The sequence below is a fragment of the Emydura macquarii genome, unplaced genomic scaffold (genome assembly GCF_026122565.2).
Source record: "Emydura macquarii macquarii isolate MOO-44397 ecotype Brisbane River unplaced genomic scaffold, CSIRO-AGI_Emac_v2 contig_1477, whole genome shotgun sequence".
Classification (NCBI taxonomy): Eukaryota; Metazoa; Chordata; order Testudines; family Chelidae; genus Emydura; species Emydura macquarii.
The window spans coordinates 21,608,072-21,752,250 of record NW_027131614.1 but is presented as its reverse complement, the minus strand read 5'-3'; the positions used below and the strand labels follow the sequence as shown (position 1 = coordinate 21,752,250).

The window sequence follows — 144,179 nt, the reverse complement described above, 5'->3', positions numbered from 1 at the left end:
GTCACCTCATCATAGAAAGCAATCAGGTTGGTCAGGCATGACTTTCCCTTAGTGAATCCGTGTTGACTGTTCCTGATCACCTTCCTCTCCTCCAAGTGCCTTAAAATGGATTCCTTAAGGACCTGCTCCATGATTTTTCCAGGGATTGAGGTGAGGCTGACCGGTCTGTAGTTCCCTGGATCCTCTTTCCTCCCTTTTTTGAAGATGGGGACTATATTTGCTTTTTTCCAGTCGTCAGGGACCTCCCCCTGTTGCCACGAGCTTTCAAAGATAACAGCCAACGGCTCTGAAATCACCTCAGCCAACTCCCTCAGCACCCTCGGGTGCATTGCATCCGGCCCCATGGACTTGTGAATGTCCAATCCTTCTAAATAGTCTTGGACCCGTTCCTTCAGCACTGTGGGATGTTCGCCTCCTTCCCATTCTGTGCCACCCAGTGCAGCAGTCTGAGAGCTGATCTTGTCTGTGAAGACAGAGGCAAAAAAGACATTGAGTACCTCAGCTTTCTCCACATCCTCCGTCACTAGGTCGCCTCCCTCATTCTCTAAGGGGCCCACACTTTCTCTAATCTTCCTCTTGTTGGCAACATGCCTGTAGAAACCCTTCTTGTTCCCCTTCACGTCCCTTGCTAGCTGCAACTCCAATTGTGCTTTGGCCTTCCTGATTTCATTCCTGCACGTTCGAGCAGTGTTTATATAATCCTCCCTGGTCATCTGACCAAGCTTCCACTTCTTGTAAGCTTCTTTTTTGCGTTTAAGTTCGCCAAGGACATCTTTGTTAAGCCAAGCTGGACGCCTACCATATTTGCTATTCTTTCTGCACATCGGGATGGTTTGCTCTTGTGCCCTCAATAAGGTCTCTTTAAAATACAGCCAGCTCTCTTGGGTTCCTTTCCCCCTCATATTAGCCTCCCAGGGAATCCTGCCCATCAGTTCCCTGAGGGAGTCAAAGTCCGCTTTTCTGAAGTCCATGGTCCGTATCCTGCTGCTCTCCTTTCTTCCTTTTGTCAGGATCCTGAACTCGACCATCTCATGGCCACGGCTGCCTAGGTTGCCACCCACTTGTACTTCCCCTACCAAATCTTCCCTGTTTGTGAGCAGCAGGTCAAGAAAAGCACGGCCCCTAGTTGGTTGCTCCAGCATTTGCACCAGGAAATTGTCTGCAACACTCTCCAAAAACTTCCTGGATTGTTTGTGCTCTGCTGTATTGCTCTTCCAGCAGATGTCAGGGTGATTGAAGTCTCCCATGAGAATCAGGCCCTGTGAACTGGAAACTTTCCCTAGTTGAGTAAAGAAAGCCTCATCCACCTCGTCCTCCTGGTCTGGTGGTCTGTAACAGACACCCACCAGGACATCACTCTTATTGTTCTTGCTTCTAAGCTTAACCCAGAGACACTCAACTGACTTATCTCCAGCTTCATACTGGAGCTCAGAGCAGTCATAGTGCTCTCTTACATACAGTGCAACTCCTCCCCCTTTCGCCCCTGCCTGTCCTTCCTGAACAGTTTATACCCATCCATGACCGCGCTCCAATCATGAGAGTTATTCCACCAAGTCTCAGTTATTCCAATCATGTCATAGTTTCTTGACTGTTATCATGGTTGCTTCCCCTACAGAGAAGAGCAGCCTTCCACCCATGAGAAGCCTTTTGTCACTGCTACCACTACCCTCACTGCAGTTTATCGATCATCTCTTCTCCCTCTCTCCTCTCCAAAAGAGGGAAGGAGGTTAAAGTTCACAAGCAGTCCTTTATTGGACTCAGATGTCCCTAGCTGACCTAATCAGGAAAAGGGCCTTTAACATTCTAGGGCTGACTATTCTCTTATATCATGCCAGGGTGGATCCTTCTGTACTTTATGGTCATTTATTTGCACTTTAGGGCAGTGGCGTACCTTTGGTCTCCAGCGCCCGGGGGCCAATGCTTGCATTAGCACCTCTCCTCGGGGCAGTGGCAGTGCCCCACGGGAGAGAAGGGTCTGCAGGCCCATTTCCTGCTCTCCCTCTCTTCCCCCCTACTGTAGTGCATGTAGCTGGGAGCAGGAGTGACAGGGGCAGATGCCCCTGGGCTGCCCGGCAGCAGGGTGTGGGTGTGTGTGACGGGTTCTGCCCCAGAGTCCTGCCATTGGGTTGGCTGCCTGGCCTCTTCATGGCTGGGGTCCCCGTGGCTCCCTGATGTCCTTAAACTTCCAAAGCTGGGATGTCTGTGAGGATAATCATCCCCTGGGGCAGCAGCCCCCTCCCCGACCTGAGCAGCCCTGTCTCTATTGGTGTCACAAGGAGCTTGCTCCTGCCTTTTTAACATGTCAGTGTGAAGGTGGGTGCAGACAATGGTGAAATCTGCAGCATCTTCAGACTAAGCACAGAGCCTGCCGCTGAAAGATTCCTCCCAGCTGAGCTTGTTTGCTTCAAGATTGAAAAAGTGCTTTGAGGTTCCCAGCTGTGCCATTGGCTCTACCACACTCTGCATTCCTATTGGCTAAGCCAGTGAGTAAGCTCTCAGTCTTGCTGGTGAGGGCAGGGGAGAAGGGACAAGGAGCTGACTCAGCAAGTAAAGTCGCTCCCTTCCCTGCTGTTTATGGCACCCCTGTGACCAGCGCTGGGGGGACCAGGAGGACGCTTGTTCCCTCCCCCCACAGCGGGAGCCCTTGACAGCCAGGCAGAGACAAGCCCAGCCCTTTGCTACCTGCAACTGCGGCTCCTCCATGGAGGGCCAGGGAGGGTCCCCTCTCCCCCTCCCCCCAGGCTGGAGCCTGGGGGCATGGCCCTGCCCCCCATGCCACTGCTTTAGGGTCATTGATATGCATTCTTCATCCTTCGGGGTCATCTGCAGTCTGCATCTGTACTCCCCTTGCTGTTGTCAGAGCAGTTTACATTGGGTCTTTCTATGCCCTGCACACACATTCCTCACTCTCACACACAAAGAGAATTCAGCAAGATATTTTTAGGTTCAAGAGTACAAGTTTCAAGGAAAGAGTTCACTTCAAGAAACTAACAAGATGGAGTTCGCTCATGCCACACTAAACAGTACTATACCATTATCATAATAGTAAAGGAAAAATCTATTGCTATCTCTATTTCACTTACAGAATAAAACAAGGAGTCTACATCTGATTCACTTGCACAGCTCCTGGGAATGGCTCTCACTGCCCCTGCTTCCCTGCCCAGTTTGGCACCCCTGTGTTCCTTTGTGTTAGCGCCCTCCTCCCCCGCTTGCAGCCTAGCAGGGAGGAGGGATTAGCGGTCCCCCCTTGCTTCCCTCTCCCCTTCCCGCTCCTTCCTTTCTCCCCCATACCCATTCCTACCCCCTCCCAAAATGGTGGGTGTGTCTGAGGGTGGAACTCCTTTGAATGCTCCTATTCCCCCATCTCGGCTCACTCCCCGTCCCCACCTGTAGCTACTGGCCCAGATGCTGCTGCTATATCACCTACTATGCCCCCTACTGGGGCTCAGGCAGCTGCAGGCTTGGGTAGGGACTCCAGAGATTCTGCTGCTGCCATGGCTTCCGTCCCTCCCTGGTTTTGGGAGGTGGAGGGTGCTCCCTTGGCCAGTAAGAAGGGCTGGGGGGGGAGAATAGGAAAGGCAAGAAAGGCCCTGCCTGCAAGGTGATGCCTCCCACAGTGGGGCCCCCTCCTCTCTCCTTTACTGTCCACTCCACTAGCTCTGGGGGCAGCCACCCTTCTGCTTGCCATCTTTCCATCGGTCCTGGCTGCCTCCTGTGGTACCATCCCTGGGGGCCAGAACCCTTTTCCCACATTCATCAGGAAGCATGGAGTCTGTTACCTTCTGGTGCCTGTCTTGCCTCACATGGAAACCTACCTGCAGGTATTGGTACGGATGGTGGGGCCCACAACCATGGTAGCAGCCTTGAAGATGTACAGGAAGGCGGTCTGCTTCCTGGCATCTGAGACTGCTGCCCAGGAAACAGTGGAGAAGGTCCTGGTGGTGTGGGTTGTCTACATCCCTCTGGAGCCTCCAGAGGACCTGGGCATACAATTACATTTTAATTATTTCATAGCTCGAACACAAGAGAAGCCAGAACCTGGAATTGACCATAGCCTGCAGCTCGTTATGTCCCTGAAGTTAAGGGCTGTGCCTTCCAAAATGCAGGATATCACCTTTGATCTCAGCACTCTACAAACTAACACAACAAGGGGCTGCTCCACAAACATGGGGAGCTTGAGTGCTCCCATAATATGAATAATTGATAATAAGCCTTCCACTAACTGCTTGGGAATCAGAAGAAACCTTTGTTAAAGCAAGGTTATTCCATAATTGCCTAGAATGGAAATTTTGCATCTTCCTCTGAATCATCTGATACTGGCTATAGTCAGAGAGAATACCAGGCTTAGTGGTCACGTCTAGAATGACATTTTCTGTGTTCCTCTTAGACTATGTCATTGCCACCTTTGAACAATTCCATTATGACCCTCTGGTAATACTGCTGAACCCGAAGTGCTTTCATCTCAATGATGCCTATATGTTCCTTCAAATTCCCCTCCACTTTTCTCATGAATAATGTTAAATCTAATGGTTCTGTTTTAAAAAGAGTTTTTGGAAGTCTTCAGGAAGGAAATATTTTTCAAGTCACATTTCTTCAGAGTGATATGATAAATATAGCAGTGAGGCTAAATAATAAAAATATAATGCTGGCTTACTTCTGAAGACTCTCTTATTTAAAGGAAACCAAACGGTAGTTCAAATTTTCTATACATCTTACATTTGAAAGATCCTCAAGAAGAGACCTTGATTTTTGTAGCAAGTGTCATAGCCCCATTCCCGTCTATTATCTATTCAACACACTACATGCCATATTAGGAAATGGAATAAGCCGGTTTCTGAAGTGAAATAATCAGTAAAAAACAGATGCTTTCTTGTATATCCATTTTCATGGATGTAGGATTAGTACATCCAGCTCTCAGAGGGTATGATTTTCACTGTACTGTGATAGATCTTACAGCTATCAGAATGTTGTTTCTTCAAAGAGATTAAAACATTTCTCTTAAGACAACTATAGAAAACCCTTTAACAAAACATGAAGTGCCGTTGGTGTAAAAGTAATCAGGACTTCCGGGCTCTCATTAGCTCTGTTTTTTGTGTTTTTAAGAAGTAGAGTATAGTAGATATCTTTAACTGTGCTTCCACCTGCATAAAACTTACATAAAACTGCTAGAGTTCTGAACAGTTTCTATAGGAAAACAGACATTGGGTAGCTCTAGGGATTTTTTTTTCTTTTGCAGAAGGTATTCTATAGAAACAATAGTGTGTAGAAAGAGGACATGTATTTATCTATACCAGGGTGGCCAAACTTACTGATTCTCTGAGCCGCATACAACAATCTTGAGAAGTTCAAGAGCCGGGGCATGCCTGCTGGGCCTTAGGGTACCAGGCGTCTGGTAGGTGGTGGTGGGGCTCGAGGCTTCTGCCCCATGGGGCGAGCCTGCTGAAGCCCCAAACCCCAGCAGCAGGCACCTCCCATAGGGAAGAAACCCTGAGACCCCGCACTCTGAGCCTTGGCAGATGCCTCCTGTGGGGCAGAAGCCCTAAGTCCCACCACCCTGCCAGAGTGCTGAAGTCCTGAGCCCTGGCAAGCATGCACCCTGGAGCTGAAGCCCTGAAACCCCCCTCCCTGCTGAGCAGAAGCCCCGAACTTCCCACCATAGTCTTATAGCCAGGGAATGGGGGTGGGGGCAATGTAGGGGGCTCCGCAAGCTGCACTTATCTGTAAAAGACCCACATGTGGCTCCTGAGCGAGTTTGCCTTCCCCTGATCTATACATTTGCCAAATGTTAATGTGGTGTATCTGTGTTAGAAAGCCGAACAAATCAGGTCTGGTCTCAATAACTGCTTCTTTATTAACTTAGTAAGTGGCCTCCAAGGACCATGCAAAACTCCTCACCCCAGAAGACATGTTTAGGGACTATCCTGAACCATATTGACTGACAGGCAAAAACAACTTGACCGATGGACTTAGCATTACAAAGAAATCTATTCAAAGGATGCTATTATCTGTGACACTGCCTTAGCTGCCATTCCCCAGCTTCCCACGATGCAGCAGCTAGAACATATACCAACTCTTGAAGATGTAAAGAAGGCTATCCAAGAGACTGTGCCTGAGAAAGCAGCAGGCAACCACATACTTCCAGAGCTCCTAAAGGCAGGGGAGAAGAAAGCTTGCAAGTGACATCTATGCACTTCTCTGTGCCTGTTGGGAAGAAAGCCATATACCCCAGAATCTGAAAGATGCACAGATAATTACTCTATATAAAATAGAGGGGACAGAGCAAACTGCAATAACTATTAAGGAATATCTTTGCTCAGCGTCATCAGCAAATTGCTTGCAAAGATTCTGTTGAAAAGACTCAAAGTCCTTGCTGAGAGAGTCTACCCTGAGAGCCATTGTGGGTTCAGAGCTGGACAATCCATGACTGACATGTCTTTCACATTGTGCTTGTCACAATAAAAAAAAAATCGGGAACAAAAGGCACCTCTCTATGTCACATCCGTTGACCTACAAAAAGCCTTCAGCACGGTTAGCAAGAATGGCATCTATAACATCCTGCTGAAAATTGACTATCCACAAAAAGTACTCTCCCTATTGAAGGAGTTCCACAAGGGAATGAAGGCAATCATGAAAATGAAACATTATCCTAGTTTATTATTGATACTGGTATGAAGCAAGGCTGCATCTTTGTGCCCCCTGGCTTTGGCATCTTCTTCTATGTTCCTCTTACATACGTCTTTGGAAATGATCAATCTGGTGTACTAATTGAACTGAGTATGCTTCAACCTCCATATGGCAAGTGGACCCGAAGCTGCTCTAAGGTTTGCTGCTCACATATCGGGCTGTTATCTCATACCATTGCTAAGCATCACTGACAAACCAACTTTGTCACATCTCCTTTCATCTGTCAAGATGTTGGATGGCCATGTAAGAGTATGCTATACTTAGAGCTGGAGAGTTACCATCTTGGATGAGTACAAACTTGGGGCACTTGATACGTACTTGGGTTGACTAGTGCCTCCAGCTTTTGGGGCCACCATAGGTACCCTTCTGTTTTTAGCATGCTAGCTCTGATCGAGCTAGCACAGATATGTCTCTGCAAGCTGGAAACTACACCTCTAGGTCAAATGTAAGTACTTTACCAGCAGAACTGTAGCCACCTAGGGATGTTAGGAATCTACAGAGCCAGGTGGCAGCTGAATGGGAGCTTTAAGAATCTAAAGTTTGGGTTTAGATTCCCAAAGTGGCAATTAGGTGTCTAAATCCCTTTGTGCCTCATCTGTGAGTGCATTCATCTAGCATATTTCAAAGCCAGCCATTAGGGGTTGATGGAGGCCTGATGGAGATTTATGACTGTACTTATCTTTATACACTGAGTAGTCCCAGTATGCATGTGTGTCTTTACAGGATCATATCTTAGATTGCCCCGTTTGTAGTGTCTGTATTTCCACGAATCCTTCCTGTAACTGGTATCTTAAGAAATGTGCACATGAATAGAAGCTGTATTCCTCATAAATCATGATATTTCATTCATATTACAATGCCTTCACATTCTATGCTCATAGCACCGTCATAATTATTCCGAGATATTTCGAAGTGCTATTTGGCATTACTGTATACATAGTGAGGCAAAAGGAGTTAAGTTACAGAGGAGACAGATTGTTTATATTTATACAATTTCTTAACCAACACAATGGTTGGTTATGAAACTGTGTATAAAGTGTAACATATAGCCAGGGGATCAACGGGCTTGTTAGACATTTGTAAATCTGATTGAGTGTAAATTCTTAGTTTCAAAGCACTCCTGCTGTGGAAGGGTCATATTTCAAAAATAAAAAGAAAGAAAGAAAAAAGAAACTAGCGTAATCAATGTTCAAGAAGCTGTCTTCTTGTGTTTGGAATAATATACATTAAGATAGATATGTATTGCACTGTACATTTGACATAACAGTATATGTGATTAAATCTTGCCTTGGTCAATTGGCTACTAAAGCAACGAAGACTGAGGATGTATTGAGTCTGTCTATGAATAAACTAACTGTTTCTGTTATCAAAGAATCATGGAAATGTAGAACAGGAGGGGAACTCAAAAATCATCTAGTCTATTCCTGCTCCCCATGCTTTGGAGGCATAAGTAAATATACCTAGATAATCCCGGACAGGATTTTAAGAACAGGTTAGACAAACACCTCTTATGACAGGAATTCCACAACCTCCCTCCGAAGCCTATTCTAGTGCTTACTATCCTTATAATTAGAAAGGTTTTCCAAATAGTCAACCTAAACTTCCCTTGCTGCAAACCAAGTCAATTACATCTCCTCCTAACCTTAGTGAACCTGGAGAACAATTGATCGCTGTCCTCTTCATAACAACCTTTTATATATATGAAGACTTGCAATCCCCTCCTCAGTCATCTTTTCTCCAGACCAGTCATGCCCAATTATTTCATCCTTTCCTAATGGGTCAGGTTTAAGGCTAAGATTCATGAGTATTTTTAGTAAAAGTCATGGACAGGTTGTTACCTGGCAGCTCTGTGTTCTTGGGGAACCAGGGCACAAAACCCCTATTCTCTCTGGCTCACCTGAATCCCCCCCCACACACACACACCAGCCCCTGCTTTAACCAGAAACCAAAGGCATCTCAATATGAAAAGGCAGTGGAAGAAGATTATGACAATGCCCCTAGTCTCATCTATATCAAAGATGTAAAAAGGAGACATCTCAATTAGCACATTGAATGGAGATCAGAAGCCTCATCTACATTGAAGATGGAACACGCACTGAACTCTGGGATTGGTAAAGCAGGGACCGCACTGAACTCTGGGATTGGCAAAGCAGTGATGCACTGCATGATGGAAGATCTCTGCTCTTGATGTAAATGAACTCACACCTGTACACATCCAGCTCTGCAGTTATCAGACCATTCTAGTTATTGATATGCAAAACACTGAATCCTGGTTGCATTGTGAGCTCTCTCAAGGAACATTGTCCATAGCCAGAAATGATCAGCTCCTTTTGTCCAGCATAAAGAAAAATGTCCTTGAGACATTGTTTACCCATAAACAAACCTGGTGCCTACAAAAACCCCTACCCAAGTTCAAACTTTTGTTCTGATGCCTGGATCCAAATTCTGCATCAGTTCCACTGGAACTTCCCCTCTTCCTGACTGATCGTGCTGGGGACTCTGCCTGTCTTAAGCGCTCCAGACCCTAAGCTGAACAGCCTTTCTCCTGGGAACCTTTGAGCTGCATGGAATGGTGAGACCCCCCCATTTCCCCTTCCCCCAACACACACACAGAGTGAGTGAGTGTGTGTGTGTGTGTGTGTCCGTGTCCAGGTATAACTTTATACTTTTGTAATCAAACTTGGGATAGCTTTCTCCAATACCCTAACTGTAGTTGTGCATTTGATTGTTTTTCTCTCCTTGTATGGTATTACTATTAGTAACATAAGTTTTATATACCTAGCAATAAAATAACTGTTATAGTCAAGCTGGTTGCTACTCTCTCTCTCTCTCTCTCTCCAAACTTTATTTTACTCCTTTGTGTTCTTGGCTTTCCTATATTGCTCTGCAGCCACGCTTCTTTTACCTGAACCAAAGATCCCCGGAGTGCCCAAAAATCCTATGGGGTTTGCTCATCAACAGGGTTACTGCTAGAACAATTGTAAAGGGGCATATAAAGGAGACAGCTGAGAAGTGCTGCTTTGCCTAGCCTATGGAGTCCAAGGGAAAATAAGGGGAGCAGCTGAAAGTGCTGTTTGACCCAGCCTGCTCAAGAAGTGTGCTCTATTCTGGTGCGTTGCAAAGGGGCATATAAGGGTGGCCACTGAAAGTGCTGTGTCACCCAGCCTGCTGAGTTCAGGGACATATAAGGGATCAGCTGAGAGTGCTGATAAACCCAGCCCACTCAGGTGCACTCAGTTCATCTGGAATGTGTGAGTGTGTGTATCTGTGTGGGGTTTATTTGAATCTGGGGCTAGAGGAACCCAGCCCTGAAAACCTTAGGTCCTGCAGGATAATTCCATTGGGAGAGGACTTGTAGCCATATGAACACACAAGTAACACAAGCAATACATTAATAGAATCACACCCCCCACCAGGAAGGTAACCCTAATAAATGAGTATACCTCAAGGTAACAGGCAAATTTGGTTACAAGGTCACGGGCAATAAACAAAAATTCATGGGCCATCACCTGTCCATGACTTTTACTAAAAATACCCCTGACAAAATCTTAGCTGTTCCCAGGATGCTGCTGCTCTGGGGTGCCCAGTGGCTGACAGCTGGCCCCTGCTCCGGCGTGAGCCGATTGCTGCCGGCCGCAGTTGCTCCAAGGCCCCTGGGGACTGCAATCTCACGGCCTTTAGAGTCGCTGCTTCGGCTGCCCCTAAGGCTGCTGCTGCCCTTGCAGTCCTCAGGGCCACTCCCGAGACCGCTGCTTAGGTGGTCCCCAGGGCCAGCCGCACCAGCTGCTCCAGCAGTGGCTGGTGCAGCTGGCCCTGGGGTTCCTTGAATGGCTGGCCAAGGGGCCAGTTGCTCACGCAGTCCTGAGGTCAGCTATGGAAGTCACAGAGGTCGCAAAAAGTCACAGAATCCATGATTTCCACAATGTTCGTGACAGACTTGCAGTCTTAGTCATGTCTCTTAACCCTTTTATCCTTTTTGTTACTCTCCTCTGGACTCTCTCCAGTTTGTCCACATCTTTCTTAGTGGGAGGTGCTCAAATCAGAAAACATTACTCCAGCTGAGGCCTCACCAGTGCCAAGGAGAGCAGAACAATTACCTCCTCTGTCTTTGTAATGGGATGGCACCCACTTGTGACAAGCACCCCCTGGCCAGGTGTGTGTATGTGTACGCGCACACCTCTTTCATTCTGTGGTGACCCATTTGGCAGTTTCTCTGGCATTTTCTAGTGACTCAGTCCTCCAATCAAGTCAAGTCTGCATCGATCACAACTCAAACAGACCCCTTCTCAGGTATTAATCTAACTGTCTTTAAGCATTCCTGGCCCTGGAAGGAAGCTGTGCCTCCAGGGCTTCCTCACTGGAGTCTCTTCACTCCCTTTGACCGATTCTGGCCCCAGCTCTCTAGCTGGGCCTCTTAACAGTTCAGATTCCCTTCTAGGGGTTTATCACTCCCCAATTTATCACTCTGGGGTAGGCCACTGACCAAGTGGCTTATGGGGGGTACCCTGGCCCACTCACTACTCTGGGTCCCAGCCCAGGGTCCTTAAGAATAGCAGCCACATGCCACAGTGTCCCTTTAACTAAACTGCTTTCAGTTTCCTGGGCAACTCCTTTACCTCAGGACTCGTCTATGTTCAGGCCCAGAAGCCAGCCAGGAGCTTTTTCTCACTCCCTGCCAGTACTGAGCTATCTGTGGTGCTGCAGTGCTTCAGCCCACTGGGGCACCACCTTCACTCCTCAGGTTCCAAGTAGCAACTGACTGGTCTACACTGCAGCTCCTTTTATATTAGCCTGCAATCCTCTGATTGGCTGCTCCCTGCATCCTTTTCCTGTGCAGGGCACTTGGAGGACTTAGCTCCACTGCTCTTTTCCTGGGATGGTTGTGGAAGGACCCTGAGGCCTCCAGCAGGGAGCCTCTGAGCCTACTCCACCCCATCACGGTCTTACATATGACAGTCCTGTTAATAAATTCCAGAATTACATTTGCCTTTTTCACAAGAGCATCATAATGTTGACTTATGATCAATTTGTGATCCACTGCAGTTCCCAGATGCTTTTCTGCAGTACTACTGCCTAGCCATTTATTCCCCATTTTGTACTAGCACATTTGACTTTTCCTTCCTACATGCTGTACTTTGTAGTTGTCTTTAATGAATGTCATATTGTTGATTTCATACTAATTCTTCCATTTATCAAGATAATTTGAATTCTAATCCTGTCCTCCAAAGTGGTTCAAATCCCTCTCTTCTTGGTATAATCAAAAAAATGTATAAATCTACTCCAAGTCATTAATCATTAATGAAAATATTGAACGATATCAGACCCATGACAGACCCCCCTGGGATCCATCTTGATAGATTCTCCCAGTTTAACTGCAAACCTGATAACTACTTTTTGAGAATGGTCTTTCAAGCATTTATACACTGACCTTGTAATAATGTAATCTAGACCATATTTCCCTAGTGTGCTTATAAGAATGTCATGTAGGACTGTGTAAAAAGCCTTACTAAAATCAAGATATATCATATCTACTACTTTTCTCTCACACACTGTTATGAATTTTTGCTAGAAAGTTGTTGCCCTTCAACAAACAGAACATACCCATTTTGCCATTAGTTGCAAAGCCACTGTATGTTTTTGGCGAAAGCAGCTTTAGAAACTATTTAACCTGACAATAAAGTGTCCTGTATCTAATCTAGTCATTCATTTTCTAATGTGCAGACCCAAGGAGTACATGCATACTCCCCTTAACAGTGAGTGCTTTGAGGACTTAAATCCAAACTAAGTTATTAAAGATTCGAGCCTCCAGGGTGGTTACAGATAATTTAATTTAGTGAAGGACTGTGAATAACACAACACATGATAAAATTAAAGACTTGGTAAATATAAAATTGTTAAGCAAACAGGCAAATTGTTAATCCCACACTGCATTTATAGTAATTCTAAAAATGAAATGATGCATTTAGGCATTGATCAGTCCCTAAAAAAGGAGAATGGGCATAATCCTATCTCTAGTGGTACCTTGTTGCTGAATAGGCATGCCTAATTTAGAGTTATAGTCAACTATAATAATGCCCTTTAATTAACATTAAATATACCTTTTGACCATAATTAAACGTTAATGTTAAATAGCCAAGTAGAAAATATCAACTTCATTACCATCTGCGTAAATACCATACCAATAACTATCATCATAGATAGCATTTCCCAAACAGTTTATCTAAAACACTGTAAAAAACAGGACCAAAACACATTTACAACATGAGCCGGGGCCATATCCTAACTTCTTTCTCTAACTTGCCTCTGAGTGTCTCACTTTAATTCACTATATTTTACCAGGCCTACTTCTCTATTGTCAAAGCTATTTTTAGGTCATAGATTTTGGGGCTATTTGCATTTGAACACATTTTTATGTAACTTAAGCAAGCATCATCTCTATATGCTATACTAGTCAGATGAAAAGAAAGTAGAAGGATGTAAGGGAAATAAGGCAAGGTGCATAGATTTGACTGAATCTAGGGAGTGTGACAGGGAGGATGCACCACTGCAGGAAGAACAGGTGATGTTAGTCAATATGCACAGTTCTGTGGAGTGAAAATAAAAAGCTCCTAATGAAATCGCTGGCTTCTGATTTTAAGCTTAAGTCTGGTGTCTCTTCCAGCTCCTATTGGAACTGTTGCTGCTATTGTTTAGGGTACCTGTGACTGTTTCAAACAGTAGTATGTCAAAAATCACTACAAAACTTTTAGCATACAGTAGCACGACCTACACAGCCAGTTAGTACATGGCAGCCTAGAATGTTATAGATTAACCACGGCTTGTCATGCATTGACTGTTTAGACAAGCCCAAAGAACCACACGTCCCTCTGAGGAAGTCCCATGTGGGAGGATGGTGGTTTGGACTAAGCCAGGAAGTTAGCTGAAGTATATCCTCGTGCATTAGTACATTTCTAATTTCAGTGACCCAGATCAGTGCTTAGAAAGATTCTCACTGAACACAGTAAAGCCTGAGGGATTTGGCTCATTTTGTTATATCTAGGTACTTATATGGTCCTCATCACTGTAGCATCTGAGCATCTTGTTGTTCAAGATTTCCATTGGTTTGAAAACATAAGCCTTTTAGTTGCTTCAGTGAGCCTTCTAAAATTCCAGCAGTGCATTTTGATGTTTCTTCTGATGGTAGCTTAATATTTCAGTTTACATGACACATGGAGCAAAAGGCAAATCAAAGCACTTTTATTACGCAAAGACCAAAAGAAATAGGAGGGCAACCTGCCGGCTGGCTTGACCCAAGTGGTATCTTTTCCCATTAATCCACACGAGTTTCTTTCTCATGCTGAAAGATAGATCAGATAGAATGCTGCCTTTTATGGTGCTAGTGGTACCAAGTGTAGTGCATGACTAAATAAAACTTTAAACATAAAAGCGCAAAGGGCTAGGCTTTAGGGTTGGCCATATCCTAAGCCGCTACCGCATTATTCTCACTCTTCATCCCAGCTATGCCCCTTCCTACAAAAAAACAAAACAAAAACAAAAACACACCACCCCAAAAAATCTCACCACACAACAGAAAACTGACATCCATCCACAAAGATAATGGATAAAGTGAACCAAGTTTCAGATGCAGCTGTAGTTTTCCCTCTACCCCCGGTTTGTCTCATATTCTCTGGGTCCATCCTAATTCTTTCTTTGCTTCCATCTCCCACACATGACTGAGTATTCATGATGCTCCCTATGGTTAGAGCAGCAGCAAGTGATCTCACACTTTCCAATCCCTGTCAACTACTTTCTTTGATGGTTAGCCATTTAAAAAACCCAGTGAACAAACACCAGAAAAGCCAGAAAAAAGGAAGTTATATATAGAACAAAGAAACATTGTGATCTACTTTTCTGGAGAAAGCATTACTCTTCCAAAGTCACTATTTCTTTGGCATTTTTACTGTTTTCTCTTCCTTCTCTCTGTGAGCCCTGGTCTGTTTTCATTATGTTACCTGCCTAATTGAGACAGAATTCTTTGCGGCAAGAATCTTGTTTTATGTCTATTAGTTCCCATTCATACCAACTAAACATACACACAAATGATAGTAATAAAATATTAACATCTGACAAATTATTCCAAGTTAACATCCTAACCTAGACATCAGTTTTCTTGTCATTGTACACTTTTAAAATGCTACATTGTCTGCAGACGCAGAATGGGTAGCAAGTAGTATCCATCGCCCTTGTATAACTTGTGTGGGAGCTGCACTCAAGAATAATCCTTACACCCTGGTTAGCATAGAAACTACTCACTATTGTGATGTGGGATCAAAGCCAATGCCCTTACTCTGCACCTCTTCCCTAGATCCAGTTAAAAAGGCAAAAGTTTACCAATTATGTGGATATCATTAACATCAGCATTTGACAACAACTGCCACTAGTATCTGAAGTACCACAATTTCTCAGCAAGATTTATAATTTGAAGTAACTGGTAACCATGTGGTATTTGTTGGCAAATGATTAATTTAAAAAGGAAAACATTATGCCAAAATGCCAATCAGATGTCCAAAAAGCCACAATCGAGAAAGGTGACTACATGGCTGTTTTGGTTTTTTTAAATAAACTTACTTAGCTGGGGAAGCAAAAGCAGCTAGAATTTCTTTTTTAAAGCAATATATCACAAATTGAAGAAAGGGGAAGTTGATAGTAATGTATAAAAGTTAGAAGCTAGGAATTGTAGAAAATTGATAATGGAAGCAAAAGGATACAAGGTGAACTCTATGGCCAACAAAGTTAAGGATAATAAGTAGTTTAAGTATATTAGGAACTAAAGGAATCCTAATAATATTGGTCCCTAACTAGATGGAAATGGTAGAACAAATAATGCCAATAAAAATTCTGAAGAGGCACAAGTATTAAATAAATATTTCTGTTCTGCATTTAGGAAAAAACATATGTAGGCATATCATACGACAATGGATGATGAAACACACTTTCCATTCCAATAGTAACCTGGGAGAATGTTAAAAAACAGCTACTAAAGTTAGACATTTCTAAATCAGCAGGTCTGGATAACTTGCATTTAAGAGGTTTAAAAGATTAGGCAAAAGAGTTTTCTGGATCCTTAATGTTGATTTTTCAATAACTCGGAGCACTGGGGAAGTTGCACAAGTTTGGGGAAAAGCTAATGTTGTACCAATATTTAAAAAAAAAAAAAAAAGAGGCGGGTAAATGAGATGATCTAGGTGACTATAGACCTCTCAGTCTCACATCAGTTATGGGCAAAATAATGGAATGGATGGTATGGGACTTAATTTAGAAAAAAGGAGGAAAATATCATTAATGCCAATCAACATGGGTTTATAGAAAATAGATCTTGTCAAATTAACTTGGTATCTTTTTTGCTGAGATTATAAATTTGGTTGATAAAGATAATAGTGTTGATGTAGATAGTGTTGATTTTAGATTTCTGCAAGCCACTTGACTGGTACCACACAACATTTTGATTAAAAAACAAAGATGGCCCACAATAAATGGATTAAAAACTGGCTATCTGACAGGCCTCAAAATGTACTTGTAAATGGTCAGTCAGAGGGAGTGTTTCTAATGGGGTCCTGTAAAGGTTGGTTCTTGGCCCTATGCAATTTAACATTTTTATCAGTGACCCAGAAGAAAACAAAATCACTGAAAAAGTTTGCAGACAACACAAAAATTGGCAGAGTGGTAAACAACAAAGAGGAAATGTTGATATGTATAGCAATCTGGATCGCTTAGTAGGGTGGGTGCAAGCAAACAATGTGTGTTTTCATATAGCCAAAAATGAGTTTATATCTAGAAATAAGGAATGTAGGCCATACCTATAAGATGGGGGACTCTATCCTGGGAAAAAGTGACTCTGAAAAAACTTGTGGGTCATGGTGGATAATTAGCTGAATATGAGCTCCAAGTGTTGCACTGTGGTCAAAAGGGGTAACATGATCCTTGAATGTATGAACAGAGAAATCTCAAGTGGAAGTATACAGCTTATATTACCTCTCTTTTTGGCACTGATGATATATCCAGTTCTGGTGTCCACAATTCAAGGAGGATGTTGATAAATGGAAAAGGGTTCAGAGAAGAACCATGAACATTATTAAAAAGATTGGAAATATGCCTTATCGTGATAGACTCCAGGAGCTCAACTTAAAAAGAAGGTTAAGGGGTGCCATGATCACAGTCTATAAATACTTACATGGGAAACAGAAATTTGATCTAGAAGATAACCCAGTAGTTGGAAGTTGAAGCTACACAAATTCAGATGGGAATAAGTGAATTTTTAACAGTGAAGGTAATTAGCCATTGGAACAATATACCAAGGGTTGTGGTGGATTCTCTATGATTGGCAATTGTTAAATCAAGATTGGATATTTTTCCAAAAAGATATTCAAACAGGAATTAAGGGAAGTGGTATGGCCTGTGTCATATAGATGGTCAGACTAGCTGATCCCAGAGGTCCCTTCTGGATCTGTAATCTACATCTCCTGACTTAAACTAAGTAGTTAATAGAGAGCAAGTGTTAAATCTGTGTTTGAGTCAAAAGCACGCATGCTTTTCAGATTAATTAGGTCAAAAACATGACAGAAGATATTTGATGCCATTTCAAGCTCCTGTACCATAAATCTCAGCCAGTAAATTGATTTTTAAAAAGAGCTGTATTAAAAAGATCTGTAAATTAGTATAATTATGCCCTTACAAAATAAAATAAACTATTGTACTTATGTAGAAGATAGTATCTGTGTTTCTTTATTGTCTGTATGAGAAAAAAAGCGGATTTCTTATCCATGGATATTGCTTTTTTGTTGAATCTGCTGAGCAGTCATAGTTAAGGAGAGAGAGGGAAGTGAAGGCTCTGTGACAGTAGGGAATTTGATGGGTCAAGACTGGATCTGTGAGGCAGGATGGCCAGGGAACTCAGAAGTAATATGGCAGGCATGGCCAGACTGACTCTCTGAGCTGCATACAATAATCTTCAGAAGTCTGAAAACCAGGGCCCACCTGCCAGGCCTTAGGGCTTCAGCTTTGTGGTGGGGCTCGGAACTTCTGCCCCATGAGGCGTGCCTGCCAGGGCTCAGGGCTACTGCCCCATGGGGCACATCTGCTGAAGCTCCAAGTCTCAGCAGATGCCTACCACGGGGCAGAAAGCCTGAGCCCCACCACTCCGCCATGGGGCTGAAGCCCCTAACTCCGCACCCTAATCTAGTAAGTGAAGACTAGGAGGGTGTAGAGGGCTCCGCGAGCCGCACTTTAAGTGTAAAAAAGCCACAGTTCGAACACCATATTACAGGGGTGGCCAGAGGCAGCTGAGCTATGAGATCTGGTGCACAAGGATCTAGAACAGCTGCTCCAGAATTGACTGTTCAGTTTCGCACCAAGCCAAGCAGTTGTGGAGAAGCCTGATAGTGGGAACAATGCAGAAGCTGTAGTACAGTACAGAAGCTGTTGAATCTGCACAGAACACTGTAGAATGGCCCACCAAAGAGATGTACTGCACAACTGAACCCTTGCCACGGGAACTGCAAGATTCCTAAATATTTACAGTGAGGAAAGGACTAAAATTGGGCATCTCAAATATTAAGCCTGCAAAGCCCTAACCTTTTGGACTGACTCCTCAAGGCCAAGCTAGACACTTTGTGACAGGGTCACTCATCGCTTGAGAGCCTCCTATTGGCTGGGTGTTTTTTTCCTGGCACCCACACAGGTTGATGACCTCGTTAGGCAGGTTCTCAGTGGCTCAGCCCTCCAGCCCAGTCACACAGTTAAAAATAAAGAATCCCTTTCAGGGTAGCAGAGAGTTCAACAAAACTGTCTGCCCTCACGAGGGTCTTCAGCCCTGTCACTGGGCCCTTCAAATACAGCCCCCTTTCTTGGGCTTTTTAACTAGCCATGCCCCTTTCTGGAGCTCAGTGGGCCCACCCACCACTCCAGGTCCAAACATAGGGACCCTATAAATAGCATTTGGTTGCTGCTACATTGCCTGGGACTCTTTCCACCTGACCTCTTTACCTCTGTCCATTACCTTAGAGCTCTTGGGTTCTCTTGCTCCCAGGTTTAGCTAATGCAGCCCATCAATCTCCCTTTGATCAGAGCAGAGCACCCTTCCTTGGCCCTATGACTCCCAGTCAGGAAGTGAGCAGCTTAGCCCCTGCAGCTCCTTTAATCTGAGCCTGCTGAGCTCTGATTGGCTGCTTCTATGCAGCCTCTCTAGGCAGGCTTAGACGACCCACCTTCAGGGCTCCTTTTCTGGGGTAGGATGTGGTAGGACCACGTAGGGGGCCTCGAAGGGCCAGGTACACTCCATCCCATCTCTATTATTAATATTTGTAATTTTAGGTTCCTAAGCCTAGGGTATTTGCAACCTTTACTCCCAGCCCTCATAAAACAACTTTTAATTTGAGTCGTGTGTTTGAGTACATATGGAAACTACCACATACTAGAATCTAGTGGGCCTAGCATCTGAAACACCTTTAATGCTTGCCTCTGAGACTTGGGATATTTGGCACACTATCAAGTACTGAAAGGGTTGGTGTACCACAGCACTCCAGAGACCCATGAAGAACAGGGACACTTATATTATCTTTAGGAGGGCCCCAAGCAAAAATACCAATGAGACAATCCCCCACTTCTTTCCCATTTCCCTATGTTCCTTTCTTCTGTTTCTACCCAACAGCAGCTCCCCTGCACACATCAGTTGATACACAAACTAGAACTACTCATTTCTGTCCCTGACATGAGAAAAAAATCAGCAGAAGGCAGGCTGCCAGTTGTATCCGCCTTGGACTCCTTCAAGAAGGAGGAAGGCTTCAGCCCTCAAATGATTCTTCTCCATCCCAGTAGAGAATGGGGATTCCTTTTTTCCTTCTCCACCCAGAAAAACAGGTAGGAAGGGGAACCAGATGGGGGAGAATGACCCGGCACCCTGGAGGGGACTGCAGAGTTATTCCTTCTAGGACCAAGTAGAAGAGAGGTCCAATGGTGGTTCTCATCCCTCCCATGAAGGATGAAGAGAGCTATGCACAATCATGATGATTTAATAAATGTGTGCTAGGTGCAATACAAGTAAATATGAATACCAGGTTCCTGCCCAATGAGCTCACAAAGCTAATAAGATATCATTAGCTAACATGTTAATCCGATGATACTCTCTGAAAGTAAATAGAAGTTAACTGATCTGACAGTAAGTATGACAGATTGTTTAACTACTCAAACAATATTTGGTTTGTAGATACTGATCAAACATGTCAAAGTCAGTTATAGGGGGGTTTTCGTGGGATAAAGAGAGATTGTAATATGGTTGATTTTACAGGCACTCTATTATGTATGGCATATTTATTTTTGTTCTTCAAAGTGTTACCTGTTGGCTAGAGATTCCACATGGATTACAAAGTTAAGGAAATGTTTATTGCTGCACCAAAGAACAATTTCTAAGTCATGTAGCTGAATGAACTGAAGCAAACCCTTGGATATAAGGCATTTGCCATGGCTGAAGTTTTATTTTTTTATAAAAACAAACTGATTTGTTAGTTTGAGGTGTTTCCAATTTTTAATTTAACAAAATTATTTGATCTACCCTACCTATTACATTGAATTTTCTAGTGTCACCCCAACATTTTTAAGTATTCTATTACTCATTGTTGCCCTCCCGCACCCATAAAATAATGCTGTATAAAGGTTCACTTAAGCAGGAGAAAAAGTACCTATCTGAGCTATCAATGAAGAGGGGTATTTGCAAGTGACTAAACACTGAAGAGGGCAAATAATCTAATTTTAGGGTATGAATGATATTCATTGGTCTTGAGATTCAAGTGAGTCAGGCATCTGAATCAAAAAGCTATAAACTGCCCTCCCTTAGTCTTTTCCTTAGGCCTGGTCTACAATATAAAGTTAGGTCAAAGTAAGCTGCCTTGCATCAAGCTGGTTGTACAGGTGTCCACAATTAAATTTATTTTCCACTGATATAAGTGTCTCATTACTTTGACATAGTAACGCCACCTCCCCAAGTGGAATTTGGCCATGCTCGATGTACTGAGATTGAAGCAACGCGAGTGTAGACAGCATTACCTTTGACAATTCTAATTGTCCTCCAACAGCTGTCCGACAAGGCCCAAGACTGACTTCTCCGGTCACCATTGTGAACTCCATGGCAAACACAAGGCCCACCTCACCCTTAAAGCCGAGCAAATTTTTGAAATGCCTTTTCCTGATTGTCCAGCTTGACGAGCACAGCTAGCAGAGCCTCTTTGTTATGTACAACAGCCTGGATGACCATGCTGCCTACATATTCCAGACATGCTCCAGCTTGGAGTAAGCAGGAGATGTTGCATCTCCTGGGTCTGTGGGGAGAAGAGACTGTGCAAACACAGCTACAGGCTAGCTGTAGAAATGTCGACATCTACAAGCAGAGAACATGGGGGGATACAGGAGAAGGGGTGTGACAGGGATAAGCAGCAGTGCTGCATGAAAGCAAAGATACTGTGGCAGGCATACCAGAAGGCCAGGGAATCCAATAGTCAATTCAGTGTTGAACCACAGCCCTGCTGCTTTTACAAAAAGCTGCATGCCATACTTGGCAGAGATACCACCACCACCTCACAGACCACCATTGATACTGCTGAGAAGCCCAGGCCACAGGTCTCTGGCTTGAAGAGCGAGGAGGAGGAAGAGGAAAATGGGGGATATGTGACTGGAGGGGAGGTCCAGCTATGTCTGTCTGAGACTCCACTGCAGTTCAGTCAATCAAGCACAGATGAGCCCAATGCAGGGGAAAGATCCTTGGGTAAGTATGTACATTTACTTCCCATTGCAGTAATGGTACCCCTACCTTAACAGGGCACAGCAGTGGATTTTTCATTAATTTACTCATGCTAGAAGAGGTAGTGGTACAACAAGGAGCTAGAGTTGGTATCTGCTTTTCATTGTGTTATAGTTAAGCCAGGGAGGGTGGGAGGGCGTGTGGAGCAGTTTGTTTACATACACAGAGATGACTCTTGAAACCTCCTGAGAGATCTTGATGAAACTTTCATGGAGGTACTTTTGGAGAGGATGGCAGAGGTTTTAGAGATAGCAACCTTATTTCCTCCTATGCAGTATGATACTTTCCCGTTGCAGTACACAAGCTAGCAGCACATAGGCCCAGTAGGCTTCAGGATGCCAGTATAGCTGTGATCTTTCTGCCTTTGTTACCCTCAGGAGTGAGATATCAGCTAAAATTACCACCTCCTATGAAAAATGGTGCCAGTATTCAGTGCCACTGCCCTATACTTATTTTTCATGCAAGCAAGCAATTCTGTCACCCCTGGAGGGCCATGCTCATCATGGCTGGTACCGAGGGTGATGCTGTGCACAAGCAATCCCAAGTAGACGTGAAAATGAGTATATATTGTTAAAAACTTTAGGGGAGCAATGAAAGGGAGTTCTGAATCTTAAGTTTCACTTTCCATTGTGACTCTACTGACTATACTCTACCAAAAAGCACATTCAAATGTCATTCTGCACCTGCTGAGCTGGTAGTTGAATCTCTCCTTAGAGTTGTTGAGGAAGCTGGTGTACAGCTTCATGAGGCAGGGAGAAAGAGGTAGTTTCTCCCCCTATGATCCCTACTGGCATTTCAACATTCCCAGTGGTAATTTGCTTGTCGGGAAAGACAGTCCTGCTTGTAGCTTTCTGAAAAGTCCTGTGTTCTTAAAGATGAGTGTCATGTACCTTCCCAGCTCACACTGTTGTAGGTGAAGCATCCCCGGTGATCCACCAAGGCTTGCATAACCATAGACAAATAGCCCTTTCTGTTGATGTACTCTGTGGCAAGATGGTCCGATGGCAAAATAGGGATATGGGTGTTGTCAATCATTCCGTTGCAGTTCAGGAACCCCACTGCTGCAAATCCACCCACTTTGTCCTGCACATTGCCAAGAGGAACAGTCCTGTATAACAGCAGGCAATTAAAGGCCCCATACACTTGCGTGAGAGTAGCCTCTGTGCTGGATTTTCCAACTCCAAAATGATTTCCCACTGAGTGGTAACAATCTGGCATTGCAAGTTCCACAGTGCAATTGCCACTTGCTCCCAGTCACCCTTGTAAGACTTGTTTGTGTTCCATCATGCATTGCCAAAACTTCAAGAGACAGTGCGCTGGAAGGCCATGGGGTCCACAGTGGGATACCTACACATGGTACACCACACTGCACTAGGACAAGTGTTCCTGGTGAGCACATGCACTGCCGGCACAAGGAGCCAAGTGTGCACACGCACAAGCAATATGCTAACTGCAGCAGCTTTACACTGATGTAATTTGCATCAGCCAAAGTTTGTAGTGTAGACATGACCTTAGATCCCTGGACTTACCTCCATAGAGAAGAGCTGTCTTCCTTAAGTGATTTTCAGGGGATAGCAAAAGGCCATTCTCCCCACCAGCTATTTTCAGGAACCACTGGATCTGTTTATCTAAGATTTTATACCACATTCATGTTACCAAGTCTTTGATGTGTTTTTGGCCTGCAGTGCACCCAAAATCCTGAAACCATTCTTCTTTGCAGGCTGCCCATCCTGCAAGAACAAGAACAAGAGATTCTCCTGTTACTTTCCCGTGTTTTGGAAAATATTTGGCTCTTGAGAACTTCCTAATTATTTGGATAATCTGAGCTCCCTCAAATAGGCTTATATAAGGGCCAGTCAGGAAACATATTTATTTAGAATTCATATCACTACTAGATATTCTCTCATACTCTAGATGCCACAGTATATTCAGGCTAGGAAATTCATCCAGGCTAAAGGTCTGGAATGCCTATGAGGTCATCTCAGTGCCAACATAGGCTTTTTCCCTGAAGTGCATGTCTGAGGGCTTTTTATTTTTTTTTTACAAGTATTTTGCATCTATTAGTCTCTCAATTAAAATCCATACTTATTATAAACCACTAAAATCCACTATTCAAGAAGAAGTGGAAGGTCGTTCTAAAATGTTCTACATGATTTGTCATTAGGGTAACCCTCTTGAACACCACATTAAATACATTTTACTGCGTGTGAAGTTAACTCAAGGTTACATAGCCAAGGAAGTAAAACTTCAATAGCTTCTGAACTTTGGTTTTCATGAATTTGGCTGTTGCTGAGGTTTTCAAATGAACATTTCTGCAAAATAAGTTCTGTGTTTAACTTACATGCTGAATTGTAGAGGCCCCATTTATCCTCTAGTCCCTCTTCACAGCTCCAGCCATGAAACAGGAACCATAAAACTAATGAATCCATTCACCTGGGAATAACCCTGCTGTAGGGTGATTCCTATTGTAATAGTCCTATGCCACCTCCTTTCATAGTCCTCAGCACTTCAAACATGGCAAGGCAGAAGTGGCTATGGTGGGAATTGACTTGGCTTTGCTGCCAGAATGACTCTTTGGGGCAGCTGAGAGTAATTTAGAGCAACCCTGAGAGCAGAGCAGGCTCTCAGCTAGTTAAGTTTCTTGACATTTTTTAATTAAGGGGTGTGTGTGTGTGTGTGTGTGTGTAAAAATAAAAGCAAAGGAAATAAAGGACCTGATTCACAAAACTCAGCAGAAGAAGATGTGGTGCTGCTGCTCCTTTATATTCAATATTCCAGTGGTTAGGGCACTCTGGAGCAGACACTAGAACCCAGCTCTCCCATATTGCAGGTGAGCTCCCTAATTACCAGGCTAATGGCTATTCTGTTGCATGGGGATCCCTCAATTTCTCATAGACTCACAGACTTTAAGGTCAGAAGGGACCAATATCATCATCTAGTCTGACCTGCAAAAGGCAGGCCACAGAACCGCACCCATCCACTCCTGTAATAGACGCCTAAGCTATGACTGAGTAACTGAAGTCCTCAAATCATGGTTTAAAGACTTCAAGGCACAGGGAATCCACTAGCAAGTGACCTGGACCCCATGCTACAGAGGAGGGCGAAAAACCCTCAGGGCCTCTGCCAATCTGCCCTGGGGGGAAGATTTCTCCTTGACCCCAAATATGAGCAACTTCTTTTGAAGCTGTTTCACTTCATGTTAAATATCTAAATATCTAAAAATAGCCATTGGGCCAGAGGAAAAAGCACAGTGAGAATGACTGTATAGCCTGATGGTTAGGGTGTTCTCTTGGAAGGAGGGAAGACCTACCCACAAGTCCTTGCTCCTGTGTCGGGATTTGATCTTAGGTCTCCTCCATCCCAGGTGAGTAACCTGGGTATAGAGGAGGAGGGATACCACCATCACGTCAGTGAACGGCGTTAAGTTTCCTTGTGAATCTAGTCCCCACCACACCCCTTTTTCCCTTTTTTTTTTTTTTTGCCAAAGGTATTCAGCATATTCGCACATAGGTTCACGTGATCAGAAACTGCATTTTTCAGTGAATAAACTATTAGTCTGAACAATTTTGCCCCTTTCTAATGGCCAGATACACAGGTGAAATAAAGCCACCTTTCTCCTCACTCATCAGTTTTTGCACTGAGCAAAGCTCATCCAGAAATGAAAAACCAGGCCTCACTCTCTACTTAAGGCACATGATAGACACAAACATATTTATTCCAGCTATCTAATCCAGAACAGGCTTCCATCTTGTGTTTTTATTGTACACAACTCTGGCCTGCAGAGAGCTGTGGTTAGTGCATGAGGAACAAGCAGTAACCAGCTGAAGTCAAAACATCTTCTCTGGGAAACTGTTTCATATTCTCATTCTAATAGATCTAGAAATAAAGGGTTTGTCTGCTGTCCTGTAGATTTATACCCCCAGCTTGCTGTGCACTGACTCTCGACATACACAAGCACAAAATTTTCCCTGACATTCGGCCAAAAATTTTCCCTTTCTTAATTCTAACTCATTAGCTCTACTTGCAGCCTCAGGTATTATTCCCAGTAATTCCTCTTGATTCTTCATATTTACTAAAAATGATTTAAAAAATTAAATTTTTGAAAAGTTTTGCCCCAGCTGAGGAAGGAGGGAGGATAGATTTGTCATGGAAATATTAATGTAAGTATTTCCCATATTAGACCTGCTATAGTGATGCCATCTTTCAAATACTTACAGATTGTTCTGTTCCTTCAACAGCTGTCACTTAGTCAACAAAATACATTTAATTCTTTTACTGATTTATGGTGGGATTTTTCAAAAGAACTCAGCTGGCCTAACTTTGCTGTGATTTAAGTCAATGGGAGCAAAATTAAACTAAGTATTTCTGAAAATGCAAATTTATTACTTTGAACTTAAGTATTCCAAGTAAAACCTAAAACTACACTTGGGAAAGTGTGGTTGTACTGCCCATGCAACTTTGGATGTATACACTTCCAAGGCATATCAATGTTGGTATATATGTAGAAGTTGTATCACTGTGTATATACAATAATGGTAGACAAACGTCTTACAGGACCCAAATAGCTAGAATCGGCAAGTAATGTGCCAGGAGCTTATTCAATTGGTTGGATAGATTATCACTTTTTGTTACTCCTTACTACCAGCCAGGGAGAACCATGTTTTTTATGTTCCCATTTTTATCAATGGTTGGGTTCTACTCACTTATCTCTTTTGATCACGAATAAAAACTAAGAGATTAATTATATCATTTGTTTTTCTGGATGCTAGATTCATCCAGCTAAGTTATGAAAGGAATGATCTGAAAGCTTGCCAACTGTTTGTTGTGGTTTGCCTTGTGACAAATGGATTCTTTTTAGATCAGACAGTGAACTCCACATGTGACACTCTCCCATGACTACATCCTCTGGTTTTCCAGTGGTTGCTGGATTTTGCTGCTTTGAGTCATCCAAACTGCTCTACTGTTTATTAGATTCCTAAATTTTATCTTTTGGAAAACAAAAAAATATACAAGTTCTGTATTAATGATTTCAGAAGTTCCATAGAAGTAAATGGAGAAACCATATACCTGTGTGGGTGTTATTGCTTTGTTAAGGCCAGATTGTGACCTGTCCTGTACAGCTGTGCGGAAGATTAAGGCTAAGTGCTGGGTATCCATATGATGATGGGTACCACAGCAAGGAGGAAAGTAGTCTCCACAAGGTTACATGGACAGGAGGGAAAAGGAAATGGACAGGGCCTAGTTTCCTTCAGTAACATGCCAGTCCTCACAACTGTATATACGTGTGTAGGGGGGAACATACACTGCACTAGGTATAAGACTGATGAAGGGTACATCCTCACTCCATAGCAGAGGAAAAATGGGAAGCAGATTATGACTGACTCACAATCTGTTTCTGAGCAGTGCAACTACATGCTCACTCATACATAGGGCTTTCAGCAAAGCCACAATCGACCCCTTAAACAAATTCTTCTGACTCTTCCCCTTCCAACCCTGTAGAGGCAGAGTACTCTACCTTTGCCATGGAACCAAACAAGGCAGGGAGCCAAGGACCAGACTATGACTGAGTCATAGTTCATTCCCCGGTCTGCTCTTGGAGTAGTTTAGCTAGGGTACATGCTAGCCTTTTCTTAGGGTATAATATGGCTTTGCTGAAAAATCTAGGCCCTGGAAAAGTAATTGCTTCCACAAATGCAACATAGTCTACTACCAGACCATTGGTCTGGTGTAAGGATAGCTCTACCAGATCCTAGCTCGGACATTGTCTCATTGTGTGACATTAGGCTAAGCATTTAACCTCCTGGTGTCTCAGTTTCCCCGTTGGTAACATGATTAAAATACCACCACATTAACTTTACAAGTATCTTAAGAGGTTGATTCAGTTAGTGTTTGTGAAGCACTTGAAGATCCTCAGGTGGAAGATACCACATAGGACTAAATGTTAATATATTTTACACAACTGTGTATGCAATTGTTGAACTACTATATTTTAGTCAAATGAATGAAATGTTCAATTTTCTCTTTTTGCAAATTGGAAGAGATTGATGACTTGTAACGCAAGAAAAAGAGCTTTCATTCTCACTAACTACTGCATCTATTTTATAAATATAGTGCAGAAACGACCATTGGCAGAAATATATTTGGCACTCAGGTACCATTCATACATAATGGACTTGACATTTTCAAATGGATTCTGAATACACGACTAAGACAGTGTTTTTTAACAAAGGAGAACATAAAAAAAAAATCAGTGTATCATCGTAGTAACATAACTGACAGAAGCGACGTTCAATTATTCTGCCTGGGATAACTATTCAATGGTACTTTAATTCTGAACTTCTAGTTCTAACTTGTTAATGACCTACTTGCTGTAAACATTAGAAAACTATTTGTTTACATTCTGAGGGCATTAATGAAAGCAAAGATCCATGCAAAGAGCCACCTGAGTGGTGCACAAATAGCTGATTAATTCATCCCATTGTATTGCATATTGCTATTAGAAAATTATATACACTTTCATCTACTGGTAAGAAGCTGAATCTAAACTCTGAAGTGATCATCATTACATACCATGTAATTCATCATCAAAAGATGTCATTCAATATCTATTTAAGTTGATAGGGGAACTTGTGGTAATATCAGTCAGATTGTTACAAAGAAGAGTGCAGAAAGATGCACGATCTATTCTACAGAATATCGTGTGGTTAAACACTATGAGTTGGGCATAGAAAAACAAATAGCATTACAGTAGAAAGGCTAATGTGATCTACTGTAGAGATTAATGACCTGATTTTCGAAGGTGATGAGCCTCTACAACTCCCATTAACTTCATGGAGTTTTTGAGCACTTCTGACAAATCAGGTCAATTAGTGTTATACTATTATTGATATAGTAGTTATTGTTGAGGTTATCCCCCTCACTATTCATAGTAAACTTTAAGATGTCACTGGACACATCAGAGTGCTAGTTTCATATTTTGCATGTACTATGAGGCACATAGATGAGCTAGTGAGATCTAGATTTCATATGCAATCTAACCTTCTGTATGCAAATAAATATGGTTCCCTGTCCTGACTGATCAAGGGACATAGGAATTCTGTAGTGACTAAGGTTAAGATTACCTAACCCAGTTGGTCTGCCTTCATCATATGTTGTATTTCATTGCGTGGCAGTTACAAGTCTATATACAAGCCCTGTATTTGTGTGCATCGTTTAAAGAGTTAATACTGAACAGCTTACTGCACCTCGGTTATTTTCAGATGTCTATAACTTCATTTTCAGATGCCTTAAAAAGGGTCCTGGACATTAAACTATCTTTTAATTACCAGAGTGCATTTAAAAAAAAAAAACCCAAAAAACCCCACCTTTTTCCAGACTGATGATAATCATTGTTTCATTCTTCAATGACATAAAAAAGTGACCAAAGAGAATTTTGTAAAATTGTGTGTCTGTATCCCTGGAGGGAAGGGAGAGGAAAAGAGAGACTGTAAATTCTTTGAAGACAACCCTCTTAACTCAAAGCAGTGGCTACATTTATTTTTTTTTTAAAAGTTCTTGTAATAGAAGTGCCTTCTCAGTGATAGCTATTGTGTACTGATGTTATAATAGAGTCAGAATCTGACCTAGCAAAATTGTAGTACATCTTGGTACCCAAGTATTAGTTTTATGCATGTGGGAAAAAACAGAACAGAATTAATGTGGAAGGTAAATTGGATTTTTAAATAAAAAAATGGTATGATTTGTGGGTGGACATTATGAATGTTCAAGTATTAAGCCTGTGACAGAGTACGGCAGTAATGTTGTTCCATAAAGCTGTAATACCCAGGTTAGAAGTTTTTCTTTAAAAAAATAAAAAAGGACTTATTTTAAATAATAGTAATTTGAAAACAAACCTCCCTTAACACAATTCCAGCATACCCAGATTCCTCTAAGTGACTTTTCGTTCTGCAACTCTGACTCCCTCGTAGACACCAGGGAGTTTTATAGAGGGCTTCTGCACCCAGAATACTTTGCAAGGAAGGAAAATCCCTCCTCTGGCTAACTGTGCGATTGATAGCCCATCCAGCCAATCAGTTCTCTTTCCCTCCCTTCTTGTGTACATAACTGTACACAATATAAAAATCAGATACATGCATATTTAGCTTGAAAAAATAATGTAAAATGGTCCAATTCTGATCTTGATTACACCAGTGCAAATCTAAGTCACTTCTCTAAAATAAAAGCTATTTAAGTGAAATCAGCTTCTAGTCCAAAGTTCTTAACACTGACTAGAAAATGTTCTAAGTGTGTTCAAACAATACTATGTAAGGCTGGGCAGTAAGCATATTTCAAAATATATCAGAGAGTAAATAATTACAATATCTGGAAATTAGCTCCAAATAGATCAATATGACATTGATGTGACCAAAAGTGACAACATAATTAGAAATGGCTAGTTAGTTTTTCTAACAACAATTTATTATTTATCAAGTTTTCCAAATGCAAAAACAAAAATTATCAAGAAACTAGGGGTGATATCCTGGCTCCATTGAAATCAATGGGAATTTTGTCATTGACTTCGATGGGGTCAGAATTTCATCTTGGACTTCCAGCAGTGATAATAAACGGTTCCTGTATGCTTGCTTCTCCATACAGCCAAATGAAATGAAGGTATTTGTTTTTCCTGGTCAATGCATGTATACATTTTAAATAGGTAAACTAATTATAAACTGCTGTATAGCTAACTTCAACATTTCCACTGTTGATGTTTTGCTTCTCTCTAGCACTTTCTAAATTTAGATATTAATTCTTACTGTCACTTTTAATAATCCTTAATTATAGATGTACTGCAAGGATTCTGAACACATTATTCTTTAGTGACTTCATCTGCTAACAGACATTCTGTCCAGTTGGTGTCCTTTAATTCACATATGCCCACTCATAGTTATATTCCTGATACTGAAAACTTTTCAAAGCCATCTTATCCTGACTAGTCTATTGTAACATATTTGTCATATCAGCCACTTAAGATCTGAAGGCTAATTTTTCTTCACAAGCCGGGTCAGTTTAATGCAAATCCAATGGGCTCATTTGTGAAACCCTTTATTTTGTTGGCGAGTGGCTACTTACACATATAGTCCAATGGTTTCCACAAGAGGGTCCTAAGAGTTTTATATTGAAATGACTTGGTTAATCAGCAAATTATCCCCAGATTGTAGTTAATATGAGGAACATTCTACCAGAGAGTGGCAATGGTAAAATGTGGAAAAGCTTCCAATTTCAGGAACATAACTGTGTGGGTGTATGTGAAATGCAATAAATTTCTGGATTCTAAAGGACATTGAAGTAAGTAATAAATATGAGTGCTGCAAAGCCGAGATTCCCACTGTACCACATCAGTTCTGGGAATTACTCTTACTGTTCTCAATTTGCTCGTACTGGCATCAGCTTAAAAGAAAAAAGTAAGTACAAGTTTTAAATGAGAACAGGCTAATTTTGTAAGAGTGGGATGCAGTCACACTTTAGTTTAGAAAGCATTTACTTGTTTCTATCTATTTTAGGTTTTTATATAGCACTCACCATGAGAACTGGTTGGAACATCTTCAACAAAATGAAATTTCATCATGGAAAGGATCAGTTTCACTGAAGTTTTCAGCCAGAAAATATTTTGAGAGAAAGAGACTCTCACACTCTATAGTCAGGTGATTAGGGCACTGGTCTCAGATGTGGGAGACTCACATTCAAGTCCCTTACTTTTTCCTGATTAGTGCAGCATTTTCAAATCTCCAATTACTCTGAATCAGACACAGCCTTGAACTGGGTCTCCCACATCCTAGTTCAGGGCCTGAATGGACGCAAGTATACGCACACTCCTTTTGATCCAGAAATGGACATTTCTATACAATTCTGTTGCTGCAAAAATGTTCAGAAGGTTTTATTTTCATTCCATTACAGAATTAAACAAATTTGTAATCTTCCAGTCAGCAATACTCATTCCTACAGCTCTGAAATCAATGGGAATTATGCACCTGGGTGTTTACAAAAATCTCCCTAGCCACCTTATTTAGAGATGTAAATCTAAAAATCTTTACAAATCTGGCCCCAGGTGTCTCTGAAGATACTGACACTAATATAGCTGAGTTCTACCTCTATAATGGCTCTGAAAATCAGGACTAAAAACTTGAACTAGTAACAGAGGCAGGCTCTGAGCCCATTGCGGGACCGGAGCGCAGTGGTAATATACTCACAACAGCCCAGCCCATTATGGAGCCATTCAGCACAAATCTGAGCCTCCACATTGCAGCTGCCTTTGGACATTGGCACAATGAATTATAGCAATCTGGTCTGGAGGAGTTGAATGTGTAAATTGCTGTGGCCAGACATTTGTTAGGGAGGCAGGGGCAAATGTCCTAGTAAGACAGAGGAGGAAGATGGCATTTGTGTCACTGATGGTACTCAGTGTTGGCAGCAGAATCCCTGTCATCTCACTATGAAAAGTGTTTTTCCTGAGAAGAGCAGTTGTGCTTTGCCACTCTCAGGGTCCTGTTGGATCAGAATGACTGATAATGCTATGCAGTCTCCGCCAGCTATGTGATGTAAGAAAACAAAAACAAAAACACCCTGTCACCTGTGGGTGAACCTTTTCACAAAGCCATCACTCTATATCTAATCTATCAATCCTCATCCTCAAAGGAAACCTGCACAACACTTTCAAAAGATGAGCCTGGGAGCTTAAATTCACAACTCTGCCTGATACTAAAAATCGTGAACTGACCAGAGACACTGGATTTATGGCTTATTACAACCCTCTGTAGCCGCCCCCCCCCCCCTTTTTTGTCCTATGGCTGGAGGGGTGTTAATGGGCCACGCTCCTTGAAATCCCTTTGAATATGTACTAAACCAGTGGTTCTGAATCTTTTTGGCTCGAGGGCCAGAGATATTTTTACAACCCTCATGGGCCACCAGTCTCTGCCAGCAGGTCCCCTCCCACTGTAGTCAGATGGAAGGGGTGCAGCGAAAAGGCTGCCTCTTTGCTGATTTCCCGTCTCCCTGGCTGCAGCAGGGAAACTGCACGCGTCCTGTAGCCCAGTGCGCTCCACCTGTGTCCCTAGGCAGTGGCTCCCTTCTGCAGCCAGGGGGATGGAAGATCAATGCTCCCCTCCCTCTGGCTCCAGCAGGGACCCCAGAACCTATGGATCCAGGTGGATCACTTTGCGGTGTTCCCTGCTACAGCCAGGGGGAAAGGGAGTGCTGATCACCCATCCCCTTGGCAGCAGCAAAGAGCCTGACCCGGTCTTGTAGCCCCGCAGAAATGCGCTCCGCCTGGGTCCTTAGGTAGCGGCTCCCTTCTGCAGCCAGCAGGAGGGGAGTGGTGGGCTACTTTGAAAGACCCTGCGGGCTACTTTTGGCCCCTGGGCCACGGGTTGGGAACCATTGTGCTAAACAATCTGTGCCACCTTGCATTTAGCTATGATGCTGGGAGTACCTTTTCCAGACCTAAAGAAGAGCTCTGCGTAGTTCCAAAGCTTGTCTCTCTCTCAACAAGGCCAGAGGAGTTCTGTACCCTCAAAGATTATTGGGGTGGGGGGCAAAGTCCCTGCTTGCCTCCCCTTGTGCATGCCACTGCTTATGATAAACTGGCTAATGCCCTCTGATCTTCATTTAAGTGTACTCTGTACGAGCTTGTCTACATGGCATGTCAATGTGCACTACAGGGGTATGATTTCCAAAGCACTCCAAATATGTTGTGCGCTGCTTGATACATGTAGACTCTCCTGGTGCACACTAAAAGTTTTCTAGTGCTCTTTAACATAGTGACCTTTAAAACGGTATGATGTTAAAGCACACTAGGGAATTTTTAGTGCACACCAGTAGGGTCTGCATGGATCAATTAGCACACAACATATTAGTGTGCTTTAAGAATCACCCTCCCCATCGTATGCTTTGCCACACCAGGCCCTTTGTTAGTGCTTCCTCCATATGGGTGATTCCTTTCTACAAAATAGGATAAGAGCTCTGTGCTGTGGTTGGTGCTTTTTTCTGGATTATGCAGTCTAGGTTGTTTTGCTATCTGTAATGGTGATACCAGTGGAAAGTTCTCTTAGCTTTTGTTGATGTAGTGGCCAAATCTTGTAAAACACCTTCATTAGATGAATTCTGAGTGGGTTTTTACATAAACAAACACTATCATGATAATTGCACAATAGATTTGGGGGATTAAGTTGGATTCAGATTCTTACAGTGACAAAAAAAAAATAGGTACCTAAAATAAGTGTCTTTTAAAAAAAAAAAAGAGAAGAAAACCTAATAAAATCAATGTGTGGTAACAAGGACTGTGTGTGGCCCAGGGCACTGAATCATTTTGAAAAATTCCAACAAGGCTAATTTAACTTTATTGCCAAATTCAAATAGTGAGAGGAAGAAAACATTTAAAAGCTACTGAAAGTTCCAAAATTAAGACTGTAAGTCTGAAAGTACATTGTCTTTCTTCTCTAGAAGAGACACTTCTTTGGAAAGACAATAACTATTCGTTTCCTTTTTAATAAAGATATGACTACACTTCAGCCGGAAGGTGCAATTTCCAGTTTGGGTAGACATACATGCCTTTGCATTGATTGAGGAGCATGGTAAAAATCACAGTGTGGCTGCAACGGTGGCGGCTTGGGCTCGCTGCCTGAATACAATCCCATCTGAGATTCTAGGTATGAATTTGGGTGGCTAGCATGAGTCACAGCCCATGATGCTGCAGCCACACTGCTATTTTTAGTGCATTGACTCAGTCACAGCTAGTTTACCTCAGCTGGGTATTGTACCTGCCAGCTGCAGTGTAGATGTATCCAAAGATAGAAATGTACTGCCCCTGTTGAAGAAGATGCTTTCTCAGTATAAAAACTGAGGGTTATTAGTGGAATTGTAATGTTTGAACTATTCAAGATTGGAGATCACTTGCTGATAGGCTAGTTCTGAGCTGCTTTTAGCCACCTGTAAAGTTTCAGCTCCTTTAATTTTTACCACTTCCCTTCCCTCCTCTCCCCTCCCAGTTCCAAAGAGGTTGCTCTTGTTTTGGTTCAATTATGTGCAATTGGCTCCTTTGGATCACTGATGTGCTCCAGAATGTTTGTCCCAGCTCATGTGACACCTGTTTTGAAGCTCACCTGAAGCAAATGCAAATGATTCTGGATTGCATCAGGAGAACAAAGATGGGCATGGCAGAAACAGTGAGGGGGGGGAGACACCAGTAGGAGATTAACTGGAAAGAAAAGAGCAGTGAGTGATTTTTTTCCCTAGAAGGAGGCACCAAATCTTGTGTTTACCTAAAGTGCAAACAAACATAGAGCCCTTCTAGCTATACATTCATTGCTTTTCTTGATTCTCACTATGGCTTCAAGAAGCATTTTACCAGGGATCCATGTAGTCTTGAGATGAAAAGCAAGCATGAAGTCTCCCAGTAGCTATTAACTTGGAGATTTGGTTGTTTGTAGAATTGGTATCCCTGAACCAAGTGATCCTTGGCTACACTAATGGCCTTGCAGGGCCCTTGAAACTGGTGCCATGAAAAGCAGCTTTAACCCTGCTCTAATTTGTGCTGAGTGGAGCAGGGAGAACACGACAGTGCAGAGCTGCTCCAGGGTCAGGGAAGGGTAAAGTGCCCCTTTGCACCTCTTTGATGACTAATGGGGATCTGGGCCACTGTATTTAAGGGCTTAATTTTGTTAGTGTTGTAGCTTTCTCATTTAATCAAATTAAGTTTAGCAAGGGTTTGTGTGGCTTTGGAGAGTTTATTAAACAAAAATAGAGACCTTGCTTGCCAACTGGGTTTTTCCAGTTTCTCACATACTCAATACTCTGCACCATCTGTCTGCAAATCATAAATATACTAATCATAAAGTTTATCATTATAAACCCTAATCTCATAGGCTCAGTGCTTTCTGTTATCTCTGATTATTTTTCCTGACACTGTTTCCCACCTACTCATCAGCTGTTGTAAGATTCTGAGTGTTAGAGCATCCCACAACAATAGTACTGAGATTTGACTTAGGTCATGGAGTTAAAAGATTTTCTCTGAAACAATCTTTGTTAACAATTCATCGATTCATGTTATATGCACACCCCCCATCCCAGAAAAAAGGCCTTCAAGCCATTGCTAGGAACACAAGTTCAGTGTGGAGACTAGATGCAATATCAGACTCTGAGTCAAGTCTGCAAGATTGAATTTGTATGGAAGATATGGAGGTCAAAATCTGGCCCATAAAAGTTAGAAATAGAAAAGACCCATTGGTCATTAGTCCATCTTCCTTCCATTTTGGATTTTTTCCTGTAATATTTTTTCGAGTGATTTGTTGCAGTCCACTTTTAAATGTTCCACATGATGTGGCTTTTCCCATACTCCTTGGAAGATTTTTCTATGAAGGTCTTATTGAAACAGAGATTCTTCTAATTTCAGTCTTCATTTGTCTTTTCTTTCATTAAATTTTGTGGCATTTCTCCACGTCTAAAACTGTACCAGTCATCTCCATTACAAATTTTAAAATGCTTCTTAGGCAACCATACCACCAAATGTCTTGAATATTACATATATTATAATTCTTTTATTTCTTTTAACCCCCTTTTCACTATAGCCCCCACTCAGCTTTGAAATATTAAAGACATGTAGCTGTAAAACCAAGTAACTGTGGTGTAGGGATGGGTAAGATAAAGCAAGTCTTTTTGGTTTGCATTGACTTGTGCCTCTGATTTGGATTATATCCACTTTGCACAGGTGTAGATGACTACACAAGGTGCAAGACAGTGGAAAATATGTTAACTATTAACTGAAGTGAGCATCTTGAAGATTGGTTAGAAGGAAGAGTTCAGTGGATACCAAGAAACTGGAAAGATTGAGAAAAATGAAAGTGGAAGGCCAGAGAAAGGATAGGCCAAGACGTGGGGCTGGCAGAAGGTAGCAACATATCTGCATTCACCTCTTTGCAGATATAAACTTTTCAAAGAAACAACATGTGCACCATTCTTTGCCCAGTCTACAGTGTAGCAACTATATCCCTTTCAGTTACAGAGGATGTTGATCACTTCCAAATTAGTTTGGAGACAAAACTATGGTATGGTGATTCACAATGGGTTTTTTTTTAAATAAGGAAATTAACACACAAAACAAAAAAACCCTCCAACAATAGTGCTCAGTTCACCTGGGAAGGGTGATTTTATGTCAGATTTCTTTTCCCAATCTTGGAGGCTGCAGGGGAACAAACTGACCTCTGGTGCAAAAGAGAGCAGTCTGAGCTTCTTTAACTTGTGCTGGTAGATAAGTATACACATGGGGAAACTGAGAGCCATGTTAAGTGACTGTCCACTGTTAAGTATCTGTAGCAGAACTGGAATGAGAATGATAGATCATGGCCCTGTTGTGTTGTTATATCATAAATCTGAGTTTATTTGTTTTGGACAATATTTTATCTTCATCTAAATGAACTGAAAGTTTTTAATTAATATATGAAATAAATGACAAATAATGATTTTTAAGCTTAAATAATTGAATTATGTTTTCTTCATTTAAGAAAAATAAGAGCAAATTGGTTTGAAATATGACAAAACTTCCCCCATCTTCCTTGCTGCTAACTTATTTCAAGAGAAAATATTTACTCTAATATCCTTAAGCCCTTAAAATGTTAGGCAATGATGCAGTATTGTATCCTTGCCATGATAACTAGGACAATCTTAGTTCAAAGATTTGTTGTAAATGCCGGAGAGGGAACAGGGAAAAGAAAGCAGGCAACTATGTAACTGGTGGTTTAGCTCCTGGTGTTATATTACTCCCTGTATATTACTGTGTCGTCTATCAAAGTGATCACTGTTTTGTTTTAGGCCTATTTTGGTTCCCATGTGCTATCCCTCTTACCCCCACCCGCAACCCCACCACTTTGTCAAAATTGATTCAAGATCCTTACTTAGCCTTTGTCTCAAATTTCAGCTTAAAACATTATATTTTACGAAATTACATTGTAAGTACCGAGCAATTCGGGCCAAAATCTCCCTGAAACAAGAGAAAATTCCATTCAGCTTCCCTTGAGGATGCCTTCAGTTTTAGAACAATCTAGCAGTTCTTTTAAAGTAAGGACATCATTTGTGCCCTTAATTATCCACACGTTGATTACATGATGTGACTCTGCTAGTGTTCGTGTGCATAAGCATGAGAGCACAACCACTTCCTTTTCTAGATGTGTGACATGCTGCGGTGCTGTATGGTCTCTTCTGGCAGAGAGACGGCAAAATGCCCATGGCAATCCCAGAGCGATTTTCTTGTCTCTGAGAGTGATGTAACCTCTCAGATGGAGCCCTTAAAAAGAGAGGGACACAAAGCTCAAAATACCACAGTATTTCAAGAAGAATCAAAGCGTTTTCAGATTCCCCTTCCCACTCCTCCCCCCATTAGAGTCTCAGCAGGCCAGATCCTCAGCTGGTGCAAATAGTCATGAATCTATTGATCCAGAATTTAGCCCATTAAACACCTATTCTCAAGGTAGTCACAACAGGACTTATTTTCAGTTAGGCTGAAACCTAAGTTTTGGGAAGGAGGAGGTGAGGGATCATGGTCATTTTAAGCGATCTTTGCACTCTCTGTGTTCTGGGTCCTACCTGGCCCCCAGTGCAAGTCTGCTTTAAATTGTGTTGTGCTTCTCATGGGCCCATATGGGCCTAAAGAGCAGAATATAGTCAAAGTCATGGTGAAAGGCACTCTGGTGACATCTCAGATATGCCCCTATACTCAAGGTCTGGGAGCAATTCCAGTGTAAGGCCTTTCTGCATTGACCAGGTAGGCCCTGTCCATAGGGAATAGTCTCAGAGTTGTTACACTCACACTGTCTGAGGCCTTTGTGTAACTGACAATCAGGTCAACAATTTTCAAGCTTTCCAAAGGTGAGGGTCATCGTCAGTGGCTCTACAGATATCTCTTTCAACCCCATGAAATGCCTCTTAAATTGTTTGGCCACATGAGCACACAGTGTTTCCCATTATCTAATGCATTGTGCATTGTTGGCCCACAATGGTATTTTCTTTAGAATTGAAATGGCTTTATAAAAATGGAAATGTGTATCAAATTATAAAATATAGTGCAGACTGAAAGATTAAAGTTGTTTCACATGTTGTGGATCAGACCAAGAAGTCCTTGATATCTGTTAAACACCAAAAACAGGAAAATAAACTCTATTTACAACAAAATAGTTTTGTGGGAGACTTCAGTTACATCAGAATCAAGTCCTGGGACACAAGCAACAGATGAGGAAGGTCAAGGCAAAAAGGATTTTCCTCTTGAAGTAAGTCATACACATTTCCTGGAATGGCTAATGGTATCAGCAATTCACTGTGAAATACGCAAAGTGCAGGGACGTTCTGACTACAGCAGAAGCTGCTGGGCTCCCAAACACTTTACAGACTTAGCAACCTAATCTTACGCACCTACTTTTAAAATCTGGGCTGATAGACACTGATCATTATGGTGAAGTCCTCAAGACCTATCAAAACCACCAAAAACTTTTACTTTCTGTGAGTCTGTATAGTTGTAGAGCATCTGTTGATTTTGTGTGACTCACAGATTGTGCTGAAACAGTCAAACGCTTTTTTATAGTTCCTGGGGATTTTCGTCTGCATTTCAGACTGACAGGAAACAGGATCACCAGCCCAGCACAAGTTTTGCGTGTTCTGATAGTCTGATGTATGTGGGTCAGCAGTGAGTCTGAGGTGTCATCTAACTTAATGGGTCAATACGCTTATAGAGAATTTTGACCTTGAAGGGTAAGAATGTGCAGAGTGGGGGGTGGGAGGGGGAATGAGATTTTCCTTTCTTTAGACCGTAATACAATTTTCAGTGCCTCATGGCCTCCTGATCACCTTTTATGATGCCCTTGGGGATTTTGACCCACCAGTTGAGAAACACTAATCTAACCATGTTCTTGTCTTGTAGGTAAAGGTTTGAGTCTTACCTGCTACAAGGGTATGCATAATGACTGGGTTCTTGGCTGATGATCTAGCACTGAGGATCAGTATAGGAGAGTTGTATATTTGCCATCTGTGATATGACAGATTTAAATAAGCTATTTTTTGTCAATTGCTGTTTCCAGCGTTTGCTCCTGCCTACGAGAGCTGGGATTTTGGAAGGAGTATTGAATGAGGGATGTACCAGATAACATGAGAACTCCAGAGCTGCTGAAGGAACTGGGTTGTGTTGTGGTTAAAAGCAGAGCTTGAAAATAATGATTTCTTCAGCTTCTCATAAAATATCCGTCATTGTGGTGTCTGAATGACATTCACTAGTGCATTAAATGAGTGACTAACATCTGTCATGTGTTTTTCTTTCTTTTTTCCTTTCCCTCTCACCAAAAATAAAATGTGTCTGTATTTAAAAAAAAACAAAACTGCATTATATTATCCATAATTTCTGTGGTTGGGTCAGGGAATGCCAGTGAGGGCACTGTTTTACTTATGGGACCCAATCCCAGAAGTGGGAATTGAACCCAGGTCTCCTAAATTCTGAGTGAGTGCTCTAATCACAGAGCTAAAAGTTATAAGAGAGGCATGATCACCTCCTCCTCTGGTGGCATTGTTTTATAAAGTGTCTGATCTGTTAGGTGGCCTCTGAGAACATATCAGATTGTGCCCACAGATGAGATACACAGGAGAACACCCTGTTTGAGGACCTCACTGAGGCATAGGTGTGAGTGGGTTCCCAGGCACTTAGACTGAGGGAACTGTCCTTATGCTTACTGGCAGAAACTTAGGTGCTCAGGGAACTTTAATGCTAGAAATTTAGGCAGCTAGGGACTTTAGGCACCTATAGCTTTAGGTGGCATCTGAGCAGGGATTGTGAGAATCTTAGTGGTCCTTAAATGTTGGCCTTAGGTGCCTAAATTGGCAGTTATTCCTTTTGTGGATCTAGCCCCTACTGTCTCTGTGCCTCAGACCTGTGAACCTGGGATTATCGTACTTCCCAGGGATGTGGTGAGGATAAATATAGTAAAGATTGTGAGACAGTCGGGTGTTATGGTAAGGGGGCCATAGGAGTACCTAAGATAAACAAAAGGTGGAAGAACTCCAGGTGGGTTAGATAATAACTATAGGAGAAAACAATAGTGATTTAGAGGACATTGAATATATCTATAGATTATGGCTGGTGTAGTAAGGCAGAGAGGCCTTCCATGGGACTGGATAGCAAGGGACCCTTCTCTCTGGTGGATGGAGCCAACTCCGCCTCGCAACCCTCACTGGAAGTTTCGGGGGTGGGATGGGAAGTATAAGAGGAGAGCCCTGGAGCTCAGTAGGTGTTGGACCACTAGAGGGAGCAGATGTTTCTTCCCAGGAGCTGCAATACCTGGAGGATCCCAGACCAACAGCCAAGCTGACCAGTGCCCTACTGAATGAAGAGACAGAGGATGCCAAAGAGTGGCTGAGGTGGCTGGTGTGACAGAGCCTTCACTCGATAGAGCAACACAAAGTAAGCGGGGTAGGAAGTAGCCCAGGGGAACCAGACTTCAGTCTGGTTGTGCTGCCAGGAAGCGAGGCAATGTGTTTTGGTGATTTCCCTGCTGACCCCATGGTGGGACCACCTGCCACTGATAGGGTCTTGGGATGGGACCTGGAGAAGTAAGGTAGGCCTGGATCCCCCTGCCACCAACCCCACCCCTGGAGTGGTGGCCTACTCACTTGAGGCCAGAAGGCCTTGCTGTAGACTATTATATTGCTGTCTGCCCTAGCAAGGAGGCTTAGGCTAAAGACTGCTCACTGCTCTTCCCTTCCGAGAGGGCTAGAGCTCTAGACTGTTCCTTGCTGTCAGCCCAAGTCAGAAGACTCAGGGTTAACAATTACTTAGTGCTCTGTCCCACCTAGAGGGGCATGAGCCCTGCCAGGACGCTGCGAGCCATAGACTGCTGATCACTTAGTCCCAACCAGTGGGACACAATCAGGCAGTGTGGCCTCCCTCCCATCTGGATAGCAAGGGATCAATGCACTTGGTGGAGAATGGAGGCACCGTCCCACCCCCTGGAACAAGGAGACGAGCCTGGGCAGCATTAAATCCAACTCCTCTCTGATGGAAGACAAAGGGGGAGCCTATCAGATCGGGAAGGATGGAGATTGAGAAATTCATCAAATGACTCGCTAAGAGCCAACGGTGGCAGCATGCAGCTCAGCAACTCCAACTCCTGTAATAGCTCCGGAATCAGAACAGCAACTGATTCGAGAGCTGGGGCCCCAACATCAAGAACAGCAGCAGTGCTCGCAGCAGCTGGCCATGCTAATATTGACACCCAGCAGCTCCAATCCCAGGGGAACAGTGATCCCAACAGGCCCCATGGTGCCCTTGTCCCTGACAATGATGGGGACCCGGAGGCGTTTCTTACTACCTTCTAGTAGGTCTCATCCACTGCCAAATGGCCTCCTGAGCAATGGGCCACCCTGCTGACCCCTTACTTAATGGGCCAAGCTCAAAACATATACCGGAGGCTCTTGGCTGAAGAAGTCCAAGATTATGGGCACCTGAAGGTGGTGATCCTCGACACATTCCAGATCACACCAGAGGCTTTCTGATGATGGCTCCGGGGGAAGACATATCCACCCAGGGCTCGGCCAGGGGCTGTAGCCCAGCAGCTAAAGTATTCCTGATGGTGATGGCTATAGCCCAAGTGGTGTACCGGCACTGAAGTTACCAAGTTCATTCTTGTCCTCCCACCCCCGTCTCCCTGATGCAGGATTTCTTGGCCATCAAGTCCTCTGTTGGCCCCAGAGCTCACCCCATGATCCCAATGATAACCAACCCAAGGGAAAAATGATCCGAGAGCCAAAGGAAGGACCCCAGGCTCAAGCCGAGACATCCTGATGGACAACTTCTCTTCCACTCCACCCTCATCGACTCAGGTTGTGGACAGACTATGGTAGGTCAGAACGTCATCAAGCCCCCAGACCCACTGCTAGTGGTCATATGGCTGCAATGCATCCATGGGGATGTGAGGCCCTACCCTTGGCCCCAGTCACCATAGCCATAGGGGGACACAAGGATTATGACCGTGGGCCTGGCACAGAGGCTGAACTACCCCATCATCTTGGGTTGAGACTGGAGTAAATTTACAGAGGTCCTGCATGCCATGGGCCTCAAGTCCCAATGGGCCCACTTGGTCTTCGAGAGAAAGCTTCTCAAAGGGGTGGGTGAGATACCCAGGGGCCTTGACCCAAGCGACCAGGAGAACCTTGAGGCAGACCAGGACTACTTGCCCCAATGTGGGGAGTCCCTCTGGGCACCTCACTCATGATAAGCCTCCTAATTTGGGGGCAGACTTAAGCCAGGACTGATGGGAGGACCCCACACTCGTTCGGGCCTATGAGCAGCTGGCTCACATCAATGGGAAGGTAATGGTATCCCACTGGGTGACACAATATCCCCGATTCGAGTTGACTGGTGACCTCCTCTAGCAGATGGATCTGAGGGTTCTGATCAAGGACATCCGAACCCATCCACTAATTCCCTGATGCCAACAACAGGCAGTCCTGCATCTTGCCCATGCCATTCCAGCAGCGGGACACCTGGGGTATAAGAAGATCTTAGCCTGGGTCTTGACACGGTTCTTCTGGCCGAGAGTTCACCATCAGGTACAGGATTTCTGCAACTGCTGTCTAGAGTGTCAACTAGTCACCCCATGAGGAGTACCAAAGCCCCCCCCTTGTTCCCCTGCCAATAATTGACACCCCCATCAAGAGAGTTTCCATGGATCTTGTGGGCCCCCTCATGAAGAGTATTGCAGGATTCCAATATATCCTGATTGTCCTCTATTATGCCACCTGGTTCCTGGAGGCAAACCCCTTCTGAAGATCACTGCCAAAATCATGACCTCAGAGCTCCTTAAAATCTTTGCCTGGATAGGCCTCCTCCAGGAAATCCTGACTGGCCAAGACACCAATTTTACATTGAAACTGTTCCAGCAAGTCTGTTACCTGTTAGGAATAAAAAAAACTGCAGACATCCATGTATCACTGACTGACTGGTAGAGCAGTTTAATCAGGCCCTTAAAGAGATGCTGCAGAAGTTTCCACCAAAAGATCTTCATAAATAGGACCAGCTTATCCCATCCCTATTACCATCCATTAGAGAGGTTCCCCAGTCATCATCAAAATTCCCTCAGTTTTAGTTATTATATGGCCAGCAACCCCAAGGGCTGCTAGACTTCATGAGGAAGAACTGGGAACAAATGCTATTGCCCTCCCCCAAGGCCTCCTGCAATATGTCATGCTACTCCGAGGTGGTTAGCCAGGGCAAGGGAACTAGCTAAGTAGAACCTCCAGAATGCCCAAGCAACCCAAGAGCAGACCTATATTCAGGGAGCCTGGACAAGAAGCTTCGAGCCCAGTGAAAGGATACTGCTTCTCCTAATCTCAGAGGAGTCAAAATTCCTAGCCCAGTGACAGGGGCCTTATGAGATTGTTCACCAAGTGGGACCAGTCACCTATGAAATATCCCAACCCAATAAGAAGAAGAAATGACAAATTTATCACATTAATCTCTTAAAGTCATGGCGGGAGCACAAGGAGCTGTTGATCACCCATATCCCCTGGAACCAGACTTGGGGCACCAGGTCTCTGACCCAACTGACTCCAAAGACCCACAGCTGGAGGAAACCCTGACCAAAGAGCAACAGAGGCAAGTCAGGAGCTTGGTGAAGGCATTCCCCACAATCTTCACAGCCCAGCCAGGACAAACCATGCCCACCCAGCATGTAATATGGACAAGCCAAGGAAAGGTTGTCCGAGAGACCACTAGTCCATTGCCATGATGAACTCGTGAGGCTATGGTGTAATTGGGCATAGTTGAGAGGTCCCAAAGTGAGTGGTGCAGCCCTATTATTCCGGTCCCAAAGTCCCACGGGACACTTTGGTTCTGCATCGACATTAAGAGTCAACACCATCTCTAAATTCAATGCTTACCCAATGCTGCAGATCAATGAGCTGCTAGACTGACCCAGTGAGGCCCAGTACATCATCACCTTGGATCTCACAAAGGGGTATTAGCAAATCCCCCTGGATCCAAGCAATTTACCCAGATGCCCTTTGGACTCCATGGGGCCTCAGCTACTTTTCTGAGGTTGATGGAATGCATCCTGCAACCCCCTGGCACCTACAGCACCTATCTACACCTATCTGAATGATGTGGTGATACACAGTAGCCACTGGGAGGACCACTTTAATCAGGTTGCCGCTATCCTGAGGGCCCTGCACACTGCCAGGATGACCTCAAATCCCCTGAAAGGAAGATAGGAAACTAACTACCTGATGTACACGCTGGGGCAAGGCCAGGTTGGGAAGGTCCAAGCTTTACAGGCCTACCGGCCACTGTCGACAAAGAGGCAAATGTAGTAGTTCCTGAGGCTGGTCAGTTTGTCCCCAATTTTGCTTCACTCGCAGCACCACTAACAGAGCTCCTTAGAAAGGACAGCCCTCGATGTGTGTGCTGGACAGACAAGTGCAGATAGGCTTTCCAGATCCTCAAGGACCACCTATGCGTAGAGTCGGTGCTGTTCTGCTCTGACTTCACATGAGATTTTCTTTTACAGACCAGTGCCTGGGAGATGGGCCTGGGAGTCATCCTCTCCCAAGAGGTTGCTCTTACCCCACCTGTATATCAGCTGCAAGTTTTTCCTTCGGGAACAGAACTACTTGGATATCAAGAAAGAAGCCTCTGAGGTCAAGTGGGCCATGGACACCTTAAGATACTATCTACTGAGAGCCCCCTTCATGCTTGTGACCGACCTTGCACCCCTGAAGTGGATGAATATGGTCAAGGAAACAAACCCATGATTGAAGCATTGACACCTCATCCTCCAGCCCTAAACTTTCATGGTGTGTCATCGGGCTGGTAAGGACCATAACAATGCCGATTTCTTCTCTCTACTGGGAGAAGGAAACTCTGCTATTTCAAGTTCCCTAGAGGTGGATTTTGGAGGAGGAGTGTAGTGAGGCAGAGTGGCCTCTCTTCGGACTGGACAGTGAGGGACCAATCTCTTCCCACTCATGGATGGAGCCAACTCCACCCCACCGTCTTCACCAGAAGTACTGGAACATGATGGGAAGTATAAGAGGAGACCCCTGTAGCTCAGTTGGTGCTGGACCACCTGAAGGAGCAGATGTCTCTTCTCAAGGGCTGCAACCCGTGAAAGATCCCAGATCAACAGCCAAGCCAACCAGTACCCTACTGAATGAAAAGACAGACGACACTGAGGAATGGCTGAAGTGATCACCACCCAACTGTGAAGCAGTGAGACAGCTCCCACTCCCAAACTAAGTGGGGTAGGAAGTAGCCCAGGGGAACCAGACTTCGATCTCGTTGTGCTGCAGGAAAGCAAGGCAGTGTGTTTCGCTGATTTCCCTGCTGACCTGGTGGTGGAACCAGCTGCCACTGATAAGGCCCTGCGCTGGAACCTGGTGGAGTAGTGTGGGCCCTGATCTCCCTGCCACCAACCCCACCCTTGGGTGGTGACCTACTTACCTGAGGCAAGAAAGCCTTGCTATAATAGCCTGTTATATTGCAGTCTGCCCTAGTCAGCAGGGCTAAAATCTAGACTGTCAGCCCTAGTCAGGAGACTCACGGTTAACGACTACTTATTGCTCTGCCCCTACCAGGGGTCAGAGCCCTAGACTGTTAACTGTTGTCTGCCCTGCCAGAAGGCTGCAAGACAGACTGCTAATTGCTTGGCACTGATCAGCAGGGTATGAGCCCGCAACACTGTTGCCTGACACAGTGAGGTGGAGTGGCATCCCTCCCATCTGGATAGCGAGGGACCTTTGCACATGGCCTGTCAGAAGTGCGGGAATATTGGATTCTGTTCCCAGCTCTGCAGCGACTTATTTGTGATCTTGAACAGGTCACCTCATGTTTCAGTCTTTTCATCTGAAAAACAGAGATTGTGATACATACCGGTCTATGTAAAATGCTTTAATATAAACAAATGACAAATCCCTGTATATTAACTCATTAATTACTACTATACTCCTGCCTTCAATTCCAGCTCATTCCGAAACATTAGAAAACTGAACAAACAAGTTCTTTGCGGAGGAAAATGTTGCATAAACCTACAAAGAATCCATGGGGAGTTGTGGAAAAATGGTTGCAATTATCTAGTTTACTACAAACTTTTGAAGAACAGATCTCAATAATAGCATTTCACAAACAGATGGAAAAAAACATCTTCTGAATGTGACTACTGTAAAAAGAAGGCAACCAGGGAATAAAGTCTTTAGGACTGGGTTTGTTAGCAGCAGTGCTTTCGGTAAGAATAAGGAGGAGAAAGCTATAGTGGTTTGTGTTTATTAGTTCTGGAACAGCTTGTGAAGAACTGAGGGAAAGATGTAGTGACATGTCCCTTTGAAAAAAAAGGAAGGCTTATCCAGTGATTAGGGTGATAGCTTGAGGGGTTGGAACTGTGGTTCAGATCTCTGTTTTGTTACAAACTTCCTGTGATATTTTGGGGAAGGTCACTTACGAAAGTGGTAGTGTAGACAAATCCTAAGTATAATTTATGTCGCTCAGGGGTGTGAAAAAAACCACATCCCTGAGTGATGTAAGTTACACCAGCAGAAGTGCCGGTATGGACAGCACTAGGTTGGTGGGAAAAATTCTCCCACTGCCATAGCTACCATTGCTTATGGAGGTGGTGTTCTTATGCTGACGGGAGCGCTCTCTCCCATTGGCATATAGCAGCTACATGATTGATTTTACAGTGGCGCAGCTGTGCTACTTTAAGTTGTCTAGTGAAAACATGGTGTTGCATGTCTGAGTTAACGACTCAGATTGTCAAAATAATAGGCTCAGCTAGAACTATTTAATCTAAGATTATCGATGAGAGATTAGTAGAGCAGTACACAGAATAGAGAAAAGAAGAGAATACATTACCACCTTTTGTTACCAGACTAAGAGCTGGATACGTCTCTCCTGCTTTTGGAAGGGACACTTAAATTCTCATATCAATATCATTATATAGTGTTTCAGACAAAGGAAACCTTATTGCCAAGAATATTCTCCCAGAAACATATGTTGTGATGTCATTTCTATATATTTTCAGTTTACCTTTTTTATGTCTTAAGGCTATTTACATTTGGGAGGACTAACAAGTCTTCAAGTTAATATTTTTCAAGTGGATCTTTCTTACCCTACAATTATTCTTCCATGTTGAGTTTCCCAAGAGTATGTGTGTGAATATATATATGTATGTGTGTGCATATATATATATATATATAATGCTGACATAAGCATATCTATTAAGGAGATGGTTTTTACAAACATCTGGAGTTGTACAGACATGTAGAAATCCAAGAGTTATTAAATATAGCATAATGAATAAATTCCTGAATACAGTATCTTATGTGGTGTTACTTTTCTGTAGAGGGAAGGGATTTTCTCTTAAACAACTTAAGGTGATTAGCATGATAAATCTTATCCATATTTTTCTTATTTCCGGTAACATGGATTTTATACACAGATGAACTTAATTTATCTACAAGGTAGAGGGACCAAGCCACTTATGACTCAAGCTATGTTCAGGTGCAGCATAGGACAAGAGTAAAACCTGGTCTCCTACTTTCCCATCATTTTCTCTTATCCCCTTAACAAAATACAGTTTTGTCTTTCTCTGAGTTTCCCAATTCATTAGCTACATACAGGTGTACTTGTTTAAGGTGTTTGTGAAGTCCTTGCATAAAAACCATCCGTTTTACTTTCTTTAAACATGTGCATTATCTGTTTCCCATAACAAGTGTTCTGCCATTTTCATTTCTCTCCCTGTCATTCCTTCAAAGGGAGTGTAGTTTGTGGCACTAGCTGGAGTAGCTCTGATTGCCATCAGGACTAATGGAATTAAGCTATCCCAATCTTTTCCATTCATGGACACAAAATGTTTTTAACATCAATTTGATAATCCTATTCATCCTTTCAACCTGTCCTGAGGAACATGTGTGATCAGGAATGTGGAATTTTTGTTTTATTCCTCGTGCCAACAGCCAGGTTTGCATGACAGCTCCTGTAAAATGAGATCCTTGATCTGATTCCAGTTTTGCTGGTAAATCCCATCTGGACAACACCTGTTCTACCAGGATACATGCCATGACTAAGGCTGTGTTGGTTTGAATTGGGAAAGCTTCAGTCCATTTTCAGAATGGCTCTACCACCACCAACAAATATTTGTTTCCCTTTTTAGTCTTGGGTAATGGACCAACAAAATCAATCTGTAAATTAGACCACGGTCCTGAATGTCTCTGTGGTCTAAGGGGAGCATTGTTTTTATTGCTTGTTGGATTATTTTGTGTACAGATTAAGCAATTTTCATAATATTCTCTTATATCCTTTTTCATCTGTGGCCACCAGCCAAGCGATTTTAATCTCTCCATTGTTTGTCTGTTCCCTGTTGTCCTCCTGAAAGTACAAAATGGACTAAGTATATTAAATCTTTAGGATTTGTTCCAGTACCACCCATAGTAGAACAAAGGGAGGGAAAGGAAGAGGGGATGTAAAGGAAGCAATGTAAGAAAGTAGTGAGACATAAACCCCAGGAGATCCATCAGAAGATGGAAAGTTGCGAGCATGCCAAAAAGGAAGAAATTCTGGAAGACCATTGCAGACCCATGCAGAATCAGACAGGAAAAGCAATTGTAAATTAGAGGAAGCAAAATGTTCCAATGCACATGCCTCAGCATACTGGGCTGAGTGGGGTGTACATGTAAAAGAAGAGAAAAAGGAGAATCAGATGGAGAAAGAATGAAGAGCCTGAAACCAATAAAACGTTTCCCATCTTTGCAGAAATTAGACCCATCCATGAAAATACATAGGAATGAAGAAGTGTCAGAGGAAGGAGGTAATGGTTTGAAAAACTGGTGTAGAGAAAAGAGAAGTGTAGACATAGGGCACTTGTGAGGGGTACCATAATACAAAAGTGCAAAAGGGAGAGGTGAAGGTGTAGATACAGGGCAGACAGTTATGTCCTTATCCTGCAACGACAGTGACCAGTGAGCTAATCAATCATTAGAGACCTGTCCGTCCTTTTCCCGAGCAGAAAGAAGAAAGTTAGTGGGTGTGCATGTTGCGTGTATAAATATGGGAGAGAGACCAATCAATCAAAAAAGTAAAATGTTTGATTGCCCAGTAAGTAGCTAATAAGTTATGTTCACACAGAGAATACTTGATTTCCACTGGTGAAAATATTTTAGAGACATACGCAATAGGCCTTCTTTTGTCATGGGTTTCTTGAGAGAGAAGAGCAGAGAGCGCGGTTTCTCTTCTGGCAACTTCCAAATGAAAGGATTTGGTCTGGTCAGGTGTTGCCAGAACTGGAGCAGAGGCTACAGTTACGGCTTTAAAACTAACTGCCTTGTATGTTACTCTGTCCAGCACCATTGCACGCCCTTTCTAAGAAGGTGGTACAAGAGAGCAGTGACTGAGGCAATATCAGGTATGAAATCTCTGTGGTAGCCAATAAGACCTAGAAGACATGTTGAGGTAGACACACATGGTGTTGAGGTAGAGGCAAATGCAAAATTAGGTCTACCTTTTGTTGAGATGGTGTCAGTCCTTCCTAAAACAGAATAATACCTAAAAAGGAAACTGAGTCAGCAGATGAGCTTTGGTTGAATTACACTTTAGACCTGCCTGTTGTAATAGTTTCAGTAGTTCATCTAGCAACTTGAGATGCCCAGCCTGGGTAACTGTAGCAAGGCACAAATCATCAACATACTGAAGAAGACTAGATGATTTAGAGAAAGGTAACATTTCATGTTTCATCTGCCTACGAAAGATAGGAGCATTTTGAGGTCTTTGATGCAAACAATTCCATGTAAATTGTTGCTCTTGAAAGATAAAAACCAGTTTATATTGGCATCTGGGATCCAAAAGGATGGCCCAATATCCATTAGAAATATCTAAAACAGAGAACACCTGCATATTTGGAGAAAACGATTTCAGCAAATCAGGTGTTGTGGCTACAGTAGGGGTAATCTGATTCAGTTTGTGATAAACAATTGTGTCTCCAAGACCCATCAGGTTTAATCACTGGCCAAATAGGAGAGTTATCTGTGGAAGTGCAGGTGCTGTACGAAAGAAGCAATAGTTTCTGATGATGGAAAAAGGCAAATATAGTGCCCATCTTCAAGAAAGGGAAGAAAGAGGATCCAGTGAACTATAGACTGGTCAGCCTCACCTCAATTCCTGGAAAAATCATGGAGCAGGTCCTCAAGGAATCCGTTTTAAGGCACTTGGAAGAGAGGAAGGTGATCAGGAACAGTCAACATGTCTCACCAACCTGATTGCCTTCTATGAAAGGGTGACTGGCTCTGTGGATGTGGGGAAAGTGATGGACGTGATATACCTTGACTTTAGCAAAGCTTTTGATACAGACTCCCACAGTATTCTTATCAGCAAGTTAAAGTAGTATGGGTTGGATGAATGGACTATAACATGGATAGAGAACTGGCTAGATCATCGGGCTCAATGAGTAGTGATCAATAGCTCCATGTCTAGCTGGCAGCCGTTAACAAGAGAGTGCCCCAGGGGTCAGTGCTGGGGCAGTTTTGTTCAACATCTTCATTAATGATCTGGAGGATGGGGCAGATTGCACCCTCAGCAAGTCTGCAGATGACACTAAGCTAGGGGGAGCGGTAGATACCCTGGAAAATAGGGATAGGATACAGAGTGACCTAGACAAATTGGAGGATTGGACCAAAAGAAATCTGATGAGATTCAAACACAGACAAGTGCAGAGTCTTGCACTTAGGACGGAAGAATCCCATGCACAGCTACAGATTGGGGACTGATGGGTTAGGAATCAGTTCTGCAGAAAAGGACTTGGGGGTTACAGTGGATAAGAAGCTAGATGAGTCAGCAGTGTGCCCTGGTTGCCAAGAAGGCTAACAGAATATTGGGCTGCATTAGTAGGAGCATTGCCAGCAGATCGAGGGAAGTGATTATTCCCCTCTATTCGGCATTGGTGAGGCCGCATTTAGAGTATTGTGTCCAGTTTTGGGCTCCCCACTACAAAAAGGATGTGGAGAAGCTGGAGAGAGTCCAACGGAGGGCAATAAAAATGATTAGGGGGCTGGAGCACAAGACTTATGAGGAGAGACTGAGGGAACTAGGCTTGTTTAGTCTGCAAAAGAGAAGAATGAGGGGGGATTTGATAGCAGCCTTTAACTGCCTGAAAGTGGGTTCCAGGGAGGATGGAGCTAGGCTGTTCTCAATGGAGGTAGATGACAGAACAAGGAGCAATGGTCTCAAGTTGCAGTGGGGGAGGTCTAGGTTGGATATTAGGAAAAAGTTTTTCACTAGGAGGGTGGTGAAGCACTGGAATGGGTTACCTAGGGAGGTGGTGGAATCTCCATCTTTAGAGGTTTTTAAGCTGCAGCTTGACAAAGTCCTGGCTGGGATGATTACCTGAAGTTAGTCCTGCTTTGAACAGGGGGTTGGACTACATGACCTCCTGAGGTCCCTTCCAACTCTAATCCTCTATGATTTTAATATATGGTTTTGCTTCATCTGGGTAAGGACATTGGCATTGAGGGGGTGGATCTGGCCCTGGAATCTTTACCGTAACTGCCATCCTGCCACAATCATGTTTGTGTTGAGCAAAAGCTGAAGCATTTGTTTCCACTAAAGGCTGCAGAATATCTCTCAAAGGGCATGTTTCTTGATCACAGCAATTGCATGTGAATCAGGAATAACAAATGGATTAGTTACACAGAACGTTTCAGTAACAACACGCAACAAGCAATTAGGAGAATCAATTATATACCCATGTTGGGCCATAAAATCAGAACCAAGTATATTTAGAGGTTCAGGCAAAGGAGTGCAAACACATGCACTCGTTGCATTGATCCTATAATCACAGGCAGTGGTAAGGAAACAGTGGAAGAGACAGAATTACTAGCAAAGGTTTCCAAAGCTAAAGGCTTACCAGAAGAAAAGGAAGACACAGAAGGGTTAACTTTGTGCAAAAGAGAAATGCTCTGATGTCAATTAGCATACTTCATTGGCTTTAGTTAGAGGTAGGGTGACTAGATGTCCTGATTTTATAGGGACAGTCCCGATATTTGGGGCTTTTTCTTATATAGGTGCCTATTACCACTCCACCCCCGTCCCAAGTTTTCAAACTTGCTATCTGGTCACCCTAGTTAGAGACTGCCAATACACAGAGCAAGCACAGCTATCCAGTCACAAGTGGCACAAAACTTTACAAGAGTCCTGACACCCCCAAAGGAAGAGGTGCCACAGAAGCAGAGAGTGTTGTCTGCACTGCTCCCGGGATGCATTTGTTTGACTGTGATTTGTAGTCACTGCATCAGTTTGATCAGGCAGCCTATTTACTTGCTTTCTAAGATGTTAGCAAGGACCTGGAAGGTATATCTCCTGATCCAGTGCAAGGGATGCATATTGTGATTATTGAGGGGTATTATATTTCTCGCTCTTGCCTACCCCTTGGTGTAGTGGGGGGGTTCATGACCAAAAAGATAACCAGTTAGTCTCTTCCTCTGCCTGTACATGGAACATAATTCAATCCTCTCCTGGGTTTAATCACACACAGATGAATTCCATCCTGGAAAGTTTTTCCGCTTTTCCTTAAAACCTTGAGTTTGGAGTCTCCTCTTGCTCATGTTTAACTTTTCGGTCTTTCCATCTTTACTATGTTTGCAGCAATTTTATTTTTCCCTGCTTCAGCCTTACTGGCCATGATACTTTGATGTGTTTTCACTCTTAAATCCAAAACTTCATTTAGAGGGTGTCTAGTTTTACGGCTAATTCCATTTTATTTTTTATTCCAGTGCTAGCATTATTAACCAGCAAATTTACATACTGCGGGTCCTGATGCCAATTAATGCCAGTGTCATTTATCTTATTCATTTGTGATGCAGAAGACAGCTTCTCATGATAGTTTGTAGGATGTTCCCCTGGTGACTCTAATATTTGCCGTCAGAGTAATCCCAGTTTGCCCAGGATTTAAAATTCCCTGTAACTGTATTAGTGTTTCATCAAAGCCCTTTTGGTCAGTTCTGAAACAGTCCAGAAGCACGTTCCATGCTGCCTTGTCAACTGTCATCTGCAACAGTTTAATCAGGTCTTCCTGAGTTAAATGATGTAGCTCCTGTTGTTTAATTCTATTAGCATGCAGAGAGATGGGATCTCCTTTTTGCATGTGACCCACAAGCTGAGCTGCAAATGTTAGTGTTTTAATATTAGTAACAGTCCCTGACTTTTCAGTTTTAGTGGAAGTTCCTAATTATTTATTTTAGTGTTACAGGAAGACCCTCGTGGTTGCCAAGGCATGCCGCTGGGCTCTCCCTCTTTTTCCTCAGGTTCTGTTTCTTGTGCTTCTTCCTCAGATTTTTCCCCTAAATCAATCAGCTCTGATGACATTTGGCAGCTGTTTGTTTAGACTGTCTGGTTCTCCCTCCAGCTACAGGAATCTTAACGCTTTCACCACATGCTCTCTCTTTCCTCATCTACCCAAGGTTCCACATACTCATAACCATACTCCTGATAATCCCAATAAGCATCCATCTCTGGGGTCTGGATACGGAGGGGCTGTGGGCAGCAGAAGATCTGGTCTTAAAGCTGTTCTCTGCCCCCGGAAGGCTCTGACCTGTTGAACCTGTTCTTCTAAATCCTTCTCTCTCAACTTACACTGACTGTCACCTTTCACACTTCCTGAGTCTTGCTGCTGCAACCTGACTCTGCACTCTATATGCTGTTTTCAAATCATCTGCTTACGATTTCCACTCTAATTTCTCCTTTCTCTCCTGACTAATTTGTTCCTGGAATTTCCCTATCTTATCTTTGGCCTCCTGCAAATTACAACACAAGGAGCTGTTTAAACCAGAGGTTCTCAACTTTTTCAGGCTACTGTATCCCTTTCGGAGTCCAATTTATTTTGTGTACCCCAAGTTTCATCGCACTTAAAAACTATTTGCTTGCAAAATCCGACATAAAAATACAAAAGTGCCACAGCACACTATTTCTGGAAAATTGCTTACTTTCTCATTTTTATCATATAATTATAAAATAAATCAACTGGAATATAAATATTGTACTTACATTTCAGTGTATAACATATAGAGCAGTATAAACAAGTCATTGTCTGTATGAAATGTTAGTTTGAACTGCTTTTGTACTCACTAGTGTGTTTTATATAACCTGTTGTAAAACTAGGCAAATATTTAGGTGAGTTGATGTCCTCCCTAGAAGATCTCTGTTTACCTCCAGGGGAACCCCTACCTCTGGTTGAGAGCCACCGGTTTAAACTACTGACACCTTCCAGTTCTTATTTTACTTCCTTGTTTTGCTCTTTTTCTGATTCCAAATCATATTCCAGTTCTCTTGTTTTCTCCTTCATTTTACTAAGCATATTATTTAAAGCCATGCAAGTTATATACTGACCTTGTATAGCCATGCCTTTTAACTCTTTCTATTCCCCTTTCTACCTTTCCCTTCTGTCTCCTCTTCAAACAATTTACACATACAGTTTTTCCAAGGATCTCTTTCATCAGTTGCTTTTAATGTAAATGAAGTGGTTCCTTGTTCAGGAACATCATTTATTATAAAATTCTCTATTGTTTCCCCCTTGTCAGCCAACATTTGTCTTATTTAACCTATTTCAAGGTTTTCTTTATTATCTTAAATTTACTTTATTCTTTTCCCCAGGTACCTTTTACTGCTGAATGCTGGAATGTGCTAATCATTCAGGCATTAGAACAGTACAGAAAACCAAACTGTTCCTTGTCTTTACCAGAAGATGTAAATTGCTTCTTTAGGTAATTTGGATCCAATTGATACCATTATTGACAATCACATTGGGGTCACCACTTTGTTGGAAGTCTGAATTAATGACTCAAAGATTGTCAAAACAACAGGCTCCATTGGAATTATTTAATCTAAGATTATCAAACAGATTAGTACAGCACTATACAGAATACAGAAAATAAAATAATACATTACCACCTTCTGTTGTTAGACTAAGAGCTGGATAGGTCTCTCCTACATCTGAAAGGGATACAATGTTCATTCCCCACTTAAGTTCTCATATCAGTATCATTATATAGGGTTTCAAACAAAGGAAACCTTGTTGCCAAGAATATTCTCCCAGAAACATATATTATGATGTCATTTCTATACATTCTCAGTTTACCTAATTTATGTATGAAGGCATGATTATTTACATCTGGAAGGACTAACAATTCTTCAAGTTAATATCTCTTAGTGGGTCTTTCTTACTCCACAGTCAGTCATTCTTCCATGTTGAGTTCCCCATCAGAAAACATCTGCTAAAAGAATCATCCCTTCTTAGTTTTCCAGGTCTATATATGTTTATGTTAGCATTATATATGTATATATGTTAAAGGGATGTTTTTTACAAACATATGGAGTTGTATAGACATGTAGGCACCCAAGAGTTAAACACAGCTTAATGAATACATTCCTGAATAGGGTTACTTCTTGATCAAGGACCTGTGTTCTGGGCCTTAGAATTCAGACAAACTTTTTGTTGAAGATAAAGATTCTAAGGAATAGTTAAAATATAAATGAATCAAATATACAGAAAGAAATAATTAAAAGTATTCCTGTTTATTAACAGGTACCAACAATGGCCTTAGTCTCTCTGTGCCTCAGTCCCCATCTGTAAAATGGGGACAATAGCACTTCCATTTTCCCAGGGAAGTTGTGACAATGAATATGTTAAAGATTCTGAAGTGATCAGATACCATGGTAAAGGGCCTGATATACCTAAAAGTTTTAAGGCCACAATTGTAATCTGAAATGCCCAGTGGTGCAGAATTTGGTCTACTATGTGAGCTCTAATAGGGTGGAGCAGACTGTTAATAAAAAGAACATTAACCCTGTGCCTGGGTATGTGCTTGGATTTACATCCACAAGACACTATGCAAAGTGCCACCAGGAACATGAAAACTGTGTGTAGAAATAAAAAATAAAGTTAAAATTAGCTGAGATTTTCCCACAAAGCCTACGACTACTGTATCAAATAATGAAACCTGGATTTCCAGAAATCTTTGAAGATTTTTCTTAAGGAAAAATGGAGATCATTTCTCACATAAGAGATGCAGGTGTTCATTAGTAATTATTATGGAGGCCAAGCACACAAGAAAGTCCGTCAACAAGGCGGTGTGTGACCGGAGCAGTAAGGCTATACAAGAGAAAGGACAGCCAATCCACCTCTCCCGCCCAAAGATATATTACTATGCTATATTGAATTTCAGCATAAGAGTGTTATTTAATGCTCTTGTCATTCATTATTGTATGTTTCATAGCTCACTTCATATCTTTCAGCTAACTCATAGATGGGCTTCCATGACTGTAAAAAGTTCCTGATGCAAAGAAAATAGCAGGCAGCAGAAAGCCTCTGCATGATGTGGAACCATATTCCTGCAGGAACAGCACTGACCCTATCATAAATTAGCAATGTCAGATGGAGACTGAGGATCCCATCACTCAGCTCTGTAATTTTTCTATGCATATTCTTTTTTTTTTTTTTTAGAATATGAGCCTTCCAGAATTTGTACTTTGTGCCTTTAATACGCTGTGCATTGGTATATAATATTGCACTAGAAGTGATTCTGAGGAGAGTTAGAAACTTTGTACTTAAATCTTATTCCTCAGAGGCCATTTTAAAACCATTTTTTTTACATCTGAAAGTAAAATCTGAGCAGTGTTGAAAATATTTGCCATATAAATAACTCAAGCTGCTGTCACACAAATCTAACACAAACTAATTGGTTTTTTTTTTTTGTTTTGTTTTTTTTAAGCTATTTTCATTGAAACCTACTGTATTTTGTAGTGGACAAAAGGAGAATTTAAGGAATTATCTTCCTCAAGCAGCCTCTGAGGTTTGTTTTCATTTTAAAATTTACATAAATATATATTTTAAACAAGTGATGACGGTTGTGCCTAAATAAAACATAAAAATTAAATTTAACAGTGCAGTAAAATGACAAGAATAAAACTAGATTCTACTCCTCTTTAGATCCTTGGCAAAATTTCCACTGACGTGGATATATCTAATGGTTATAAAGGATATTTACCTACTCTGGGAACTTAAGAGGTTCTTTCCTTCTGTTTTCTAATAGAAAATTGTCCCGGTTATGAAAGACTAAAAAGTTTGAGAAGGTGTTATGTTCTACATTTACATTAATAAAGTGCTTTACAACCAACTGAAGTAGGTATTATTGTATCCAGTGCTCTTTTTTCCTACCTTGACGAACATTTTTTGATTGTCTCTGTAGTGAGGCAGCCTGGCTTCCTCCCGAGACTGATGGGAAGGGACTCTCTCACTCCCCTGATGGATGGAGCCGAACCAGCCATGCCCCCCATTGGAAGCAGGGGGTGGGACAGAAAGCTTAAAAGGCAGACCCTACAGCTCAGTTATGCAAGAGCCGGGGAAAGGAGCAGAGGTGACAACTGGCAAGTACCCAGAGGAGTTGCTGGGACTGCTACTGGCCGTGTACTCCAGGGAGACCAAGGAACCCTAGAGATGGAGGTCCACTCAAAGGGGTAGTTAAGAAGTGTCACAGGAACGCCAGACAGTAGTCCAATTGTGTTGTCAGAGTCTAGGTCAGCGTGTTTCGGTGCCATCCCTGCTGACCCAATGGCAGATCCATCCACCACTGTTAGGACCCAGGGCTGGGACCAGGTAGTGTAGGGCAAGCCTGAGTCTTGTTACCCCCTGCAGCCAACGCCACCCCTGGGGCAGCCACCTCCCTACCTAGGCCAAGAGACCAGTTTTGTATGCTGTCTGCTTGAGCCAGAGGGCCAGGAGAAAGACTAGTAACAGTTGCTCTGCCCCACCCAGACTATTGTAAACTGTCTGCCTGAGTCAGAAGTCCAGACAAAAGGTGGCCTCTTGCTCGGTCCCGTCCCGGAGGCCAGAGCCACGAACTGCTGAGCACTTAACAAAGACTGCTAATTCCCCTGTTAAGCACTGTGCTTATAGGCACGACATAGTGTGGCAACGTGTCCTATCTTCGAGACTGACAGGGAGGGAGGCCGCATACTTGCTACAGTCTCCTTATAGGAAGAAAAGTTTTAACTACTTTTCTTATATTAGAATCACTGTTATAAAGGACTGCAAGGATCATCTAATCTACCCCCCGCCAAGATGCAGGATTTGTTGTGTCTAAACCATCCAAGACAGATGACTACCAAGCCTCTTTTTGAAATCCTCCAGTGAAGGAGCTTTTCTATGCATATTAATGTGCATATTAATAATGTTAAACCTGAAATTCCAATGAACAACTGGTAAAATATATTGAAGATCACTGAAGAGGAAATTAACAACCTGTGTAAAGTTTTATAGAGCACTGGAGAAGGTATTTCCCTTTGCCCCTTCAATGCCCTTAGTGATCTTTCCTCTAGTGAGGAGGAAGCTCCCTACTGAGTCTAGAAAAGCAATGTCTTCATTTTGCCAGGGGGTGCCTGTATAGCAGTACAAAACATTCACCTTTAATGGGTTAAAGTGCTATCTCTGGCCTTACCACCCTGAGAGCTATAGCAAAGGTTTCAAAATTAGTGCATGAGGGGGTCCCTAGACCACAGGGCTGATCTCTAAGGGAATATCTTTCAAAGATTACGGTATTTGTATTACAGTTGTGTCTTGAAACCTCCTTTGAGACTGGATTCCCACTGTGCTAGGCACTGTACACATAATAAGAGCTTATCTACACTTAAAATGCTACAGCAGCACCACTGGGCCACTACATCTGCACCACTGTAGCGCATCAGTCTAGGCAATACCTACACCGAAGGGAGGGATTCTCCTGTCAGTGTAGTAAATCCACCTCCCCGAGACGTGGTAGCTAGGTTGATAGAAGAATTCTCCTGTGGACCTAGTTCTGTCTACACAGGGACTTAAGTCATCTTAACTATGCCATCCAGGGGTGTGGATTTTTCACACCGCTAACTGATTAAGTTAAACAGACCTAATTATCTAGTGTAGATCAGGCCTCCTAGTCTGCAGGCTGTCTCCAAAAAGATTGTATTATAAACAGACAGAACTCAGAAAGTGTGGGAGGGAAAACTGAGGCACAGAGAAAGGAAATAACTTGCCCAAGATTGCAGAACAGGGAACAAGGTTTAGATCACCTGACTCCCTACCCACTAGATCATACTGCCTCTCTCATTACTTTGCATTCCAATTACAGAGGCAGATATACTAAGTAGCATGGGCGTGCGCCTGATCTCACCTACAGAAGCATTAAATCAGTCTCATTCCTTTGGCTTCAGTAGAGTAACTTCGGATTTACATTGGTATACACAAAACCAAAATCAAGGGCGGAATTATTGATCTAAGTTCCATTTTAGATATTTCACTGTGCTGCCAGTGATGCCATTTGGAAGAGTTACAGCCTTCCAGTTAGATTAGTCTTCCAAATAAAAGACAACCTACAGGACTTTAAGACAGCCCAACTTGTCTTGTTATTCCCTACAGCAGATTCTAGTCCTAATTACAGCCTGAAATAAGCAGAAAGCACTAGGGATTTTTGCAGTGCCATCAGTTCACTCACATCCTCCAAACATGTCAGTTCATTCATACCCAAGACATTTTTAGAAAGTAAATATTTTTTGACTCAGAGAAGCAAATGTTGGACAGATAGCTTTGCTAAAATGCAGAAATGATCATTTGGAGAAACAAAGGAGTGGCTTTTTTTTTTTTTTTTTTTTTTTTTAAAGGGAGACATCAGAAAGGCAGCCACTGATCTGATGTGAATGCATATTAGTCTCTCACTGTTTTGTCAGTGGACTCCATCAGGTGTCAGCAAAGTTTATGGCTGAATCATCATCATACTCAATTTAGGTGCTACAACAAAATTAACCAGATGGTTTGGGCAGCAGTCAACCCACCTGAATCAGCTGCACTTGGACCACTAAACCAAAACAACATCAGGTCTCATCATTCAACTGTTCTGGGATGTTAGAGGAACCAAAACAATTTTGTCATGGTTCTTATGTCCTTTACCTTCCCATATGCTGGCTTTCAAATGTCTGCTCATAGGCCACCACTTTAACTTAAGTAAATCTGTATTCAAACATTTCCCCAATTTTCATATCCATTTTACCAGTTGTTCTAGTATTTACCGATACTATTACCGGCTATCACAGTACAGCAAAATGTTATCTTATGAAACTACCTCTAGGTGTCAGTAATGAACTTTTCTCTTACTGAAGAGTAAAAAAAAGCAAAGGTCTGGCTAATGCTAGCTATTGATTTTCTGAGTTGTTCACCGACAAGTTGTTCGAGTGCCTTTTCAGCATCACTGGAGGTTTCGTAACCAGTTACAGAATATCCCTACTACCTGAAAATGGAGCCACTCTCTTCACAATAATGAATTAAACCAGGAGAGCTGCACTCTGTTGAAACAGACCTTTAGGAGCAAGCACAAAAAAAAGATCATGGCGTGGAAAAGAGACCATTCATTTACTGTGTAACTACTTTTGTTACACTTGTTAGTATACAAACAAAAGGCCCTTTATGCACTGATTCCATTTGTGTAGCCCTTATTTAAAGCAATCAGGTAGCTGGCTAATCCAGCCTGGTCAAATAAAGACAGGTTTATCCAGTATATTTTAACTGTTAGTAGAAGTAAATATTTCACGTTATTCTGACTATTAGAAATACCATCCTAGCCACTATGGATGTAGAAGCTCTCTACACCAACATTCCACATAAAGGTGGACTACAAGTAATCAAAAACACTTTCCCCGACGATCATGTGTCACACCTCACAGCTGAACTTTGTGACTTTGTCCTGACCCTCAACTACTTCAGACTGGCTCCAAATCTATACCTCCAAGTCAGTGGCACAGCTATGGGCACCTGCATGGCCCCACAGTATGCCAACATTTTTATGGCTGACCTAGAACAACGCTTCCTCAAAGCTCGTCCCCTAACACCTCTACTTTACCTATGCTACATTGATGACATTTTCATCATCTGGACCCATGGGAAAGAGTTCCTCGAAGATTTTCACTGGGATTTTAATCATTTCTATCCCACTATCAACCTCAGCCTGGACCAATCCACACAAGAAATCCACTTCCTGGACATTATAATAAAAATAAAGGATGGTCACATTAATACCACCCTATACCGAAAACCAACTGACCGCAATATCTATCTTCATACCTCCAGCTTCCACCCTGGACACATTACACGATCCATTGTCTACAGCCAAGCCTTAAGATACAACCAGATTTGCTCCGATCCCTCAGAGATCCTGTAGGTGTTTGTCTCTGTCTATGAAACATTCCTAAAACTACAATACCCACCTGGAGAAGTGACGAAACAAATTGACAGAGCCAGACGGGTACCCAGAAGTCACCTATTACAGGACAGACCCAACAAAGAGAACCCCACTGGCCATCACCTACAGTCCCCAGCTAAAATCTCTCCAACACATCATTAAAGATCTACAACCTATCCTAGCAGATGATCTGTCTCTCACTCAGGCAGTGGGCGGCAGACCCATCCTGGCTTACAGACAGCCCCCCAACCTGAAGCAAATACTCACCAGCAACCGTACACCCTACAAAAAATCCAACCCAGGAACCTATCCCTGCAAGAAACCCTGTTGTCAGCTTTGCCCACACATCGACTCTAGTGACATCATCACTGGTCCTAACTACATCAATCACACCATAAGGGGCTCGTTCACCTGTACATCCACTAATGTTATATATGCCATCATTTGCCAGCAATGTCCCTCTGCCATGTACATTGGCCAAAGTGGACTATCACTATGCAAAAGGATAAATGGACACAAATCAGACAAAAAACAACATCCATAAACCAGTGGGAGAACACTAATCTCTTGGGGCACACGGTCACTGACCTGAAAGTTGCTGTACTTCTCCAAAAAAACTCCAAAAAACAGACTTCAAAGAGAAACCACTGAGTTAGAAATGATCTGCAAACTTGACACTTTCAAACAGTGTTTAAACAGAGATTTGGAATGGCTCTCATTACAAGAGGTAAATTGCTTTGCTCATCCATTCTCACCTCCTACTCAATGACTGTCATTAGACCTCAAGTACCCAGCTTTCATCCACCTAACCCATTGTTCTCTTTGCACTCGTATATGTATATGGATGATCCTATGTTTCTCATTTCTACCTCTGCATCTGACAAAGCGAGCTGAACCTCACAAAAGCTTATGCCTGCTAAAATTAAATTTGTTAGTCTTTAAAGTGCTACAGAACTCTCGTTGAGTCTACAATAGATCGCTGACAGCAGTTCTTAACTTGTGCTTTAAGTTTTACATAGGTAAAATACAATTAACACACATACATTTCAAGCATACACCTGCTAACATTAATATATCATAAAAACCTAAAAAGCTTACTCTATCTGGACACCGCTGCATTGCTTGTGGCTGCTGCTGCTGCTTTTTTCGCCACTGTCAGCTAACAGGCTTTGCTCAGCTCCGCTTCTTCATCTTTTTCTTCTTTGGAAGCTTCTGACACTCTTGTTTACCCCACTGTTGATTGAATTACTCTGCTCCAAGCATCTACTTTTATACTGTTCTGTTAGCTATTAGGCCTTACTGTAAATACTTATCACTTAGTTGTTTACCACCAGAGTTGTGTTGCACCTGTTTGGCTTTCTGCCAATATATTTATTTTCTCCAGATGAATTTTAGGTCTACTTTACACTGATTCATAATCTTTTTACACCACATTCATTCATGCTCATTGCCAATTGTTTACATCAAAGTTATGATCTATTGGTAGCTCAGAAATATCATGTGACCTACATCTTCCAATTGTATGTGACCTGCAGCTTCCGATAATTGAGTGACTCATGCTTATTCAAAATGCAGGTCAGGAATTAAAAAAATGGAGTCTGGGGAATTTCTCTTCTTCTTTCATATGGCTGGTTTAGAGCAGCAACTACAATTTCACCTGAAGGTGATCAAGCCAGATAGCTACATTAGCAGTGGCAGAATTCATTCCAGTGATGCCTCCTTCATATTTATGAATTGGGCAGTAGGTGGTGATATGTTTGATGGTCTGTCGTGGGGAGCCTCACTCACACACTAAGGAGTCCTTGATTTTCCATTTGTGCATTAAATGTCCGCATCTACCATCGTTGGTTCGGATTTGGGTCAGAATTGACCAAGATGTTCAGGGAGGTTGAACCTAGGAACCTTCAGTGTGGTATCCGGCACACAGTACTTATTTTTTAAGTCTTGTTTAGTCCAATCTGCTTTTTAAACCTTTTTCTTATCATAGCCAGATTGCATGAGGCTAAACAAATATTCCAAGAAAGGCTTGCAGGACTTAAGGCATTTGGGTAGGTGGAGGAACATTGTTGAGGACTTGGTGGATAGGAAGACATCTGTTTTCCTGGATTCGCTAAGCTTCGCGGAGTGTTGCAGCAGTTCAGTGTATTGGCGGGAAGTGATGTTAGACAGAACAGGTAGTCATGGTATTGAAGTTCACTTAAGGGTTCCAGTGATACACTGCATCACTGTATTTAACTGGATGGCAACAAATCACATGTGACTGCATCTGTGCCATAGCGGTGCATGGTATTCAGCACTGAATATACAAGTGCCATTGCAGATGTTTGCAACACTGATGCCAACGCACCCCAGGTTGTACTTGCTAGTTTCCGAATTATGTTGGCTCTCATTTTTATCTTTGAAGCTACCTTCTTGAGGTGGTCATGTAAGGTAAGGGTGTGGTCAAATTTCAATCCAGGTGGGATGTAATCACGTCACACATGTTTACCACAGAAAGCTACTGTAAGACAGACTCCTGCCTGGTCTAGTCCTGGTGGCCCTTCCTCGGGCCCAGGCTCAGAGGAAGGCCACTGCGCCTTCCTATATCCAAGGGGAATGTTAGCGTTTGCTGGCTTTTGCCCCGGCCCCCCCGGCAGGGCAGGCGAGCAAGGAGTCTTTTGCCCCGGCCCCCCCAGCAGGGCGGGCGAGCAAGGAGCAGTGACCTTTAGTCAAGTGGGCGGTAGACGCTATTCACTCTTCAGGGTTGGCAAGGATCGGGGGGAGAGGAAGGGGACGCAGGCCCACCCAACTCCACTGCGTCTCAGCCCTAGCAGTGGCACGGGCGTTGCCACTCAGTCGGCGGGGCTCCCGCCGCAACACGCCGACTGGGCTTACCCCTATTACAGCCACGCCTCTGGCTGTCCCTGGGCTTCTTCCTCCCTGTATTCCCCGGTACCTGCATCCGCCAGTTCCTCCGGGTCGCCGGGATACACCGCCCGGGGTAGACCAGTCAGTCCCTCTTCGTCCACGGGGGATAGAGTAGGAAGCTCCTCGGAGAGGGGCAGCTCCTCCAGATCGCAGGGCTGGGGGTAGGGTTCAGCCTCCGGCAACTCCTCCAGGTCTGGTCCTGCCTCCAGGGGTTGTGCATCCAGCAGCTCCTCCAAGTCTGGACCAGCTTCCGGGCAGAACTCCCAGCTCTCTGGTTCAGGGGGCTCATCCCAGTCACTACGGCCCCGAGGCTGGGCCCAGCACTTCAGGCCTGTAGGCCTCGGCCAGTCAAGTGGGCCCGGAGGCCCGATCCAGGCCTTAGAGGCGGGCCGCCAGGGTTGCTGCAGCCGGCGAGACAGGACATCTGCCTCTGGCGGCAGCCTTCCCCCTTCTGAGCTACAGGGCCTGCTTTTTATGGCTGCCGTCCTCCCTGAGGCTCCGCCCCCCTGCTGCCGGGTTGGCCACCTGGCAGGACCTATCGGTGGCCAGCTGTCTGGTTGCCGGGCAGACTGTGCTGCTGGCCTGTCTAGGATCTGATTGGGTGCTTGCGGCCCTTCCTCAGGCCCAGCCTCAGAGGAAGGCCACTGCACCTTCCTACACTACTTTGTGTGTGTTTGTGGCACTCTTATTATCAAGGTGAAATGTGCTTTCTATTATTGTTCCAGGGTTTTGTTTGAACCTCCATTTCTGGAAGTATTATTCCAAAATTCAGGAGTCCTCAGTTAATGCTTTCTTCATGTCACAGAAATTTGGTGCTTGGATTGTCATGGCAAGATCATATGCATAGCCAAATATTTGTGATTTAGTTGGAGGCATGTCACTGGGAATTTCTCTGGTATCATTTGAGTATTATATTACAGCAGGAATTCCCAGGCCTTTTCAAATTTCAGACCACATCTCAATAGACCTATTTGCTTGTGGACTATTTCCCTCCATTTAGCAGTCACGTGGACTACCTCATTCACAATCATGTAACAGCCCATTACACATGGCAAATAATATTAGGAAAGTACAGATCTAATTTTAGCTTCTCCCGTCTCATCTGTTGTGCTGCAGTCAACAAGCGGAAAACCCAGCACTATTCGACCAACCAAAAAGCACTAGAGTCAACACCTATTGACACCTACCATATGACAGGGGTATTTGGCTTCAGAGCTCTAATCCGAGATGTGATTAGGACCTAGCTCTGAAGTTTGGTAGGAATACACAGGAAGAAATGTAGGGAAACCACAGCAAGCAGTAGAATTGTACAGGGACTGTGACTTCTTGTCCCTGGGCTCAAATCCAGTGTACAGGGTGGGCCTGAGTTCCCCTACCAGTGGCAGGTCTGGAAAGACTGGGAATTCCCTGAAAGGGGAGGACTTTAGTGAACTGGACGGAGGGCCAAGAGGAAGCTGCAGACCCAGGAGTGACCAGGGCAGCAGAGTGAAACAAGATGGGAGAAGATGACAACATTGGAGGGAGAGTGCAAGCAGAGTTAATCCCCAGGATGGCCAGCAGGAAGTTCGGCTTGTGGTGAATGGAACCTGTGACAATAATACAAAATAAAATTAAAAAATGTTCAGAACAAAAAATTGTTTGGAAAGGAAATACTGAAATTTTTGTTCTGAAAAATGTCAAAAATGTACATTTCTACAGAATCAGAATCTTCTCTCCCCCACAAATTTCAGCAAAATTGACGTAATATTCACAAAGCATTCTGATTCCAGTGGAACTGCATTTTGACAGAAAATGATTCCAGCGAAGTGTTTCCAACCAGCTCTACCAGTAACATTTACCCCAGTATGTTCATAATTATTCTGCACAAATACTCTACTGTTTCATTGAGAGAACAATAGCAAGGCTAAGATTCATATTTATAAAGTCAGAAGTGACCGTTAGATCATATAGTCTGAACTTCTCTATCATAAGCCATTAAACTTCACCCACTAACTTATTTTTGACTAAAGTGTATCTTCCAGAAAGGCACCTAGTCTTGATCTGAAGACATCAAGAGATGGAGAATACATTATTTCCCATTGGTTCCAAAGGTTAGCCACCCTCACTGTTAAACTGTGCTGTATTTCTAATTGGAATTTGTCTGTTTCAGTTTCCAGTCATTGGTTTTCATTATGCCTTTCTCTGCTAGATTAAAGAGCTCTTTAACACTCTGTATTTCCTTTCCTTGAAGATACCTAGACACAAATCAAGTCACCTCTCCATCTTTTTGAAAAATTAAACAGATTGAACTGTAAATCTCTCATTAAGGCATTTTCTCTAGTTCTTTACTGCATCTTCTCCAATTTTACAACATCCTTTTTAAAATGTGGACACCAAAACTGCATGCAGTATTCCAGGGTCAGTCTCACCAGTGCCACATACTGATGTTAAAACCACCTCTCTACCCCTACTCCTCTGTTTATATAGCGAAGAATCACATTAGCACTTTTTGCCACAGCATTGCACTGGGAGCTCATGTAGGAATTGCTTTCCAGTATGACTTCTAAATCCTTTTCAGAGTCACTGCTTTCCAGGGCATAGTTTCCCATTCTGCAGGTATGGCATCAAATACATTTTTATGAATGATTGTTTTATTAGATTCAATCTCAGAGAGGCTAAATTAAAAGAGGAGGATGTATACTACATTTTTTAACAAGCAGAGCTGGCTGAATTCACCTAGTCCACCACTGTAGACCCTACTAGGCCAAAACAAAAAGCATCTGAAATCTTCACTCTGCCACCTTCAGGGGATCGGTGATGTCTGAAAATGGGATTGTTATAGCAACCAGGGCATATACTGATTCATTGCAGCCCCACCGCAGTCAGTGCCAGTGGGAATCCTATAGAAGCCTTAGTGGAACTGGTGACAGAGTGCATCTTTAACCAGATTCCCTGAGGCAGGGTTGTCATGGAGGCACCACTTGCCTTCCTTCCTCTGGGTGCATTTCTTAAGAAGTCAGCTAGCACCAGCAGGGTGAATTTGGCCCATTTACTTTATATGATCAGGTTTTATGCCACAGCATTTTATATAGAATTGTGTCTAAGACTTCATCTCTCTCCTTAAAAATCACACAGTGTGCATGAAAGCTTTCAACAATAACCCATTAAAACAAAAATGTATTGCACACTAGAAAAAACGATACAGGGGAACGTGTGGAGTTAGCTGCACTGCTCTGTGACCGGATCTTTATCTCATCATCCAGTTTGCTACTATTTGTGTATGTGAACTGTTTTGTCTGGACAATTTAGAATGTAAGCTTCTTGAAACCAGAATTGTGTCTGTTTTTTACAGCATTAGCGCTCAATTAAAAATAGTAACTATTTTGTTTTCAGATGGATTTGTCCTGAACTCCTGATTCTGACACCTAATTGCAGAAAGATATAATCCGAGAATAAACCTTAGAGAGAAGGAAACAAATCTTTCAAATTGACTATTCCAGCTTTCCTAAAACAAAGAAAGCAATTGTTTTAATAAGTTTGTGTGTAAAATGTTTTCTTTTTAGGGGTTGTTGACATCTTTTAAACTGCAGATAGATATATACAATACATAAAAGAATTATCTCATCAATTATCTGTAAAACGGATGTCCATGACATTAGTGCAAATATACCAGTTTAGTAACGTATCTATCTCTCACGTACACACTTGCCACTTGTGTTTCTGTTTTATTACGTTTAATGTAGTAGTATTCTTTAAATGCTGAAATGTATTCATCAGTACAGTATGTAAGACTTCGATACCGTAAAAATGCCATAGATTGTCTTACTATTTGCAATTTATACAAATATAGTGTAAAGTAATTTAACAGGTCTGACAAGCCTATTTTCTTGTAAGGAGCATTGAAGTCTTCACTATGTACATCATTGTAACAAACATGGGGTATAATCTGATCTTAATTCACGAACGAGCTCCTAGAGACAGAGACCAGCTTTTTTGTTCTCTTTGGACAGCATGTAGCACAATGGGGCCTTTGTTCATGACTAGGGCTTCTTGCATTACAGTAATACAAATGATTAATAATTGTATCTCAGTAACATTACAGTTAAAAACCATCTTAACGTATGTTGTATATTTTGTCAAAAGTATCATGTTGTAAAATATTGTGTCTTTCCACTGGTCAGAATAAAGGCTTCTGCATCCTTAAGTAGCAAGAATACCATCGAATCTGCATGTACAATGCCTCTGGGTTAAGTGGATATCACCCTGTAGAAGCAGGTATGAAAATGGGATTCCAGGTGTACAGAGCGGAAAGGATGTGGGACAATGAGAGGATGTTGTACCCAGCTGTAGTAAAACTTCCTAATAAACTTTAGAGCCCGCAGCTTCAATAAACTTAAACAAACATTTGTGTATGCCAAGTTTATTGAGGCTGTAGTACATGTTGTGGTAAAGTATTGTAGTGCTTCCCATCCTAGGCAGAGCACCAGCTGGAAGAATTCCTGGCTATATGCCCCCACTAATCCATAAAGGAATAAAGGGCCTACTGAAAAGCATGCTATTCTTCTCTTCCCCCTGAAGTGGTTTTTGTAATTATTTCTTTTTGTTCCCTGTCATTTTGGGCCTGAAGCACATTTTTGGTGCTCAATAAATAAATGATGATAATATTAATGCTCTTTTTATTACTGGGCAAGATTAAGTTTAAAAGTGGGAAAAAAAAAAAAAAAAAAAAGTTTTGAATCACAAAGAAAATGCAGACTTTTTTTTCTTCCTTGGCCAAAGTAGAATTGTCAAAAAACCAAGATACAGCAGTCAATTGCTGGGCCAAGAGGATTTCTCACAGCTTATGTGTTGTTACTAGCCTTCATTTTCTGGGGGGAAAAAAATTATATTCTAGATATTTCACCCCTTATTAACAGTGAAAGATAAACCTCCCCCCTTATAGATCTGCATTTTTCTCAGGCCCTTGCCTGAATCTAATAACCAGGACATCAGGTTCCATCTGGGCCATTGGCCTCTCCCTTATTTTTAAAATAGCTTTGTTAATGTTTTCCAGTCACTTTTGGCACTTCCTCCAGAGTTCTAGGATAGATTCCATTTGAACCTGATGTTTGGTTAGTCTTCAGATGTTCAATTCCCTTGTTCCCCTCTTCTGGCAAGAATGTGATTGTCTTCAGGTTTTCCCCATCCCTCACCTTTTTTTGAAATACATTTCTCTCCTCTAGCATCAGCATTTCATCTGCCTTTATTAATCTAAAAGGCAAAGTAAAGAATTAAATTTAAAGAATTCTAGGAATAATCAATGCTCTGCTTTAAAAACAGAACCTGCCTGGACTTAATCTCTTTTCTTTGGATATATTTTTTAAAAATATGTAAAATATTAAGATAAATTTAGTTTTCCCTGCCTGCAAAACACATCTCTTTCTTTATTCCACAGTATGGTCTGCAGTCTCTCTTGGCCAGCACCAATTCAGTCCTAGTTTAGAGAGGCCAGCAGTTCTGCATATGCTACTAATGTTATGTCTCTTGAAAAAAAGATAGTAAATTAATTGTCTTTTGCTGAATGTTTGTACTGTGATTAACATAATGGGGCCCTGTCCTGACCTTTATGCTATATTTAATTCAAATAAGGAGTTATAATAAAAATAGCAGTATTTCCAAAGATGTCACAACCCTCAAGACTTAACTGTCAAGTTAGCTATAGATTCCAGTCAACCATCCAGCCAATTCAATACTGTATTTAAAAATATATATAGATCAGAGCCAATGTCAAAAAGATGCACATCACTGAGATGAAAGAGACTGGGAGAATCAGATGATGACCTCATGTTTTACTGCATAGTGACCACATGAAACCCTTCAATTCATAGTCTTCCCGACCCTCTCCACCATTGCAGATTTGTTTGGTCTCTCTGCACACCAGTGTAATAAGAGTGCAGAGTAGGGTGACCAAATAGCAGGTGTAAAAAATTAGAACATGGGCGGGGGGTCAATAGTCGCCTATATTAGGCAAAGCCCTGACTATCGGAACTGTCCCTATAAAATTGGGACCTCTGGTCACCCTAGTGCAGACTATCCTCAATTGGCGGCTAGGAACTCAATTCAGGCACTGTTTCACCTGGCTAATCAGTCAGAATCATAAGTTTTTAGGCCAGAAGGGACAGTTATATTATCTAGACTGCTTTCCTGTACAACAGAGGCGATAGGATTGCACCCAGTACTCCTGTATTGAACTCATGAGGCTGTGTTTGGCTAAAGCATATCTGTGACAGATATGGCAGTGGCCTGCAATATCTTTGGGAGATTTTACTGTATTAAGTTTATCTATCATTGTGGGCCAGGAGTTGTTTGTAATTGCATGGATCAGGGTGACCACAGCTCCTTCAGAAACTAAGATCAGTGTGGGGTGCTTGGGCAAATTCACTCAGGTTGTAACACCTTCAGAGAAGTATCACCTCTTGGAGAGGCTCACATATACTAGTGCAACAGACAAGGAAAAGACTTTTAGTTAACTAGCCTGAGTTTAAACTGACTCAGGACCTTCTGTCCAAGGGGGGCCCCAATCTTTCTTGGAAAGAGTAAGAAGGCCTACTGAACCCCCTTAAGATTCATGGGTGACCATGAGTAAGCTTTTATCATACATATAGGAACTTTTAGTGTTTTCTCTGTAATGCTTTCACCTGGAGAATAAATGTGCTTTCTTAGAAAAGCTGTGTGCTAATTTGTGATTTCTGGCAGTTACAGGTGTTCATAGCCTTCAGAGAGATGCTGAACAGAACAGATGCTGGCTGTTTTAAGCAGTCTGGCTTGGTGGGGATATCACAGTATAGGCAGGGAACTGTGCAGACTAAAAAAACTCCTTTCAACAATGAGAGAAATGTAGGTCTCTGCCCAAGAGATGTGTGACTGAGGAGCCAGGAACATTAAGTGAGTGTCCTTGAGAGACCATACATAGGGAATAAAGGTGTAGTTGCCCTGATCTGTGACAATACCTTCCAGAAAGACATGCATTCCATTTTGAAGACATGAAAAGATGGAGAATCTACTACTTCTCTTGGTAGTTTTCTCCAATGTTTAATCATCCTCTCTGTTAAAAATTTGTGCCTTGAAGCCCCATCGCAAACCTTTGCCACCTCAAAGTTTGTGTGAGTGAGTGAGTGCACATGCAAAAACAGCTGCAAAATTCATAAACAAGTGGCAAGAGTTAATCTCACTCACGGCATGAATCTGGCTGAGATGCTAAAAAATTTTAATTGCTTTTTAAAAATAAACAGCTATTGGTAAATGGAAAAATGACAGTTTTTAAAAACGTCATCTTTTGCAAAAACAGAACTAACTCAAAACCATCTAAATTTAGGGATTTGAAGGATTAGAAGAGATTGAAGGAGATTCCCTTTTCTCCCAGCATCACAAACAAATCACTTGTCCAATTTCAGTTACAGCAAAATTTGGAAGGATATGTTCACCTATTCCAAATCCTTGATGTCTTAGGAGACAACTGAATTTTTTGTTTCAAAACCAATATGAATCTTTGCAAACTAAACATTAAGCCAAAATCCAAACTGAGGAATTCCATCAGAAATAAAAAACAGAATAAGGGTTCTGCTGCACTTTTGTGGTGATCCAATCTAGACATCATGCAGTTTGGGGCTAACAATAACAAAATATATGGGCTAAAGTCCTTACAAGCATTGAAGTCCCTTTGACATTCAATGAGATATAAGATCCTAAATCATTTGAGGCAAAATTTTTCATAGTGCATATGTTATTAACAGGTTTCAATTTACCCCTCAGACAATTAGTTTTCCTTTGATCCCTTTATCCACATATGTATGGTTACAAAAAATCTACTTATTTTAGAGGCCAACAGCATTATATGTTGGGCCTGGAAACAATGTGTATGTTTGACAGAGATTGAGAACCTATTCTTTTTAAAGCTTGCATTAGTGTATCTCTGATGACTCCAATGGCACTATTCTTGATTTACATCTGTGAACAACTGGGGTTAAGCTTTGAATGGCTGGAAAGAGAGAAGAATATCTCCTCTTCACCATGGGAAAACTATTACTAATCCTACAAATGAAATGCAAGATTTTCTTGCTGCCATTCTTTAACTATATAAAGAGGAACTTCACAAATGCTAGAAGACCTACAATTCTCAGATGTTATTTTTGTATACATAATTGTATAATGATTACTATTAATATTCACTTGTGTGTGTCAGTCATGTAATCTAACCTACTATAGTGAGTGGGTGTGGCCTTCCTCTGAAATTGACAGGAAGGACCAGACCAATCCTGTTGGGGCGGAGCCAGAGACTACCTGTCCGCCCACTCGGAAGTGGGGGGAGGGGGTGCGGGACAGGAAGTATAAAAAGAAGGCCCAGGAGCTCAGTCTGTGGCAAGCTTGGGGGGGGGGGGGTGAAGGAAGGATGTCTCTTGTTTCTCAGAGCTGCCTGTGGCCTGGTACCCCGGTGAGCAAACTGGGGCCTAGGACCGGGTGCTAGAGAGAGAGAGTGAGAGAGTCTGGGTGGGTGGTGGCAGCGGTGGCAGCCTGGGGCCCAGAGGTAACCCCGGAACCAAGCACCCCGGAGGACCCAGTGATCCAGATGGGCCAGGATCTAGAAGAGTTGCTGGATTTGGACGATGAGGAGGGGGCCCTAACGGGGCCTGACTTGGAGGAGCTGCCCTTGGAGGAGTTGCCAGAGGCCAACAATGGGATGAGGGCCTTGACTGGCCCGGACCTGGAGGAACTGCCTTATGCCAACTTTCCTGATGAGCTGCCTGACCTACCGTCCTCCCCCCGGACAATATCAAGAGGCTCTGCAACCTACCCCTGGGTGACTATCCCAATGAGGCTGACTGGGCTGTGGCCTACCAGGTACCTGAGGGAAAAGGGGCAGGAAGTAGCCCAGAAGAGTGGAAACCCAGTCCAGGGACCGTGGGACTGGAAAATGAGTCAGTGTGTTGTGGTTGAGATCCCGCTGACTCTGTGGCACACCCCTCTGACATGGCTAGAGACCTGGGCTGGGATGCAGTGGAGCTGGGTGGGCCTGTGTTCCCCTCCTCCCTTCCCTGACCATTACGGGAGTGCCTGAATTGTTCGCTGCCCCACTGGGAGTGCCTGAACTGTTTGCTGCCCTGGTGGGGGCTCTGCACTATTGCCTGGTGGCTGCCCTTCTTGGGCCCAAAGACTGTTTCCCTGCCCCGGCGTAGGCCAATACCCACTGGAGCAGGGTAGTAAGTGGATGTGGTGTCCCTCTGCAATTGACAGGTAGGTGTGGAGCAGGGCCATCCCTCCCTATGATTTCAGGAAAGCATACCAGTTTAGGCACCCATTGGAACAATACTAATATATCTAAGCACAGGAACTAAAAATACCTTCAATTTTGATCTTCCTATTAGATGATTGGATTTATTTCCTTTTAAAAACAAACAATTCTTTACAAGGGTGTATACATTTTTATCTCAATGGGTTTTTTTTTAAAATGCACTTTGGTGTTTGCTTTTTTAAAAAGTTGTTGTTGTTAAGTTCTCTTTGTTTGGCCTATAGGTAACCTTCTTTGCATTTGATTGACATCTCAACAGATCTGCAGTACCTGCTGAGCAGTGCTTTAAATGCAAGTGTTTCCAAAAAGTAAATATCAGAGAATATCAAACAGTGGTTAGAATGAACTTACCCAACTACTATCTATTTGCAGTGTTGTTATGGCAGTGTTGGTCCCAGGATATGAGACACACAAGATGGGTAAGGTAATATCTTTTATTGGTCTAACTTCTGTTGTAAGCTCAAAAGTTTGTCTCTTTGACCACGGAGCTCTTCTTCAGGTCTGTGGATCTTGAAAGCTTGTCTCTTTCACCAACAGAAATTGGTCCAATAAATGAAATTACCTCAACCATATTGTCTCTATCTGTCAAGGTATTTGTAGTATCCTCATCACTACAATAGCTATCTACCACCTGAATAATTAAATGAATAAAAAAAAACTTAACGACACTCTTCCCCTTTTCAGCTAGCTCATTAGTTTAAAGGGAACATGATCTGTGTATAAGATAATGAATGGTGTAGAGAAGGTAAATTGGGCACTTCATTTTACCATTTCTCCTGTGGAAAAAATAGTACAGTGATTATGTAATTAGAGGTTAGCATAATACATAAGTGCAAAGACGCTGAATTAAGGTTGAAGAAGTAACCTTCTGATATTTCCTAACTTATGAGTGCTTGACCGCGCATCCTTAATAATTTGTGTGTGTAATATTCTATGTAGGTTCCTATACCATCTTCATCACCCAAGCACCTTCCAGTCATGTGTTAAGCAATGGGACTAACATCTCTCACTTGGGGAGAGAATGAGAGAGAGAATGAACCACAAGGATAAGATATCAAGGAGGCCAAGAACTTAGTAGAATTCAAATTAAGATAGGATATTTGTATGGATGAGAACATCCACAGATATTAGATAGGATAAGAATGTTTGTTTAAAATATGGAATAAGCCCTCAGGCTTCAGGGCATAATGCAGCCATAACTGATAAGGTTTAGGAAGATGCAAACCCTATGAGCAAGTTATACCATGACTATCTACTAAAGTGTTTCTTGCACCTTCCTCTCAAGCATCTGGTACACTCTACTGTTGGATACAAGACAGTGGACAAAGGTGAACCACAAATCTGACAATTCCCATGTTCCTACAAAAGTTGTGGGTATTATTCAGATGTCATTGTTACATGGCAAAAATAAGAAGTGTAGTTATGCCAGACTTGTATGTACCAGCTCAGTACAAATACTTGTGTATTTCAGCAAGTAGGATATAAAAGAACAGGACCACTGACACTGGAAAAAGGGACTGCTCCTTTGAGAAGAATTTGTCCAGAATCTAGGGAGACAGGGTCAAATATGTCCTATAAAATGTAGAAGTTTATGCTCAATTTCCTGACACACACAAATATGGAATATTTAATCTTGTATTTTGAAAATAATTCACAATACTCATCTGATCTTTAGATTGTGAATTTCAAAGTTAAGCACATGCAATTGAACACCTATATCTATGCTCACTTCCCACAAGTGGGATTCACAAAAGGTATTAAGGAATTGATTTGAATGGGAGTTAGATGCCTAATATCTGTGAATCCCACCCAATGTGTACCCCTACATCAAGTATTTGCACTCTTTAAATATAATTTTCCATCTCTCTCCCTCCCCTTCCTCCCCCCCACCCACAGGGAATTGAGGATTCTCAGCACATTGCAGAAGGTACTGAGCACCTTGAATGAAGATTTTAATATGTCCAACTCACGGCCAAATTAAAATGTCTAGATAATAAACAGCTTTTATATAATGTTTCACAGCATCTATGGACACTGTCTAGGAGGGGGTAGGGGGGGAATTTAAGTTTAAGGTGTCAGAGGTGACCTGCTGACAATGTTTCAGCTTACATGAATGTAATATGTCTGACAAAAACACAAGACATATGTTAGAGTTGGCAATCACAGATGTCTAAATAGGAATGACATATCAGAGAAGGTTTTAACTAATTGACAAAAGAAAAACCAAACAATTAAAATCTTTGTGTATAGATAAGGGAGAATAAAAATAAAATGTAGGTTGTTCAGTAAGGCAGGATTTGATTTATTTTTTTTTATGTTAGAGGCTTAAATCAACAGCATGCAGGAGGAGGTACCATCATATCATTTCTTCTAATAAATGAAAATATTTCTGATGGCACACTACCTGCAAGATTGATTCTGACCATACAACTGAGTTGGCTCAGTAGGGACTTTATAGTGTTTCTTTAAAGTGCCCAGAAATCATATTTGTGTGGCAATCTCTTCTGTGCAGTGTTGAAAGTATATTTCATTCCAGTATTTTAAAAGAACTCATTCAGTTGGACCAAACATACAGATGTGATTTTGAGAAAGGAGACAATTGAAATATTAATTCTTCTGTACAACAGAAAATACTGATGCCTTATTTTTAATTGATTCACTATAATATGTGGCCAATTTCTGTGGTATAGTACAACCTAGATGTAAAGTATATTTAGAAATGGATAGAGAATTCTGTATGCTGTGGGAAACCGATAGCATTAGCTATAATGCACAACTCATGTATACATAGTGTGACTTTCTATGAAGTCTTTATTGCTTTAAATTCACGGACTGCATTATTCACAAGAAGCAGAGCCACAAAAGCCAGTCTTTCAATATATGGCAATAAACATGTTATTGCACTTTACTTTATATATTTCCTTTATGCTCCATTGTTTCCATTCTGTTTTTGCTGCTTTACATCTTGAGTTCCTTTTGGATCAAATGGTTATAAGCATTTTTTTTAATGCTGAAATGAAAGGATCTAAGCAAGTACAACCAATTATTTATTATTAGAATTAGCAGTGGAATATGTCTTATCAGTTTTAATGTCTTTTCATGGCACATTTAAGGAGTTCCAAACATTTTATGTTTGGAACTTTAAGCACCAATACATGTTGAAGTTTTAGGTTTGAAATGATCTAAGATGTAGCTTTTGCTAATCTGCTGTAGCAGTGGCTTAGCATTTTAAGCAGGTTTAAGATTTAAAGGGTTTAAGCTACTCTGAGAGTGAGATTCACCCAATCTAGAGTATGCTCTCAAAGTCCTATTCACCTATTAAGATCTGCTTCAAAGTTTTGAGTGGCCCTTAAATAGGTTTTAAGTGGGTCTTAAACTTTATATGGCACATTAGAGTGAATATTAAAAAAAAGCTATTTCTGTTGCAAGATGGACTTTATGAAATGTTTCTTCTATCCAATTACATGGACTCCCAGATTTACAGCACCATTAGTTTTGTTATGCCTATATTCTGCATGTTTGTTCAGGAATCAGGATGAGTGGTTCAAATGCTTACTTATGCAAAGAGTTTAATTGATAGCTTATGTGAAGTGGATCTTACATAAATAATGGGTCACAAAATGAGACCCAGGCATTGTAATAAGATACAAAAATACAGTAGCTATATACTTACAATATGTGCATTTCAACCATGTTATCTCCCTTATCTTCCCAGCATAGGATGCAATGATTAAACACAAGGGGTTGTAATGAGAGCATTGTGGGAGGATTTCTTTCAGAATTCCCTTGCCTTTTAGACATTTCAGCCTTGCCGTTACTTTGGCATATTTGATGCCTTCATGATTCATATACTACAGGCATTCATTAAGGCTAAGCTGGCCCAAGCAGTGAAGTGAATATAGTCTACTTAACAAGTATCAACAAACATTTAGGTTGAAAGTCATCTCAATGGATAGTAACCTGTGATATTTACCAAAATAAGTGAACATATATTCTGTTTGAACTACTGTAAACTCTGGGTTATATTTCCACCCATGCTTAAAGTACAAGCTGATTTTTTTTCTGCTTTCTAAAAGAATGAGAGTTCAAAGGACAAAAAAAACCAAAACCCTCTATTGTTACCATCTGCCACTATACTCATTCATGGACCATAGCTCCCTAGCATAGGATTAGCAGAACTCCTGCTGCTCTTACAGAATGTTGACCTCTGGGAGCAGTGGTAGTGGAGAAAGAGCACAACCCAGACCCACCAATTGATATGGATACTATCCCCTGCAGGGTACAGATGCTGTCCTCTGAACATTCCATCCAGATCCTTCTTGATCATGACTAGGGAAAGAGCTCCCTGTGGCTGTGCATCTGTACTGCATTAACTCTTTTATAGGATCTCCATGTGTTCCTACCTATTATACAGTACCACTGCCCACATTATGTAGCCTTTGCTTCCAGCTGCTCACTTATATTTTTTTTGGTAGTCTTTCAATGCCCTCTTTCTGGTCCTATGCTCTAGTGCAGTGTTTCTCAACCTGGGGGTTTAGAGGGGTCGCAAGTGCAGAGCTGGTATTGGGGGTGGCAAGAAAGGCAATTGCCTGGAGCCACAGGGGCACCATGAAACTAAGTTACATGCCTCAGCTCCATGGGGGTGGGACTCAGGCTTCAGGGGTACAGTAGTTTGGAAAGGTTAAGAACCACTGCCTGGCCCAGCATTACTTTTCTTTGCAGAACATCATATCTCCCTGTCAGTAGTGGCAGCTGCTTTGATCGTCCCTTAATACTTCATCACGAAAGTTGATTTCTTCATCTACATACTATCACTTGAGCACCAGTACTCAAGGGCTTTGTTTCAATAGTTCTCTTGGCAAATAAATCCCTGGTCTCCATTTCAGCCCCTGGTAATTTTTGCTTGCTCACTCTGCCTCATAAGTTACCTGGGCCAACACCATGATAGCTCACAGATCCCCCAGATGTTGGTTCCTCGATACACATGGGGCAATGGATTAAAAATGGGTGGAATCAGACTCCAGACCATAGAGGGAGTCTCCACACAAGAGTGAAGCAAAAAAGGGGGTTAATGGTTGGATGCTCCAGTATTGAAAATCCCCACTCCAAGCAGTTCCACATTGGAGAAGCTGGTTCATGAGCTATGTGAATCCCATGAAAAACTATAGAAATTAAGGGCCACATTTAAAAATGAATGTTGACTAAATGGTATCTACAAAATATATGCATACATTTAGCTGTTTGTATATGCAGGCACAACTGAGATTCCTGTGGCCTTAAAAGTTTGGCCCATCAACAAATTATCGAGAATTTAGAACACATCAAATTGAAAACCACTGCATCTAAATACTTCTGGGATGCCCTTCACATAGTAGAATATAAATTCAGAGTTCTACACTGATCTGTTTAGGTTTGGATCACACAATTAGGTTAAAGGGGTGTGGTAAGAAGGTGGTCCCATGGGGAGGTCACACAGCAGGTGTGTGATTCACAGCCTGGGAGGAGTTGGTTTTAACTCCAGCTAATCACAATAGAAGTGCAAAATAAAGGCTAACCAGAAAAATAAACCTCTCCCCACACAAGATTCTCAGCAAAGCATAGCTTACCTCAGCCAAGGCACCAGAAGAAAACTAAACCCAAGAATCAGCCTTCCAAGCATATGTTTCTTCCCTCATTCAGTTCTCTCACATCCTTTTTCTCTCAGCCCCAGCATTGGAGTGTGAGAAGGAGAAACTACCCTTCTCCACATATGTTTCCACCCTCTCTTGATTATCCCTCCACTGAGGGAAGACAGCTGTGGCCTTTCCTAGGGAAAGAGAATTAACCATTTCCCTGCAAATCAAGGGCCAGGGTTTTTACATCCTACTATGAGGAGACAAAGCTTTTGATTTAGTTGCAGATCTTCAAATGACTATATTATTACAGATTATCCAAGATCAGGCTTTTTCAATCTGAAAATAAGAAAATACCTGGGATTTTCTTTGCAAGGTTTTCCTGCAGTGACTCCCCTTAGCCACTGTTCTGATGCAAGAACTCATGTCTGGGAGACGGTCTTCTCTTCTGTTCTCATTGCTTTCAGACATATGGAGCCACTGAAGAGGAGAAAGAGGCAGGCTATGGGCCTTGCTGGCAGGGAGGTAAATAGAACAATGGACGCACAGAAGCTCTGGGAGAACTATCTGGAGAGGGGAAAGGTGTTCCCCATGAGTCTGTGATCTTTCCCTATTGTCTGACCCCAGGACTCCTGGGATCCCCCAGTTCACCTCCCATCCTGCCTCATTGCTCTTGGGAAAATTAGGAGATCACTGTCCAATTTCAGTTTTGGGCAGTCTTTCCACTATCAGATACAGTATGTGCACAGAAGCAAGCTCATCTGTCTTACTGAAATATCTCAGGACAAAACTCCTAGAATTTCACATAGTCCCATATTTCATTAATATGAATATTGCCTCAATAATACATAAGGACAGGGCCTGAGCTCTTCTTTGCTTTGAGAAAGGCAGGATATGATGGTAAAAAGTTTAAGAAACAACAATAACATTAATTTATAAAGGAAGAGCAAATGATACCTTAATTGCTGGAGTTGCTCAATCATCAAAGAAAGATGTAGTGATTGGAGATTTTTTTTCTACAATATTTGAACTTGTCATATTATTGTTCAAATTCTTACACTATGTCTAAGAGGTTTCAGGGCAGCAGCAAAAGCATGTGTGCAGATATGCAATGTGGCACCCCCTGTGTAATACAAATCTTGCTTTTCCAGGACAGGAACTGGCCTAGTGCACTGTCCTTACTGCTGTTTGCTGCGGTGGATTGCACTTGTTTTGTATGGCTGCTAACTGGGTTTGTAGGGGTTTGTTCCTTCTAAACATGTCTCTTGTAGCATATTCATATTGACCTCTGGCATTACTTTTGTGATCATTTTTCTTCTGTTGTGGGCTGGATCTTTAGTCCTGTACTAGGTGCCTTGTTGACTGTATCCTACAGATCTATGCTGTATTCCCATCCACATCCTTAATCCTCCATGGACTGAACACGTGGGCAACATTTAGCTCTCAGGAAGCAAAATTTGTGGAAGTCCTATGCTCTGTAAAACCAAGGGTTAGATCTCTTAATAGAATGTTATTTCAAGTTCTCCAGCATTACATTAGTGTTCTATTACACCTAAAGTATTATGTTAGCTCTGTAGTAAGTTCCAACTCCATCCATGGTGTCAATAAAAAAAACTTTAAAAGAGGTTATTTTTAAATTCTTTATTCCACCAAAACTGCATTGCAGTCTTCCAGTCTTTATAGTATTTACATTATTTGCAACTCTTTCCATAAGTGCCAGTACAAATGTAACTGATGATTATTCAGAATAGCTATACAAATGTTCCTGAAAACAAGGTGCATTTCTGGGCATTATTTGCTTATGCGCAATAATATATATGTATATATATTAACAAAGCTTCATAATATACAATATGTTCCATTGAAAATAAAACATCCCACTTACAGCTTATTCAGATTTCAGTTACATAGACTTTTGCATTTCAAGTTAGTGCAAATAATGAAAGTAAGAGCCTGAGCAAAATGGTGTAAATACATTGGAACAAGATAATCAACAGCAAAAACTAGCCAACTCTCTGCATATGATTATAACATTTAATTAGTATATTAGTATTCTTTATATACAATATATTTAAATAATTGGCTTATTTGAGCTATAGGCAACAAATTTACAAATTAAAATAAAATAATGTTTCCTTCGCACAAATATGGAATGTCCAAAATATGAAAATAAAATGTATCTAGTAACAAAACAATGCTGTAAATCAAAAAGATACAAGATGTCTTCTCTATTATCTTGGGGGAAGATTTCAAGGCACTTTCTCGGCAAATCAGAGTTCTCTCGTGGTAGAAAAGTCTGCAAGAAGAAAAAAATGTGCTATTATGTATCTAGTTTTGCAACTGTGCAACACTCCAGTGGGCGGCTTAATCCAAATCTGTTTACAAATTACAATTTTAAGTGTATTGAAGAAACCTTTCAATTAACTCCTTGGTGCCAGTGGATCTTGCCCTCCTACTGTGAGCCCTAATGAGTTTCGCATCTGCAAATGTTGACTAATGGTGTTGAAGGTTTAAAAGTTAGTGGTGCATGTTGCACCTTTCAGGAAAGATTCCCATGCATACAATACAAATGCATTTCTGTACACTGGCTGACATTAAAATCTTTATTATTGCCACTTTCTAAGTACCAAACCACAGTAACTTTAATTAGACAAAATTTTAAATACTGTAATGGCAACCACAAGAGGATCCTTCATACAAACTATATCCCTAAATGTCTCTAATTTCACAGGGTTGCCATTTTTGTAACCAAGCTAGCAGTCACCAAATCAGCCTACACATATTGAATCACATCAGTCAACTTCTCCATGGTCCTGAAATGGAAGCAGAGAAAATCTTTGTACATCCCTTCCTGGAACAGCTGATGTAATACACCTTTGGAAGGAAAGGATGAGGTTTGCAAAAGGAAGCTTGAGGCATACTGTACAAATACCACTCTAGTCTTTTCTCCAGGGGCATATAAAGAAGGGGAAGGAACAAGCTTGTGCTCCCCTGTATTACAGTTGCTGGTTTTGGTAAGAAAATGATTATCAAGGTCACTCACATCCTAAAATGGGCCTATTTTTTTATAGTGAAGGAAAAAGATACTTAAAATGTCTGAGGTGAGGTTAGGGCCCTTGGGGTCCTGGTGCCATGAGGAAACCCCAAAGGGCTCTGTGGCAACAAGAAGCAGGTCCTGCAAGGGAGACAAGAACAATAATTGTGGTCCTCCATCAGCTGCTGCAAGAAACACTACTTGTGACCTTATTAAGCCAGCAGGAGGGGAAGAATCAATCACAGCAATTCAATCCTCAACTAATGGGCTACGGGTAAGCACCAGTCCTGCCCACTGCTGCCAAGACAGATGGTGAGGAAGCAAGCAAATATACCCCCATTGCCTGATGGGTAGCAGGTGGGGTTTGGGAAAGGGGGTCAAACCTTGATCCCCAAGAAAAAAGACTCGGCTGGTGTAAGGTAGTGGGGGAAGTTGGATAAGGGAGAGCACAGAGAACTTCTGTGGGAAAGTAGCCACTCAGGCTCTGATCTTCCCTGCAGGAGGATAGAACATGGAACAGGAAAGAGAGGCAGGGAAGACTCAGATAATGGCTTTACTGTCTTCCTGGGATGCAGGGGATTTTTAGTAAGTAAAGGTTAGAGGGAAAAATAGTGAGTCTAGGTGCACATTAAAGAGAACTTGGTGAGTGGGAAATTGCTCATATTGCCTGTCCTTCCAACCTCCAAAACAAATCTTTGGATTTATTTTCTGTCCATTTGGCAAGTAAATTAGAGCAGCTAGGTCCATAAACCATGAGCCACTTCTGATCTCCTTACCCTGCTTTCTAGGTAAACCAGAAACCAGTAAACTTCTGGGGATAGGCCTGCACTGAGGCTCCAACAAAAGTTTTCAGCTGTTCCAGTTGGAAGAGCAGGTGAAGAGAAGAATGGCAACATAAAACTATCTGTGGGAACCCTGCAGTGAGATTAAAAAAATATGTGGTGGAGGGAAGAAGAGAAAGGGGGGAGGAGTGGAGACTAAGAGTTAATAAAGCCTCAGGCTGTATTATGGTTTCTATGCTCCCCTCACCCTTACTTCCATGAATTTGAAATCTCCTTCAGGCCTGTTCCCAAGGTCAGTTTTTGGGGTTACAGAAAGCACTGGATCTGGTGCAGTGCCACAGGACTTTCATGAAGATTGCACTATATCTTTTAGGGATTCAGTCCCAAGGTGAGATCCTCACAAATATCAGGGTGATTGTGGATTTTGGAACCAGACTTCCTGCTTTTTCCATGGAGGTGCAAACCCTGCCACACTGAAGAAAGAATCTGGAGGAAACTTCGTGAAGAAGCTTCACAGATTCACTGCTCCTCCCCCTTTTTTTCCAGGTTCCTTCTCAGATATTTTCATGGAAGTGGGTGATCTCAGCCATCATTATTTAGTGCCAGGAACATACGGAGCAATGAGCTAATGTAAGAATACTACATCAGAGCATGCATAAGGGATGCAGGACAGGTCTGAACATTAATGTGCTACCTCCATGATACACCAGTAGTGGCAAAATTCAAACTCCAGCACAGCAACAAAGCACATCAATATCAAAGCAGCAGGTTATAAACTCTACCATATTTCTGTTTATTTCTAGCTAACAAGTGAAAGGTATCAAGCAAGTGATTAGGTCATAAAGCAAGAATACTTACACAGCAAACTTTCTAGGGTTGTGTACACAAAGGGCTCATTGCCAATCTTGTTAGCAATCTTGCACACCTTTTGTAATCTATACAATAAAAATATGCACAATAATAATAATTCATCTCAATTGCCATGTATTATGGGTAAACAACATCAAATTCACAGTGGAAACTAGCTTTATGCAAACTGTACCATGAAAAATTTTCTCTTGCAAATGCATGAAATGATACCAGTAGCTTATTACAACCTTGCTCTTCACCACACAGAAATGCCTATGATACATAAAGAAGAGGGGAGATTTTGTGTCTTTTACTCCTTTCACAATCTATGTAATATGAAGGAATCAGATGGCCCTTTGGATCCAAATAATTGTATTGAGTAAACACATATAACATTCAAGGCCATATATAAACTCCCTCTCTGGCAGGGTTTTGATGTCTTCTGAGACACAGGAGATAGTGAGGTCACAAACTAATATAAGGGTTATTTCTCAATTCCTGTACTCTACAGGAAAGCGGAAGTAATTATATTACAACTTATTATTTATTCTGTATGGGGATCAGGCCTGGATTTCTATGTTCCTAATTCTACTCAGCGTAAGGCTTGGAGAACTGGGACCTACTATTACTGAATCAAGCTGGGACTTGGCTGCTCTGTCCCATTTGAAGGCCATATTCTGTGAGGTGCTACAGTTCAATGGGAGTCGAGGGCTCTCAGCACCTCACAGGAAGTGCTCTGTGTCTTGCAGAATGGTGTCATAAGTCAGGAAGGGTGAGGTTTCGCATGACTAATAGATTTAAATGTTGTAGACAAATGGTGCTGTTTATTGCCAGTCATTTCTCTTTTCCTTTGAGTTACACTAGAACTACTTCTCTTTTAGAAATTCCATTTTTTCCCCCTTTTAATACATTATCATTAGTGGGGGGTTTTCCTTAAAAAAAAGCTCTCTGACTTGCCTTGAAGTCCTTATTCAGGCAAATAACAGGGTTACTTACCAGTAACTGTTGTTCTTCGAGATGTGTTGCTCATATCCATTCCAATATAGGTGAGTGCACGCCACAGTGCACGGTTCCTGGAACTTTTTTCCCCTTAGCAGGCCCCGTAGGGCCGGCTCTGGTGCCCCCTGGAGTGCCGCGTCCATGCCGCAGCACATGAGGCACTGCTGGCCCTACGCACCCTCAGTCCCTTCTTTCTGCCAACTCCGACAGCGGGGACGGAAGGCGGGTGTGGAATGGACATGAGCAACACATCTCGAAGAACAACAGTTACTGGTAAGTAACCTTGTTTTCTATCTTCGAGTGATTGCTCATATCCATTCCAATATAGGTGATTAAATAGCCATACCTCGGAGGTGGGTAGGAGTTACCGGTGAGCTGCCCTCAGCACGGCTCTGCCGAATCCTACGTCCTCTCTCGCCTGCTGAACAATGGCGTAGTGGGACGTGAAGGTGTGCACCGACAACCAGGTGGCTGCTTTGCAGATGTCCTGCAGGGGCACTCTCTCCAGGAAGGCCGCAGAGGAGGCCTTAGCTCTGGGTGAATGCGCTGTGAAGACACCCGGCAGCGGCACATTCACCTGCTCCTAGCAGCACTTGATGCAGGATGTGATCCACGCGGAGATGTGCTGGGTGGAGACTGGTGATCCTTTCATCCGGTGTCCCCCTCCCCCCCCGTGGCGAGGAGCTGCGCCAATTTCTGGAATGGCCGTGTCTTTGATGTAACAGGCCAGGGTTCGTCTCTCGTCTAGCGAATGCCATCTCCAAACCCAGACTGCGCGGTTTGGGAAACACAGGGAGAGATCAATCGTGGTTATAACGAGGTTCGGAAACCAACCCAGGCTAGGAGGCCGGACATGGCCTCCACTGCAGTTTATCCGTATAGAATAGTGTATAAGGGGGCTCTGAGGTCAAGGCCTTAAGTTGGAGACCCCCCAAGCTGGGGTAATGGCCGCCCGCAAGGCTACCGTCCACGAAGCGCGGCAGAGGGCGTGAAGCCATGGGTTCCAAAGGGGAGGCCCCTATGAGTCTCGAGAGGACCAGGCTGGTATCCCAGGGAGGCACCGGGTTGCAGACCTGGGGATGCTGCCTCTCGACCTCCTTGAGCACCCCGACCAACGTGGGATGGGAGAACGGGGATCTCCCCGCTAGCGGGTAATGGAAGGCCAAAATAGCTGCCAAGTGGACTGTGAACGAGGCCAGCACTAGACCCCGGAGTACTCCAGGGTCGCCTGCAGAGGCAAGAGGCTGGCGGAATGCCCCGGGACTCCGCCCAAGAGGTAAACCATGACCACTTAGTTTGATACACGACCTGTGTGGAAAGGATCCCTGCTGTCCAGCAGGAGTTGTGGGACCTGCACCAAGCAGGCCCCCCTACCTCCGTCAGCCACAGAGGCTCCAGGCCGTGAGCTGCCAGGAATCCGGGACCGGGTGCAACAGGGCACTGTGGTCCTGGGAGTGATGGTCATGCTGCCTCGGGAGCCCCATGGGTGGGGCGAACGAAAGGTCCAGCAGCATGCTGAGCCAGCGCTGGCTCGGTCAGGCCTGAGCAGTGAATATGACATCCACCCTGCCCCTGTTCATGTTCGGTAAGACCTTTGGCAGGAGTGGAGTGGGCGGGAACGCATACCTGAGGGTCCCCGTCCCATTACTGAGGAACGTATCTGAAAGCAACCCAGTCTCAAGACCCCGGTGCAAGCCGAGCCTTGGCACTGCGCATTCCCAACCGACACGAACAGATCCGGTTGGGGGACACCCCACTTCTGGAAGATCGCAGTCACTATCCCTGAGTGCAGCAACCAGTCGTGGTGGGATAGAAACGATCTGTTGAGGTGATCCGCCTCGTCACTCTTCACCCCCAGGAGGTGAGATGCACTCCAGCAGAGTCGTGCCTCATGGCAAAGTCCCACGATGGGTAGTTTCCTTGCAGAGAGGCCGGGAGGGTGCCCCTCCCTGCCTCTTCATGTGAAGTGACTGCAGTGTTGTCCGGCAGCGCCTGCACCACTCTGCCTGTCAGGAATCGGAGGAACAGCCTGCACGCTAGGCGAACAGCTCTCAGGTCCTCCACAGTGACCTGCAATCACTTTTCCTCCACCGACCAGAGCCCCCGAGTGCTCAGGTTGGCACCCATGTGACTCCCATCCCACATACGAGTTGCCGGAACTTAAGGTGACCAACGGGATCAGTTCCGTGTAAGGGAACGCCCTTCCCTACTGCCCTGGGGAATCTCCATCAGTGAAGGGTCCGGTGCCGGGACAGCCCCGCTGCCTCCGGGGGCCCCGGCACCGCCTGGAGGGTCCGGCGCCGGGGGGAGCGGCTCCGGGGGGAACCCCGCTGCTTCCGGGGGGCCCCGGCACCGTCTGTGTCCGGTGCCGGGAGAGCCCCGCTGCCGCCGGTGCCGGGAGAGCACCGCTGCCTCCAGGGTCCCCGGCACCGCCTGGGGGTCCAGTGCCAGGCGAGCCCCACTGCCGCCGGGAGCCGGTGCCGACCCGCTGGGGGAGCGTCCTCGCTCTACCCCTGGCAGCAGATTGGCGGGAGATCATCCTCCCGGTACCGGGGATCTCCACCGCCCTTCGGGGGGACCCACGCGGGCTTGCCCCGGGACCCCAGCCCCTTCTCCCTCGGCGGAGGGGGGGGCGGAGGTGGCATAGGCCGGCCAACAAGGCTCATGCCGCCAGCCTCCGCGTTGGCAGGGGCACTCTCCCACTCCACAGAGTCGGGGGTGGACCCCTGCACAGAGATGCAGACCCGGAGGGGACTCGACGGGTCGTGGCTGGTGCATCTCTGTCCTCGACCCTGCCCGTACCCACGGCGCAGGGGAGTGTCCGCTCTCCATGCGCTGTCCTCGTCCTCGGCACCGGGGATGCTGCTCCGTGCAGAGTGGAATCCGGTGCCGAGGGTGCCCTCCGCACCGAGGGGGAGCCGGACGACCCGGACACAGAGCGGAGCGCTGGGATAGGAGCAAGGCTTTAAACCTGATCTCTCTGCTCTGCTCACTGTTTAAAGCCTTGCATATCTGACTCTGTCTGCTCTCCCCCCAGGCACTTAAGGCACCGAGTGGGGGGGGGGGGGGGGTTAAACCCAGGCGGCTGGGACATAGCCCGGCCACCTTAAGTCCGTCAGGGACTTCTTCCTAAGCTACAACACTTAACAACTACTTAAACTAACTAGGTACTTTGATTAACAAAGAGATAGAAGGGGAATGGCACTTGCAGGGAGCAAGTGCTAGTTCCATCCGACCGTCACGGGCGGAAAGAAGAGACTGAGGGTGCGTAGGGCCGGCAGTGCCTCATGTGCTGCGGCATGGGCACGGCACTCCAGGGGGCACCAGAGCCGGCCCTACGGGGGCTGCCAAGGGGAAAAAAGTTCCGGAACCGTGCACTGTGGCGTGCACTCACCTATAGTGAAATGGACATGAGCAATCACTCGAAGATAGAACTCCCATTGGGAGTTTTAGCTCAGTAAGGACTGCAGGACTGGGCCTGTAATCTGTCAATAGTACAAGCAATGATTCTTTTCTTGCTGGAATTATTTTATTTTGGAAAAACCTATTGAAAATTGGAAGTTCGTTGGCTTGCATTCTTTAAAGTGTGGATGTAATTACAAAAAATTCTTCTAAAAAATTGGCACTTTATTACTACAATGTATCCATTCTCCAGAGACCTGATTCTCTTCTCACTTACACAAGTCTCATTTAGGAGCAACTCCACTGACGTTAATGAAATTACAATAGTGTAAAACTGATGAAGGTGAGAGACAAAACAGACCCTGTGTATCTGACATTGGAATAAAAACCTCTTCTTTGAGCAAAGGTTATGATCAGGCCTAGCATGGCGGACATTTAGGGCTGGTGTACACTGAAAAGTTATATCAGCATAGCTGCATTTTTTAGGGGTTTGAAAAAACCACACCATGACTGGTGTAGCTATGCCAACATAACCCCAAGTGTAGACATAGCTATGTTAGCAGAAGAGGCCTTCCGTCAACATAGCTAACTTTGTTTGGAGAGATGGTGCTTCCACACCAACAGACAAACCTTTCTATTCGTGTCAGCTGCATCTATACTGCAGAGATATGTTGACATAGTTTTCATAGTGTAGACATATCCTTAGGAGGAAAAGCAAGCATGTTTATAAATGGACAAACAGTACTGTTAGAGTTCAACATCATTTCATCTGTTACTTACAAGCTGGTGTTGAACAGTCCCTTGTGTTGTGATAGAGTCGATGGAAATGCTTGCTACACTCAGCTGAGAATGAGACTGGCCCTGTTTGATAACAAACAGCAGTTAATGACAAAAGGAAATATTTCAGTTTTTCCAAGACTGTTTGATAGCTGGTTCACAACATTCTTCTGGATGAAACAAAAGCTACAGATACATATCTCTGTTCGCCTAAGATTACAGGTTGAAAGAAGCAAGTCTGAGACATCCCACAACTGGTAATGTTTTACAGCCTTAATATAATTATGCTTAATCTGTTAATACAATTTAAACAATTACATTGTAATCTGATTATGATACCAAAAGATAACAGAAGAGGATCTACATATAAATTAGAGTGGAGGTGGTAGTAAATTTTAAAGTCCAAAGTCAATATATTTTATCACTACATTTTCCCTAATTTGCTTTTTTTTCCTATTTAACAGGCTATCTTTTTACTCATAGTAATGAAATCATATTCAACTTTCTTTCCCTAATATGATCATGGTCTGTGTGTTGGGAATACAGTCCTTTGAAAACAAAGCAGCTCTTTTCGTCTTGAAGTCCAAAAATAACAGTAAAATTTCTGATAAAGTAAAAAATAAATTTGTGCGGCTATCACAGTGCCCACTTAGCTCAATATACAGTAGTCTAACGCAGATGGAATAAATATTATCTAGTTCAATTGCTTGGATGCTATAATTTTTATCTCTAAAGAAGCAGCATTTTAAACAAATAAAGTTCCCAACTCCAGCAAAGCTAAAGTAATTAGACTACAGCTTCAATTTGCTCTAGATGCTGCATGAAGACTTTCTGATTTTATCTAAAGATTTGTTTTAGCTGTTTTGCTTCTCTGCTATGTTGGATCCATGACATGTTCCACGCTGTGCTTCCTAGTCTGGGCATATAGTCAGTGTCTTCTGTCTGCATGGCACAAATACGCAGAAACCGAGGAGGACTTCAGAACTTGGCTCAAGAGTTACATGAAGGGAGTCAAAATAGCTCAAAAGGAGAGTAGCTAACCCAGGAAGTCAGATGAAGGTGATACGAGTACCTGGAAAAACTATTATTTTTCCCCACATTAAATGAAACAATCAATTTTGAAGTTTTTAACTTTTATTGTATTAAAGGGAACATCTGTGGTTTTAAATTAAACCTTTATTTTGTTTAACAGAGAGAAGCTACAGTGCCTTGTAAATATTTTACTCAGGCCCACAACAGGAGATAGGATATGCATTGGCCTTCTAGGAAAATACTTTCAGAGAAATAAACAGTGAAACCTACAACATCTATTCAACTTTCACTGCATGGAACTCAGATCAGACTAACTGAGATACAGATCTAGAAGGAAAAAATAGACACTATGAAACCCCACATGACCCAGAACAAATTTTTGCTATAATCTAACATTTTTTAAAGATTTTCCAGTTTTGCTAATGCACTAAATAAGAAAAACAAGCCACCAGGCCATAGAATGAAAAATGAATGTAACTTGCTACAAGCAGACAACAGATGCATTGGGAAGCCTGACAGAAAGGGCCAAGAAGAGTCAAGTTCACTTCATTACTAAATGACTTCCAGAAGCTTTGAACACAGACAATAAGGATGATCTGTCCTACAAAAAGAGAGTGTATGAGATACCCTACCAACCGAAGTTCTATTTGTTGTAAGGTACTGTATTAGTTTATGATGGGTATCTGACAGATGGGCTGGTTAGGATACATTAGGGGCAAAGGATGAAAGATGAAATATCTATAAAACCAAAAAAAAAGTCCCTATCTATAAGGAGTACTATATCTTATACACCAATATCAGATCCTCAGCCTGGGTGAAACACTGAAGCTGTTCATACTCAAGCACACAGCTATGAGAGTAAAGTCCCCCGTTATTACAGCTGACAATGGTGACCATCATGACAGAAAGATCACTTACAGGTGCCAAGATGGAGGTGGATGCCATTTTTTATGCAAACAAGTAATTAGGCTCATCCAAGAATATATCATTCCAAATGAGCATATACATCTATAAGAGAGGTGAATGGAATATGATCAAGTTTTGTAATTAAAGAAGTTCTGTTTTCCTGTACATAAGATATATAATTTTTCTCTTTGCCATCCATGAATAGGTTGTTAATTTTATTTCTGATCTACAGCACAAAGTGTGAACTTGGCTTTTCAGGTTGAATAGCTTTCTGACTCACCGTGATTATGTGTTTATTGTCCAAGAATCTTACATACAGTACTTATTCAACATTTAAACTGAGCATAATCTCTTGGCATATTTGATCTGTAGAATAATTTTCTAAACTTGGAATCATATGGACTATGAAAAATGTTTTTTTTTCCCCATTCCTACCGCTTCATAAATTTAGGATGCCCTAAAACTAACAATGAATATATGTCTGTGTAATGGCTCATGTTATTTAGGGTGATACAAAAAGGTGTATAATTTGGAGTAATGGGATGAAGTTAAGATACTGAAAATTTAGACTAAATTTCAAGACAAATTTACTGATGGTGAGATCTGCTAAAGTTGTGGAATGGTCTTTCAAGGGAAGTAGCCCCATCACATGAGACCCTGAAAATGTAAATTGGGAACATCACAAAACACTAAAAGATATACCATGGGGAGTAATCCTGAACTGACAAAAGGATAAACTACATGACTGATCCTGCTTTCCCTATTCATGCAAGGAATTCTTACTGTGGTAAAGTGGGGCTACTGATTTCAGTGGGGCTACACATATGGAAAAAGACTATTCATATGATTAAGGGCTTCAGGATTGGGCCCTGTTTAGGTCTTTTTTCCATCTCTAACTTCTGTATCCCGGTCATATGTTCTGTAGTATTCACAGATATTTTTCACTATCCTTTTTGACTAATGTACTCTGTTTTAGGTACGATTTCTATTCTATCTAAATTCTTGCAGTGTACCCACTGCAGTATCTGAGCAGTTAAAGTTAAAAAAATAAACAATGTGACCAACATCAGTGAAGTGCCTTTTTTCCCCCCTACCCAAAAGAAGAAGTCTTATGAGTCTTTTTAGTTGTTGGTTTAAAATAAATAAAATTGGTGTGTTAGGCTCTGCTATTCAGGAAAGCAAAGTCAAAGACTTTTGGTGGTGGTGGTTTTTAAGTTTTGTTTTTGTTTATGTAATTTGTACTGGACAGTAGTGAGGTTTGCAGTTACTCTTAGTTCCTTCTAGAGTGAATTCTAAAACTGCGGACCAGGCATATATAAAATATCCTTCTCTCCTCACACACAAACTTTACTCAAAGTAGACAATTCTGCCATTCCTGAGAAGAGTCAAAAGTGAAGGAGATTCCATAGGATGAGACAATCATTTATGCAATCTGAACCCCATCATTTAAAAATATGAACCAAGACCTTATATTTGATGCATTGTTCTATAGGGGACTAGTGAAGTGCAGGACTATGTGCTTGTTCCAATTTGTATTTCTGAGATGTGCTACTACATTCCACATCATTTAATTTTATCAGGGCTTGTGTTTTCAAGCCCAGGTAGACTATTGCAATAAACGAGTTAGGAACTAACAAAGGTGTATATGATCAAGGCCATGCTATTATTGGCTTCTAAGGCCTCAGGTTGCAGAACATATTCCATGCAGATGCAGCTTTGCATAAATCCAATCAAGAACTCTAGAATGACCCTTGAACTGTTCTTAGCTTGAAAATTTGTGGACATTTGTCCCTTAATGAAGAAGACAACACTCAGATAGCAATGTGAAGCTTTGCCTTTTCCTTCTAAATACATTTTGAAATATCCAGTAAAAATATGTTCAAAATTAATTTTTATTTTTAAACGTATCTTGCAATGATGTAGACAAAAGTCAGAGGTGAATCTACAGAGGCATGTGAAAAGATAGAAGCATCAGGTGGAAAGGCTAAATGATTTGGGAAGATTCAGCTGAATCTTGCCTGTAGTCCACTGGTAGAAGAACTTCAGAATCTGATGACGTTTTATCAGATGGAAATGGATTTCCATTGGAATAGGGTGGACTTTGGCATAGAGGAACAGAATAAAATAAAACAAAACCTTTTTATTAAACCAGCCAGGTGATTTAGGAGGCTTGAAATGACTGAAAGCTTAGAGAGGTTAAAGACAGAGGGAAAAGGAAAGGGGAAGAGAAGGAACTTCTTGCATCTCAGAATTATTGTTTTATTTATAAATTAAAAAAATCACTTGGTTTTAAGTAACTGTGTTTACAGTATATGCATTCATTCAGGCCTACCTTCCTTTTTTTTATTAGCTCTTTTCTTGGCAAAGAGTGCCCTTGATATACCAAGAGAACTCACTTCTCAACATCAGTAGTATCCAAAACACCTGAACAACCCCAAGGGACATTGGAAGTTGAAGCCACTAGAAGCAGGCCCTATCCAGGAGGGGTAAAATTGTAATCTGATCCCACTGAATATTTCAGCAAAGAGGTAGATATGGGTTATTAGTTTAAGAAAACTAAGGAAGAATTAGTAAAAGGAGATTTGGTTATCAGTTGAATGTACATTTTTCTTTTCAGGCAGAAAAAACCTAGAAGAACAGTTAACAGCTGGATTTCTTTATGCCACACGAGTGGCACTTGGGAACTACAGAACTTTGAATCTCATTGTGTTTCTCTTTGTCTCTCTCTCCTGCTCTTCCCCTTCCTTTCTTCATATTCTCAGTTCAGCTGGCTGCACTTCTACCTCCTTCGACCCCTGCACTGTATCCTTTATACCACCTAGTTGAGTCACCTTCCACTTTGGCTGGAGCCGCATCTCATCCCTCTGCTAACTGGGGTCAAATCTTCTGCTCCACCTTTCCTTCCTGGACTTCCTCATTTCTGTGTCTCCTTTCTGGCCTCCTCTTTGCCTCTCTTCCCTCCTCTAAGTTGCATCTCGTCCTCCTCCCCAAAGGCCTGGGGCTTTTCTCCAACTGCTTCCATTTTTCATTTGGTTGCTATTGCCCCACCAACCTCCTATTTCTCTAGTTCCTAAGTCCCCTCTGCCCCATAATGTTAAGAAGCACACCTCTACAGGTCTGTCACCATCACCACTCATCTGATATTCTCCTACCCCTTCATTCCTGAACATTTCTTGAAGGGGGGAAGGGAAATGGGAATCAGGAATGAAGGGGACAGAAACATTCTGATCCAGCAGTTCTTACTGCTGTTTATATTCAGAAAGTACAGTATCTTCCACCGAGGTTACAGAATGCAGTCTCAAAAGAAACTGCATTCTACCATACAGTGAGATGGCTTCAGCTTAGCTTTCAATTAGAAACAAGTGTTTGATTTTAACCATTTTAAATGTATACATTTGAAACAATGAATTAATTTTATGATTTTTTATTTGATTAATTTAACCTTTTTGGTTTCCTAAATGTCTACTTAATTTTGCTCTTTATAAACTTTTATATTTACTCATGATTCCTGGTCTTGTGTGTGATTGAGCATGATAAGAACAGAGATAGAGGCACTTCACTTTTAGGCTGAGTGACATAGGATTGCCTGTAAATAAGCTTTCAGAATTCCATTTTTATTTTTTATAATTTTGTCAGATAATATTGTTTACTTTTTTTTTTTAAGATTTGTATTTATTTAAATTTTCACAGTTACATAAAATTATGAGGGAGTCATAGTTATTTAATGACAATAGATACTGAAATTCAAAACATTAAAACTTTATAATCTGTTAAAACACAAATTGTCAACATCACGTGTCACAATATACAAAGTAAATACCTATAAATCAACTAATCATACCTTTTTTACTATTCATTTGCTGGTCATTTCATAATAAACCACATTCAAAGGTCTAAATCACTGGATTTTGATTCTAATAAGTTCTCAGGCAGCATTTTCCCTACTTTGCCTTTCTGTAAATTTCAGTTATCAATGGAAATATTTTGTCAGCAGTTTGTGTGTGTACGGTGAAATTGATGTTTTTTAACATTTAATCAATAAAAATTTAATCTTTCTGAGCCTACCTATAAATAATAAACATAACCCCAAAACAGCCATAATATTAATGAAGTTGAAAATAAGAACAATAAGATAGTTCTGACAGAACTTTATGGTCAAAGACAGAATAGGGTAAAATTAAAGATGAACTCAAAGTGACTTTTCAAAATATTATCATCAAGAGAAAGCAGATGTGATTTACATTCATGTACATCCCTCATATCAGATTGCAAATGGTTTAAATGAGACTTTGGCATTTAACCTCCTTTGAAAATCTAGACCAAAAATTACATTTTAAAAAAAAGTTTCAAGCATGCTAACATGCCAGTGCTATTGATGAGCTGAATATATCTATTGCTATGCTTTGAAATCTGAATATATATTTTGCAATATATAGATATATTCAGCTCATCAATAGCACTGGCAAGCTGTTCATTTTATATGGCTATCGTAAACAAGAGAGGCAATTGTATGGTGGGGAAAAAAGCAAGCAATGTTTATAATATGCTTGCAATCATAAATATGTTATATTAGCATACTTGAAACTTTTTTTTTAAATGTAATTTTCGGTCTAGATTTTCAAAGGAGGTTAAATGCCAAAGTCTCATTTAAATCTAACTCCATTAGTCTTTTTTTTGAAAATTCCAGCCTTAATTTAATTTCACAAATGTTAAATTCAGAACAAGATATTTAAGAATTATATTAGCTATGTAACTAGTTTTTCATGCCTGTTTAGAATATACTCATGTATATAAATTAAAGCAAAAAGTTGTCCTTACCTGTAAAGTGTTTTATGAACTTGTCTTTTAAATTGGAATCTCTTGGAAATATTTCTGAAAAAAAAAAATTATACAGATAGTACTTTTATTACAGTAAACTAAGAATATATGCACAGAAATACACTGTACATGCACACAACAACCTCCTATATTAAAAGCACTCCCAGTTTAATAGATATGGTATAGTTTATTAAATGAGCTTCACATTTTTTTTCCAAATAATTCATAGGCAGATAGATTAATGCCAGAAGGGACCATTACAATCTTCTAGTATGATCTCCTGCATAAAATAGGACATAGAATTTCCCTCAGTAATTCCTGCATTAAACCTATGTATTGTGGTTGATATAGGCTATATTTTTTAGAAAGGCAATAATCTAAACCCAGGAATGCTGTGCTAGACTGTAAGTACACAAGTACCACACTGAATGGGGCCATATAAAAACTAGACAGATACAAGCCAAATACAGTATCTTGTTCTTCAGAATACCTACAGCTTGCAGTTTCAAAGGAAGGGGGAAACACTCCATAATGCACCTAGGACATGATTAAATTCTCATTCAAGTAAATGAAGATTTTTCCACTGATGTCAGTGAGAGTTAGATCTTGCTCTTTCTCCATCATGCATTCCTTATACTCCTGCATCAATCAATTTACGCTTTAAATATCATTGTATCAGATAGTAAACATTTGGCTCACAAAATACATGCTAGTAAGGAGACAAATTAATTGTATGTTCAATTTAAAAAAACTTTTAATATTTCTAATCAGGAGCATTATTATCAGTTAACATTATGGACTTGTCACTAAACATGCCTAGGCACTATAAGATGTTTCCTTCTTGTTTATATAATTTTAAAGTCTCTGTATTCTTATGCTGCTCTCTACCCAGTTCCCACAGACAAACAATAGGCAATGGCTCTACCTGAGTTTTGTTTTATTATCAACAATGAATCCAGCTGTGGTCTGAATTAATTCCCATTCAACTAAGGATAGAAAGCAAACTCCTTTTCCTACACTGGAAGATGGTGACAATCTGCCAGAATAAATTGTTGGTGACTCTGAGCAGGGTTTGGTTTTGTTTGCGGGGCGTGGACAGAGAATACGGGGAGGGAGTGTATTTTTAGTGTTTTAGTGTTTTCTTTGACAATTACAAAAGGTTGCAATTTTCAAAGGACATTAGATGCCCAAGTCTCATTAAAATTCAATAGATTAGGAGACCTAACTCCCATAGGCGCCTTGGAAAATCCCAGCCTAATCTGACCTAGATTTCATTTGCTGGTCACGTCATTTCTTGTGAAATCTCCCCCTTTCCTCAGCACACTGAGATTATTTTCATGAAATTTCAGGGGATTTAAAATTACTCACAGTGCAGCATGTGAAAAAGCAAAGTCACTTCTGAGCAAAAATGTGCACCTGTAAGTTTTGAATAGGATGCCACAAGTGGACTAGAATACAGGTCTAACCATTAAACAAATGTGTTTCCCCAACCCTGCTTCCCTTTTATGGACAAATGCTTCCTGCCCTGCCAACCACCCAAAGAGCATTTAGTGCTGGGGGAAGCAGGATCCCCAAATTCCTGTATCCCAGGAAACTTTTAGGGAAAGGCAGAAAGTGAAACTTATACCCAGGAGAGGAGCAAGCCAAAAACTCTTCTCTGAAGGCATCAGAAGATAAAAAGGGGTGTATCTCAAGGTGTGCAGGATTGGTGCCTCTGCTTCTTCATGAGCAAACTAAACTTTCAAACATAGCGGCAGCAGTTTCTCCACTGCTAGCCCCTGTGAATGGATAGTGCAGGGTCATGTTCCCATGAGCCTACATAAGACCCTGCAGAATTCACACAGGCTGAGTAATGTGTATTTGAATATGCCAAACTCAGTGAGTCAAGAGCTGTAATGTGGCTTAATGATATTGAGTGTATGTCTGTCTCCTCCCTGCAATGTCTGGCTTCCCTTTCTCTTACAGTCATAATGTAACTGTGTATCCTCCTTTGACTTCTTCACTAGACTATTCACAGAAAGTGAACACACTTACACACACATACATAACCATACACGCAAGCCACAAACACAGCTGAAACTAATCTGTATATAAAGTCTGAATAGTCTCAGATTTTTAGTGGCATTTTCCCAGCTGCACCTGCTAACATCAGCAGCTCTACCTGAAGTAACTGGTAGCACTAGAGAAGCAACAGTAACTTTTACTCTGCAGCAGTTCTCAGTTTTAAGGATGCTGGGCCAGACTATGAAGCTAACAATGAGAGCTAGCACTATGGTACTTTTGTTAATAGAGTTAATTCCCATCTTTTTAGTAGAGCCTTCTCAGTTTTAAAAACAGGAATGTTTTCAAAATTCCCAACACTAAAGATCAACAAATTCCACCAGGACTTACAGAAGGACTACAAAAAAAAAGAAGGACTTATTCCCAAAGGACTTTAAATGAAATGAAATGAAACTAAAGGAAGCCCTTGTTTGAGAGATTGTATATGATGGATCCAACAACAGAAGCCAGAGCAGAATCTTGACACACAGGAAGCTTCCAAAAGTCTGTAAAATTTGCAAGACAAGGCTCTGTGCTAATTTAGTCTGGCTTTTAACCAGCTCTTTTTAGCAGTGTTAGTAACATTACACATGGTCTCCATCACCTCTTAAAGGTGTAGCAAGGTAAATTCCTTAGATGTATATTCATTTCATGAAGGGAAAACAGCATAGTGGAGTAGAAATGAGCTGCATTTGCAAAGTTTTGCTTAACTTATGCTTACTATGGAGATGCAATGAGCATAAATACAGCAGAATAGTAGCCCATATGTGGAAGATGTGAATGACAGTTTATATGGGTGAGTGATATACAAAACAGTGTATATATTTTACTCTTTGTACAAGAAGAAAATGTGGCATAGGGAGGTCAAATAATATCAAAATGCTATTTAAACACTATAAACATGTGGGTATAGGATAGTAAGCCACATTCTCATGTACAATATATAGGATACAACATCTTGTGCATAGATTTATAAGCCTGCATTTCTCCCTTATATTGCTAGGCAATGTTACAAGTGAATAGTAATGAGATGTATTTGTATTATATAAACAGGAATTCCATCCCTGATATAATCCCAATTAATAATCATAAGAAATCTTCTTTACTCAGGGATTTCTTTCTTGGTTCCAGTGGGAGCTCTCATCTTGGATGTCTAGTCTCCTTTAGATAATTAAGCATGCATGATGGGGCAAATCCTGCCCCACCTTTCCCTCTCCACAGGTGGCGATGGCCATGAAAATTACAAAGGCTGAAGTAATGGTGCTAAAACAGGTCTAGGACTGCTATGATTCCTGGAGTAGGAAGGATGGTTTTGTGGTTAAAGTACAAGATGGGGATTCAGGAGAGTTAGACTTTTCCCCAGCTCTACCCCACAGATTTTGTGCATGACTGAGTGAGTCGCTTTGCCTCTGTCCCCTTCTTACTCTTTGTCTTGTCTAGCTAGACTGTGAGCTCACCTGTGAGTCAGGAACTGTTTTCTACTCTATTTGAACTGTACCTAGCATAATGGCACCCTGGAGTTTGGCTGGGCCTCTAGGTACTACTTTAATATAGATAATAAATAATAGCTGAGGTTGAGGCATTGGACTAATATTCCAGACAGAGTCCAGTTCCCAGCTCTACTACAGACTTCCTGTGTGACTTGGACAAGTTATTTAATCTTTCTGTGCCTCCGTTTCCCATCTGTAAAATGAGGACAGGTACCTTTCTTTTGTGAGAATAAATATTTTAATGTTTTTGAGGTACCCAGATACTTACTACAGCAATGAGCCACATAAGTAACCAAATGAAGGGATTTTCCTCAAATGTTTAAAAAAAAAGCTAATGAAAAAATCCACCTTCTAGTATGCGAGGCAAATTACTGCCCAGTGGCTGAATGCTCAGAAATATATAAGCATATTAAACAGAAACTTAGAATGTAAATGATTTTGCCACTTTTAACTATATTCAGCACCTAGCTGAGAATTCTTTAATTTTGGAATTACATCCCAAGTGTAATAACCTCCAGTATTTCAGACTGTCTACAGTTAAAATATGTGTGTAGGACACAGGATTCTTCAAGCTTTCCAGACAGGTTTTTTCTTTTGTGTTATACTGTATTCCATGATTCTCTTCCTACAACAAAACAATCGACTCCATGTTCACTTTCTGCATTCTGAGGTCTGGGTTATAGAACATTACACTGTGCAATCCAGATGTAACATCATACTGTACAAGCCTCTATGATTGTTAATGTACAGCATTTACTTTTGCAAATATTGTGCAAATGGTTTTCAATAAATTATTATTCAAACAGAAAGCAAGGGGTATTCCACTCTGATCTTATAACCAAACGCTTTCATGTACAACTATCCTGAGTCATCCGATTTCCCCATTTCTCAGGAGCAATGCCTGAGGAAGTGGTTTTAGTGAAGCCAAATGAACTCCATTACTAAGGATACATCTTCACTGACAATTCACTGACAATTCGCTGCCATCAGCTCGATCTCAATCGACCTGGAAGTTGACACATTAAAACCACCCCCCTCAAGTGGTGCAGCGCAGTGGAGACACTGTGTAGAAGAGGAGCTATAAAGTTGACGGGAGTTACGCAAGCTACTTGCGTAACTCCCGTCGACTGCCGCCGAATTTGAAGGTAAGTGTAGACTTGGCCTCAGGAACACTTTGGAAAAGATCCTGCACAAGTGTATTAGTAGTATTTTTTTTATTAGTCTAGTTTAAAGGCACCCAAACTTTCCATGACTGAGAGCGGCAATGACAACTTGTCAGGAGTCAATGGATACACCTACCTTGCCTAAAAAAGAACATACTTTTTTATGGATTTTACCCAAATTTCCAGAATCATCACTTCTATCTTTGAATCCTTCAATTGAAATATTTAGCATTGTCCCTACTTACTCCTCTGTGAATGGTAATCTTACAAAAATACAAATTTAAGCATATCTGCCATAAAAAAGAACCAAATGTTTACAAGTCAGCTCTGGACTTATTTGGATTTTAAATTTTTTTCCAACTATGGTATTTTAAGTTCTATGTAAACTCTTTTTGTGTATTTTCCTGGCACCAGTATTGCAGCTAGAGATGAGATTCTGGCTCTCCCACTATAGATCTTGATGCTCAGTCATCTCAAATCACATTTTGGCATATATGTTCATGATACTGTTTATTATGTTGTATTTGTTATTGCTACTGTTTAGCTAAACGGGGGGGGGGGGGAGAGGGGGGGAGCGATGTACATAAAAGATTTTATAAAGTTCTTATCCTTAAAGGGGACTGAGCTTGTTTGTAGTTTAGGAATAAAACTTTAAAATGGTTAAGAAGATATTCTGATTTGAAAAATACTAGAACATGCCAAATAGGAAAATTCAGTAGCAATCACAGCAGAAATTCCCCATTCATTTGGATGGGCTTTTCCTCACCAAAACTAGCCCATAGTGTCTAAAGAGCTCAGAGACAGCTGATTAAGACAATATTGCAATGCCAAGATGAAACAAAGTTATTTTGAGATTATGTAGATGATGCCATGCCAAGTTTAAACAAATGTATGTAAATAGGAAATGTTACAATGCTAAAAGCAACAACAAAATATTGCCAATGAAAGTTAATTAGCCAGATCATTCATTGTGACAATTTAGAGGAATATTTCCTACGCCATTATTTTGGAAATCCTGCAGACTCTCTGGCAATGACCATAGGGAAATGCATAGTCAGGGACAGATTAGGGGCAGATGACACAGGTAGCCACCTGGGGTGCTGGTCTTGGGGGGCACCAGCCTCTGGGTACTGTTTTTGTTGTTAGTGACAAAAAAGAAAATAGAACGTTTGTACTAAAATGTTTCAAGTATTCTGTATGTGGATTCACTTTTCAGTAACCTCCTAGAATGTTCTGGACCTTTGTAGAATCTTGTGGAACCTTCCAGATTTTCTAAGGCTGTCATTTATTGTAATACTATTTAATACTGCTCCACCCAATGCTGGTGCACAGTTCAATTTCTTGATGTTAGTTAATTTCAGTTATTCTTAAAATTAAAAAGTTTCTATAAGCTTAAAGAAATTTATTTTTTAAATTTGCTTATATGTGATATGAATAAATAAAGATTTACAGACCATAGTATGCAAATTTATCTTCTTATGTGATATGGATAAATCATGCATGCAAATTGTACTCAAAGTTCTGAAATGAGCTACAAATGCAATAAAAAATAAGGTATTCAAAAGTTTAACAAAAGTTTGGGGAGTTGCCAAAGATGCTCCTCACCTGGGACACCATTTGATCTAGCACCAGCCCTGTGCATAGTCCAGTTCTTAATAGACTCTATCTAGCCATATATGCCAAAACCCATTTCTGACATCATATTCTGGCCAGGAAAGTTCTGGCAGGGTATCATCCATTGTGGGAACGGTCATCTTTTCATTTAACTCCATGGCTATGGAGGTATGGAATGCCTTAGTTTGCCTAGCAGATTGATCTACAACTTATTCAGGCAGTATTCGTATCTTGCAACTCTAGGATAGACCTCTGTGCACACTGTTGCATTCCTTGCAGACTGTTGATGGGATTGTATTTTGGGTTTGTTACTGAGAAATTATATTTACACACCAGGTGCATTGTGCCCTCATTGTACAATGTCACAGTTTTAACTTTGTTTAATGATAATGTATGGGTCTAGTTCATTCTGGGGAATCATGTTGCTCAGGGTCCCACTATGTAAATAGGCTGAAATCCTCTTCCTGAAGCAAATGTACATGCAGGTATCGAGCTCCTTGAACCAACCCAAAATAATGGCTGCCAGATGAGGAAATATTCATCTCAGTTGTCTAGTTAAATACTTGTAAATCAATCCATCCATGTTGCCTCTCAAATCTATTTCAGCCTTTGTTCTATTTTTTGAGTTTCTTTCTTTCTCCAGATAATCACAATCTAAAACCTTGTTGCAACTAATAAATGCATAGTTAACTTGGTACATTTCCTGCCCTTCCTTCCTCTCCCCTACACACCTGGTAAATACATCGATTCCATCATCCTGATTGATTCCCCACACTGATGTCGGTGAAACGTTCCTTGTGATCCACAAGGGCCTGTAACACCATTGAGAAGTATCCCTTCTGGTTTATGTACTCTGTGGTAAGGTGGTCCGTTACTAAGATAGAGATATACGTGCTATCTATCGCCCTCCCACCCCACAGTTTGGGAACCCTATTACGGAAAACCCGTCCACTATGTCCTGCACATTTCCCAAAGTCACTACCCTTCGTAGCAGAAGTCTATTATTGGCCCTGCACACTTGCATCACAGCAACTCCCACAGTGGATTTACCGACTCCGAATTGATTCCCAACTGACTGGTAGCAGTCTGGGGTTGCCAGCTTCCACAGAGTGATGGCCACTCACTTCTCTACTGTCAGAGCAGGTCTCAAGCGAGTATTCATGCACTTCGGGGCTGGGGACAGCTCCGTGCAAAGTTCAAGGAAAGTGGCCTTTCGCATATGAAAGTTCTGCAGCCACTGCTCATCATCCCACACCTTCATAACGATGCAATCCCACCAGTCTATGCTTGTTTCTCAGAACCAGAACTGGCACTCCATTGACTGCAGATCGTATGTGACAGCCTGCAGCAAACGGAAATTGTTTTGTTCTATGGCTTGTAGCCTGATGGCCTCAGTAACATCACAATTTTCCACACTGTGTGGCTCCTGTATTGCCCTTGAAAATACTGCAGGATAAATCGAGGGGTATTTATGATGCTCACAATGATAGTGCAGAGCTGAGGGAGCTCCATGCTTCTCCGGCAACAATGTGCTCCTGGCAGAGAAAAACAGCGTGAAAAAGCAATTGCCGTTTGTTTGGAACAAGAAGGGAGGGGGAGGAAGCATGTTGCATCTTGGGAGGACGACAACCTTCCCAAAAGCCTCTGCCTCTAGTTGCACTGTGAGATGGATACCCACAGTGCACTGCTTTAATTGTCAACCGAAGCGTGGCTAGTGGAGATGCAAGATCCCGACACAATGAGCGTGGTGTGATCACACTCCTGCGACTTCTAAAATTTGGCAGGTGAAAGTCGATTTAAAATAAATCAACTTCACTCCGCAGTGTAGACATACCCTAAGTGAAATATCTATTTTTGTCTAAGAGGGGGCACTGTATATATCTTGTTAAGAAACATGCACAAATCTCATTAACTGAAGATACTTATTTTACAGGTTTGGTATGTGTATTATGTTTTATGGGGCATAAATGGGAAATAATTCAATGCTCAGCAGGGATAAAGAAACACCCAGAGAAGCTATCCTTCCCAGGAGTAGTACAAATCTGTTTTAAATTCAAAACTGACAATGCACTGCATTGTGGTGTAATGAAAATTTACAGAAGTTAACTAATGTTTTATCACTTTGTAAGGTGGTCTATTACTTGGGACACCCCAAGTGAAAAGGGATTGGCTAGTTTCATTTTAGTACACAGTTCTAAATAAATCAATAACAAAACAAAACAAAAAACACTACTCATTTTGGCACAGGTGGTGTTGTCTGCTCAATAGAATATCATGAATTTATATCCCACCACCCTCTATTGAATGGAATATGCCAGACATGCTCATGAATATCATTCCTCTCTGCTAAATGAGCTAACTGAACTGTTAATTTAATGCACCAAGTAAAGGCCACACCTCCAGCTCTCCAAATAAAAGTCTGTTTTTGGGGATGAAAGTTATGAATCAAGCACAATGACTAATTCACAATGAAGGATTTGACTAATTTAATTTCCTTTTCTACATATGCAATATCTATGGACAGGGCCCAAGCATAATTTTTTCAGGCCCAGTACAAATTTGTAACATGGGCTCCCTCCCACACACATGCCACAATCCCTCATCCCATACATACAATCTCATGAGCCATGAAAATTTTTTTCTTCATGGTAATGGGCTGGGCCCCCAGGGCCTCTGGGCCCCAGTAAAGTTTAACCTTTCCCCCCCTCTCCATGTGGTGGCCCTGTCTATGGAGAGATCACCAACTTCTTGGATTTATTTGCTGTGCAACAAATCTCTAGTTAGTATTTTTACTCTATGTGTAGAGAATATTCAAACTCTCACAATATTTATGCAGAAGGGGACACTATACCCATCATTCTTAAAAGAGTTACTTGCTTTGTTTAGCCTTTTTCTCAGTTACCTAACTATGGCTGGTTTCTGAATTAACTAGTTCAATTTGTTACTAATGATCTAGGATGCAATACAAAAATATTTGACTAGAACTGCACAATAATCACATGAGCTTAAGCTTGAAATGCCCCAAATGACACTTCCTCTGAGTGTGCCATACCCCGCGTTTATTTCATAAATAGCATCCTGTTAAAGCATGTCTCCTTTATGAAAAAGATCATCCATTATTCAGCTTCTTGTGGATATGTTTTACAACTCTAAGTGTCTGATAACATACCAAGCTGTTGGCCCCAGGCACATAGAATTCTTCCCTCTCTAACATTAAATAAGTTCCTTGAAGAAGACTCTCTTCAGTCTCCCAGAAAGAGAGGAGCACGAGCGCTGCTTTTTGCAGCATGCACATGCACCCATTTTGGGTGAGAAATTACACTTACCATCATGCCCCATAGTAGAGTTCAAAGTCCTAGAATTTTGATTTCTGGAGTTTCCTCTTTGTTTTTCTGTTGGAGGGGGCAAGAAAGTTGGGGTATGCCCTCCTGTCCAAGAGGCTGGGACTTCAGTCCTTTAACTTGCAGGGGAGGAGCTTCCATTAGGAGGCCCTTTACCTCTGCACTGCTATTCTCTAACCAGTTCCCTTTAAGAGCATACTTAAGGTCTGGTCTCTGCCAATGAAGCTGGCTTTCCCTATTTCAGTGCCTTCCCAAGCCCACATTTGCAATGTTTGGCTCCCTTCCCTCATGCAAGCAGAGGACACACGAGGTTTGTTGACGTTTTTAGAGAAATTAGTCCCTCAGCACTAGCTTTCATACTCAGGAAAACTAGAAGAGAATAGCCGAGGAAAATGCAACTGACTTTACCTGCATTTCACTTTTCCATTTTTATTACTGCTACCTGTGAGGAAAATTGCACTAAAATAGCTCCTTCTGTTACAAGCCAGCTTTCTGACTTTGTTGTCCATGCAACGAAGTTGTAATCCTGTCTTTGTGACATTATAACCTCTAGTGCTGTCCAAATTCCAGCACTTAAAACTTCCCTGAGAAATCAACCAACAAAAATAACTTAGGATGTTTGTGCGGAAAACTTTTTTTTAAAACAAAAATGCCATTGGTTATTAGCAATAGTCACATGGCAAATTACAAACAAAAACAGCCAAAATGAAATGAATGTAATATCAAGATATTCCAAGATTCATTCTCCTCACATTAAGGTGTTTTTTAAAAAAAACATAATGTACAAAATAGTACACAAGGGTGGCTCTCTCATATGGCATTTGACTTGCTGTTCAGCTAAAAACAAATCAGGAACTCTAAAGAGGTTAACATTACAAGTGTAGATGAATAATTATAGGACAAAGTGTTATACTGAAAGGGTACATTTACTCACAAAATTATGTGCCAGAATCATCCCTGAAGTAAATCTGCTGAAATCAATGGAGTTACATGAAAAATTAATTTGGCCCAGTATGCCACTCTAGCAGCATAAATGATGAAACCAGCAGATGTGCTCTGCATTAAAGTGAATCTAATCTAAGAAGTTACTTAAGTATGCCTGTGAATACTTTTTTTGACTGCATTTAATTTTGTGTTTCACAGTTACTCATTTCAAATCAGAATGGTATCATCCTACATTGCACCAGTGTAAATAACTACATAAGGTGCAAGGCAAGGTTGAGTAAAGTCCAGAGTATCTCTTCAATAATCTCTGCATGAATTCTTCAGAAGTGGTGAGACAAACAAAATGCCCCTCCCTCTCTCAGCATGAGGAAATTTGATTGGACCAGAGGTGAGATGGGCAGCTCCTGGGAAGGGAAAGGGAAAGCTCAAGCCTGAGCATGCTGGAGCCAAGGTCCTCACTGTGCCTCACATTGCACCTAGGGTACATGCCTGGGGGAGGGGATTCTCTGCCTTTCATTGGCTAGTCACGGGGTGTTGAGGGAAGTTGATTGGCTCTCAGACACCCCCACCCACCATTTAAAGCCCTGCAAGGCGTCTGGTGGCCATTTTGCCTCTGTTACTGCCCCAATCTCCCTCCCTACAGTTGAAGTGGAGGTGTGTTTCCAGGATACTGCAGATCTGACCAATCATTTCTTCTTTGGGATCAAGAAGGAATTTTTACTTGTTGGACCAAACTGGCAAGCCATTTGGAGGGTTTTTTCCCGTTCCTTGCAGCATTGTGGAGGCCCATTTTAAGTTAAAAGGAATAAGGGTACGAATTAAAATGTTAAGAGGTAACAAAGGAACATTTAGTTTGTCACAACTTGTAGCTGGTGTCCAGTGTAAATAAAGGCTAAAAGGACAAGCTCTTTTAGGTAGATGGGCACTGGGATATGACTGGTGGACTTTTTGTTATAAGGAGAAAGGGGAGACCTGAAGTCTTTGCAGATCAAGGTCCCCCTTAGTGTCCATCATTCCCCAGCTTTCAGCCCTGACTGGTCATGGCTCTATGGCCTGGAGAAATTTGAATGCGAACCCCTGCCTGCCTTCCACTATCACTAGCCCTATCTGACTCCACTGCTCCACCAGAAAACTCTCACCTCTCCTTTCTTCAGGTGCATCTCCTTGCTCAAGCTGTCAGCCCAGCTCTGCTCTTCCTTTGAGCTTTTTTTCACCCTCAGGACTCTCTACCTTTCTAGCCTCTGGGTTTCAAGCTCTCCCTCTAAATTCTCTCAGGATTCTAGCCTCCCCTCTCAGCTTTCTGAACTCTCATTTATAATTCTCAGGGGCAGCCCCATCCTTCTCATTACACCAAACTAGGATGTACCTGGACTGGAACAGAAGGACTGAGTCTAATTTCATTTAAGCACCAGCTATCCTATTACATTTACCCACAGTACAAATGAAAGTAAAAGTTGCCTGAAGACTTAAAGATTTCTTCAACTATTTGGGACCTTTCCCCCAATGTTTTCCAAACACCTCTGGAAACTTGCCACTGTATTAAGTCATTTCTGTATAGTCATCTGGTTTACAATATGAACAATTACATACAATATCTATGTTAATTTACCTTCCAGCCAGAATTGGTACCAATACATGTTAATCTATAAATTGACTGTAGATTTTCTCAAATACTTTGCTCCTATCACCTGTCAGCCTATGCTTCATTCTGAGTCAGTAATGCCTTGTGTAGGCTTTTAGCTATGCAGCAGAAATATATTTTCAGTTGCACATGTGAAAGCTTCACCTACCCTCTCTCCCTCCCTAATGCAAGACTATCAAACAAATCTAGGGTAAATTTAATTCTAGTTATGCCTAAGTGATCTTTTCAACTTTCCAGTTACTAATCTCTTTCTCCTGATCGTTTCCTCACTGCAGCAGAACCTCCATGATTAAATACATTTTTATTTAATATAAGATTTTAAAATGCCAAAGGAAACATGTAACATTGATGGCTAATTTTATAAAAAGGAAATTTGCTTTAAATGCTTCAGTTTTCAAGAAAAAAAATAACCATCTCTGATTAATATGTTAAGGGGGAAAAGGGCAAACATTTTCACTGAAATTTAATCAAAGAAAAACAGATCAAAAGAATTACTCAAGTTATCTATAAAACACTTTCATTTAGGACACAAGTGTCATTTTTATTCCCTCAGAGTTTTAATCTAAGAATGTGTTGAAAAAAGGAAAATGTTGCTAATATCACAGTAGACAGCATCTAAAAATTACTGATTATCTATGTTCATAAAACTGGAAATTGAAACTCATGCTCCTATTATGATACTTTGATGCTTTCATGTCACTATTAGAAATCTCATATCATCAAACTATAAAAAGGCTTTGTATAAAACCAAAACCAAACAATGACAGAGGATAATACTGTGTTTTTAGATGCTTAACTTATATCAAGAGTAATAAACTGAAAGGTTCGTTAGCAATTGTCTCAGGTGCCTGATCAGTATATTTCCTTAAGATGTAATATTCACATGGAACACAGCTGTGAGTGCTGAAAAACAGTACTGAAGTAGCGGATTTAGGGATTGGTCCTCCTCCCTTTGAGTTCAGTGGAAGCAAGAACAGGTTCCTAATCTGTGTGTAATTCAAATGATCTACTTAGCAAAACAATTAAGTCAGAGCTCTAACAGCTGATATTTATTTTAAGTTCGTTGAGCCAGATTCTCTTCTTCAGTCCAGCCCTTTTTTCTCTGCTCTGGTGACACAAAAGACATAATGCCAGTAGATTTTCCCAGCTGGAGATTCCCCCAGAATGAGTGAGTTTCCGCCAGGTTGGTATAGCCACCTTCTATGTTATTTTCCTTCCCTCCTGGCCCCTTCTGTCATTGACATGGAAAGGGGCATGACTAGGGCATTACTGTACCCAAGCTATTCTCAGCTTGTGTACTGGTCTCTGGAGGCTTTAGAGTAGTCTTGAAACTGCTTTAAACTAAGATGAGGCCAGAGTATAATCAGGGAACTGCAAATGGCTCCTTCGGTGCCACCCCTCAACTCCGCCCAGCAAGATACAAGGTGCAACTGAGAATCGGAAAATTATGTCTGTATGTTCCCAAACCCAACATCCAATGAGTGTGCAATCAAAGGAGTCTACGCCTCTACTTTTTACCACTCACTCTAAGAAGGAGCTGAATTTTTCAGAGGCTGCTCAAGATACCGACCACTATATTGAAAGACCATGTCATGACACTTGTAACCCCAAACAAACAAACAAAACCCCAAGAGATCACTCATTCAGGTGCATTAAGAGGCGCATGAAGGTAGATTCAATGTCATACTTGCCAATCAACATCCTAACCCCCACATTTGAAGAAAATCTACAAATTCAATAGAATTGCCATATCACAGGACATTCAAACGATCCAAATGATTACTCACTGATCATTCCCTGGAGTAGGTCTTATGGTTAATGATTATTCTCTGTACATCAGTTTGGGAGTCACTTCTGACAGAAAGATCTATAAAGAAGGTGGTTTAAAGGAAACAAAAAAGGCCCTACAATCTGCCCCATTGCTTTTTTTTTAAATTTTAGATTTGATAAAGGACACATGGACTTGAGAGAAATGTTGTGAAATGCTAGTGTGGAGCATAGAATGAAATTTGGAAATCTGCAGAGAAACCCACCTATAAGCACGTGAACTGTGCTATGCACAGTTAGAAAGTAATTGGTCTTTTTTGTTGCTTAATCATTCAATAGCCATTTAATTCAGACACAGCTGAAAGAAACTAGGCCCCAGTCATATATATGAAGGGGGGTGACACCAAGAACACCGTAGACAGACAAACAGAATTGGTGGAGAAAGGAGGGGAAAGTGAGTTTCACCTAACCTTTAATGACCTTCTAAAGGCAAGAGAACCTGGTCCTGGGTCCCTCACTTGGTGACTACCTTTACCTGGCCACTTTGGCCACCTACTCGACCCCATACTTGGGCAGATTCTTGTCCTCATTTATGACCCCCATGTGCATCATTGCACAGGAGGGATCATGGCTCACCTCACACTGATTTAATTTATGTATTTAGTTCCATATTGTTCACTACTGCAATAATTGAACACCTTACCAAACAATTCTATTCTCTGAGAGATGTACTGCTGTACTACATGGGCCATGATTAATACCTCACTGGCCAAGGGATTTTGGTTCCTTTGCCAGCGAATGAGTTAACTTAACAGATAAATAAAAATGATTAAAGAATAATATTCAAAATACAATGGTCTCTTCTAAGCCAATGCTTTCTAATCAGTTGCTTTCTAATCATTCCTTAATACTTGATTTGAGTCTGAAATGTCAGCTTCTCCTTCCGCCTTAGACAACCATAATGAAATTATCAGGATATATTTACAAGGCTAATTGTCTTCAAGCACAGAAAACAACTATTGCAATGCTTATTAGTAATCCTTCTATAGACTCTCAGAAAACATATTTGTATGACTTAATCCTAGCCTGTGGAAACTTTGAGGTTTCACTTAATAAATGACCATTAAGAAGCATGACTTCTCTTTCTTTTCCATTGTATGGGTGCCTTCCCCAGCAAATTGATGAAAAAATTCCAGTGGAAGTAAATCTCGATGTATACAATTTCACTGGTTTTATATTATACAAATGAGAACAAAATATTGTAGCAGCCATAGTTTTTATCAAGTCTGCTTAATAGCAAACAATACATTTAAATTTAAGCATCATTTGGATGCCAGTTGAAAGCTCCCTAGTAAACTATTTCTCTTTCCCCTGTATCAGAGTTGCAAATGCAGATTTGTGTTTGGAAAGCCCTCTTATCAAGTATACACGGTGTTTCAAGTTTAAAAAGGCATTAAGACAATTATATACCCAAAACACAAATTAAGTTGAGGGCATTATATTATATTAATGCATAAATTGCTATGTTAATCTGAATATTACTGAGAGATTTCAGTAAAAAGAAGAGGCTAAGAAACCACTCTAGCAGTTTACAAGAAAAAGTAGCAGGCACACCTGACTGTGGAATAAAGATTATTTATTACATTTTGAACAAACCCTGATTTAATATAAACATTAACTGCTTATAAAGCTCTAAAAGGACAAGTTATTTAAAGTAATGAGACATATTAGGCTCCAGTTTACTTGCCGTGTAGGTGGTAATGTTTTAGTGTTCTTGACATTTTCTATGTTTATTTTAGAAATGTTTCTATTTCTTCTTTGAATTAGAACAGTAATGGTGCATAGAGTAATTAGTAATCCAGACTGAATATCTAAATAAAGAACATACCAGTCTATAAGGAATCCTTATACTTAAAGCTTAGGGCCACCTCTGCACTGGGTGATATGCAAGAAACTCTGCAAAATTTCATTTGCAGAGTATCCCAGCTCTGTTGTGGGTTTTCCAAGATTTGGCCCTGAATACTCAAGATCTTAATATAAAAAGTTTGACAATGCTAAAACACAGTGTGCATTTGGAAATGGTACTTTGAAGCATTACCAAATGAAGGATTTATGCTTTGCTTTTGAGTATTAACGAAGTGGTTTTCAAAAAAATTTTTCCACCAAACATTGAATCATGACTTTTTCTGGTCTCTTAAATTATATTATTCAGTGCAGAAATAACCACAGCTATCTAAAACTAAACACCTTAGGTTCCTTGAGCACAAGGGTATTAAATTTAATAATAATAGTGCATAGAGTTATTGCTACAATGAAATCAATTACAATATGTCCAGGGAATACTGAGGGGCCACTTAAGATGAGGAAGAGATTGTACAATGCCTGATGTAGGTTCTTTGCAACTTACTAGGATCAGTATAGTAAGATATATTGGATTTGTAATGATTTAATTTGCTTGATTGTGGGACAAGCAGCTGGAGGCTCAAGTTGATAATTACATTTCTAAGCCACAAGTAATCCTTACATGGAGGCTGTGGAATAGTCACTAATGACAGGAAACCTGTTGAAAACCAACATAAGCTGATATCCACATCAGTTTTCTATTAAAAAAAAAGTGAATGATTAGCACTAAGGTAGTCAGAGGTTTCACTGCATATAATGCTGTTAGGTTTACATTGTCTTGTCAAAGCAAACTAGGATTATAAATTGCACTGGATGGGGTGGGATGGAAAAAAGGACCATAGGCCATTTTTCTGAAATCTTTCACCAGCATTACACACAAGAAAGAATATTCTGTGGTTTCATGGTTAATACAATCTGGTGATGTAGTTGTAGCAGTATCAAATAATTCTAAGAAGATGTAAATGAATGTAAATAAGCCATGCTATGTACAATACAAGAAAATAAAAAAAACCCTAAGAAATTATTAAAACTTGTTTGACAAACTAGATGTCTGTTGTTGTAAATAATAATACTTTTCAGCAATAGATCTCATAGCACTTTACAAGGGAGATCAGTATCCTAATTTCTGTTTTACAGATGGGGAAACTGAGGCACAAAGTAGTAATGTGACTTGCCCAAGGTCATCCACCAGGTCAGTGGCAGAACCACTAATAGAACCCAGGTCTTCTTGAGTAGCAATCCAGTAGTCTATCCCCTATGCCACACTCCCCCCTACATTAGTTATGATATGTCATTAATAGACAAAGAATGAGTAACTGTTTTATCACAGCTATTCTAACAACATCACAGCTAACTCTGGCTATTTTAATCCCACAGGATTTAATAGGTTTGCCAATCTACTGTACTTATCTAGTGTTGCCGCATTTATCCATTGCTGCTGCCACACGCACCGTTAAGTATGCACTTACTAACACTTTATTTCTTTAAAGGTCTCTTCCATTGAAATACCTAAGCTTGGTCCATAAATAGTGGAAAAGTGAGAAACAGGGTACCAAAGGATTTAATAGGGTTGTAAGCCACATTTCAATAGCCTTTTACTAGTTATTTTTATTTTGAAAGGGCACTGTGCTTTTTAAGGCAAATCTATCATTGTGCTTGTGTCATACTATCCATAATCTTGTAGTAAGTCTTGAAGCTGACAAGAGCTGCAGTAAGTGATGGTGGCACAATTAACACTTTTTTCATCACCGTCCCAGACATTTAGGTTCCTAACGGTGTTATAATGGAATATATGCTAAAAGGAAACCTAACTACTTTAGCTGAACACACACACACAGCGAAAAGAACTAACACTACAATTGTTACTGCTGATTTAAATTTCTGGAACAAAACCTCTCTCTTTGGAAAATGGCTTTTTTCTAAAATGAAAATTTTCACAAAAAATTGTTGACATTGTTTAAATGTTTCATTATTGTGACAAATTGTTTCATTTCCCCCAATATTTTGAAGATAATGAAAAAAATTATTGAACTTAACCACTTTATTAACACTTTCAAAAACAAAATGTTAAGGCAAAAAAATCACCTATTTTAAAAATGAAAAAGGATTGTTTTCTAACACTTCAAAACAAAAAACCTCAGATTTTCATTTTTTTCCTAATAACAGATTTTCATTTTCAATCAGCTCTAATGTTTCCATTAAGCAGACTTTTCTTCTTTATATAAGACAATTCAGCTCTTGTATGAGTAGGCACAGGTTTACTGAAAACAGCAGGGTCAAACCCCATGCACAGCATTGAATGTTATGCAATAGACATAATAAAATATAATAGGGATACAATGATATAAAAAATGTCAGTAGCCAGTCAAATGGCAGGATTCTTCATGTCTCTGATTCAGGTCTTATTAGTTTTGTGCATACTGTACAAATGAACAATCACACGATAGCAAAATCAATATTTTCACTAGAACAACCATGTTTCAATCAACTGGCATTAAACACATCCTAAACATGAATACGTAGCCTAGGAAAAGGTCATTAAAGCAATAAAACCTCTGTCATACACACAACCATGGTTAAGATCCCTCTGGCATCAGATTGCCATTCTGGGTCCTAATCCACTAGACCCATATGCTTTAAGCCTCCCTTTATCTGAGCAGGCTCCAACAGTGTCTGTTGTCGTGGCCTCTCTGTGACATTTCCAAGCATGTGTGTTCTGTCTGTTACCCCTTCACAGAAATGGAACATGGCAGTTCAACTGCCCTTGGCCACCAGGACCAGTACTGACCCCTCAGACTTCTCCATAGCTTAAGTGCATTCTTTCCCAAAACTCCAACAATGTGGGCATTCTGGATTTATAGGTTAGTTCTCCACTGAAGCCACAGATAGACACACAGGTAAATTTGCACAGGATTATAAAAGCAATTACTCTTGTCTTAGATAACACAAGAGATACACAGATCTAGACAAACGACAACACTTATACTCATTTCCCTGCCTCGGTTTCCTCTCCATTCTGGAGCATTCTCTGGGCTTAGTACAGAATCCTCTGGGGTGTCCATGCTGCCCCTCTCCTGTTCATGGCTTCTCTTCAAAATCATGGTGCCTCTCTCGATAGATCAGCTAGCTTCCTTCTTCCTCAGCTGGTCACTCAGTTAAACAGGACCCCCTGCTACAAAAGCATAGAATAGAAAGGTATGGCTGGAAAGGACCTGGAGAGGTCACCTAGACCATTCCCCCATGCTGAGGAAGGACAAAGTATACCATCCCTGACAGGTGTTGTCTCTTCCTGTTTCTTCCTCTTTCCTGACCAAAGCTTCCTGTGTGCCTCTGTGAATCTCCCCTGTCTCATCCAGCCTGTGTGGTTTTTAAACCTTGGTTTCTTTGTTCTGCATCTGGGGATCTTCCATTCTCCAAGCCCCCTCCCTGCAGACAAACTAGGTTGAACTATTTTCCCAAGGCTCCAGCCAACCCACGTCCTAAGGTGATCATTAAGATATTAGGTCTAAACACTGTACCTGATCTGACAACTCCAGTCAACTTATGGTTGACTCACTTTGCACTGAGACATTCCATGAGACAGCAATTTCATAACATCAGCCTGAATTCATAAATTGTACACAGACAAATTTCTGAAATCATCACCAGCCCTAATGTAATAATGATGACTAATAAAAGTACGTATTCTGAAACAAATCAGATTGACAATTTATTAGCTATTTTAATGGTCACTTTAGAAAATAAAACTCACTTCCAGGCAGTTCTGTGTCAAGTATCAGAACGATTTTGTGAATGGGCTAGACACAAAGCCCAATGAGGTCAAAGGAGGTTCATCCATTGTCTTCAGTGGGTTTTAGCTCATCCTCAGCGTGTCCAGCTAGGTATTTCTCCTCTAGTACGTATTAGTCATTTTTAGTGATTTGGTAAAGTATAGTTAGACATTGCTTATTTTCCTCCAGTCTTATTGGAGGAATTACTCTTAAGAGTATGGAATTTACACTATTACTTTACACTATACACTATTTACATTATAAAACTTAGGTTATTACAAAAGCCACAAATAATCATTTGAAAAGATGTTTTAATAGAAAATACTATCCCACTGTGTACATGAGTGTGTGTATGGGTGCCCACAAACACCATACCCATACACCATACCTACTCAAAGCACAAACAACAAAACATATCTCAGGAAATATACTTGAGTACAATCTCAATAAAAGACTTCTTCTACAGATACTGTCTAGGAAAATCAGAAAACATAATTATTTATTATTACTATTTTAGTAAATGTATTTGCGTAAAGTGCTAGATAGGCAGTACTGGAGATTAAGTCCTCTACAATACGGATGCAGCACAGGCAGCAACAGAGAAATATTTACCCTGCCAAACTCCCTCCACTCTCACTTGGAAAGAACATCTCTAAAAATAAAAGCTCAATCTCTGGCATCTGCTGAAACTAGCAACAAGGCTTCCAAAAACTGCTAACTGCTAAACTGACACTCTTCTGCTAGACACTGGACTATGGAAAACTGAATCAGTTTCCTTCCAGTCATTCCTTCACTGTATTTCTAGGTGGCCCCTCATTTTTGCTTACCTACTTCCCATTTTCATCTGGTGTCTCAGTAGCTCCCTCCTCTTCTCCCTTTTTTTGTAGTATACCTGAGTTATCTCACCAATTCTCACTGATTCAGTTATCATCCCTAAGGGGATGATTCCCAAAACCACCTCAGCACGTCTGACCTCTCCCATTCTGTCCAGTCCTGCTTTTTTAACTGTGAAATATCTCGCAAATGTCCAGTCATCAATTTAAACGCAAAGTGAAAAGGAACTCCTTTTCTTTTCTTTCCTCCCTCAAAAAAACCCTCCCTCACTCAACAACTTCACCATCTCTCCTGACACCTAGGTTCACAACCACAGAGTAATCTAACTCCCTCCCTCCTTTTCTCCACCCCATCTATGGCTTGTCTTTATGAACAATTAGTTCATGGGTAACTAGAATGTGAATTTACCCTGGACTAACCTGCCTCATACTAACTGGCCATGTGGACTCTGCTACATTAACAGTTTGTTAATGCACTCTGACTAGTCCCCTTTCAAAGATGACTAGGTCAAAGCACACTAATGAACAGTTCATGCACGTCAACAGGGCCACATGGACAGTTAGCCTGTGGCAGGCTACTGTGGGGTAGATTCACACCCCGGCCTGCTGCAAACAAATTGTTGGTGTAGGCAAGTCCCTAGGCCATTGTTAAATCCAGTTTGTTCTCCACTTCGTGTTTTTTTTAAATTCATCCCTTCCGCTCCATCCCCACTGCCAAAGGCTTGGTCCATATGCTCTGGTTCTCTTGAGTACTAAAACCTCCTCCACACATTTCACATTATTATACCCTTCAAACTTATCTGCATCTTCTGGAACTGCTGCTTTTGACCATGTCAGCCTTGCTGAATCTTTGCACTGGCTCCTCGTTTACTCCAATATCATATTCAAACATCTTATCCTTACCTTTTGCATGCTGCCTATATCTCATTTCTGTTTTGCTCCACTTCCTATGTTCTGCCACTTCCACTTGCCTTAATGCTCCCTTTGGACAAAATACAGTTTTGGCATAAATAAGTGTGATTGCACTCATTTGAGTGAATTTGGCCTTGTGTCCCTTCTCGCACAAGGGTTTCAGTACCTTTATCTGATGTTCACTATTCATAAAAGCTTCTCTGACCATATACACCTCATTATCTATCTATGGTGGATGGGATTTTCAAAAGCACCTATGAGATGAAATGCAAAGTAATGCACACTTGAAAACATAATTCCAACTACACATATAAAATGATGGGGTCTAAATTAGCTGTTACTACTCAAAAAAGATATCTTGGAGTCATTATGGGTAGTTCTCTGAAAACATCCACTTGATGTGCAGTGGCAATCCAAAAATTTAACAGAATGTTGGGAATCATTAGGAAAGGGATAGATAATAAGACAGAAAATATCATATTGCCTCTTTATAAATCCATGGTGCACCCACATCTTGAATACTGTGTGCAGATCTGGTCAACCTATCTCTAAAAGGATATATTGGAATTGGAAGAGGCACACAAAAGGGCAACTAAAATGATTAGGGGAATGGAAAGGCTGCCATATGAGGAGAGATTAATAAGACTGGGACTTTTCAGCTTGGAAAAGAGATGACTAAGGGGGGAATATGATAGAGGGCTATAAAATCATGACCGGTGTGGAGAAAGTAAATAAGGAAGTTATTTACTCCTTCTCATAACACAAAAACTAGAGGATACCCAATGAAATTAATAGGCAGCAAGTTTAAAATGAACAAAAGGAAGTATTTTTTCACATAATGCACAGTCAACCCGTGGAACTCCTTGCCAGAGGATGTTGTGAAGGGCAAGACTATAATGGGGTTCAAAAAAAGAACTAGATAAGTTCATGGAGGATAGGTCTATCAATGGCTATTAGCCAGGATAGGTAGGGATTGCTGTTTGTCAGAGGCTGGGAATGGCTGACAGGGTGGTTCACTTGATGATTACCTGTTCTATTCACTCCCTCTGAAGCACTTGGCATTGGCCACGGTCCGATACGGGCTAGTCTGACCCAGTATGGCCATTCTTATGAGATTTAGGAGCACAAGTTCCACTAATTTTAAATGGCATTTGTACTTATTGAGGCACTTGTGCACTTTTGAGAATCCCACACTGTATTTCTAATGCAACTATTACTGTAGTACTCCAGCAACCCGCTATCAAACAACCTCAAATCCCTCCAGAAAATTTGCTTATTTAAGAAAGCTTTTCCTCATTGCCCTCCACACTGACCCTCATTCCAGAGAGAGTCCCAAACATATAAAAATTAATTTAAAACTAAATTGAAAGACTAATAAGTTAGGTCCACAGATAGATTTTTTAAGCATATAAAGAATGAAAGGAATTCTAACAATGACAATGAGGCCGTTACTAGATGGAATTCTATATTTGGAGAAAAACTGTATTCATATCATATGATGATGATGAAATACTTTCCATTCGAACAGTAATTAAGGATGATGTTAAACAGCAGCTACTAAAGTTAAACATTTTTAAACTACCAACTCCAGATAACTTACATCTAAGAGTTTTATAAGACCTGGCCAGGGATCTCTCTGGACCGATTATCAGTAAATTTTGGTGGAATGGGAAAGTTCCAGAGGACTGGAAAAAAGTTAATATTTTAGAAGGGTTAATAGGAGCACCCAGGTAACTACAGGCCTGTCAGCTTGACATCGATCTCAGGAAAAATAATGGTATAGCTGATAAGGGACTTGATTAAGAAAGAATTAAAGGAGGGTAACATAATTAATGCCAATCAACATGGGTTTATGGATATCTAGGGTAAGCTGATTGCTAGAGAACATGTATTTCAGTATGGCCAAATATAAAGTTATATTTTTTCATACAAAGAATGCTGGCCTAATTACAAGCTGGAGGACTCTAGCCTGGGAAGCAGTGTCTCAATAAAACTTCAAGGTCATGATGGATAATCAGCTGAACATGAACTCCGAGTGAGGGGCTGTGGCCAAAAGAGCTAATGCAATTCTTGGATATATAAATTGGGGAATATCAAATAGGGGTAGAAAGCTTATATTCCTCTGTATTCGGCACTGGTGCAACCACTGCTGGAAAACTGTGTCCATTCTGCGGTCCATAATTCAAGAAGGATGTTGATAAATTAGAGAGGGTTCAGAGAAGAGTCACAAGAATGATTAAAATATTGGAAAAGATGTCTTACAGTGAAAGACTCAAAAAGCTCAATCTACATATCTTATGAAAGAGAAAGTTAATGATTGATATATCACAGTCTATAGGATACAGCACAAGGAACAAATATTTGATCATAGGCTCTTCAGTGTACCAAAGAAAGGTGTAACATAATCCAGTGGCAGGACGTTTAAGCTAGACAAATTCAGACTAGAAATAAAGGTGTAAATTTTTGACAGTGAAGGTAGTTAACCACTGGAACAACCATCCCTGGATTAACCAACGTGCAGTCAGTGCACTTGCACAGGATTTGTGTGGGTGGTGCTATGACTTGGCACGTAGAGACTGAGCACCTGTCAGATTCGGCCTCATTCATGATGAGATGACAGCCCGGTCTAATTTAGATGATGGTGGAAGGCCCGCAATTTCCATAGTGCATAAGGCCCCAAAATCCTTTAATCAAACATTGGGAACAATTTACCAAAGGTTGGGAAATTTTTAAATCAAGATTGGTTGTTTTTCTAAATTATATGTTTTAGTTCAACCATAGCTGTTAGACTTTAAGCAAGAATTCATAGAAGCAAGTCCGGTGGCCTGTGTTATGCAGAAGGTCAGACTAGATGATCACAGTGGTCCCTTTTCACCTTAAAAATCTATGGATCTATAGATGTGTCTACACTTCACACTTTGTTTGGTGGTGTGTTTTGTACATATTCATACACCCACCCACCCACCCACCCCCATATGCAGAAGTAGCAGTATAAACAGAGAAGCATGGCTTAGATGAATAAAGACATGCCTGAAGAGAGTGGATACCTACTCAAGTATATACCTTACATGGTGCTCTACTTCCCAAAGCTGTGCCTCCCCCGCTACAATGCTGTTTTTAGCAGTGTAGTGTCCAGCTGCCTATCCATTGCTGTAACCTTTCCCTTGAAAAGACTTGGGCAGTGGGGAAAGGCTCTGGTAGGGGGGAGGCAGCTCCCCACTGCTGGTGCCCTTCCCTGACACAGTAACAGACTCCAGTGGCCAGCTGCTGGAATCTGTCCCCACCTCAAGGCAAAACTCCAGCAGTTCCCCATTGCTGGAAGCCTTCCTCACCACGGGTAAGGATCCTGGCAACAAGCAAAAGGCTCAGTCTTTTCCCACTGCTGGAGCCCTTCCCCCACCACAGGGAAAGATTCCAGTAGCTGCCCATTGCAGGAGCCTTTCCCCCACTACAGGAAAAGACTTGAACAATGGGGAAAGGCTCTGCAAGGGGGAGGCAATGGCGAAAGGCTCAGCCTTTCCCTGCTACCTCTCCCCCACCAGAGCCTTTTCCAACTCCAGTGAAAGGCTCTAGCAGTGGGGGAGCTGCTGAAGTCTTTTCCCTCTGCCTCACCTCTGCTATAGCCTTTCACTGACACGTGTAGCTATAGACAGCAGTGTGGACACGGTGTGCTTTCCACTATGGCATCTAGCTACATGTACACTACATGCCGCTGAATGTGGTGTGTAGTGTAGACAGCCTATGAATAGGTGCCTATGTAACAAGATACATATCCCATATTCTTACCCGGTTGTAACCCTGGTTCATCCATGCCACCACCCATCAACTTTGGCTCACTGCTATTCCCATACTTGGTTAACAAGTAATTAGATAATAGTACAGAATAAAATAAATAGCTTATTGATTGAGGTCATTCAATAGTTTGGTCACAGACTCACTACCAAGCTAGGCTGCATCACGCTGCTGACATAGAGGTAAAAAAATTCACATCCCATTATTGATTCTCTGAACCATCCGGTCCTAGCCACAGATTATTTTGAAACTAATTTATTTGACCTGTTATTTGTTTCCTTCCATATTGGGTAAAATCTTGGCCTATTAAAGCCCTTGGGAATTTTGCCATTGATTTCAATGGACCCAGAATTTAACCCATTATTTATTGGGGCTTATTTGTCACATTAAATATAGTTATACAATACAAACAGAATTCCAAAAAACATCAGATTTTCCCTTGTTTAGTAATAGAGACATCACTGATTTTTTTTAACCTTTCCTCATACTCAGCATCATATCCTCTCTCATATCCTCAAAAGCCCAGTTCCCCTTCCCCTCTCTCCTCCGGAGAGCTGAGTAGCTGGACCCCACTCCTAGAGGGGAACGGGGAGGGGAGAAGCCGTGGGTGGCTTCCCCCAGCTCCTGGTGGGAAGCGGGGAGTGGGAAGGGCAACTGGAAGCCCGGGAGCCTGTTGTGCAACCGGGCTCTCAGCAGGGAGCTGCCAGCGGAGCTGAGAGACCGGTCTCTCAGATCCCCACACTGCCCCTCTTATGTCAGTGGAAGTGCTGCTAGTGAGGGCACACAACACCAGCCTAAGGAGGGCAATATGGACATTAGCCACTGCAGTAATTAATGAGGTGGCTGTAAGTTGACTTAACATAGATCAACTTATCTTTGTAGTGTAGACAAGGCCTTAGGCACCAGAAGAAGACAGTCTTTCAGCTGCTTAGGTCACATGTGGGTCCTGATCTGGTAGGTATGCCCCAAGGCTGCCTCCGAGATTGGCCCCTGAGATTAGTTCATACAAAATGGGGGAGGAGGACCTTCCTCATAACTTTGAGCCCAGTAGTTATGCTACTCACTTGGGATGTGGGAGACCACTGGTTCAAGTAATCACTGAACCTGACGGGGAGCAGAGATTTGACTGCAGAGATCTGCCACCTCTCAGAAGTGTGCTCCCATGGAAGTGTCTATGGGATATTCTGATGTGGGGTTCCCTCAGACTCCCCAGCTGAAGCTGTTGCACTCTGGATAAATAATTAAAGAGTCATTAGAGCAGAAGGACTGAACCCTAATGCTCCAGTGTCCTGGGTGAATGCTCTAACCACTAGGCTACAGAGTCATTCTCATGCTTGTATGTTGTCTTTCTCACTCCCATATGACTCTTTAATTATTTATCCACAATGGAATAGCTTCCTCAAGAGAGACTGAGAGAGCCCCAGCATCAGAGTACCCCATAACCCAATAGGTAGAGCAGTCACTTGAGAGGTGGCAGAACCCAATTCAAATCTCTTCACCCTCCACAAGTGAAAAGGGGACTCAAATTGGGGGTGTCCTATGTCCCAGATGAGTACCCTAACTATTGGCTTAAAGTCATAAGGGATGTTGTCTTCCTCCTCCTCCTCACAAAAATGGCATAGGTGCCTAGCTCCAAAGAGGATTCCTGGCTGTAAATTGCTAGCAGAGAGAGGGACCTCCCTGCAGCCAGACTGAGAGAGGGATGGAACTTAGCATACATCCCTCTGGTTGGCAACTCCCATTGGCTAATTTAAGCAGCTTCCTGCCTAGCATGCTGGCTTTTGTGCATTGCAGTCAGGCATCTCTCTCTCCCCATTCATTGTACAGGGAGTGTAGGCACCTAACTCAGTCTGGTAAATTGTAATGTGCTCCTGTGATTTTTCTAGGCACTAAAAAATTAGGCACTGTGATGCTCAGTGTCACAATGCCTAACTCCTTTTGTGTATCCAGGCCTTAATGCCTGAAATGCTGAGCTGAGTCGGCGCTAGGCATAAGAAGACCCTGAGCGCTCAAGGGAGTCCCCTATTAATTGTTAGTATATGTTGTGTGTGGAAGGGCTCCCAAAAATATTCCTGCTTAGCGCCCCCGATGGGCTAACACTGGCATTGTTAGTGAGTACCTACAGGATCAGGCCCTGTAATATTAATATAAATAAGACATTTTTTCAAAGTTGCTTGCTTTTCAAAACTTGAACATCTGAAGCATTAAACTGTATATAACTTGCTTTAAACAGCTAGGTGAATAGTCTATATATTTATTATGCTAATTCTAAAGTTACATAAGGTAAAATAATGTAATGGACAATTTTTTAAATATATTTTTACACATTTAAATTATAACCTGATCAGAAGATAACATGGTTGATTCATCTACAGTTAAAAAGTAACATTTTATGGTGGATCCTTAGAGTATGTTGTATGAACCCATGATTCTAGTTCACTGCAAATTTATTACAGATCACGTTTATGATTAAACAAATCTTGCTGGTGAGGTGCTTGTATTTGTCTCCCTTTACTTAGGTCTCATGTTGAATTAGACTGTAGGTTCTTCAGGACATAGATAGTAAAACAGATTCTTGACTGTATCCAAACTCTGCACAGATGCAATGAGTGGGATTGCTGGAACAGTGCCATTTACAACTCTTTGATTCTCACCTACACAGACACCGCTCAAGTTACAGCTGCAAGGGAACAACTCTAATTTACAGCATTGGGGTCCTTTTGCCAGAGGGGAATCAGGCTTAGAAAAGTGCTGTTCCACCAGACTCCCTCTCCATACAGCCACCCCCATCACCCTCTTCTACAGTGGAGTGGGTAGGACAACTGATACAATAGGTGGCTGATCTGCAGCTGCTAGCTTTCCATCAGTGTTGAGTTCCCCTGTACAGAGGGAATTCTCCACTGGCCGTCTTTGGACATTTTAAGTCAATTTATAGACTTAACAGATCAAAGAATCCAGCCCATTGATGTATTATATGGATGTATAGTACCTAGCACAGGCCCTTGATCCTGATTAGGCCCTCTGAATGTTACTGTAATATAAGTAAATAACAAGTTCATGAGAAAGCACAGAAAAGAGGGAATCCCATACTGGCAGCTGTCACCTTACAGTGGACCAAATCCCATGAAATCCCCATACACAGTGGTCCACGAGAATTTGAAATGTCAGTTTTACCATACTAAGAGTAAAATAGGATTTCGAGAAAAGTGGGCCTGAGCTACAAAATCACTATGCCTAGAGGGGAACTACAATGGAGTATTTGTAACACATTATCTATAATCACACCCATAATGCCCTAACAACCATTAGAAGGTACAAGCCAAAAAGCTGTCAGCATTTACCCATAGGAAAGGACTGGGGCAAATCATCAATTAGTGTAACAGAAGAAGAAGTGTAGAACACTATAAAGCCAATAACAAAAGGGAGAGAGACATGAACTCAACAAAAACACTGCCTCATACAAAATATGTGAGCAGCCACCCAGGTTATAGATTGGGAAAGAGTTTTCAAAACCACCTATGGAGGTCTGAAGGCACAATTTTTAATAATTTTAAACCAGTATAGTATGTAGCTCTGAATATCTCAGCCTAAGTGAGGCTTCTAAGTCCTTATCTAGGTTCCTAAGTAAGTGACTTGATTTTCAAAAGTGCTGAGCACCCAGCAGCTTCTATTGAAGAGCTCACAATTTCTGAAAATCACATCACTTAATTAAATCCCTAGATATGGATTTAGGAGCTAACCCACAGGCATCTATTTTTTTAAATCTTGGCCTAAGGTGGGATTTTTGCAAACAACTAAGTGGCTTAGGAGCACAAGTCCTACTGAATTTAATTGGGACTTTTGCATCTAAATCTTTTAGGTGCTTTTGAAAATCCTACACAATATGTCCTGTCTGGCTTCCATTTGTAAAAGAGGTGCATTTGTCACTAGAACTTGTATGATAATTTTTGTTTGATGGATTTCATTATATTTTAAAACTCAGTATATATGACTTTTTAATTGTTCATCGAGTAGTGGGGTCAAGACTCTTGCCCTGTGTTTGGAAAAGCCAGGTTGAGGCTGGAGCAGTCACCACAGATAGCCATCAGAGATCAGAGGCTTTGGCCCGCAGGCAAGCCAGGAAGGAGAGTCTTCAACCTCCATCTGGCGAGTGGACCTCTAGCCACTGAGTGAAGGTTTACTGCTTGCACATGGGGCTCTTTTCCCATACCATTGCTAAGCACCACTGACAAACTAACTTTGTCACCTCTCCTTTTATCTGTCAAGATGTTAGTTGGCCAATGGCCAATGACCTGTGCTTGGGGCTAAGGGAACACACATTCCTACTGTGTTTGAATATTAAATTAAGAGCCAAGATAAAGATGACAGATACTGAGAAATACTGACAGACAAAGATATAGGCTTTTGACACAGTTCTACATGTCATTCTTATAAGCAAACTGTGGTCTAGATTAGTTTACTTTACGGTGGGTGCACAACTAGTTGAAAGACCATACTCAAAGAGTAGTTATCAGTGCTTTGCTGTCAAATTGGGAGGGTATATCTAGTAGAATGTATCAACACTGGAGAGAATTGTCCTACTCTACTCAACACTGCTGAGGCCTCAGCTGGAGTATTATGTCCAATTCTGAACACCACACTTTAGGAAAGATGTGGACAAATTGGAAAGAATCCAGAAGAAGCAGCCTGAGCAGGGACCCTGGACACTCCGAGAACTTTCTACAGTTTTGACTGGACTTCCTCTGCCTTATTAATTGGTTGGTTGCTCCAACCCTTCCCCTCCCTCCAGTCTCTTTTTCTCAGCTTCATTCCACATCTGACTTCTTATTCTGGCCTCCTCTGCCCTGTCCCCCTCTGCTCCTTTCCCTTCTCTTTCCTTTTCATTTAGCTGATCCCTTCCTAAGTAAACCCACTCAGCCAAAAAAAAATAAAAATGTGGAACTAACATGTTTGCTGCCATCACGTGGTTCACTTTGCTTGGGTGTTCTACCCACTCTGAATCTGTCTTCTCTATTTAGATGGTCAGCTCTTCAGGACAAGGCCCACCCTCTACTCTGTGTTTGTATAGTTCCAAGCATAATGAGGCTCCATTCTTCGTTGGCTCTTAGGCATTACTGGAATAAATTATATGCTATTATTAGATTCCCCTCAAGACAGAAAAAAACACAAAAAACCAGTTGAGTTACAGAACACGTGGCATAGTCCTATGCTAAATATAATCTTCCTTCCAAAATAACTGTACACAAAATTAGCCATTATGAAATAATAACAAATTGTGAACTGGCTGAAACCTGATAATCATACAAACTCTATCTAGAAATGCTGCTGAGACATTTCTTGATAATGATTTCAACCAGAAGACAATCAGAAGAGCTAAACGTGCTATAGTTTGTTTACTCTCTAATTAATTCGCTGTCTATTGACTATTAGATTTCGTATACACACAACTATAATTTTGCTTACCTATCAAATCATTTCCTTCAACACAACAAAATTACCATTCCTTAATCACGGCTTAAGTGACTGGAAGCAGAACACAGAAAGACGTCCTCACCACCTCCCAAGAAAAATGTAGATTTGGAGCCACACGATTAACTAAGGAAGTCAAATACAAATATTTGACCTCTTAACTTAATACAGTGTGATTACTTATAAAGTGGCTCCATTGGTTACTTTAGCAGAGCTTTAGGGGTGGGTCTGATCTGATGGACATATCATTTTGGAGAATGGAAAGTTTTGATTAATTGTTATTTTCTTTTCTCCCAATATCCAGCAATCTTTACTTTCACACTATAACGAGGCAAAAATTCTTTGAATATTGAAAATAATAATAATAATTGGAGAAGGTATAGGCATTGCCTAGAATATCCCTTGTGTATCAAGACATAACATACTTTTTAATTTCCTATTATTCTTATAATAATTAGCAAAGTTTCTATTCTTCATCACCCTCAATTCTGTTCTCCATTACATCATTCAAAATCTGAAGGTCTCTGCTGAATTTACATTGCTATAACAGAGAACAGAATCTGGTTTTGTGGCCTGAGATCCCGGAAAAAATCAATCAATATTTTTAAAAATAATGGCCTCCCACAACAAAGGTAAAATTTGAGACACTTAGCTGTTGTGAATTTAGATGACTCTTTCCTCTACAAAAGGAGAGAATAGTGAAGAAATATTTTTTTTTTAATTTTTAGGACTACTCTAGCACGTAGGGTACACTAAAGACATTCTTGTTTTGAAGAAAGTATTTGGATAAAAAGCAGCTAAGAAAATCTCATTACATTAATTAAATATTCACGTTTACCCCAATATTCAATTAGAAAATAACCTGAGGACCACCGTATCTTTGTGGAAAATACAGATTTAATTTTCTGATGAAAAAGCAGAATTCAAAACTCATATCCCCAGACTAATGATGATTAGGAAGCCACAGTGACATACAGGGAACAGAGAGAAAATTTCAACCATGGTTCAAAAGGAGGGACCTATTAGAACTTTTCAAAACAAAAAATATATTTCTTAATATGTTGAGGTCTCAGGCTTATAGAGGCTAAAAGTGTGGATGTTGCAGTAGCAAATTTAATGCCACAAGAGACAATACACTATGCAAAGGAGTATTTTTTTTATTTTTAATCGTATTCTAGAAGAAATCTAAGCAGAAGATTGCCTTCTTGTTGCTAGATTTTACTTTGTCTGAATACCCCTCTTGGGTTTTGATGCTCACTTTCATTAATCAAGCCAGTAAGTGTAACTTCGAAGGATCTGGATGATGGAGGTTCCTGTGACTTTGGTTCTGAGTGGAGAGAGAGAAAGTGATGATGAAGCTGACATCTTTATTGGATCTGGAAATAATGGTCTCCATGTACAATATGGGATGATTAGTATCATCTAAGACCTCTTTCTCTTAATCTATTGAATGGTACCTATGAGAAGAGGGAAAGGAAGGACACATAAAATAGTTGTTTCTTCTACTCTAAGTACTGCATCTGTGCCAAAGCTCCATGTACTTTTTGTTTTGGAAAGAAGACACAAAAGGCATACTGAATTGTTGTTTGAAACAAAAATTATAATTCTGAAAATGAATATGAGTGATGATCCAAATAAGTAGCTCTGCCTGCATCCTGAACTGAGTGAACCAGCCTTCTGACTGAGAGATCCTTTTATCAATCCAATTAAATAGACATTAAAAGTTGTTACCATCTGAAAAAAAAAGTTGTTACCACGGCAGTGACATAAATAGAAAGAGTTGATGACCTCAGTCCAGTTTTAAATAAACAGGTGGCCACCTCTAAAATTCCACCCACCATAGTAAGTGCTAATTCACACCCTTGCTGTTTATTGTGTCAGTAAATCCAGAAGTCGAATAAGTATGAAAACTTCTAAACTTTAGAGGAGGTCTCTCTAGTTCAGGGAGGAAGCTGGCTCTGTGGTTAACCATGCTGTACATGTTCTACAGATAATTAGAGGCCTGCAGTTTCCAAACTTGTCAGTTCTGCATTCCTGACAAGCACTACTTTGTCTAAAACTAAGTACTTAAAGAGAAAGAAATCATGCCATGTGAACTGTACTCAAAAGTATTTCTCTATCCATCAGAAAAGATTTTTTTTTAAAATAGACATTTATATGGGTAATGAAAACATTCACTTATATTAGATATGATATAAACATTTTATAAGCCTATAACGTCTATATTTTAGTGCATAAGAAACTTCCTCTATGGTAGGTATTGTATAATTATGCCTTTAAAGCATCTGCTATTAGCAACTGTTAGTGACAGGATACAGGATTAGATGGACTATTAGTCTGTTCTGGTATGTCAATACCATTCTTGTTCACACATGAATCTGTGGGGATACTGTCTGAACATGTTTTCTAACTTTTTCATAACTACCAGGGTTAGTCTGACGGCTCTCAACTCTAAGAGGTTTTATGCTTCTTTCGCTTCCATCATGCTTAAAAATAAAAATAAATAAATAAATAAAAAGCACTCCCATTCTGAGGATTTCTATCACTAGGCTGGGGATAGAGATTGTTCTCTCCTTCCACCATCCAGTTAAAAGAATAAATTACTTATGGTGGAACTTGGTCAAATATCCTGCATGCTGCCTTGAAAAGGAAACCAGCAAACAATCAGATGTATTTGCAGTTGTCTCACATGCAGTCCAAGTATGGTGACCAGATGTCCTGATTTTATAGGGACAGTCCCAATATTTGGGGCTTTATCTTATATAGGCGCCTATTACCCCCCAATCCTCTGCCCTGATTTTTCACACTTCCTATCTGTTCACCCTAAATCCAAGCCATGATAATGACAGATCATGCATAATTGGGTCTCTATCTTTTCAGTACACTGATGGTCTAAACACTGGAAGAAAACACTGGCAGGTTCATTAAGAATACTCTCCTTCCTGGAACTGCACTAATTGCATCTTCCAGACCCTTTGAAATGTCGAGGTAGAGGACTGTGTGTAGAAGAGGCAGAAACACAATACTAAAGCACCAGACTTTATTTGTTTTTCCAATGCCAACTTTTCTAATGTGTCTTTTCCTCATTGCTCAGCATCATCAGAAGGAAATATCAGTGAGCCTGATGGAACACGCCAGTGGGCTAGAGCCAGGATATAGTCACTCTTTACTCTCCTTTTTTGTAAATCTTATAATGCTACCTTCATGCAAAAATACATAGAACAAGTAAAAATATGTAGAATGTACATAGTCTAACTGTTCATAGTCAAAAACTCTGAGTGGTACACTTACCTATTAAAGAATTCTGATAATAACTAATCACTATCACTTTGTATTGGCATCATCACTGGATACAAGGTGATAACATCATAATAAGACCTTAGTACCTGATCTGTATTGTGCACAATCGTGCTGAGCACATTTGGCTTTTGTGTCCAAACCCACAATTCATTCCCCGCCTTACCTCACTGCTTAAGGGTACCAAGGTTTCTGACCTAATCTGAGCTGCTTCTCAGAAAAAAACCCAAAAACTTAAACTGCATTTCCCCCAGGCAGACTCGTGAAAGTGGCTAACATTTAATTAGTATATGGACCAAATGAGAATGTCAGTTTCAATAAAACTGAAGACAATCTTGATTTAATCAGTCCAGATTTACATGTAACATGAGTTGTTTTCTCTATACTTCATGCTAGGAAGAACAGAACTGCGGGTCGGAATTAGTTTTCCCGAGGTTGAATTCCAGAGGGGTAGCCCTGTTAGTCTGTTTTTAGCAAAACAAGAGAGTCCTGTGGCACCTTAATGACTAACAAATTTATTTGGGCATAAGCTTTCGTGGGCAGAAATCCACTTTGTCAGATGCATGGATGAGATGCGATTGATGAGACGCATGCAGGTAAGATTGAATTGTTTCTTTGCTGACCTACAGGGAGAGCAAGTCACTGGAAATGTGAACAGCTGAGGGCTTGATTTCAAACAACTGCTGTCAGCTGTGTTTTGTTTTTTCCAAAAATATGAAGCTGGACTTTTGCAAAAGTCCCCCGTGAACTCGGTTGCCCCAAACACAGCTGCAGATAAGGACGGCATGATCTGATGAGTTTGGTGTCGCTTTATCCTCCCCCACCCAGGAGAGCTGAACTCCTATGGAGCCAAAGCGGAGGCAGCCGGCTAATAAATCGCTTCCTAGAGGTGTTCGCCGCTTGCTTAAGGGTCCGAGAGGAGTCCCCTGACGGGAGCAGCCCCAAACGAGGTGGCTGCGAGGACTGAGGGACCCCCCCACCCCCTGTCTGTTTCAGCGGGCGAAAGGGGCCAGGAGAAGCACCCGCCCAGCGCCGAGACTGCAGCGGGACGCAAAGTCCGAAACAAATCCCGGGGCTGTGCCGAGACTAGCAGCCTGGAAAGGACGGCGCAGCGACGAGGCAAAGAAGCTGCCCTGGAGCTCGCCCCCGGCCCCGGCTCTGTAAGACGCTGTCCCGCCCGCGGTTCTCACCTCTCCCGCCCGGCGCCTCTCCCCTCCCCGGCGCTGCGCTTTGCGCTGCCTCACCGAGCCGCCCGCTCTGCCTGCGGGGCTGAGAGTGAGTGAGTGAGTGAGAGGGACGGCAGCTCGCGGGGTGAACTCAGGCGCTTAGCCTCGGGAGACCTGCCGCCCTCCAAGGCCAGCCGGGCAGCCGGGGACCTGAAAGTGAATGGGACTGGCTGAGGCAGGACCCGTGAGGACAAGGGGGGGGAAAGTGCCGCGGCTCGCCGGCGGCATCCAATCCAGGGGCAGCGCCGGGCCACGCGCTCCGCTCCAGCCACAACATCCGCCTTGCTGCCTGCCCCGAAGAGTTGGCAGCTTTCCGCGCGCCGCGAGGGCTGCAGGGGGAGCCCCGCCAGCCGCTGGGATGACACAAGAGCAGGGGCGGGGCAGCAAGGAGAGAAGCAGAGTCCTGGAAGCTCGCGCCTTGCTTGTGTGTGTCTACAAGGAGAAGGCCAGCGGCTCTGCGCAGCAGGAGCCACACGAGGCGAGGAGAGGAAACAGGCAGATTTCTGACAAGCCAGGAGGCAGGCTTGGGTCCTGGCTCTTAAAGCCACCAAGACTCCCCTGTCTGGCAGATGCAAGAGTAGAGTCATAAGAGCGGCCATACTAGGTCAGACCAATGCTCCATCATACCCCAGTAGCCCGGCTTCTGACAGTGGCCAAAACCAAGTGTTTCAGAGGGATTGAATAAAACAAGTAATCATCAAGTGATCCATTTCCAGCCTCTGGCAATCAGCAATCCCTGCCTATCCTGGCTAATAGCTATTGATGGACCTATTCTCCATGAACTTATCTTTTTTGAACCCCATTATAGTCTTGGCCTTCACAACATCATCTGGCAAGGAGTTCCATAGGTTGACTACCTTGTGTGAAGAAATACTTCCTTTTGTTCATTTTAAACCTGCTGCCTATTAATTTCATTGGGTGTCCTCTAGTTTTTGTGTTATGAGAAGGAGTAAAAAACACTTCCTTATTTACTTACTCCACACCAGTCATGATTATATAGAGTTAGACCTCTATCATTGTCTCTTTTCCAAGCGGAAAACCCCAATCTTATTATTCTCTCCTCATATGGAAGCTTTTTTCATACCCTAATCATTTTAGTTGCCCTTTTCTGTACTTTTTCCAATTCCAATATATCTTTTTTGAGATGGGGCTACCAAATCTGCCCACAGTATTCAAGATGTGGGCATACCATGGATTTATAAAGAGGCAATATGATCTTTTCTGTCTTATTATTTATCCCTTTCCTAATGATTCCCAACATTCTGTTAAAGCTTTTTTGACTGCTGCTGCACACTGAGTGGATGTTTCCAGAGAACTATCCACAATGATTCCAAGATCTCTTTCTTGAGTGGTAACAACTAATTTAGACCCCATTATTTTATATATATATATATATATATATAGTTGGGATTATGTTTTCCAAACTTTGCATTTATCAACTTTGAATTTCATTTGACATTTTGCCTCTTGGGTGGATAACATGTGGTCCTGGTGACTTTTTACTATTTAATTTATCATATGTTCCACAACCTCCTCTAATGACACCTCAGTCTGGGATAGTTCCTCATATTTGTCACCTAAAAAGAATAACTCAGGTTTGGGAATCTCCCTCACATACTCAGCCATGAAGACCAATGCAAAGAATTCATTTAGTTTCTCTGCAATGGCCTTATCTTCCTTGAGTGCTCCATTAGCACCTCGATCATCCAGTGGTCCCATTGATTGTTTAGCAGGCTTCCTGCTTTTGATGTACTTAAACAAAAAATTTGCTGTTACTCTTTGAGTCTCTGGCTAGCTGTTCTTCAAATTCATTTTTGGCCTTCCTAATTATATTTTTACACTTCACTTGCCAGAGTTTATTCTCCTTTCTATTTTTCTCCATAGGATTTAACTTCCATTTTTTAGAGGCTGTCTTTTTGCCACTATCTCTTTCTTTTATTTTGTTGATGAGCCATGTTAGCACTTTTTTGGTCCTCTTACTATGTTTTTTAATGTGGGGTATACATTCAAATTGAGCCTCTATTCTGGTGTCTTTAAAAAGTTTCCATGCTGCTTGTAGGGATTTCACTTTTGGCACTGTACCATTTAATTTCTGTTTAACTAACTTCCTCATTTTTGTGTAGTTCCCATTTCTGAAATTAAATGCTACCATGATGGGCTGCTTTGTTGTTCCATCCCTCCCCCAACAGGGATGTTAAATTTTATTATGTTATGATCACTATTACCAAGAGATTCAGCTCTATTCACCTCTTGGACCAGATCCTGTGCTCCACTTAGGACTAAATCAAAAATTGCCTCTCCTCTTGTGGGCTCCAGGACTAGATGCTCCAAGAAGCAGTCATTTAAAATGTCAAGAAACTTCATCTCTGCATCCCATCCTGGGGTGACATATGTCAATATGGGGATAGTTGAAATCCCCCATTATTATTGAGTTTTTTATTTTTATAGTCTCTCTCATGTCTCTAAGCATTTCACAGTCACTATCACTATCCTGGTCAGGTGGTCGGTAGTATATCCCTACTGCTATTTTCTTATTATTCAAGCTTGGAATTACTATCCATAGAGATTCTATGGCACAGTTTGGTTCAGTTAAGATTTTTATTTCATTTGACTGTATGCTTTCTTTCACGTATAGTGCCACTCCCCCACCAGTACAACCTATTCTGTCCTTCCAATATATTTTGTACCCTGGTATTACTGTGTCCCACTGATTATTCTCATTCCACCAAGTTTCTATGATGCCTATTATATCAATATCCTCATTAATATGGGGCACTCAAGTTCACCCATCTCAATATTTAGACTTCTAGCATTTGTATATAAGCACTTAAAATTGTCACTTTTTAGCTGTCTGCCACTATGTGATGTAACTGAATGGGACTCTTTTTCATTTTACTGTTTCTCAACTGATCCTACCCATATTTTATCCTCTTCCATCCTCCCCTCCGTAGTGGGATATAGAGAATCTCCATTACTAGTTCTTCCCCTAAAGGATGTCTCTGTCTGCACCAGGTGTTCCTCCACATCTGGTGGCTTTCCCCCAGCCCTTAGTTTAAAAACTGCTCTACGACCTTTTTAATTTTACATGCCAGCAATCCAGTTCAACTTTGGTTTTGGTGGAGCCAGTCCTTCCTCTATAGGCTCTCCCTTTCGCAAAAGGCTCCAAAGTTCCTAATAAATCTAAACCCATCCTCTCATCCCCACATTGAGACCTGCAGTTCTGCCTGTCTAACTCGTCCTATGTGTGGAACTGGAAGCATTTCAGAGAATGCTACCATGGAAGTCCTGGACTTCAATCTCTTACTTAGCAACCTAAATTTGGCCTCCAGGGCCTCTCTCCTATCTTTCCCTACATCACTGGTGGTACATGTAGATACGACAACCGGCTTCTCCCCAATACTACATATAAGTCTGTCTAGATGTCTCGAGAGATCTCCAATCTTCGCACCCAGCAGGTAAGTCACCATGCAGTTCTGGTCATCACAAGACCAGCTATCTATGTTTCTAATGATCAAGTCCCCCATTACTATTACCTGTCTTTTCCTAATAACTGGCGTTCTTTCCCCTGGAGAGGTATCCTCCGTGCGAGAGGATACCATGACATCATCTGGAAAGAGGATCCCAACTATGGGATTGTTTCCTTCTGCTCCAGTTTGATGTTCTTCTTCCCTGAGACTTTCATCTTCCTCAACAGTACAGAGGCTGTCAGCATGGGGGTGGGACCATTCTACTGTGTCCTGGAAAATCTCATTTATGTATCTCTCTGTCTCCTTTAGCTCCTCCAGTTCAGCCACCGAGTCTCCAAAGCCTGAATGCGGTCTCTGAGGGCCAGGAGCTCCTTGTACCTTATGCACACATATGCCACCATCCATAGGGCAGGTAATCATATATGTTGCATTCAGTGCAACAAATTGGATAGCCTCCACTTGGTTGCTTGACTTCTGCCTGCATTCTCTTTTCACTCCTGCTGCTCTTTCTATTATTGTTGTTTGGTTTTTATGGGGGGAAAGAGGGTTATCTTTAGTTTACAGAATGTTAATGAAGTGTATCTCCCCCCCCCCAACTCAGCTCCCTCACAAAACTCTCCGGTTGGCTGCCGCTGGTCACTGAGGAGTGGGCTTTTTAAACCCTGGTTCTCCTTGAGTAGCCCCACCCGCTGTTTAAGAGTTGATGGGCGTTAAAAAGGGCTTGGGGATCAAAGCCTGGTTAAGAAGCTCTTATCCTTGCCTAGCAGGCGGCTAGGATCAGCACATGGGTCCCCAAACAGACCACACACTATACTTCAGTCAAGCAGCAAGCACACCACAACCACACACACTACAGGCAACGAACTCACCACAGGGGTCAGGTAGTCATTCCTCCTTCCCCTGGAGACTTCCCTTGCAAAACTCCGGTTAGCTGCCCCTGTTCCCTGCGCAGAAACAGATCCCCAGGGAGCACCACAAAGCACGCGGTGGGAGCTGCGTGGGGAGCTGGGGAGACGCGCCCTTGGTCCCGGGCTAGTGCTGACAAGTTTCCTCTCCCAGGCCAGGGATGGGGAGAGAGGCTGAGCGGTTAGTGGTTGAAAACCCGTGCAGGCATCAGGGCAGGCGGCGGGGAAAGGGGAGCTGCTCTCTTACCTACGTTCCTGGAGGTGGTGAAGAGCCGCGGCGCCTGGCCTGATGCTCGCTCCCTGGCGGAGGCGGAGGCGGTCACCCTGGGCTCTTGGTCCACGGCGGCGGAGTAGAGCGCGCTGCCGCTGTAGCGCCGGGAGATGACCCTCTCCCCCCGTGGGGGGCCGTGCGGCTGCTGGCTCTGGCTGTCCCCGAGAGTTTGCAAGAGGAGATCGAGCAGCGTCCGCCTGTCCCCACCCGGCGCCGCCAGCTCCCTGCCGCTGCCCTCGACCCCCGGCGGCGGAGGGGCTGAAGTGAGCAGCAGGAAGAAGATGGCAGGCAGAGCGTGACATGGCTTGGCCCCTCGCATCTCTCTGGGTCCTGGGAGGAGAGAGAGAGCAGAGCGCGGTTAGCTGCTGGCCATGCCCTCACCCTGTCCTCGCCTCATGCCGGGGCCGGCTCCTGTCCCACGGGGTGGGGAAAGCTAGCCGAGCCGACGGGGGTGGCGGGGGGGGAGGGGGGACGCGCTGGGGAAGACGGGCGCAGCGGAGGCGCTCGCTGCTGGGCGCGCAGAGGAGCAGAGTGGGCGCGAGGGCGCTGGGCTCAGCACAACTCTCTCCTCTCCCGCGCCTACATCCGAGTGCGCGCTGCCCGGGCTGGGTGGGAGGCGGCGGGGGAGAAGGAGGGCTCTCCGCCTGGCCTGGCCCCGCCACGCTTCCCCGCCCACCGCGGCAAGCGGTGCAGTTTCATCTCAGACCCCAGATCCCTGTAGGACACATTTATAGACACGGATTAGGACGAGGGTATTAGCCAAGCAGCACATATTACAATCCAGGGCTTTATTGGGGGATTTGCCTGGCTTTCTACTCCCAGTGCGATCCCGCCTGAGGCTTTAGTCATTCGGCGGAATCCGAACCACTTTTAACTTTCAGCTGGACACAAATAACCGAGACCCAGACTTGGGGGGTTTTTTTTAAATGGAGCAGGAGGAAGAAATCTTCCCACAACTTTTCGACTACAGAACTTCTAAATCGCCCTTCCCTCTCCCCCCCTCTTCATCACGCTCCGTGCAGTGCACTAGATTCACACGCACAGGCTGATAAACATGAGATCTGCCTAGCGGTTTCTATCCCCCCCCCCACACACACACACAATTCTTCTCGCCCTCAGTGACAATTTCCCCCGGTTCTTGTTGAGCACCTGCCTTTTCATCCCTGTGACTCTCCTAGGCACGTTCATTGACCAACCTCCCGTCGCTCTGGGCGTTCAGTGGTTTTTCTAGCTCACTGGTACGAGAATTTAGCAGCCCTATTTTTCATATAGCCCCTGCTCTGACACGAATACATTTTTGAAGTCCAACCTTTCAGTATGCTTTACTAGAGCAGTGAGACAGCTCAAAGCCCACCCTCCTGCACCCACGCGAGCACATTACACACGTGTAGCTACTACGGCCAAGATATTTCCATGAGTATCTCAGGAAAACGATGGCTGGGGAGGCGTGTTTCATTATTATTTCAGATCGGAAACCAATATGAAAGACGGTTTAAAAGGCAAAAACAATAATGACGGGCTCAGACTCCTAGCATAGTACTTAATACCTCTAAGTAAGCTATTCTAAATATAGCAAACAATTCGGATTAGAAGAAGGGGGGGAGAATTTAGTTATGTACAAACCGATTTATTTTTGCATCCTTTGCAAACCCCTTTTGCCAAAAGAGTTAAAAAGATCTCGCAGCGAGCGAACTGCCCCCCAAACGGTTCGAGGTTTCCAACCCCCCGGGCAGCTATTGCAAATGACTAGCTCTGGGAATGAATTAGGAACGGATTTAGTCTTTCATTAATTGTTGCGGCGAGGGGACCCTGATTACTCCAAGCGGTGACAATACCCATGGAATGATTAAAGAAACCACTAAGCCCCACAGTGAAGGGTTTGCCTACAGAGAGAACTGCAGCAGCCTGGCAAAATATCTCTCTCTGTAAACAGGGGACAAGAGGGAGCGCTTACCTTGAAGAAGAGTCAAATTTTGCTCAACTCCGGTATTTCTAAGTTGCTAAGAGACTTTCCTTCCTCTTCCTCCCCGTGAAGACTTACTTCTTCGGCTAGGGAGTGAATGGGAAGCGATCGGTTCTTAACCCAAAACAGCAGGATGCGCCTTTAGCAGCCATTCACCTGTCTTATATAGTTCACTATCGGCGTATTCATTTGAGTACTATCGACTTTAGGTGGGTGGCAGTCAATGAAGACATCTTTGGTAATCATTCTTCGGCTCAGTGAAGGTGTTTCTGACAAACTTCCTCCTCCCCTTTTGTTTCCCGGTGGATAGCAATCGAAAGTCGTCAATGGAGGTGACTCGGAGCTATTTGTGAAATTAGATGTCCCTGTGGATTAGGAAATGCTTGCTAATAAACCTACACGCACAAGGAATGAGAATACTTTTGAACGTAGTGGAATTCCCCTCGACAGCTATTAATACATTGGGGAAAAGTAACAGTAGAAAAACAAATTTCTCTGGTATTGTTGAATGAAGAGGAAAAAGAAGCCATCAGAAAAAAAGTGTGCATAAATTGCACAAATCCAGGTTCCTCATTATAGAAGGAGGTTATATTTTGAGGGCAGGTAGAGAAAGGGACTTTTTAATGAAACTGATAAACTAAAGCACATTAAAAGTTAATACTTTCAGAACATGGGAGACAAAAAATAAAATGACAAAATTGTTACCAGTATATTAGCAAAATGATTCATTCCAAAATGTATGTAAATTTGCCTTGAAGATTCATAAAGATTGAAAGGAAGCTTTGAAATAATTGGAAATTGGACTTCTAAACTGGAAGAACAGTCAAATATTTCTAAGCACAGAGGGTACTGCAGTAAATTGAAAAGCAGCACATCTAAAAAGAATACGAGGAAATACTTCTTTGCAACAGCATGGAGTTAGCCCATGGAGCCCTTTGCCACAAGGTGCGGTAAGGCCAAAGCTTAACAGGATTCAGAAAAGGATTGGACATTTATATGGAATAAGCAAAGATCTACGAAGAAAGTTTTTTTTTTTTTTTTTTTTTTTTTTAAGCAAGAGTTTTGGAGGAGATGTAAGCCTTCATGCTTTAGCATATAAGCCAAACGTTAACTAATGGGAGAGCTAGGAAGAAACTTTCCCTTGGTCAGATTATCCCATAACTGGCTATTGCAAGGTTGTATGTATCACCCTTAGAAGTATTTGGGACTAGCCCCTGTGCTACAAGGAGTGATCTGGTGTGGAAATCACTGGGTTTCTAAAGTAACCTTCAGAATCTCAGCAGTACATCATGCTGTGGGTCAGGAAATCATTTCTTAATTGTATTTCTTCATTGGGATGTAGGTATGATGAGTGTCCGGACGGCACCTGCATCAGAAAAAAATGGAAGCAATAAGGGCATGTATAATCTGAGAACTAAAGCAGCCTTTTCTAGATGCCTAATCAAATCCTGAGAATGGCTGAACTTTTAGTTCACTCTGACTTCAAGAACTTGTGCTGCCACCACCATACTCCCAGCTAAGGAGACTTGTGTGGGTCTGTGAAAACCATCAGCACGATTATCTAGTGGACTGGAGCTCTCTCTCCTTGGCTAAGCACAATGTTTCCATGGCACTCCCAAGTAGTACTGATCTTGGGAGCAAGATAGAAAGAAAAGAAAAAAAAAAAAAGAAAAGAAACAAAACCATATAACATGACATTTGTATCCTGTTCTATTAAAACATAAACACAGGACTTTTGTGCTCATAGTACAAATCTAAGAACACTGACTATAGGCTCTATCCAATGACCATTGAAGTCAGTGAGAAGAGTTCTATTGACTTCGGTGGGTATTAGATCAAGTCTCCAAAGCATAGTACGAGCAGGCATTTTTCCAGCTTCCCTAATTAGCTCTGCAAATACAGCTTGGTCTTGACCTGTAACATCCTGAGGGTCCTGATCTGGACACCTGAGGATCCTCCAAGCAAAACTGTTAGTCATGCCATCCATATTCTGTGGTGGTTCTGAGAAGTGGATGTCTGCTAGGAATTAACATAAAACCAGCAAATTTAGTTGTAGGTAGCTGTAACCTATTCCTTGACATGTATGGAACGATCCATAGTTATGCACTGTAAAGCTCTGTATCACATTTCCACTTTGTGTGATTGTCATTCACTGAATACCTTATGGCCCACCCAACTTCTTCCTTTCTCCTTTATTCCTTCTGTCAGTTCCTTTTCTCTTTCCAAGGATCATCTTCCTATCTTTTTTGGATTAACAATATATTTGTGTATCCACCTAAAAGGCAATAAAGACTTTCAATTAAGTAAATAAATATAAAAAGAAGAACCAGGTTGCCTTGCCAGAGGTGACAGCCCAATGCACTATCCCATCTTTTACATAGACCCAACTTTTTAATTTATTCCTTCTCTGTTTTCAAGAGAGGAAACCAAAAACCAAGAGAGTAATCGTAACAGGTAGCAGAGCTGGTCTATCTTTCATTAAAGTCATTGCAAAGATTCTCATTGACTGCAATGAGAGTTGGAACAAGCCCTAAAATAATGACAAAAACTAATTAGGGCAACATGCACCCTGAATCTCTACTTTTAAGTAGCTTTTCCTATTTTGTTAAAAAAAAAAAGTGCCCAAGAGCCTCAGAGACTATGATTTTTTTTAAAGATTTATTTTCTGTTATTGTGCAAAGCCTTACCTCTGCTTATGTTGTTTGAGTATGTACATTCTTCAGAATGACACACAGACAGTAACTGGGGGGTTAACTAATCCCAGGCAATATTGGTAGGTTGAAAACCTATTCTCAGGCCAGGACTGCAATAGGCCTATCAAGCAGTGATCAGAAAGTGTCCCAACATCAGTATTCTTGGAAAGAATCCCAGTGTAATTTTTATAGCAAAAGTACTTGGAAGACAGCAAAGAGAGTAATCCTTAATCCTATGATTTGAGACAGCCCCTTATTTAGGACATATGTAAAGAACATGACCACAATAGCCATTAAATTGTTTGAATTATTTACTTGCTGTCTGAACTATAATCCACTCGTTTAGTTACTGCAATGATTAGCGATGCTTTCTTTTCTTCTCTGATATCCACCAGTAACAAGCCTGTGTTTAGCTGGGCTGAAATTAAAGTCATACTGACAAAATCATTTGTTCTCCGTGAGACACTCATTTGAATTTTCGCCTTACCCTCAGTCAAAACTGCTAAAGTGCAAGGGGTGAACCTGCTTGCAAATGTTGCTTTGGTAATAATGTTTTACCACATGTTCTAGGCATTAAAATACACAAACCACCCAAGTTTTTCCCCAAATCACCCATATCACTGAAAGCAGATAAAGTGAAGATTCAAAGGATAGGTGCCTGATTGACTCAAAATGAATCTGTTAGCATGACCTTGATGTCAACCCAGTTGAACAAGAGAACACAGAAGTTGAAATCCTGCTCCTATTGAAGTTAATGGGAGTTTTAACTTCTAATCATCAATTTTATGTTACTCAGTGCATTTGCAGGTGGTTGAGGTGGGTGCCCCAGCCCGTTCCAGAAGCATCCATGATAAGAGCCATAATCAGGGAGGGGACTGAGAATGTGATCCCTTTCCACACATTCAAAGGGTCATGCCACCAAATGAGCACTTGCAGAGGCAGGACTGCGTTCATGAGCTGTCTGGATGAGGAAGCCAAAGTTGTAAGGACAACAGGTGAAATTTGGCAAGCATTGTCACACAGGTGCACACCGACTTGCAGCCAAAAAGCCCCAGACACATAGGGACTGTCATAGTCTGTTTCATCTGCAAATTGTTCATGACAGACAGAAGAGATCAGAACCTGTCAGCTGGCAAGTGGGCACTGGCAAGCTCAGGCGCTGACTACAGCTCCTATTAACTCTACTGTGTGTGATGGTATGAGAGATGATTTACTGTAGTTCACAAGGAATCCTAGTTGACAGAACAGAGAAAGGACGCAATTTAACATTTTCCAAATCTCCTGCAGGGACCTGCTGCTGATCAGCCAGTCATTGAAATATGGGTAAAAGTAGATTTCCTGTTTCCCATAAATGGGTTGCCACTGCTTCCAGGCACTTGGTGAACACTCTTGGTACCATGGAGAATCTGAAGGGCACAACCCTGTATTAATAATAGTTAGGCCCTACTTCAAATCTTAGATACTTCTTGTGACCCAGTTAGATGGTGATGTGGAATATACATCCTGCACACCAAGAGCTGCGAACCAGTCTTGAGCTTGGAGAGACCCTCAGTAGGGCCATGGTAGCATCCCATATGTATATGGAAGGTTCACTGGTTGTTGGCTGGATTTATGTGAGTCTTGACAAACCAGTGGCAGCTGGGTTCTAGAGGAGAAGTCTGTATGTCTCTTGGTGTCACTGATTGCAGACCTTAGAGGAGAAGGTTCTTTGCTCAACGATGGGGAGAACATATTCCTCAAAAGGCAGCATCCATGAGTAAAGTGCTCCCAGTCTCAAAATCAGTACTGGAGTTGGTAGATGTTTCAGCACCAATGAAGGACATTGTTCAGTCCGAGTCTCATGTCCCAGTGGGGTTGATGCAGAGAGGAACACTCTCAGACTCTGTTACATTAATGTCATGCAAAGTTTCTATGATTTTTCTCTAGAGATTTTGCTGTGACTGTCCTCGTGAGAGGACACTGAGTTCTTTCTTGAATTTTTGCCTTCGTGCCTCGAGCAACCGCTTTTGGTGCTCTACTTTGATGCTGGAGGTGTCACTGTGGGCTTCAATGTTTAAGCTGACTTTAGTGCCAGTGCCAATGTCTATACCAGATCTTTCTTCAGTGCCGTCTTCTCCATGGTGGTCTTAGATATCACCCCTCTGCTTGACAGTATACTTGAAGATGCTGGTTTGTCCACCAATAGCATTTAGGAGTTTGTTTCCACAGGGTTTGATGAGATCTGCCTGGTCTGTTCCAGAGGTGGAGTTTCAAACTCTCATATCAAGACTTGTGAGTTCTTATGGAGATGGATAAGAATACCAAGCATCTGCTCAGAACGTGAGTGCCCCAGGCAAAAAAACTACTTTGCCTGCCCTTCAGGAGAATTAGAAGAATTAGTCCATTGCATAATGGATAGGACTGAAAGCCTACAGGTTCAAGTTTGCCATTCTGAAGAGCCCTGTATGAATTGGGAAATGGAGGGGAATAGTCTGACTACCAAAATTCAGTCTAGATGGTTGGTATCAAATCATGGTGAGGGAAACAGGAGATCAAAAGTGGATCTGCATATTTTGAAGATTAGCCTGAGCTAAGAACTAGTGGATCAGACAGTTAATACATTCTGTCTCATGGACATGGGTGGTAAGAGGGAACTGACAGAAAGTTGTGGCCACCCCACCTTTTGTCCATTGTACAGAAACATGAGGAGCCACAGGGCCTATGCACAGTCATGACAGACACTGCTATTAACAAAAGGTTAAAATAAAAAAAACTACAGGCCTGCGCTCATCTACAGTGGGATGAACACTGACGCATACTTGAAGAATAACATAACTGGCTGTGGTCAAAAGAACTAAAGCAATCTTTGGAAGTATAAACAGTGTATGTAGGAGTACAAAGATTATAGTATCTCTGTTTGGCACCGGTGTGACCACTACTGGAATACTGTGTCCAGTTCTGATGTCCACAATTCAAGAAGGATGTTAATAAATTGAAGAGGGTTCGGAGAAGACACGTAATAATGATTAAAATATTACAAATCATGCCTTATAGTGAGAGAATCAAGGAGCTCAATCTATTTAGTTTATTAAAGAGAAGAAAGTTGCTGGGTGACCTGATCAGAATCTGTAAGTATCTACACAACGGGAACAGAAATTTGATAATACAGCACTCTTCAGTCTACCAGACAGAGTATAACATGATCCAATCACTGAAGTTGAATCTAGAAAAATGTAGGCTAGAAATACAATGCAAATTTTTAACAGGGAGGATAATTAACCATTGGAACAACTTTTCAAAACTGTTGTGGTTTCTCCATCACTGGAAATCTAAAAATCAAGACTGGATGTTTTTGCTAAAAGATGTGATTCAATTCCAATGGAAATTACTTCATGGAAGTAGATGATCTAGATGATCACAATGGTCCCTTTCGGTTTGATAATCCAGGACTCTATGAAATATATACCCAAGGGTA

The 144,179-nt window shown here is 42.0% G+C and overlaps 1 protein-coding gene and 1 long non-coding RNA gene across 2 annotated transcripts; both read right to left on the bottom strand.

Moving 5' to 3' along the window:
- Positions 1-48,583: 48,583 nt before the first annotated feature.
- LOC137156864 (uncharacterized) lies at positions 48,584-79,720 on the bottom strand. The gene is made up of 2 exons (XR_010920931.1): positions 79,619-79,720; positions 48,584-48,926 (listed from the first exon to the last, which is right to left on the bottom strand). It is a non-coding gene; the product is annotated as an uncharacterized lncRNA (long non-coding RNA).
- Positions 79,721-81,250: 1,530 nt separating this feature from the next.
- Positions 81,251-136,424, bottom strand: ALKAL1 (ALK and LTK ligand 1). The gene is made up of 5 exons (XM_067553874.1): positions 136,046-136,424; positions 96,224-96,277; positions 89,471-89,551; positions 84,299-84,375; positions 81,251-81,920 (listed from the first exon to the last, which is right to left on the bottom strand). The coding sequence occupies exons 1-4, from the start codon at positions 136,386-136,388 to the stop codon at positions 84,311-84,313; spliced, it is 543 nt and encodes a 180-aa protein (XP_067409975.1). The 5' UTR covers positions 136,389-136,424; the 3' UTR covers positions 81,251-81,920; positions 84,299-84,310.
- Positions 136,425-144,179: the final 7,755 nt, after the last annotated feature.

What these genes read in the sequence shown, in the direction of transcription:
- ALKAL1 (XM_067553874.1), bottom strand. Translation starts at nt 136,388, where the DNA reads ATGCGAGGGGCCAAGCCATGTCACGCTCTGCCTGCCATCTTCTTCCTG. An exon ending in GTTCATAAAACACTTTACAG is followed by an intron (nt 89,552 to 96,223) that starts GTAAGGACAACT and finishes GTTATCAAACAG; the next exon opens with GGCCAGTCTCATTCTCAGCT. An exon ending in GGACTGTTCAACACCAGCTT is followed by an intron (nt 84,376 to 89,470) that starts GTAAGTAACAGA and finishes TTTATTGTATAG; the next exon opens with ATTACAAAAGGTGTGCAAGA.